The sequence below is a fragment of the Melospiza georgiana genome, chromosome 33 (genome assembly GCF_028018845.1).
Source record: "Melospiza georgiana isolate bMelGeo1 chromosome 33, bMelGeo1.pri, whole genome shotgun sequence".
Classification (NCBI taxonomy): domain Eukaryota; kingdom Metazoa; phylum Chordata; class Aves; order Passeriformes; family Passerellidae; genus Melospiza; species Melospiza georgiana.
This window is the reverse complement of record NC_080462.1, coordinates 1,291,891-1,432,405: the sequence shown is the minus strand read 5'-3', so window position 1 is coordinate 1,432,405 and position 140,515 is coordinate 1,291,891. Positions and strand designations below refer to the sequence as shown.

Here is a 140,515-nt window from a genome sequence, read left to right as displayed (position 1 = left end):
CATTATTAAAATGGAAATTAATTTCCCCCTTTTCACTCAGAAACAGTCCCAGCATCTGTTTGTTTTCTATTTCAGAGGAACAGCCTTTTGTCAGTGCTTTAGAATAGTTCTGGAAAACACCAGGAAGTGAAATGTAAAGGAATTCAATAAACTTGAAAATTTTTAAGTTTGAATCAAGTTTTAAGCAAGCTTTGCTTTGTCACAATTAGCAGTGGAATTTCCTGCTAATTATTTCCATGATTAAAATGGAAATTAAATTCCCCATTTTCACTCAGAAACAGTCCCAGCATCTGTTTGTTTTGTATTTCAGAGGAACAGCCCTTTGGCAGTGCTTTAGAATAGTTGTGGAAAACAGCAGGAAGTGAAATGTAAATTCAAAATAAAATTCAATAAACTTGAATTTTTAAGTTTGCATCGAGTTTTAAACAAGCTTTGCTTTGTCAGAATTAGCAGTGGAATTCCCTGCTAATTATTTCCATTTCCATGATTAAAATGGAAATTAAATTCCCCCTTTTCCCTCAGAAACAGTCCCAGCATCTGTTTGTTTTGTATTTCAGAGGAACAGCCCTTTGGCAGTGCTTTAGAACAGTTCTGGAAAACAGCAGGAAGTGAAATGTGAAGGGATTTTGTGGCTGGGAATTGTGACTGTGGGAAATGAGGCTTCAGCAGATCAGCCATGAATCACTCCAAGGAAGAAGGAGCTGCACAGGAGCTCCAGGAAAAGCTGAAGATGACAGAGCAGAGTGTTCCCACCTGAGGATTGGAAACATGGGCAGGAGTCTGGATCCCTCCAGCTTCATCTCCATGAGCTGAATTCTTTCCTGGAAGAATTAGAGAGTTAAATAAAGGTTTAAACAAAAAAATCAACAATCCAAAGCAAACAACACCAGCTCTGCCCCCCCCCCCCCCCCCCAAGAACATTACTAATTAAGAAAAAGCCCTGAATTTTCTGACTTTATAACTGCTGGGAACAGCTCCTTACAGAGCACACCCTTAACTCCACCAAGGTTTGAATTTATTCTTTAACTCTGCCATCCTCCAGCTCACACAAAGGGTTTGACCCCCAGCTCACTCACACACTGCCCTGCTGAAGGATTTGATTCAAACCTGAGCCTGTGCCTTGTGGTTCCTGTAAATAAAATATTGGCCAACTCCCCAGGACAAGAAATTTTCTGGATTTTTGCATGGCTTTGGAATTTTTACGACTCTTCAGAAGAATCAGGCACACCTTCACGTGGTTATTCCAGTTCTGCAGCCTACTAGAATTGTCAAAACAAAAATTCTGATCCACATGTGCTGTTTCCTACATGTTCCTACCATTATTTTTTCAACAGCATGGAAATGGCACCTGGTTTGGCAAAGCTGCAAATGTTTCTTCTCAAAAAAAAAAAAAAACAAAACAAAAGAAAAACAAAACAAAACAAAAAAAAACCAAATCTAACATTTCTGTACAGCAAACGGGTTCCAGATTGTCTGGATGCAACAAGCAGCAATTCCTCCTTCAGTTTGTTTGGCAGCAAAGTTGAGTCCTCAGGCCCCTGGGCAAAATGGGGAAATGTGAACACAAAGCATCCTCTGCTCTCTCTAAAATCTGAAAAGGAAACTACTGGAATGCAATGTGAACACAAAGCATCCTCTGCTTTACCTCAAATCTGAAAAGGAAACTCCTGGAATGCAATGTGAACACAAAGCATCCTCTGCTTTACCTCAAATCTGAAAAGGAAACTCCTGAGATGCCCTGAGGACAATTTGGTGGCTCATGTTTTGAGCTGGAGACAGTCTGGGTGCACATTTTGGAGCTGTGATTAAAAGCCAGCAGTGGGGAGTTTCCAGGAGAGTTATTGACTGACAGATTTTATTTACAATGATAGGGAAAAAAAAAACCACTTGAAGAAACTCATTTTTGTGGGATTCATCCTAACAGAAATAGTTGTACCTATTCAAGTTCTTCTACAAAGAAAGGCTGAGAAAGTTGGGGTTGTTCAGGCTGCAGAAAATGCTCCAAGGACAGCTCAGAGCCCCTTTCAGTGCCTAAAGGGGCTCCAGGAGAGCTGGAGAGGGATTTTGGACAAGGTCAGGAGGGGCAGGAACAGGGAATGGCTTTACCCTGATGGCTGGGGTGTTGGGAATTGGGAATTATTTCTGTCCATAAAACAAAACACACTCTGGTGAGGTTTCATAAAACAAAACCCACTCTGGTGAGGTTTCTGTCCATAAAACAAAACAAATTTGGTGAGGTTTCATAAAACAAAACACACTCTGGTGAGGTTTTGTAAAACAAAACACACTCAGGTGAGGTTTCTGTCCATAAAACAAAACACACTCTGGTGAGGTTTCTGTCCATAAAACAAAACAAATTTGGTGAGGTTTCATAAAACAAAACTCATTCTGGTGAGGTTTCTGGCCATAAAACAAAACACACTGGGATTGTATTTTGTGATGCCAAAAAAAGTTCACCTGCAATTCTCAAAGTGCTGCAGCACACAGGGAAAGGGCAGAGCCAAACACAGAATGGTTCATAAAATAAAACTCATTCAGGTGAGGTTTCTGTCCATAAAACAAAACACACTCTGGTGAGTTTTCTGTCCATAAAACAAAACCCACTCTGGTGAGATTTCTGTCCATAAAACAAAACAAATTTGGTGAGGTTCCTGCTGCAGCAGCAGCACAGAGAGGCACGACCAGCTAGGAAAAAGGTGGCTAAAAGTGGGATTGCTGCTGAATTGAAACTCAAAAAGCTGAAATTTAATTAAAAAAATCCCAAACAAACAGATCCAGAGCACTGGTTTTTGCACAGAGGATTCTGTTTCCCGACTCTGCAATAAAAAGCTCAACAGTACAAAACCTCTCTGAGCTTAATGTACAAACTAAATACTATCAACAACTAAATAAATCAGTAATTATTTGTAACAAAAAGAGTAGAAAAAGCAGTGAAGGAGCAGTTCATTTACATTATTTCATTTACCTTATTTATATACGTATTCATTTCTTAATTTATTATTTATATACATATTTATTTATATATTCATTTATATTATTTCTAAATTTAAACCCCATTCAATTTCGCTTAGCTGATAAAGTGGAACAGAAGATCAGAATTTTGAACAGTAACATAAAAAAATGTTAATTATGTTTTAACATGTTAACATTTGTTAACCAAGTGCTTCACAGAATGAAGGCCTGATAGAAAATGGAGGCACAGTCATGTATGTGAAGCAAAGAATGAAAATTTGAATATAGAAAATTGAGGGGTTTGAGAAATCAAATAAAAAATCACACAAAATTATATATATATATCTTTTATATACTATATATAATATAAATAATGTATATAATATATTATATAACATATAACATATAACATATAACATATAACATATAACATATAATATATAATATATAATATATAATATAATGTATCATGTATTTAATATATATTATATGTTATATATAATTTATATTATATATAATATCATATATACAATATATAATAAATATTATACAATATATATAATATATATTAAATATATTATATAATATATATTATATAATATAAACAATATATATAATATATGTAATGTAATGTATATAATGTATATTATATAATATATAATGTATATTATCTATAATATGATATATAATATATAATGTATATTATAATATATAATGCATGTTTAAAATATATAATATAATATAATATAATATAATATAATATAATATAATATAATATAATATAATATAATATAATATAATATAATATAATATAATATAATATAATATAATATAATATAATATAATATATTATGAACTATAATATGTACTATAATATGTAATATGTTATATAACAATATAATATTTATATCACTTAACACAAATATTTTAAAACATAATACACTTGAGATTATTATCTAAAAATTATAATATAAAATATACAAATATTACCTTGAGCTTCTGAAATATTCACATGATTCTTATCTTCCACTTCATTATCCAAGGCAGGATCCTCCTGGATCAAGAAACAGCTTTGTCACTGACTGCAGGCACACAAGGGAGAAGTTTGCACTCAGATGATTAAGGAGACACTTTTGAGATGGATTTGTGGTGGAATAAACTGAAATAAGTGACTGTGCCCTGTGCTGGGACACGTGGCAGTGTCCCCATGGTGTGAGCTGTCCCTCTGCTGCTCCTCATGCCCAGGCACTGCTTCAACACTGCAAACTGGAGCAGGAAAATTAAGAGGAAAATGAATTTAAGACATTTTTTCCTGCTTAAAAATGTCTGAAAATAGAGATGGCAGTGTCCCCATGGCATGAGCTGTCCCTCAGCTGCTCCTCGTGCACAGGCACTGACTGGAGCAGGAAAATTAAGGAAAAAATGAATTTAAGATATTTTGTCCTGCTTAAAAATGTCTGGAAATAGAGATGGCAGTGTCCCCATGGTGTGAGCTGTCCCTCTGCTGCTCCTCATGCCCAGGCACTGCTTCAACACTGCAAACCAGAGCAGTAAAATTAAGGAAAAAAATGAATTTAAGATATTTTATCCTGCTTAAAAATGTCTGAAAATAGAGATGGCAGTGTCCCCATGGTGTGAGCTGTCCCTCTGCTGCTCCTCGTGCACAGGCACTGCTTCAACACTGCAAACTGGAGCAGTAAAATTAAGGAAAAAATGAATTTAAGATATTTTGTCCTGCTTAAAAATGTCTAAAAATCGCACACAGCGAAATAATAATGGACATTTTTTAGATGACACACTGCAAAAAATTTTAAAAGCCACCCAAAACAAAGTCTGTGCTCTTACATTCATGTCCTGGCTCTCCTCCTCTGGGTCATCTCTGCTCACCCCACACACCTGGAGAGGCTCAGCAGTCTCTCCCTGCTTTAGGATGCTCTTATCAACATTCTCCATGCGCTGTCTCTCGGTGGTGATTTTCAGTTTCAGCAGGTGGAAAGGAGTTGGCACTTCCCCCACGTTCAGGTACATGGGCTCCTCCTGGAACAGCAGCCCCTCATCCTTGGCCTCCTTGAAGCCTGGGGGTTGGTAATCAGGGGGGGTAACTGCAGAGAAATGAAATGGTTTAGGTCTTGCAAAACTGATATTAACTCTTTTCTCCTTTAAATACAGAGAGTTACTGCAAAAAACTGCTTGGGGAGGGGAATGATCAAGGTTGGAGTAAATGAAGCACAACAGGCAAAGCTCTGGTAAAACTCTTTGGAAGGTTGTGGATACAGAGAGAGAAAACAGGAGCTCTGATTTGTCATTGCAAGGCAGAGAAATTAAATGTTTTAGGTCTTGCAAAACTGATTTTAACTCTTTTCTCCTTTAAATATAGAGAGTTACTGCAAAACCTGTGTGGGGAGGGGAGTGATCAAGTTTGGAGTAAAGGAAGCACAACAGGCAAAGCCCTGGTAAAACTCTTTGGAAGAGGTTGTAGGTACAGAGAGAGAAAATAGAAGCTCTGATTTGTCATTGCAAGGCAGAGAAATTAAATGTTTTAGATCTTGCAAAACTGATATTAACTCTTTTCTCCTTTAAATACAGAGAGTTACAGCAAAAAACTGCTTGGGGAGGGGAATGATCAAGTTTGGAGTAAATGAAGCACAACAGGCAAAGCTCTGGTAAAGCTCTTTGGAAGAGGTTGTAGGTACAGAGAGAGAAAATAGGAGCTCTGATTTGTCACTGTAAGGCAGAGAAATTAAATGCTTTTTAACTCTTTTCTCCTTTAAATATAGAGAGTTACTGCAAAAACTGAGACTCAGAGAGTCTGACACAGCTGGCTGTGATTGGCCATTAAGTAAAAACAATTCACACGTTTGGATAAACCATCTCCAGACCCCATTCCAGAGCAGCAAAACACGGAGAAGCTGAGGCTGCTCATCTTGCCAGGAGAAGAAACCCTGGTGAGGGATTTTTCAGCATACCCTCATCATAGTAGAGGAGTTTCATGGTGAGGCAGACGTCGCTGGGCAGGGGGCTCAGGTTCTGCATCAGGATGTAGATCTTGCGGATGAGGAGGATGCTGGCCCTCTTGGTGTCTGCACAGCTGATGGGGCACTCCGACTTGTCCTTGCTGAAAGCACACAGCAGCCACCTGAGCTTTTGTTGTGTTGTGATTTGGGGGTTTAGCTCAGAACCTCAGGTCCCTGCCCTGATAATTCCCTGCCAGGTTTATCAATCGTTTCTCCTTTCCCCTCCCAGCGCTGTCTGTCAGCCCTGGAATTCCAGAAGAGCAGGGAGTGATTGGCACATTCAAACCCCTGGGGGGGCATTGGGCCATCCAGGTGTCCTTTGTCCCTTTGTCCCTGCTTGGTGGCTCCCTGCCCCTTCCCTGGGGTTAAAGGAGCAGCACCCACGGGCTCAGGGAGTTCTGTTGGAGCTGGTGCTGCACTCAGAGAATAAAGCTCTGGATCCCAACCCTCCATCAGAACCGACTCCTTTCCTTCACCATCACCTTAGAGCTTCTCCACAGAGGGAAACCTGAGGAGCAGCCCCTGGTATGGGGGGAAGCTCCATCCCAGCACCACCAGAGCTCCTGCAGGCCTGGAATTGTCTCCATGCATCCAACTGCAGCACCCAGCCAGCCCAAAGTGTCTGTGGGGTGAAACACCACAAATCCAACCAGCCAAAAATGGGGTGAAACACCACAAATCCAGCCAGCCCAAAGTGTCTGTGGGTGAAACACCACAAATCCACAGCCAAAAGTGTCTGTGGGGTGAAACACCACAAATCCACAGCCAAAAGTGTCTGTGGGGTGAAACACCACAAATCCAACCAGCCCAAAGTGTCTGTGGGGTGAAACACCACAGTTTGCCACTTTTTGGTTCAGCACCAAGGGCCAGACAAGCTCAGGCTGTATTGGTAAATATTCCAGTAAAATTTGATGCAGAGTGAGCAGTTTCATTCCCTGTTTGTTGACAAACATTCCTTCCCTGAGGTCTGAGATGGAGCACTGCACTTCCTAACCCTGTCTGAGTCCTGCACGTTCTCTGCCCTGTGAGGGATCAAACCCTGAGCCAGAGACATCAGGAGAGCTCAGAGATCAGCACCTGGCACCAAATACCCCAAAGAAATAGTGAAAGGAAGAGAAAATGAGGCACTTGTGAAAGCTCAAATTCTGGGAAGTGTGCTTTCCCTTAAATAAAGGCTCTCTTCAAGTTTCCTCTACATTGAACACATCTAGGTTCTCTAAATGTTTCCTCAACATTGCAAATTTAGAGACATTTAGGTTCTCTAAATGTTTTCTCAACACTAAAATTTTTCTACAGATTTATTTCCCTCAATTGGTAATGACAATAAACCTGGTGTACAAGTGACTCTTGGCACCCAGCTCCAACATTTCCACCTGAAGCTGATCCAAATCCCAGCTCAAAGCCAAAACCTCTCCTTCTGTTCCCCAGCTCCTCACACCTGAGGGCCTGCAGAGCAGGGCAAGGAGCTCCTGCTTCTCCTTCTCTATTTGAAGGAGCATTTTATGCAGGAGGGAAGCTGGGAGCAGTTTGAACTGTATTTTAATTAATTGTCTTCAAATAAACCATTTATCTGCAGCTGTGACCGAGCAAAATGTTGTGTTTTTTTTTTTTTATTTTGGCTTTTTTTGGATGTTTTTTGGGTTTTACCTGCCAAAATCCAGGAGTGGCCCATTGTGGGTGTACTTGAACTTGAAGTGGTAACACTCAGTGACTGTCTGCAAACAAAGCCAGGATTAATTAATTAACTAATTAATTATTAAATTAATTATTAAATTGATCCTAAACACTCCTGCTGCAGCTCTGCTCACTAATCTATCAACCTTTAAAGGAAATTACTAAAACCCAACTCCCATGTGCTGAACACAGCTTCCTAATCCTCTACCAATTAACAGCAAAAAAATGCATAAAACTTTTTAAAACTTCATAAAAATGATGATTCTTTTCCAGGAATCAGTGTGATCAAATGTTTTGAAAATCAGCTGAAGGTTTTAGCATGAAATATTCCAGTTTGAATGAAAATGGAGCATTTGTGGTGACACCCAGCGGGTTTTGTGTTTTCCATAAAAGTCCCACAAATTTTTTAGGCAGAGTCAGGATGGGACATTTCACCCTGCAGTGATATTTTGCTTTCTGAAAATACTCAAATGTAATTCCACACATGGCAATTCTCACTGTAGAAATTTCCATTGTTACACCTGGTATTTCAAAATGCTCTTTTTAAATAGAGGTGCATGTTAAATATTTCTGTTTGCACCCACATTTCACCATATCCACATTATCACCAGTGAGATATTCCAGCAGATTTACCTGAGGCTCTTCTGTCTGGGTATAAACCTGTGGTTTTGAAGAAAATAAAGGAAAAGAAAATAAAGAATGAGAACTGCACATTCCTCAAAGAATATCCCTTAAAAAATGCCCCTGCCTTTCAGAGATACTCACTGCTAGGACAATCTGTCTCAGCTGTCAGGAACATAAACAGAGAAAAAACAAAAAAAAAGAACATTAAATATATTTCATTGCCCATTTGTGCTGCCCAAACTGCTTTTCTCTAGCTCTGAAATCCAACCCAGGCAATTAAAGCCTGTTGGAAGAAAAACTTCTTCCTCTGTTGAGGAGGAGAGGATTGAGCTGCAGAGAAAACACCCACAGATCCCTCTGTGCCTTTTTGTGCAGCTGTTTACAAGAGTTTGATGCAGAAATGTTTGTGCATCCCACACTGCAGCTGAGTGAGCTCAGTGAAATCAACATTGCAATAAAACTGAAATGAGACTGGCAAACTTACGTATTTCTTCTGCAAGGCATCATAGCATCCCAACATCCTGCAAAAACCAAAGAAGATTGGCCAGCTCCTGCTAATTTTCATTTCTTTCTTACTAACAGCACCAAAAAAAATGAAACTTTTGTGTTTATTCTTACTGTATTAAAGAAATAAATAACACTTATCCATCATTCTATCTTATTAGCAGTGATGCAAAATGTGTAACACCAAATCACCCCAAGCTATTGAAAGAGTAATTAAAAATATAATTTGGAGGTAAATCAATTTAAAAAATAATCAATTTATCAGTAAAAACATATTGCAATGCTTCCAACACATTGTATTCATTAATCAGGGGAGCAGCTTGGTCTGGAGAAAGTTGAGTTTCAAGGTCCCTTCCAACCCAAACCATTCCATGATTTTATTATCATTTATAATTACTGATTTATAAATCAGTAATTCAGCTGATCAGCAACATTGCTGAAGCATAAAGAAGTTATTACCTTTATTTAGATGTTGCTATTTACTTTTTATGCAAGACACAATTAGGGAATCAAAATTTACCCTATAATTTTTTTTTTCTTAGAGTCAACAAACAAAAACTGGGTTTGTTTATTAAATAAATAAATTAATTAAAATAAAACCTGTGAGATCTTCAAATTTCAGATGCAAAATGGTGGCTTTGAGTCTCCTGAGCAACTAGAGAGGAGCTGCTTTTAGATTTTTGCATTTTTGTGCATCCTTGAGTGCTCATGCTCAGAGGAATGAAGTCTACAAATGCATAGTGTGAGATATTTAGTGTTTATTTAGGTTTTTTTGGTGTTAGATATTTAGTGTTTATTTAGTTTATTTAGTGTTAAATATTTAGTGTTTTACCTATTTAGCTCATGCTCAGAGGAATGAAGTCTACAAATGCATAGCGTTAGATATTTAGTGTTTATTAAATTAATTAATTAATATAAAATCTGTGAGATATTTAAATTTCAGATGCAAAATGGTGGCTTTGAGTCTCCTGATCAATTAGAGAGGAGCTGCTTTTGGACTTTTGCATTTCTGTGCACCTTGAAGTGCTCATGCTCAGAGGAATGAAGTCTACAAATGCATAGTGTGAGATATTTAGTGTTTATTTAGTTTTTTTGGTGTTAGATATTTAGTGTTTATTTAGTTTTTTTGGTGTTAGATATTTAGTGTTTTATTTATTTAGCTCATGCTCAGAGGAATGAAGTCTACAAATACATAGTGTTAGATATTTAGTGTTTATTTAGTAAACATAAAGTATTTAATAAAGTATAGTCACTCTGCAAACAGAGATTGATGCTGTCCTAAGCCCTGAGCTGAAAATACCATTGTGACACAAATGTGGGAGAGAACTTTTTGCCTTTTCCTGCAAACAGCCAGGAATGAACCTTTGAGCATTTAGATGCTGAGGAAATCTTACCTGTGTGTAATCAACTTACCATTTCACCAGCTGGCTAGAGCCAGGAGAGTTTTTGTCTTCCCGCAGAATTTTCACACAAACATCTCAAAAAAAAAACAAACCAAAAAAACCACACACACATTAACTCAGGACAAAGTGCAATGAAAAGCTCAATGTCTAAAAGCACATATCAAGGAGAGACTAAAATTAAGATTACTGAGCTTAGTTTTAATGCCGAGTTAGCAGCAGCAGCAATAACAAAATGTAATTTATTAATACGTGAAATTTCCATCGCATGCATCAAAATGGCATCCACTCATTAAAAAGACCATGTGGCCTTAAAAACAACTCCATGACAAGAATTTTTGTAAATTCTGATGGAAACAGCCCCTCACCATCCATGTATCTGGTTCCATAGGCACTTTCAGGGAAGATTCCCCTCAGGTAAGTGATGCAGGACACTGCCACTGCCAGGAGCCTCTTCACCAGCATCAGGGATTGCTGCTCCGTGGCAATTTTCTTGGGAAATACAACTGCACTCTGAAAATCCCAGCAAGAAACCAATGAATTTGGGGGATTTATAAAGTTAAGCACATTCCTGACACTTGGTGTTACAGTAGTTGTGGGACACAGCTGGTTTCTACCAAGCACACAACAAAATTCAAATTATTTTTCTACACTTCTTCCTATCTATTCTTTATTCATTATTAAAAGACTAAATTACCCTGTTTTCCCATTATTGTGCTGAAATACACAAACAAAACCATACCACAGAATTCCTTTGCTTCTGAGCAGTTGCCATTCTGCAGAGATTCCTGTGCCTGTCAATGAAACATCTACATTAGGACCCGGATAAAGAAAAAGGGGCTGCAGCTTCTCCAGGGCATTCCCTGGATTTACAAACACCTCCTGCACAATTCACCAGCTCAAATAAACCTGTGTTTTTCACAAAACAGAGCAGGATGGCTCCTCTGATCATCCCCAGTATCAGATTCTTGATTTTCACGGCTTCCCTGAGGCTACAGGATGCAATAATTAGAACGTTTATATCTGTATTTCTATGAAATATGAACATCTAAAAGCAGTTCTCTTCAGTACCAACTGGTGCCCAACCTACAGGATTTTCGAAGGACTTTAGGAAAATGCTCCCCACATTTTGAACACCCCCAGACTTGAGTTGTTTTCATCTATAATTGAAATGAGTGTGGGAGAATCTGAACCCTCACCACTCTAAGCCTGACTCCACACAAACATTCCCCCCAACTCAGGAATAACAAATTCGCCCACGCCTGAGGAAAACACCTTCCCCAAGTTAGAAATAAGGTCTGGATCACAAAGGGCACCGAGCTCCGCTCAGTAATCCTCCATAAACCCCCCGATGGCAGCACAGGGCGGCTGTGAGGAAAGAGCCGCTCCCCTCAAGCCTCAGCCCAGAAACCACCACCTGCTTCGAGGGAAACTGAGGCAAGCGCGAAGACACAACGCTGCAGAGCAGCGCGGGGCGGCGGGCAACAAAATTCAGAGGTGAGGTGAGAGAGATAATCGAGGAAAAGCTGGAGAAGAATGTGAGGAGAAAGAAAGGAGATGAGGGAAAGGAGATGAGAGAAGCGCCCGCCCCCGCCCTCAGGGCGCCTTTCCCGCCCTCGCCCTCAGCAGGCTCCGCCGCGGGGCCGTGCGCAAACGTAGGGGGCGGGGCTTGCCAGCGGGGGGCGGGGCTTTCCCTCAGCCGGCGCCCCGCGCGCACCGCGCATGCGCAGCTCTGCCCCGGCTGTGAGGGGTCGGGGGGTTGTGGAATCTTCTGGGCTGTGCGGGAATTACAAAGATTTTATTTTTAATTTTTCATCCCTGTTCCTGTACTGACACCCCAAAAGCCCCACCCTGAGAGGGTTGTCGGAACGTTTCTGGAGGTCTGGCAGCTTTGGGTCAGCGTCATCACCCTCTGGGGGAAGAACCTTTCCTGATAATCCAATTTAAACCTCGCTGACGCAGCTCCAGCCATTCCCTCACACGTTATAATATTGGCTTTTCGCAAATATTCAAATGGATTCTGTATGTGTGATGTTAAAGTAACTATGTTATAAAGGTATGGGTTTTATTTTTGCCTTGGGATAAAATGGCACACAGTGTGTCCAAACTCCAGTAACATATTTAGGCTTCATATTGGGGAAACGGCATCATCCTGGGGATAATACACGTAGGAATAATTAATAATAAAAAAGGACCCCTTTAGGACACAGTGTTTATTTAACGGCTGTGAATTTGAATCAAGTTTTTGTGCAATGTGTGGATGGTTTGTTGTTAACAAGCAGTGATAAGAATGCCTTTACTTTACACACTGTAATTTCTGTATTGCCCTGGGCTAAAATGGCATCCAAACTCCATCTGGGCCAAAACAAACTCACATATTCACACTTAATTTTGGGAAAACAGCATAATCCTTGGGATAATACACGTGGCAATAATAAAGGAGGTGATCTTTGGGCTCCTTTTAGACATTTGAAATTCTGTATTGCCTTGGGATAAAATGGCACACAGCGTGTCCAAACTCCAGCTGGGCCAAAACAAAGTTACATATTGTTATAAATGAGAAGCTTGACTAGGCCAATATTCAAGCAGCAATCAATTTATTAATTAATTTGATAAAGTATGAGCAACACAGCGTTGGGTACAGTGGGGGAAGTTTTCTCTCCATCTGCACACCAATAGTTGAGGGTTACAGGTATTTCTAGGAGTACTCATCAGCTTTCTCAGCAGTTTCTATTCCCAATTTTTACATCACAATTCTATACACTATTGTGATTTAGTTTTTAATTTAATCCTTGAGTTGATGTTCATCTTCCTTTCTCAAGCTGCTTTTCACTGTTTTGTTAAGGCTTGAGACAAGCATGTTTCATTTTTATATATTCTAAAGCTATAAAGATTCTTGCTACAAGCAATATTCTAAAATTATACTTCAAAAGGCTCTTATTGCTGAACTCTGTAAGGATTAACTACAAGCAGAAAGTTCCTGTCAAAAAGCAACATCCTTAACACTTTAATTCAAATGCTCCTAAATCAACTTAGGAGCATTTAGTTAAATGTAAAGGTTAACCTTTAGTAACCTTACCTTTAGTACGGTTTAGTAATCTAACCCTTAGTAACATTACCTTTAGTAAAGGTTAATACTTAGTAAAATGCATAAAGGTTAATTGTGAGCAAAAGATAGGTTCAAAGCCCTTCTTCCATGTTTTACTTTCCTCAATTATTTATAAGAATTCGTCTTTATAACTGTCCCATGGTCGGTCTCCACACATATCACAATCACAAATACGCACGTTGCCTGTATGTACCTGACACGAAACACAGCTTTGTATTTCACAATATTTAGGCTTAATGTTGGGGAAATGACACAATCTTCGGTATAATACACATGGAAACAACAGCGGGGCTGATCTGGCTGATCTTTGTGCTCCTTCCCCCCTCACGACCCCCAGCCCGCGGCGCCATGTCCGTCCCCACGGCAGCGACCGGAAGTGGCCGCGCCGTCTCCATGGCAACGAGCGGAAGCGGCGACGCGCGGCGGGCGCGGAGCCGGAAGTGACGCCGGGCAGCCGTGGCGGCCATGTCGGCGGGCGGCGGAGCGCAGCGGGACGCGGGGGCCGCGGGCGGGTGAGGCGCGGCCGTGGCGGCTCGGGCGGCCCCGGTGCCGCTCGGAGCAGCGCCTCACGCTCCCTCTGTCTTTTCCAGGCGCCGCAGCAAGTGGGATCAGCCCGGCCCGGCTCCTAATTTCCTCCTCCCCGGTACGGCGCCGCTGCCCGGGCGGCCGTTCCCCGGTGGGGGCGGCGATGGCGGCGCCGCCGTGGCCGGGTCCGAGAGCTCGGCGGCGCCCTCGGGAGCGCTGGATGCAGCCGCGGCCGTGGCGGCGAAGATCAACGCGATGCTGATGGCCAAAGGGAAGCTGAAGCCGGCGCCCAGCACGGCGGACAAGGTGGGTGGGTGGGTGGGTGGGCGCGGGGGTGGTTCAGCAAATTGCCATAAAAATAGTCAGAAATAATTTAAAAAATATTTTTCCATCCTAACAAAAAGCAGTGCATGGCTGTGAGGTCAGATTTTACCAAAGCCACCTGTAGGGAGGTGAAAAAGTTTTATTTTTCGTCAAAATCGTAGAATATTCTGAGTCGTGAGGGAGGCACGAGGATTTTTGCAGAGAGCAGAGCTGATGGAAAAACTCCTGTGTGAAACAACTGCTTTAAAATTTGGGACCAAAATATTTTAGTGCCTGAAGAAATTACAGTATGAGCTGTATATCCAAGTCCTAACCAGCTTATTCAGCTTTTGCTGAGCCCTGCCCCGAGCTTGCCTGACCCTGATGAGCTCAGGCAGCTGGACTGGAGTGTTCCTCTTAAATAATCTCTGAGTTTTTTATTCTAAATAAAGTGGGACTTCAAGCTTCCAGTCACAGCCTCGTCTTGCTCTTCTGCCTGTGCTGGAGCCAAGTTTAGAAGCTGTTTCAAGTTTCATGGAGCCCACAGCGTGGTTTGGGTTGGAAGAGACTTTAGAGCTCATCTTGTCCCACCCCTGCCATGGGCAGGGACACCTTCCACCATGAAAGGGGTGAACAAGAAGGATGTTATTTTAATTATATGTGGTGAAGATAAATCCAGTTTTTATCTGGATTTATTTGGGCAGATGCAGCAGCAATTCCAATGTGCTTTCCTGTGCAATCTGTGAGGATGTTTTGAATGTGGAATCTGTAAAGATTTTGTCTCCAACAACTAAAAGGGGTGAACAAGAAGGATGTTATTTTAATTATACGTGGTGAAGATAAATCCAGTTTTTATCTGGATTTATTTGGGCAGATGCAGCAGCAATTCCAATGTGCTTTCCTGTGCAATCTGTGAGGATGTTTTCAATGTGGAATCTGTAAAGATTTTGCCTTTAACAACTGAAAGGGGTGAACAAGAGGGATGTTCCCCTCTCAAATTTGTTTGTGCTTTTTTTTCCACTTTTGCAACTGCTTCTCTTTGAAGCTGCAGGCTCTGGGCAAAGGTCCAGCCACGAGTAAAAGCAAAGATGACCTTGTGGTGGCAGAGGTGGAGATCAATGATGTGCCCCTGACGTGCAGGAACCTGCTGACCAGGGGCCAGACCCAGGATGAGGTATGTCCCACACTCCCAATGTCACATTTGTATTTGCTGAAAAATCCTCTTTGCCCAGGAGTTCTCTCCTGGGAAGCCTCAGAGAAAAAGGAAAACAAAATTATCTCATTTTACTTTTCCTGTTTTGCTGCTTTGGAGTGTGGTTGGAGATTGTTTATCCAACAGGTGAATTGTTTTTATTTAATGACCAATCATGGCCAGGCTGTGTTGGGACTCTGAGGAGAGAGTCAGGAATTTTTCGTTATTATCTTTTAGCCTTCTGTCTGTGTCCTTTCTCTAGTCTTTAGTATAGTTAGAATAAGATGATATAATATATAATGTAGTATTATGTAGTATTATGTAGTATCAAGTAGTATTATGCAGTATAAAGTAGTATCAAGTAGTATTATGCAGTATAAAGTAGTATCAAGTAGTATTAAGTAGTATTAAGTAGTATTATGCAGTATCAAGTAGTATTATGTAGTATAAAGTAGTATTAAGTGGTACTATGTAGTATTAAGTAGTATTAAGTAGTATTAAGTAGTATTAAGTAGTATTATATTTAATGTATAATATAACATAGTACAATGTAACATATAGTATTATATGATATATAAGATAATATATAATATAGTGTGGTACAATATACAATACACTATACAATACAATATTATTATATAAACTATAATATAAAACTATGATATAATATATAGTAATATATAGGACACAATATATAATATATTATTATATGGTATTATATACTTTATAATATATAGTATATAATGTATAATATATTGCATGATATGTAATACAATATAATATATAATGTGGTATAGTATACAATATAATATATAATATTTTATTGTATACTATAATATATAATATAGTATAATATAATATAGTATAATATGATATTATATACTATGATATGATATAATGTAATATATAATATGTAATATATAAGATGATAGAATATATAATGTTATATAATATATACTATAATATTATATAGTATATAATGCATAATATAGTATAATGTAATATATACTATTATATGATATATAAGGTAATATATAATATAGTGTGGTATAGTATACAATATAATAAACAATACAATATTGTAATATACACTATAATATATAGTAATATATAGTATACAATATATAATATATCATTATATGATATTATATACTCTATAATATTATATAGTATATAATGTATAATATAGTATAATATATTATATAAAATATAATATAATGTGGTATAGTATACAATAGAACATATATTATTATATTTATAGTATAATATAATATAATTAATATAATATAGCATAATATAATAAATTAGCCTTCTAAGAACATGGAGTCAGATTCATAATTTCCTGTCTTCATCTAGGGGACCCTAGAAACCCCTCACCCCAAAACCCCTCACCCCAAAACCCCTCACCCCAAAATCCCTCACCCCAGCAGCTGTGCTGCCTTGGCAGGGAGCTCTGGGCTTACATAACCCTGGCCACCTTTCACCTTGTTCCTGAGCAGATCAAGTGAAATGAACTTGCAGTGAACTCTGCTCAGGGCTTGTTTCTTTCTAGGAAACTCGTGTTTTCCAAAGGAGTTTGTTGGTTTGTTCAGTAAATTGTTGGATTGGTGCCTCAGGGTTTAGTTTTTATGTTTTTCAGGCTCTGTGTTGTTTTAGTGTGTGGGTCTGGGTTTCATATCAGGGGATGGTGAGCTCTGCACAGAGCAGGGAGACAAAACAATTCCTGCTCCAGCTGGCACCAAGGACAAATAATCCAAATTTCAGCCCAGGAGCACAAACAACGTGGGCTGAGGAGAGAAAAACAAGAAAAATGGGAATTCATGGGCTGGAGCTGTAATTAGACAATTAACTCCAATATATTAATAGACAAAACTTATAAAAGTGTGTGACCCCGTGACCAGTCATCCATTTTTGTGACCATTTTGGTTCACCTTGGGTTTCCACACCTGGCTGGGCTCTGGTGCTTCTCAAGGTGCATCTATTGAGGCATTTTAATAAACCCCTGCTTTATTAATTAACTCTGCTCTAAATCAGCCTTCACAAGGCATCATTATGACTTCAGAGCCAGCACTTTATTAACAATTTCTGAGGGTAACATTGTTTATGTTTTAGCTTTCTGAGTGTGCCTGGTTTGTTGTTGGCAGGTGTTTCACTGCTTTTTGTACATTTTTTGTTGTTGGCAGGTGTTTCACTGCTTTTTGTACATCTTTTGCAGATCAGTCGTCTGAGTGGAGCAGCTGTCTCCACTCGAGGGAGGTTCATGACTGCAGAAGAGAAAGCCAAAGTGGGACCTGGGTTTGTATTTTTTTTTTTTTTTTGGGAGGTTCTGCTTCTTTTCTTTGAGGTGACAAAGTGCTGAGGTTTTATTTAGTTGGTTTTCCTATAAATTTACCATTCTGATGGTGCTGGGCTGAAATAACCACCCTAACCATGACCCTGACAAATCACACTGCTCAACTTCTCCCCACAGAACATTACAACTTCCCAAGAAATACAAATTTCTTGCTGCTTTTATTTAGTGACCCATTTATGGGCAAGCTAATTAAAGTTTTCAGTGCTGTAATTTTCTGAATCATCATCAACTCCTGAATCAGATTTTCAGTGCAGAGCTTTTCTGCCTGAGCACTCTGGTAGTCAAGGAATTTGTGTTCTGTTATCTGGAGGGCATTTCAGATTTTTATGGAAGACTTTCTGGTAATATAATTAGATTTGGTTCATTATTATTGTGTTTTCTGGGGGTTTAATTGAATATTTGACTTTTTCCTTCCAGAGATCGTCCTTTGTATCTTCATGTTCAGGGTCAGACACGGGAGTTGGTTGACAGTGAGTACAAAATATTGTGGTTTTTCTCTCCCTGTTTGTGATAAAGAGTTGGATTTGAGTTATAAACACCTTGGTGGTGATAACAGACTCCATTCACACACTGATACTGAGATCTCTGCTCACAAATCCCTGAGGTGCCACAGACTGCATTCAGCAGGAAATGAAAATTTTGGATAGATTACAAGGAAGGTGGGGGGGAGTGCGCAGGTACAGCTCTTATCTCACTGATAACACACCCAGATCCATGGCAATAGGGGTGAGACAGGGAGATCTATCAGGAGGGACCACAGAGGGTCACATCTGGTGCCACCACCCTGCTCAGACAGGGACATCCCAGGGCACAGGATGGGGCCAGGTGGGTCTGGGGTACCCAGGCAGGGACACCCCAGGGCTCAGGGCTGCTCCAGGTGGGTCTGGGGTCCCTAAACAGGGACACCCCAGGGCTCAGGGCTGCTCCAGGTGGGTCTGGGGTCCCTAAACAGGGACACCCCAGGGCTCAGGGCTGCTCCAGGTGGGTCTGGGGTCCCTAAACAGGGACACCCCAGGGCTCAGGGCTGCTCCAGGTGGGTCTGGGGTCCCTAAACAGGGACACCCCAGGGCTCAGGGCTGCTCCAGGTGGGTCTGGGGTCCCTAAACAGGGACACCCCAGGGCTCGGGGCTGCTCCAGGTGCCTCTGGGGTCCCCAGGCACGGAGCCCCCACAGCCTCTCTGGGCTCTGCTCAGGGCTGGGCACTGCCCAGGGCAGCAGTTCTGCCTCCTGGGCAGGGGCAGCTCCTGGGCTCAGGCCCTGCCCGTGGCTCTGGGGCCATTGCTGGGCCTGGAGCAGAGCCTGGGGCTGCCCTGACCTCTGCTCACTGGGATGGACTGGGACAGACTGGGAGAGACACAGGGACAGACTGGGAGAGACAGGGAAACTCAGGTACATTCAGAGACAGCCAGGAACACACACAGGAACCTGGGGACACCCTGGGACACTCAGAAACACCCAGGGACAGACTGGGGACACACATGGACAGAAGGGACAGACAGGGACGCCTGTGGACGGACAAGGTCAGACTGGGATTGACACACAAGGACAGACTGGGACTGCTGGGAACAGCCAGGGGGACACTCAGGAACAGACTGGGACATACAGGAACACCTGGGGACACTCAGAGACTGTCAGGGACACCTGGGTACAGCCAGGAGCACCCAGAGACACCTGGGAACACCCAGGGACAGACAGGGACATACAGGAACACTCAGAGACAGACAAGGACACCCAGGGACAGACTGGGACACTCAGGAGCACTCAGAAACACACTGGGACAGACAGGGACAGACAGGGACACCGAAGGACACTCAGGGACAGACAGGGACACTCAGAGACACCCAGGGACAGACAGGAGCACTCAGAAACACACTGGGACAGCCAGGGACACTCAGGGACTTGAGGGACACCCAGGGACACTCAGAGACACCCAGGGACACCTGGGAACACTCGGGGACACCCAGGCACACCCAGGCCTGAGGCCCCTCTCCCTGGGGCTCCTCTCCAGGCTGAGCAGCCCCAGCTCCCTCAGCCTCTCCTGGGCAGGGACCCTCCAGGCCCTTCAGGATCCTCTGTGATCCCATCCAAGGATACAAACCCTGGGCCCCACTGGGAGATGCAATCCCATCACAGAATGTGCCAAACCAACCCTGTCGTGTCACAGTTCATACTCTGGGCTGCTGAGTAAGAATGAATTTTGTGTTCTCTCCCCCAGGAGCTGTTAACAGAATCAAAGAGATCATCACCAATGGGGTGGTGAAGGCAGCCACGGGCTCCAGCCCCACATTCAACGGGGCCACAGTCACTGTTTATCACCAGCCAGCCCCCATCACTCAGATCACTCCAGCTGTTGGCCAAAAACCTCCATTCCAGTCAGGGGTGAGTGAATTTTATTGCCTGTCACTGCCTACAATATTTCCCTTTTACAAAGCACACGTGTCACGTGTTATTTATTAAAAAAAAAAAAAAAAAAAAATCCCAACATAAAAGCTGAAAAACCACCCCAAAAAAATCACCCACACAGCTTGTGTTGTGAAATCTGGAGGACTAACAAGCCTGAGTCTGGAGAGTGAGACTCAGGTGACAGTGGCCTCCTAAAAGAAAAGGGATGGAGAGAGCAGTCCTACCTGCAGCAAAGCCCAGGGCTCACTGTGCCATCTGACACTGACCCCTTCTGTCTGTCTGTCCTCACTGAAATTAAAATTAAAATTAAAATTTTGCTGTTCATTTCCACTTGCATTATGTCCAGCACAAGTTGTCTGCAGATAAAAGCCTGCAGAAGGTGTTTACATTGAAATAGAAATCAAAATTTTTACTCCTGAACTGATATTTTTGTATCTGACACTGACCCCTTCTGCTGCCCTCAGTGAAATTAAAATATTAAATTTTTGCTCTTCATTTGCAGATGCATTATGTCCAGCACAAGTTGTTTGCTGATAAAAGCCTGCAGATGGTGTTTATATTGAAATAGAAATCAATTTTTTGAATTGACATTGAATTTTGAATTTACATTGAAATATAAGTCAATATTATGGACTGATATTTTTGTATCTGCCACTGAACCCTTCTGCTGTCCCATCAATGGGATATCTGCCCTCAGTGAAATTAAATTAAAAAATTCAAATTTTGCTGTTATTTTCCAGATGCATTATGTCCAGGACAAATTGTGTGCTGATAAAAGCCTGCAGTCGGTGTTTAATTTGAAATATAAGGCAATTTTTCCATCTGACACTGAACCCTTCTGTCTGCCCTCAGTGAAATGAAGTTAAAAAATTCAAATTTTGCTGTTTTTTTCCAGATGCATTATGTGCAGGACAAGTTGTGTGCTGATAAAAGCCTGCAGAAAGTGTTTGCATTGAAATAGAAATCAATTTTTACTGATATTTTTGTATCTACCACCGAACCCTTCTGCTGTCCCAGCAGTGAGATGTCTGCCCTCAGTGAAATTAAAATTAAAAAATTCAAATTTTGCTGTTTTTTTCCAGATGCATTATGTGCAGGACAAGCTGTTTGTGGGGCTGGAACATGCTGTTCCCACTTTTAATGTCAAGGAGAAGGTGGAAGGGCCTGGCTGCTCCTACCTGCAGCACATCCAGATTGAAACTGGTGCCAAAGTTTTCCTTCGAGGGAAAGGCTCGGGGTGCATCGAGCCAGCGTCGGGCAGGGAAGCCTTTGAACCCATGTACATCTACATCAGGTATGGGGGAGTTCAAAAAAATCCCATTAAAAATCCATTTATAAAAAAAATCCCATTAAAAATCAACATTAAAAAAACCCCATAAAAATCCATTTAAAAAATCCCATTAAAAATCCATTTATAAAAAAAATCCCATTCAAAATCCATTTATAAAAAAATCCCATTAAAAATCCATTTATAAAAAAATCCCATTAAAATAAATTTGAAAAAAATCCCATTAAAATCCATTTATAAAAAAATCCCATTAAAAATCCATTTATAAAAAAATCCCATTAAAATAAATTTTAAAAAATCCCATTAAAAATCCATTTATAAAAAAATCCATTTTAAAAAATCCATTTTAAAAAATCCATTTAAAAAAATCCCATAAAAATCCATTTTAAAAATCCCCAAAAAATCCATTTTAAAAATCTCATTAAAAATCCATTTTAAATATCCATTTTAAAAAAAATCCCATTAAAAATCCCATAAAAATCCATTAGGAAATACCCCATTAAAAATCCATTTAAAAAAATCCTGTTTAAAAAATCCATTTAAAAAATCCATTTAAAAAATCCTATTTAAAAAATCCTTTTTAAAAACCCTCATAAAAATCCATTTTAAAAAATCCCATTAAAAATCAATTCTTAAAAATCCTGTTTTAAAAAACTATTTAAAAATCCCGTTTCAAAATTCCATTTAAAAAATCCCTTTAAAAATCAATTTAAAAAAAATCAATTAAAAAATCCCATTTAAAAAGTCCATTAAAAAAAACTCATTTAAAAATTCTTTCTTAATAAAAATCTCATAAAAATCCATTTTAAAAAATCCCATTAAAAAGTCCATTTTTAAAAAATCCCATAAAAATCAAATTTTAAAAAATCCCATTAAAAAATCCCATGAGAATCCATTTTAAAAATCCTATTAAAAATCCATTTAAAAAATCCATTTGAAAAAAAATCCCATTAAAAATCCATTAAAAATGCATTTTAAAAGATCCCATAAAATATCAATTTAAAAAATCCCTTTAAAATCAATTTTTAAAAATCCCTTTAAAATTAAGTTTTTAAAATGGGGAATTCTTCATTTGGACTGATTTAATGCAAATTAAATAAATTTTTGAATCTAATTTGACTTTGGAGATATCTAAACTGATAAGAGCTGATAGGGCAAAGAAGGAGTTTCCAAATTTGCCAGAAATTTTCTTCTTCTGAATTTTTTTCATGAGAACAAAATTGATTTTATTTCCATCAAAAAATATAATTATTTTTTTTTCCGTAAGAACAAAATTTTATTTATTTTCATCAGAAAATATAATTATTTTTTTTCCATAAGAACAAAATTTTATTTATTTTTTCAGTCACCCAAAGCCAGAAGGTTTGGCAGCTGCTAAAAAGCTGTGTGAGAACCTCTTGCAAACTGTGAGTAAAATTTGATATTTTACAAAAATAAAATTGCAAAACTTTTTGGAGTTTGGGATGTGCAATAAAGAATTGTTGATGCTTTCAGCAAGAAATTTCTCTTTCCAAGAGTTTCTGTCTAATTCTTGTACAGAGAAGAAATAACATTTTTATTTATTCAGGAAGGAGCTGAGAATTTTGGAATTTTAGGGGGAAAAAAAATTCAAATGTTACCTGGGGATAAGGGAATATCTGCAAAAATAAATCTGATTTTTGCTCCTTTTTGATTCCAGAGCTGCACTCTGCTTTAGGAAAGATAAAGGGATTGGTGTAGAAAAAAAATTCTAGAAAATTTTTACCTTTTTTTCCTAGAAAATTTTTTTATTTTCTAGAAAATTTTTAGATTTTCCCCATCATTTCTCCCACATCCACTGAGAATATTCAATTTCTCAGCTTCTCCTATGTGGATGAAAATAAAATAATGTAGAATTTTCAGTTAATATAATAATAAGATAATGGAGTTTGGGATTCAAAGTCTCTTTGGAAAAATATTTGGAATTTTTTCTATTTTTGGAGGCTCTGTTGAAATAATTAATAATATTGAAGTAATTAATGTTGAAGTGATTATTAATGTTGAAGTGAGTAATTTGCCACTGTCTTTCCTATGAAAAATCATATATTATATTACATTTTTGTATTTTATTATTATATTCAGTATTAGATTTTATTACTATATTATTACATGTTTTTATTATATTTTAATCATATATTTCTTATTATTTTCTTATTGTTTTCCTATTAATTCCTTTCCATTTTCCTTCCATTTTCCTTCCATTTTCCTTCCATTTTCCTTCCATTTTCCTTCCATTTTCCTTCCATTTTCCTTCCATTTTCTTCCCATTTTCATTTTATTATATTATTATATTTTAATTATATTTTTATTGTTACTATTTTTACTATTTATATTTTATTATATTTTATTATTATATTTTAATTACATTTTTATTGTTACTATTTTTACTATTTTTATTTTATTATATTTCATTATTATCCCAACTATTATCCAAATATTGTATATATTATTACCCCAATTATTATTATTATATTTTACCCAATTTTAATAATTTTATAATATATTTATATTATATATTTATAATATATAAATATATAGTTATATATTATAAATATATTTATAATATATATAAATATATTATATATTTATAATATATATTACATATTATATATTATAATATATTATATTATAATATAATATATAGAAATATATTTATAATATATATATAAAGAAATATATTTATAATATATAAATATATTTATAATATATAAAAATTAATAATATAATTATTAATTTAATTTACCACAGAGGCCAGTGGGATCAGGGGATGTTTATGGGATTTTGGTGGGTGGATTGTTATGTTTGGGTCATTGCTCTCCTTGTGCACAGTGACTTTTCTAATCAGCATTCCTTCACATGCTAATGAGGAATTCAATAAATGTCAATATTTACATTTTAATTTTTATTTTCTATATTTTAATTTTTATTTTCTAATCTTTGCCATTCCCTGCAGGTTCACGCCGAGTACTCCCGATTTGTGAACCAGATCACCACCGCCGTTCCCTTGGCAGGTACCAACCCCAGCCTTTTCTCCATTTGGAATTAACTATTAATTAATTACTAATAGTTAAATAATGAATGAATTAATCATTTTGGTGTCTTTGACAGAGCTCTGATGTCCTTTTGTCCTTTCTCTCTCCAGGTTTCACCCAGCCAGCCACCATCAACAGCGTCCCCTCGCAGCCCTCCTATTACCCCTCCAACGGGTACCAGTCTGGCTATGCTGTGGTGCCCCCTCCTCAGCAGCCCGTGCAGCCTCCCTACGGCGTGCCAGGCATGGTGCCCCCTGCGGTGCCCCTGGCGCCCGGCGTGCTGCCAGCGCTGCCCACGGCCGTGCCACCCGTGCCCACGCAGTACCCCATCGCGCAGGTGCAGCCGCCAGCCAGCACGGGACAGGTACGTCGTCCATCTGTCCATCATCCTTCTGTCCATCCATCCCATCCATCCATCCTTCTATCCATCCATCCATCCATCCCATCCATCCATCCTTCTATCCATCATCCATCCATCCATCCATCCATCCATCATCCATCCATCCATCCATCCATCCATCCATCCATCCATCCATCATCCATCCATCATCCATCCATCATCCATCATCCATCCATCCATCATCCATCCATCCATCATCCATCCATCCATCATCCATCCATCCATCATCCATCCATCCATCCATCCATCATCCATCCATCCATCATCCATCCATCCATCATCCATCCATCCATCCATCCATCATCCATCCATCCATCCATCCATCCATCCATCATCCATCCATTCATCATCCATCCATCCATCCTTGTGCCCAGCAGAGTTCTCTGAGTACTGAATGAATACTTATATACTTATATAATACTTATATACTTATATACTTCACATGTATATAATGACATTTTTTTTGTGTTTTCTCCCTGCCTGTGCCCAGCAGAGTTCTCTGAGTGCTGAATGAATACTTCACATGTATATAATTACATTTTTTTGTGTTTTCTCTCTGCCTGTGCCCAGCAGAGTCCTCTGAGCACTGAATGCTTATATATTTATATACTTCACATGTATATAATTACATTTTTTTTGTGTTTTCTCCCTGCCTTGTGCCCAGCAGTCTTCTGAGTGCTGAATGAATACTTCACATGCATATAATGACATTTTTTTTTTGTTTTCTCTCTGCCTTGTGCCCAGCAGAGTCCTCTGAGTGCTGAATGAATACTTACATACTTATATACTTCACATGTATATAATTACATTTTTTTTTATTTTTTTGTGTTTTCTCCCTGCCTTGTGCCCAGCAGTCTTCTGAGTGCTGAATGAATACTTCACATGCATATAATGACATTTTTTTTTCGTTTTCTCTCTGCCTTGTGCCCAGCAGAGTCCTCTGAGTGCTGAATGAATACTTACATACTTATATACTTCACATGTATATAATTACATTTTTTTTTTTTTTTTTTGTGTTTTCTCTCTGCCTTGTGCCCAGCAGAGTCCTCTGAGTACTTATATACTTATATACTTCACATGTATATAATTTCTTTTTTTTTGTGTGTTTTCTCTCTGCCTTGTGCCCAGCAGAGTCCTCTGAGTGCTAAATGAATACTTCACATGTATATAATTACATTTTTTTTTATTTTTTTTTGTGTTTTCTCCCTGCCTTGTGCCCAGCAGACTCCTCTGAGTGCTCCTTTCCTTCCTGCTGCCCCAGTCAAAGCCAGCATGCCAACTGGGAGCCAGCCCCAGGTGCAGCCCCATGCCCAGGGCCAAAAGCGACGCTTCACCGAGGAGCTGCCAGATGAGAGAGAGTCAGGACTGCTGGGATACCAGGTGGAATAAAATCTGCAATTTTCCTTCCCCTCACCAGGCAGAGATTGGGTTTTGTTAGCCCAGGTTGTTGCAGCAGCAGGACAGAGAGCAGTTGCTTGTCCCAAAACACAGAAGTCACATTTTGGTGTCTCTGAGTGGATGCACTGCTCTAGAAATCTAGAAATCTATTCATTAATTAATTCCAGCTGCTTTCCATACCCTCAGCCCTTCCCAAACACGAGTGCTGCATCCAGCTCACAGACATGACAAGAGTGTGGGACTGCTTGGCTTAAAGAGAAATTATTTGGGGCTTTATTGGAAAATTTTTGGGGCTCTTTAGGTGGGCTTTTTGAGGGAGGGAAATGTAATAACTTTTAGTTTTTCCCATTTACCTTGCAGGTTACACTTGAGAGGATTTCAAGAAGCCTAGTTTAAAAAACTTATTTATTTAGGTAGTTAGATGACTTTAAGAAAAACAATTTTTAGGTAGTTAGATGGCTTTAAGAAAAATAATTTTTAGGTAGTTAGATGGCTTTAAGAAAAATAATTTTTAGGTAGTTAGATGGCTTTAAGAAAAATAATTTTGAGTTTTTCCCATTTGCATGAGAGCAAAGGGAGTGTCTGTAAATGTTTCTCTGGTGCTCTGCCACAGGCAGAGCCCTTAATAAAAGCTTTGCCTGGAGGCAATAAGGAGCTGTGCCTGTGTGTTAGAGCTGATATTAGAATCTCAAACAGAGTGTTCAGAATTAGCTGCTTGAGGAGCTCATAGGTGATCCATGAAGGGAGCAGCTCTCTTTATTGTCCTGAACTGCTGACAGGGTGGAGTTGGTGGTGAGGAATTTCCCAGAGTGGTTCTCACACCTGTTTCCCACCACTCAGCTATTTTTTTAGGAGAAAGCTGCCCTCAGATATTTTTTAGGAGAAAGCGATGCTTAGACATTCCTCCTGCTAGTTGGCTCTGAAAAGGTTGGGTTTCCTAACAGTATCATTAAGGAGCTGGAGCTTTTTGTTGTAGTTGTAGATTTGCTAATGCCGTGTGTTTTTCTGCTCATAGCATGGACCCATTCATATGACTAATTTAGGTACAGGCTTCTCCAGTCCGAGCGAAATCGAGGGAGCCGCGGCGAAGGCAGCGAGTTCCTCAGGAAAGGAGAGAGAGAGGGACAGGTGAGTGAGGAGCCACGGGCAGGTTCTTGTGCAAAGCTCATTTCTGACATGTGTTTGGTGTTATCTTCTCTGATTTGGGGGTTGTTTGGTTGTGGGTGGGTTTTTTTCACAGATGTGTTTGGTGTTATCTTCTCTGATTTGGGGGTTGTTTGGTTGTGGGTGGTTTTTTTCATAGATGTGTTTTGTGTTATCTTCTCTGATTTGGGGTTTTTTTTCCCAGATGTGTTTTGTGTTCTCTTCTGGGATTTTTGGGTTGTTTGGTTGTGGGTGGGTTTTTTTCCCAGTTGTGTTTTGTGTTCTGGGATTTGGAGGTTGTTTGGTTGTGGGTGGGTTTTTTTGACAGATGTGTTTTGTGTTCTCTTCTGGGATTTGGGGTTTTTTTTCCCAGATGTGTTTTGTGTTCTCTTCTGGGATTTGGGGGTTTTTTCCCAGATGTGTTTTGTGTTCTCTTCTGGGATTTGGGGATTGTTTTGGTTGTGGGTGGGTTTTTTCCCAGATGTGTTTTGTGTTCTCTTCTGGGATTTGGGGATTGTTTTGGTTGTGGGTGGGTTTTTTTCACAGATGTGTTTGGTGTTCTCTTCTGGGATTTGGGGGTTGTTTGGTTGTGGGTGGGTTTTTTTTTCCCAGATGTGTTTTGTGTTCTCTTCTGGGATTTGGGGTTGTTTGGTTGTGGGTGGGTTTTTTTCACAGATGTGTTTTGTGTTCTCTTCTGGGATTTGGGTTTTTTTTTACAGATGTGTTTTGTGTTCTCTTCTGGGATTTGAGGGTTGTTTGGTTGTGGTTAGGTTTTTTTCACAGATGTGTTTGGTGTTCTCTTCTGGGATTTGGGGGTTGTTTGGTTGTGGGTGTGTTTTTTTGTATTTTGGGTTGGGTTTCTTTAAGGAGAAGGGATGCAAGGGTTGCCTTTTGATGCTGCAGAATGAAAATTGCTGCATTTCCACTCCTAAGTCTTGGTGTGGGTCTGGTGTTTTGCCACTGTCACACATTGCATTGTACTGGCCCAGCACAGATCCTTGAGGGCCACCACTTGTTGATGGTTTCAGCTTGGACATTGAGCTGGGGTTGTAATTCTTGGGACATGGCTGTGCAGCCAGTTCCTTACCCTCTAACTGTCCATTCCATCCATCCATCCCTCCATCCATCCATGCACAGTCACTGGAAGAGTCAGGGAATTTAAAATTCAACTCCTCAGCCCAAGATCTGAGTTAGAAATTTGATTTTTATTACTTTTGACTCTTAGCTTGGTTTCAAAAAGAAAAAAAAAAAATCTTGTTTTCAACAGGCAGTTGATGCCTCCACCAGCTTTTCCTGTCACTGGAATGAAATCGGAATCGGAGGAAAGAAAAGGTGCGGGGTCTTTGCCAGGCAGCCATGGTGAGTGCAGTGGGTCAAACACCCTTCCAAGTCCAGTTTCCTTTCCCAAACACCCTCCCAAGTCCAGTTTCCTCTCCCAGATGGTGCTGGTTTTAACACTTGCCTAAATTGATGGGGTTTTTTGGGTGTAAGTGCAAAGCAGGTGATGCTGCCCTGCTCTAAAATCACTGGTGCTTGCTGTGGTTATACACACAGGTGGCTTCTCAAAGCTTTAATTAATATCTGTATGAAATGAAGAGAGTTTAATCAAGTGAGGGACTAAAAACAGGGAAATTTGGCCCATCAGGCAGCATAGAATGTGATGGGGTTGTTTTGTGGCTTTGCATTTTTATACACACAAGTAGCTTCTCAAAGCTTTAATTAATATCTGTATGAAATGAGGAGAGTTTGATTAAGAAGGACTAAAAACAGGGAGTTTTGGCCCATCAGACAGCACAGAATGTGGTGGGGTTGTTTTGTGGCTTTCATTTTTATACACACAAGTAGCTTCTCAAAGCTTTAATAAATACCTGGATGAAATGAGTGAGTTTGATTAAGAGGGACTAAAAACAGGGAAATTTGGCCCATCAGACAGCACAGAATGTGGTGGGGTTGTTTTGTGGCTTTCATTTTTATACACACAAGTGGCTTCTTAAAGCTTTAATTAATATCTGTATGAAATGAGGAGAGTTTGATTAAGAAGGACTAAAAACAGGGAAATTTGGCCCATCAGGCAGCACAGAATGTGGTGGGGTTGTTTTGTAGCTTTGCATGGTTATGTACACAGGTTGCTTCTTAAAGCTTTAATTAATATCTGTATGAAATGAGGAGAGTTTGATTAAGAAGGGCTAAAAACAGGGAAATTTGACCCATCAGGCAGCACAGAATGTGGTGGGGTTGTTTTGTAGCTTTGCATTTTTATACACACAGGTGGCTTCTTAAAGCTTTAATTAATATCTGTATGAAATGAGTGAGTTTGATTAAGAGGGACTAAAAACAGGGAAATTTGGCCCATCAGACAGCACAGAATGTGGTGGGGTTGTTTTGTGGCTTTGCATTTTTATACACACAAGTAGCTTCTTAAAGCTTTAATTAATATCTGTTTGAAATGAGGAGAGTTTGATTAAGAAGGTCTAAAAACAGGGAAATTTGGCCCATTAGGCAGCACAGAATGTGATGGGATTGTTTTGTGGCTTTCATTATTATACACACAGGTGGCTTCTTAAAGCTTTAATTAATATCTGTATGAAATGAGGAGAGTTTAATCAAGTGAGGGACTAAAAACAGGGAGTTTTGGCCCATCAGGCAGCACAGAATATGGTGGGGTTGTTTTGTGGCTTTGCATTTTTATACACACAGTAGCTTCTTAAAGCTTTAATAAATATCTGGATTAAATGAGGAGAATTTAATCAACTGAGGGACTAAAGACAGGGAAATTTGGCCCATCAGGCAGCACAGAATGTGATGGGGTTTTTTTGTAGCTTTGCATTGTGAGCAGCTGCCTCAGAGGCTGCTCAGGTGGGGATTTACACCCATTGACACACATTGACACACATTTACACACACACCCATTTACACACACTTACACACATTTACACACATTTCTGGCTGCAGACAGCACACTTCACCTTTCCTGTCACTCAGCAAGGTTTGAACCTGTCAGACCTGCAGCTGATGTCCCTCAGCTCTGCGGGGCCATCACCCAGCCTGGTTTAACCTTAGTTCTTCTGCAGTCTTGCTCGCAGACATTGCTCTCCTGTTTAGCTTCCTTTTGAGCAAAATTTCTACTTTTCTTTACGTGTTGATCTCTTTAACGGTGAAATTGCCCTCCCTGAGAGCCATTTGCTAACTTTACCTTTTCTGTGTGTTTCTTTCTTGTTTCTGTGTTCTCTTACATGGTTCTGATGGATCACATGGCTGTTGCTGGTGCTGTTTCCTGTGGCCTTCGACCTTGGATGACCATTGGCCTTGTGACCTCAAAATGGTGTCCAACTAACAATTTACAATTAACATCTTTTTTTATTATGATTAACTCGTTTCGGGGCATTTTATCTCTTTTGATTTGTTTTGTTTTTATTTTTTTTTTTTTCCTTCTTGGGGGTGCTGGGGGGGGGTTTGTTTTGTTTTCCCTTCCTAGATCATCAAGCCAAGAAGATGAAAACTGCAGAGAAGGGCTTTGGATTAGTGGCCTATGCTGGGGATTCTTCCGATGAAGAGGAGGAACACGGTGGCCATAAAAACGCAAGTACTTTTTCACAGGGCTGGAGTTTGGGGTACCAGTACCCATCCTCACAACAACGAGCTAAACAACAGATGCCTTTCTGGATGGCACCATAAAAACAAAAAAACTAAACTGCACAAGAGTTTTCATTCATCTGGTTTTTCCCCCCTCTAGCAATAATGCATGTATGTTCCAGAATGGACTTGGCAAAGAGGCGTTGTTTTTACATTTGCAGAAAAGGCAAATTTCCCCTTGGAAGGGCTCCATTGTTTTTTAAAGAAATCTTCATTTTTGGCAGTGTCTTTGTCAATTTTAAAAAGGAGTATTTGGAGTAGCATCCTGACTGGCCTAGTCCCTTGTAAAGAGGAACCAGGGAAGCCTCTTGGGCCATATTTTCAGTTCCTCCCAGATAAAGGGAAGAGTCAGTGCCACTGACTTCACTCTGCGTTTGCATTTTTGGAGTGCTCCTGCTGTCAGCCCCAGTGATCTGCTGGTGACTCAGCCTCAGTTTTGGACTTTGACCAGAGGGAAGAAACACCCAGCAGTCATGAAAACCTTGAGCATCACGTTTGGAAAACTCTTGGTTTTATTTCAGACATCTCCTGTAACTCAGCTTGGTTTTATTTTGAAATGTGATTTTACCAATCCCACAAGTTTGCATTCTGGCCAGATGTTGGGGTGGAGGATGCTCAGATTTTTGGATAGGTCCACTTTGCTCCAGGTGGACTTGGCACTGTAGCCCTAGTGCTGAATTGTTTCCAGTCACCCCAGGACTCCAAGTCAGCAGGAATTCCTTTTCCAGAGGCTCAGCCCCATCTCCTCCCTCACTCACCGGATTCCACCAGAGCCACAAGGTTCCACAGTGGTTTCCCAAAGGGCAGCAGCTCCTGCCTCACGTGCAGAACCTGGGAATGAGTTTTTGGACTGTTGTTTTTGGACTGTTTTGGACACGAGCTGAGCGAGGTGGGCTGCTGCAGCCAGAACTCCTGCACGGAGCAGTGACACGGGGACTGCTCCAAGGCACCGGGCAGCTTTTGGGACAGGAGTTTTGAGAAGGGGCTGTGTCACTGCTGCAGCCAGGGATGCCTCACCTGTACAAACCTCGGCTTCCCCATGTGTTGTAAATAATTAGAACCATACTTTCATTATAAATAAATGTATAAATATTCTGCTTCCTGCTGCTGATTTGGGCGGGGTTTGGAACCTGTGATAAGGGTGTGGGGGGAGCCCTGGGGCTGTGGGGAAGTTCTGGGGCTGGGGGAGCCCTCGGGGATGGGAGGGGATTCGGGGCTGGGGGTCCCCAAGGATCGGGGGATCCCCGAGGTTTGGAGCCTGTGATAAGGGTAGGGGGCATGCGGGGCTGGTGGAGCCCTCAGGGCTGGGAGGGGGTTCGGGGTCCCCAAGGATCGGGGGGATCCCCGGAGGTGGAGGGGCTTGGAGGGGAATTCGGGCTGGGGGGACCCGAGGGACTGAGGGGATCTGAGGCTGGAGAGGGGGTCCAGGATTGGGGGTCCCCAAGGATTGGGGGATCGCCGGAGGTGGAGGGGCTGGGAGAGGGGTTCAGCCTGAGGGGGAACCGAGAGGCTGAGTGGGACCTGGGGCTGGAGAGGGGGGTCGGGGCTGGAGGGAGTCCCTGCCTGCTGGGGATATGGGGATGGCGGAGGGAGTGCAGGCTGCGAGGGGAATCCCGTATCCCGTCGTATCCCGTCCTGTCCCGTTGCGTACCCGCTTTGTCCCATCCTGTCCCCGCCGTGTCCCGTCCTATCCCCGCTGTATCCCCGTTGTGTTCCCCGTTGTGTTCCCGTCCTGTCCCCGCCGAGCCGCCGTCGGGCCCCGCCCGCTGCGCTCCCCGGCCGGGGCGGGCCCGGGCGGGCGCTGAGGCGGAGGAGCCGCCGCCATTTCGGTGTCGCTGCGAGCGGGGCCGGCGCAGCGCTCAGGGGGCGGCGATGGATCCCGCAGCCCGCCCGGGCGGCGGCGGCGCCCCGGGGCAGTCCCGCGAGTACAAACTGGTGATGCTGGGCGCGGGAGGCGTCGGCAAGAGCGGTGAGTGCGGGGCTGCGGCCGCCGCCGGCCTCGGGACCCGGCGGGGCCGTGGGGAGCCGCGTTCGCTGACCGGAGCCCCGTTCTGGGCGCGGTGCCGCCGCTCCCGAGGTGCCCCGGCCCATCCCGGGGTGTCGCGACCCCTCCCGAGGTGCCCCGGCCCATCCTCGACCCTCCCGGGCTGTCCCCGCTGGGCTGTCCCGACCCCTCCCGAGATGTCCCGGCCCATCCCGGGATATCCCCGCCGCCCTGTCCCGACCCCTCCCGGGCTATCCCGGCCCCTCTCGGAACAACACGGCTTCTCCATCCCGAGGTGTCCCGGCCCCTCCCGAGATGTCCCGCTCATCGCTTTCCGCCTCCGGCCGCGTCCCGGAGCTGGTCCCGCCTTTGGACACAGGCGGAGCATCCCCGGGCCGAGGGCAGCGCCGCGCTCGGTGTGGGCCGTGCTCGGTTTGGGTCCGTGCGATAACGATGTGATGATCTGGGGAGTTGGGGGCTGAGCTGCTCACTTGTTCCCTGGTTTCTGCTTCCAGCCATGACCATGCAGTTCATCAGTCACCGCTTCCCTGAGGATCACGATCCCACCATCGGTGAGGAAAAAATCTCTTTTCTGTTTATTCATTCCCTCGGCAGGCCAAGCTGTAACAGTCCGTTGCTTTAAAGCATTCAATTCAGAGATATTTGTAAATCTGCCTGTGGATTGATCTTGGATCATCCATCAACAGGAGCAGGTCAGGGAGTGCTGCGGGCAGTACTGACCCTCTGCAGGGCTGTGCCCAGCTCTGGCACCCTCAGCACAGCAGGGACAGGGAGCTCCTGCAGGGTGACAAAGGTGCTGAAGGGCCTGGAGGGTCCCTGCCCAGGAAAGGCTGAGGGAGCTGGGGCTGCTCAGCCTGGAGAGGAACCCCAGGGAGAGGGGCCTCAGCCCTGGGTGTGCCTGGGTGTCCCTGTATGGCTGTCTTTGGGTGTCCCTGGGTGTTCCTATCTGTTCCTGGGTGTCCCTGGTTGTCCCTGGGTGTCCCTGTATGTCCCTGGGTGTTCCTATCTGTTTCTGGGTGTTCCCAGGTGTCCCTGGGTGTCTCTGGGTGCTCCTGGCTGTCCCCGGGTGTCCCTGGTTGTCCCTGGTTGTCCCTGTCTGTGAATGTCCCTGAATGTTTCTGAGTGTCCCAGGGTGTCTCCAGGTGTCCTGTGTGTGTCCCTGGCTGTCTCTGAATGTACCTGAGTTTCCCTGTCTGTCCCAGTCTGTCCCTGTGTCTGTCCCAGTCTGTCCCAGTCCATCCCAGTGAGCAGAGGTCAGGGCAGCCCCAGGCTCTGCTCCAGGCCCAGCAATGGCCCCAGAGCCACGGGCAGGGCCTGAGCCCAGGAGCTGCCCCTGCCCAGGAGGCAGAACTGCTGCCCTGGGCAGTGCCCAGCCCTGAGCAGAGCCCAGAGAGGCTGTGGGGGCTCCGTGCCTGGGGATCCCAGAGGCACCTGGAGCAGCCCTGAGCCCTGGGGTGTCCCTGTTTAGGGACCCCAGACCCACCTGGAGCAGCCCTGAGCCCTGGGGTGTCCCTGTTTAGGGACCCCAGAGGCACCTGGAGCAGCCCTGAGCCCTGGGGTGTCCCTGTTTAGGGACCCCAGACCCACCTGGAGCAGCCCTGAGCCCTGGGGTGTCCCTGTTTAGGGACCCCAGACCCACCTGGAGCAGCCCTGAGCTCTGGGGTGTCCCTGCCTGGGATCTGCTGTGGTCCTTTCCCACCTGAGCCCTCTCTGTGTTTCTGTGATTTGAGCGTTCTGAGAGTGGGGTGTGAATTCTGAGTTTCAGCCCTTTAATCATTTTCCATCCCTCCATTCAGGGCATGCCCTGTGTCTGTCTGTGTGGGCAGGCAGGGGCTGAAACTGCTGCTCAGCCGTTTTTAGTTCTCTATTCACAAAATCCAAACTTTGTGCTGTGATCAGCTCTTTGCTGTTCACTTGTCAGGCCAAATTGTTCTCTGTGTTTGAGAAATTGGGAGGGGGTGAAACAACTCGGGTGCTGTAGAACCTCAGCAGCATCTCCAGGAGAAGAGAGAATTATTTCAATTTATCTGGTATTCTAACCTGAACCAAACCAGTGGAAGGAAAAGTGGAGGGAAAGAAGCCAAAATCTTGCTGAGAATTGGTTCTTAAAGTGTGGCAGTGCTGACTGAGAGGGACTGAATATTTGTGTATTTATATATTTATAGACAGATTATTTGTTTATTATTTATTATTTATATATTTATAGACCGATTAATTTCATTTTTATATGGTGTTTATAATAAGTAATATTTACATGTATAATATATATAATTTACATATACAATATCTAGAATTATATAATATATATAGATAATTTGTAATATATAATTATATTATATTACATATCAAATATAATAATATATAATGTATAGTGTATACTATGTATGCATATATTACATATAAGATATTATAAATATTATATATTTATAATTATATATATTTATTGTATGTATAATTATATACATATATAATATGTATATGTTATATATTATATTATATTATATTATATTATATTATATTATATTATATTATATTATATTATATTATATTATATTATATTATATTAATAGAATATTTACATATATAATATATAGGTAATATTCACACATATAATATATATAATATAATATATATAATATAATATAATATAATATAATATAATATAATATAATATAATATAATATAATATAATATAATATAATATAATATATTACATATAAATAATATTTATAAATGTATTATAAATATATTTATAAATTTATGTTAATATATATAAAATGGAATAATTACATATATAAATAGATAATGTTTATATTAATATATAATATGTCTATATTATATATAGAGGTATAATATATTTTTATATCTAATATATTTATATATAGACATATTTGTAATATATTTATATATATAAATATATATAATCTATTTATATAAGATATATAAATACAATTACATATATAATGTTTAATATATTTTGCTGATATATATATTATAATTCTAAGAAATTATATATTGTAAGAAATCAGCACTTGGTGAGCAGTTCTTCCCTTGAATCACAGATATTTTCTGGCTTTGAGGAAAGCAAAGTGTTAATTCTCTGTGTTTTCCATCAAGGTGACCAAAATGAATTTCTGGGCTGTGTGCACCCGATTTTTGCACATGAAATGTTAAATCACAGCAGAAAAAAATAGAAATTCAATTTGATTTAATGGAAACAAAGCTCAGGCTGAGGCAGTGCCGTGCTCCTGGCAGGCTGGCTGGTTCTGGGGGAGCGTTTTCTTTGGGAGCTGATGAATTTTGTGCTTTTATCCCAATTTTTTTGGTGTCCTGGGGATGCAGAGGATGCCTATAAAATCCGGATCCGCATCGATGACGAGCCTGCCAACCTGGATATTCTGGACACAGCAGGGCAGGTATGTGAGCAGTGCCAGGAGAACTGAGAGCAGCCTGAAATCATCAGCTGGTGGGACAGAAATCGTGCAAAAAGAATGTTTATGTTTTATTTTATTGGTTTTGTTTAATTGCAGACTCTGGGGGGTTGGAGCTCTGTCACTTCTCAGCACTGGAGCTGTGGCTCTGGTTCACCTGAAGAACTAAAGAAGATCAACAAAATCATAAAAAGCATGAAACATCTATGACCTAAACTTCCTTCTCTTTCATTAATTCCATGAAAATTAGCTCTTGTTATCATCAACTTTAAAATGTTTTTTTCAACATTAAAAAATGCTCCTCAATTTACCTGTTCAGTTCCAACCATCAATAAAAGAAAACCAATTTTTACAACTATAAAAATAACAACTCAAATTATAACTACAACCAGAATGAGCTTGCTGACTATAACAAACCAAAACTTTGCAATTAGCTATTTACCTTTAAAAAAAAAATTACCTTAATTAAGCTCTACAAAATTCAAAATATTTACAGAATACATTATTAAATTATTCAAGTGTTTATTCATTATCTAAGTCGCAAATTGTTGCAAACAAAATTTCACACCTGAAACAGCCCAGCCACCCTGAATGACATAAAATTAGCAGGATGGGTTCTGAGGTAGTGTTGGAAACAGAAAAAGGTTTAATAAAAAGCTAAATAAAAAAGCTCTTGCAAGAGAAAAACCAAGCCAGGGGAAAGAGGTCCTTGCTCCTGCTGAAACACCCCACAAAAGGGATTATTTCCTTTGTTCTCTGCTTTTTTTTAGTGAATTATCTAGGTGGGACCTCCAATCAGGCAGCCCCAGGTCTGAGGTGAAGTCCCAAAGATTCTGTGAGGTGTCTTTGTACCAAATTGAGGAGAGAAACTCCTGGACCTTTTTCCTTTTTAAGCAGACAAAAAATAATTGAAGATGTCACTCCAAATGTCCTGTGAGGTGTCTTTGTACCAAATTGAGGAGAGAAATTTCTGAGCTTTTTTCCTTTCTAAGCAAAGAATAATTGAAGAAGTCACTCCATCAACAGGGAGCGCATCCCTACAATCCCATTTATAACTGAAAATTTGAAAACACAAACTCAAATACCACAGGACCAGCATGGACCTAAAATACCACAGGAGCCACACGGAGCTAAAATGCCATTTTTTTTTATTTGCAGGCAGAGTTCACAGCCATGAGGGACCAGTACATGAGGGCAGGGGAAGGTTTCATCATCTGCTACTCCATCACGGACCGGCGCAGCTTCCACGAGGTGCGCGAGTTCAAGCAGCTCATCTACCGCGTGCGCCGCACCGACGACACGCCCGTGGTGCTGGTGGGCAACAAGTCTGACCTGACCCAGCTGCGCCAGGTGAGGAGCCCTCCCCGAGGGGCTGCTCCTCTTGGGGAGACGTGGGAGAGCCAGAGGGGTTTGTGCTTTCCTTGCTGTTTGCTTGGGGTTTGTTTCCGCGCCGGGAGCGGCGCTGGTTTCGTGGGGAAATGTGGTGGGAAACAGCAGTCGCAGAAACAAAGTGTGTTCCTTGTTGGGAGCCTGGTTAGTGAGGATTTTGGACTTTTTGTCTAGAGAACAAGAGAACATTGCATTTGACCTGAGGACTTCCAAAATTAAATGATGAAACTGAGATTAGGAGTGTGCAGTTTGAATAGAAGTGTGTAATATCACATGGTAAAGAGCTCAGAGTTTAAGAGAAACAAAGAATGTTGGGAGCCTGGTTACTGAGAATTTTGGACTTTCTGTACTCATAGAACAAGGAACGTTGCATTTGACCTGAGGACTTCCAAAATTAAATGATAAAACTGAGATTAGGAGTGTGCAGTTTGAATGGAAGTGTGTAATATCACCCGGTAAAGAACTCAGAGTTTAAGAGAAACAAAGAATGTTGACACCCTGGTTACTGAGAATTTTGGACTTTTTGTGCTGACAGAACAAGAGAATACTGCTTTTGACCTGAAGACCTCCAAAATAAAGTGATAGAACTAGGATTATGGGTGTGTAGTTTGAATAGAAGTGTGTAATATCACATGGTGGAAAACTTAGAGTTTAAGAGAAAAAAAAACTTCAAAAGTTTTTCTTTTAAACTTAGAGTTTAAAAGGAAAAAAAGAGAACACTGCATTTGACCTGAGGCCGTGGAGAAGGCTTCCAAAATTGAATGATAGGACTTGTATGAGTGTGTAGTTTGAATGGAAGGGTGTAATATCACATGGTAAAGAGAACTGAGAGTTTTAAGAGAAACAAAATCTGTTGGAACCCTGAGCAAGGTATGCACTCATTTTCCAGGTGTCCAAGGAGGGAGGCTCTGCCTTTGGATCTGGGTGGAATCAATCTGTGCCTGAAGCACAAAACAGGGAAAAGCAAAGGAATAAACTGCTGGGATTTGCCTCCCTGAGCAGGCTGTGCTGCTGTTTTGCAGGTGTCCAAGGAGGGAAGCTCTGCCTTAGCATGGGTGGAATCAATCCTCTGGAAATCTTTGGAGCTGAGGGGAAATGTTCTGTGTTAGGGCTTGGAGTGTCCACACAGAGGGACAGAGAGCAAAACAGGGAAAGGAAAAGAAATAAATTGCTGGGGTTTGGCTTCCCTGACCAAGGTGTGCACTCATTTTCCAGGTGTCAAAGGAGGAAGGTTCTGCCTTTGGATCTGGGTGGAATCAATCTGTGCTTGTAGCACAAAACAGGGAAAAGCAAAGGAATAAACTGCTGGGATTTGCCTCCCTGTGCTGCTGTTTTGCAGGTGTCCAAGGAGGAAGGCTCTGCCCTGGCCAGGGAATTCAGCTGCCCCTTCTTTGAGACCTCGGCCGCCTTCCGCTACTACATCGACGACGTGTTCCACGCGCTGGTGCGCGAGATCCGCCGCAAGGAGAAGGAGGCCGCCGTGGCCATGGAGAGGAAATCCAAGCCCAAAAGCAGCGTCTGGAAAAGACTCAAGTCCCCCTTCAGGAGGAAGAAGGATTCAGTCACTTGAACAGCACGTTGCTGTGCAGAGCAGGACAAAAGCTGTGACCTTTTGTAGCCGGAGGAGCTCGGTGGTGGCGGCGACGCTGAGGGGACGTGTGGCACCTGAGGGGATTTGTGAGGGAGGGAGCGCCTCGCCCTGCCAGTTGTTTTTGTTTAGAACCATGTTGCCTTGATTCTGGGGGTTGAACTTCACACCCAGCGCCAGTTGTACTTTGTTTGTTGTCGTTTTATTTTCCTGGACCCAGCAGGGTCACCAAAGCCCGTGGGTTGGTGGCCTTGCACTTTGGAGTGTTTGTCCTTGGTCACAGCAGAGGAGCTGAGAAACATTGCTGGAGTTGGACCCAGCCTCGCTGAACCTGGGGTTTTTCCTGGTGGAAAAGAGGATTTTGCTGCTCCCCACAGTGTGAGAGGCTGGGCAAAGTGTCGTGGCCTTGGAGGCCACCAAATTTCTTGTGCCCCTCATGGAGGAGATTTCTTTCCAGCAAAATGGACGTGGAGTCTTTGTGTGATCAGTGCTGCAGGTGGGATGCCAACAAAGCAGAACAATCCCAGAATCATTTCAGCTGGAAAGATCTGTGGGATCAGTGACCCAGCCCCACCCTGTCACCACATCCAGGCCTTCAAACACCTCCAGGTGGGTTGGTGGCCCTGCACTTTGGAGTGTTTGTTGTCCTTGGTCACAGCAGAGGAGCTGAACTGTGCAAAACATTGCTGGAGTTGGACCCAGCCTCGCTGAATCTGGGGTTTTTTCCCCAGATTCTGGGGTTTTTTCCAGTTGGAAAAGAGGATTTTGCTGCTCCCCACAGTGTGAGAGGCTGGGCAAAGTGTCGTGGCCTTGGAGGCCACCAAATTTCTTGTGCCCCTCATGGAGCAGATTTCTTTCCAGGAAAATGGACGTGGACTCTTTGTGTGATCAGTGCTGCAGGTGGGATGCCAACAAAGCAGAACAATCCCAGAATCATTTCAGCTGGAAAGGTCTGTGGGATCAGTGACCCAGCCCCAGCCTGTCACCACATCCAGGCCTTCAAACACCTCCAGGGACAGTGACACCTGTGCAGGTGACCCAGACTTTGTGAAGCTCATAAAGAAGGATTTTGATGCTCTTAAAGAAGGATTTGATGCTCATAAGAATTATTTTGATGCTCTAAAGAATGATTTTGATGCTCTAAAGAAGGATTTGATGCTCTGAAGAAGGATTTTGATGCTCTAAAGAAGGATTTGATGCTCTAAAGAAAGATTTGATGCTCTAAAGAAAGATTTGATTCTCTAAAGAAGGATTTTGATGCTCTAAAGAAGGATTTGATGCTCTAAAGAAAGATTTGATGCTCTAAAGAAGGATTTGATGCTCTTAAGAATCATTTTGATGCTCATAAAGAATTATTTTGATGCTCTAAAGAATGATTTTGATGCTCTAAAGAAGGATTTGATGCTCTAAAGAAGGTTTTGATGCTCTTAAGAATCATTTGGATGCTCTGAAGAAGGATTTGATGCTCTGAAGAAGGATTTGATTCTCTAAATAATGATTTTGATGCTCTAAAGAAGGATTTTGATGCTCTAAAAGTTGATTTTCAGCTGAGGCAGAAGCTCCACACCTGAGGGACTCTGCCCTGGAGCTGATGGATTTTACAGCAATTTTGGGATCAGGTCCTGGGTCCTCCTTTGGATTTTGCTGTTTAATAAGCAAAATTAACAGCTGGGTCACTCAGATGTGGATAAAAGAAATTTCTCTGAGGGAAGTTCAGAGAAAAAATTCCAGAAAATTCTCTGGAATCATTCATTGTGAGAGTTAAAAAAGCTGATTATACTTAATAATCTTCTCTCAGCTCTGTGCTGCACTGTCAGTGCCATCCAAACCGAAAAAGGGTTGGTAAAATAAATATTAAAAAAAAAAAAAAATCTATATGTAAAAAATTCTTATTACCTAAAAAATCCTGTGCCTGTTGGTTTGGAGAGTTGTTTTCTTTGTGGAAATCTTCAACAGAAGGGAAGTGTGGCAGGGCAGATTTGATATTTTCTTTGTGATCAGCTGAATATTGAAATTTTCCATTTATTTCTCATCTCCTCCCTGCTGTGCTGCTCTGGGAGCAATCACAGAGTCCAAAAAAATGGTTTGGAAAGTTCAGATTAAAGCAAAAAACGCCTGAAGAAAATTCGGAATTTCTGACTCCTGTATGAACAGCCATCAGTGATTTTCTCATTTTTTGGATTAAAATCTGCCTAAAATTCAAATAAAAAAGCCAAAAACTGGAGGAAGAGGAGGAGGAATCACCCCTAAAAAAATGGAATTTCGTGCCTTACCGGAGTCCTGCAGTGCAGTTTAGCTGTTTACTAAAATTCTGTTGCTTCTAGAATTCATAGAATTCACAGTTTCCTTTAGAACAGCAGCCAGCACTTTTTTTTTGTTTTTATTTTTATTTTTTTTTTTTTTTACACAGTGTTATTCAAAGAGTTTTATTTTTTGGCATGTATAAATTTGTACACAGAGCAACGGCTTTATTTGACACAATATATATAATTTTTAATACAAAAAATACAAACTTTTGCATTGGATGTCTCAGTCTGTGGTGGGGTTGCTCAAAGAGGAAAATTCATTGTGGGCTTGTAAATTTGGGGGGGGAAAAATGGAATTTAAGTGGTGCAAAACCTGAAAATTCAGTGAGTTTGGTGCTAAATTGTTGAAATATGAAAATCTTCCACCTGAATTTTATCTGTGGTGATTTTCCAAGGAAATGATTTGTCAGATTTTGCCTTTTTCTGACCCAGACATGGGAAAACTGAGAGGAGTTTGAAAAACTTTTATTCCATTTTTAGTCTCATGTGAAAGGTGAGACAATACAAATATTATAATTTACAGCATCATAATCAGAACCAACTATTAATTAATTAATTAAAATACATTAGAAGTGTTTCTTAATCTATCACCTTTAACTACTCTATATTAAAAATACCTCAAAACTAATAATCTGAAATTATCTCTGGTAAATCCTGCTACAATCCATCTTTCATAATTATATTTTTCCAAAATAATATAATATAATATAATATAATATAATATAATATAATATAATATAATATAATATAATATAATATAATATAATATAATATAATATAAATTTATAGTTATATATTTGTATTTATAAATATTGTTTATTTACATATCTATATAAAATCTATATTATATAAATATATAAATTATGTATATATAAAATATATTAAATATATACACATTATATGTATACATTACATACACATTTTTATATTTATATATACACATTATATAGATACACATTATTTTTTAATTTTATATATACATTATAGATACATTTAAATATTTTATACATATATGCACATTATATATATATACACATTATGTATGTATCATATATATATATTATTGTTCTTACATTATATATCCTTATTTATATTCATATATTTATATTGTATATATACATTATAGACATTATTCTAATATTATATATACATTATATACACATATATGTGTATATATATAATATATATGTGTGTATATATATACCCATTATTATTGTAACATATATTTGTATATATATGATAATGGTTATACATATACAATATAATATAGTAAAGTATAATATAGTATAATATATATTTGTATTTATAAAATAGTGTTTATTTACATATCTATATATAATCTATAGTACATAAATATATAAATTTTGTATGTACATAAAAATATAAAATATACACACATTATATTACATTACATTACATTACATTATATTATATTATATTATATTATATTACATTACATTACATTACATTACATTACATTATATTACATCATATATCATATTATATATTATATTATATTATATTATATTATATTATATTATATTATATTATATTATATTATATTATATTATATTATATTATATTATATTATATTATATTATATTATATTATATTATATTATATTATATTATATTATATTATATCATATCATATTATATCATATCATATCATATATCATATATCATATTATATTATATTATATTGCACTGCATTGCATTGCATTGCATTACATTACATTACATTATATTACAATATATATACACAAATATGTTACAATAATAATGTGCATACACATTCTTATATTTAAAATATAAAATATGTGGGATCTTTCTGCTTGGTAGAAACATCTCCCTGTTTGTGGTGGGTTTATCCTTTGCTCTAAGCCATAAAACCCTTTCTAACAAACATAAAAATATCCTTTGGCTCCTTGGTTATCCAGCCAGACTGGCTCAGCAATTCTTTATTCCATATCAAAACCTTCTTTTCTTTCATTTCTATTTCATTTTCAGGCTCCACATTCAGAGCAGACACCTCTGTGAGATTTTCTCGTCCCACTTCCATCCCTCCCAGCAGTGAGGCCACAAAACCATTTATTTCTCTTTTCATCCATTCCGTTCACCCTTTTTTCCTTTGGTTTTTCCCCCTCTTTTTATGATGCAAATCCTTTTGTTTCCTGTAAGAACCCGAAACCCAGCGGGTTGTGAAAGGCTGCGTGCAGGAATCCAGCAGAGAAGGGCGAAGAAGAGAAATTCCCTTTTCACAATGAAGAGAAATTCCCTTTTCACATTGAAGAGAAATTCCCTTTTCACATTCTGCAGATAATCGGGGGTCGAATGGCCTCAGCCAACTGCTCAATAACTCTGATTATTCCCCTGATAAACACATGATTTGTGGTTAGGAATCGATGGAAGGGATGGAGCGTGGTGAAATCCCAAAACTAAAAAAAAAAATATCCAAAAAAGAAATCCAAAAACTGGAGTGGTTTGGGTTAAAATAGACCCAAAAACTCATCCAGTGCCATGGGCAGAGAAACCTTCCACCATCCCAGCCCTGTCCAGCCCGGCCTTGGGCACTTCCAGGAACAGAACAGCTGCTCTGGGAAATCTCTTTTCATGAATTTAATCCTAAATATCCAAAAATTGGGGAGTTCAGGAGTTTCAGCTCCTCACCCCTCCCTCAGTTTAGGTGCAAGGGGATTTTTGGGCGATGTTCTCATTGAACCATGGAATGGTTTGGGTTAAAATAAACCCAAAAATTGAAACAGTCCCATGGGCAGGGACATTTTCCACCATCCCAAGTGTCCAACCTGGCCGTGGACACTCCCAGGAGCAGCCACAGCTTCTCTGGGAAATCTGTTTTAATGAATTTAATCCCAAACATCCAAAGATTTCTGAGCTCAAGAGTTAAGAGTCAGATCCTCATCGCCCATTTTGGGTGCTAGGGGATTTTTGGGCAACGTTCCCATAGAACCATGGAATGGTTTGGGTTAAAATTGACCCAAAACCTCATCCAGTGCCATGGGCAGGGATATTTTCCACCATCCCAGGTTGATCCAAACCCTGTCCAACCCTGCCAGGGATGCAGGGGCAGCCACAGCTTCCCTGAGAAATCTGTTTTAATGAATTTAATCCCAAACATCCAAAGAATTCCCAGCTCAGGAGTTAAGAGTCAGATCCTCATCCCCCATTTTGGGTGCGAGGGGATTTTTGGGCAAGGTTCCCATAGAACCATGGAATGGTTTGGGTAAAAATTGACCCAAAATCTCATCCACTCCCATGGCAGGGACATTTTCCTCCATCCCAGATTGATCCAAACCCTGTCCAACACTCCCAGGGATGCAGGGGCAGCCACAGCTGCTCTGGGAAATCTGATTTCATGAATTTAATCCCAAACATCCATAAATTGGTGAACTCAGGAGTTTCAGCTCCTCACCCCCCCCCCCAGTTTGGGTACAAGGGGATTTTTGGGCAATATTCCCAAATATTGCCAAAAAATATTTGGGTCTGCAATGGTTTGGGTTCAAACAAACCCAAAATCTCCTCCAGTGCCACCTCCCAGCTTGTTCCAAGCCTTGGACATCTCCAGGGATCCATCCCCACCCTGCCAGGGAGGAATTCCTGCCCAAAATCCACCCCAAACCCGTCTCTGTCGGCTTGAAGCTGTTCCCCCTTGGTCCTGTCTCTCCATAATAAATAAATAAATAAAATAATTTATTTTTATCAATAATCTCTGTCCATAACAAATAAATAAATAAACCCAATAAATAATTTATTTTTATCCATAATCTCTGTCCATAATAAAGAAATAAACCCAATAATTTATTTTTATCAATTATCTCTGTCCATAATAAATAAATAAATAAATAAATAATTTATTTTTATCAATAATCTCTGTCCATAATAAATAAATAACCCAATAAATTATTTTCATCAATAATCTCTGTCCATAATAAATAAACCAAATAAACAATTTATTTTTATAAATAACTTCTGCCCATAATAAATAAATAAATAAATAAACCCAATAAATAATTTATTCTTATCAATAACCTCTGTCCAAAATAAATAAATAAATAAACCCAATAAATAATTTATTTTTATCAATTATCTCTGTCCATAATAAATAAATAAACCCAATAAATAATTTATTTTTATCCATAATCTCTGTCCATAATAAAGAAATAAACCCAATAAATAATTTATTCTTATCAATAACCTCTGTCCATAATAAAGAAATAAACCCAATAAATAATTTATTCTTATCAATAATCACTGTCCATAATAAATAAATAAACCCAATAAATTATTTTTATCAATTATCTCTGTCCATAATAAATAAATAAATAAATAAATAAATAATAAATAATTAATTTTTATCAATAACTTCTGCCCATAATAAATAAATAAATAAACCAAATAAATTATTTTTAACATTATTTTCCCACCGAGGTTTCTTCTGCGTGTGCTTTCCCTGTGAATTCAATGCACTTTTTCCACCAGAAATTCAAATTTCTAGAACCAAACCCTGGGAGTTTTCAGAGTTTTCAGTGTTGGTTGTCACACACGAGGCAAAGGCAGCAGAATTAAAGTGATTTAATTTTTATTTAATTCAATATTAACTTTATTTTACCACTGAGGTTTATTCTGTGTGTGCTTTTCCTGTCAATTAAATGCAATTTTCACCAGAAATTCCAATTTCTAGAAGCAAACCCTGGGAGTTTTCAGTGTTGGTTGTCACACACGAGGCAAAGGCAGCAGGATTAAAGTGATTTAATTTTTATTTTATTCAATATTAACTTTATTTCCCACCGAGGTTTCTTCTGTGTGTGCTTTTCCTGTCAATTAAATGCACTTTTTCACCAGAAATTCCAATTTCTAGAAGCAAACCCTGGAGGTTTTCAGAGTTTTCAGTGTTGGTTGTCACACACGAGGCAAAGGCAGCAGGATTAAAGTGATTTAATTTTTATTTAATTCAATATTAACTTTATTTCCCACCGAGGTTTATTCTGCGTGTGCTTTTCCTGTCAATTCAATGCAATTTTCACCAGAAATTCAAATTTCCAGAAGCAAACCCTGGGGGTTTTCAGTGTTGGTTGTCACACACGAGGCGAAGGCAGAAAAATTAAAGTGATTTAATTTTTATTTGCACGCTCAATGTGCCTTAACAAATTCAACATACAAGGTAGCATTATACAGAATGTAGGTTAGCTCATAGCATTACGCAGTTTCACACAGGTTGAGTTAGGTTTTTTTTATTTATTTTTTTATTATTATTATTATTATTTTATTATTTTTTATTTTTTTTTTTTTCCACACAAAGTTGTAACTGCCCGAGTTCGTTTTTTACAACAGAAGACACACAAGGTAAAGAATAAAACCACACCTGGGAGATTTTACAGTGAGTCTGCTGTCACTTTTACTGTCTATTTTTTTTTTTATGTTTTTAAAAAATATAAATCTGCACATTTTTTTTTTTTTTCAGTTCCCTATTATTTCCAGAAGAGTGTTGGAGCTACTCCTACCTGCCCGACAGCCTAAATCTATTTACCCTGAGCATGTTTTCCTTGACAAAAAAATTCATTTTTTATTTTTATTTTTTTTTTCCTTTCAACCAAAGGAAATTTTAATTTTAAGATCATCTCCGTGAAAAGTCCCACCAAAGGGAGAAGGGAAATTTTTGTTGCTGCTTTTTAGTCCTGGTCACATCTTTGGAGTGGTGTTGGAAAGGATTTTCTGAGGGGAAAAAAAAAGTGGTGAAAAATGGTGAAAAATTGCAGCAACGCAATTGCTTAGTGCAAAAAAAAAAAAAAATAATAAAAATAAATCAGCATTTAAAGAGATTTTACAGCAATTTCCAAAGGGGGGGGGAAACTCTGGGAAAGAGTTTTGAAGAAATTGAGAAAATTCACAAATCCTCAGGCAGAAATCCTGGTCCTGGGGATGGGGAAGGGGGAAAATCCAAGTTGGGAAATGGAGGCACAGCCTGGGAGAGAGCTCGCAAAGTGAGGAAAATCAGTTTTCCAAAAATAAATAAAAATGAGAAAAATCAGCTTGGCAAAAAGAAAATAAAAATGAGAAAAATCAGCTTGGCAAAAAGAAATAAAAATGAGAAAAATCAGCTTGGCAAAAAGAAATAAAAAGGAGAAAAATCAAAATAAATGAGAAAAATCAGGTTGGCAAAAATCAATAAAAATGAGAAAAATCAAAATAAATGAGAAAAATCAGGTTGGCAAAAATCAATAAAAATGAGAAAAATCAAAATAAATGAGATAAATCAGCTCGCCAAAAATAAAAATAAATGGGAAAAACCAGCTTGGCAAAAATCAAAATGAGAAAAATCAGCTTGGCAAAAAGAAAATAAAAATGAGAAAAATCAGCTTGGCAAAAATCAAAATAAATGAGAGAAATCAGGTTGGCAAAAATCAAAATGAGAAAAATCAGGTTGCCAAAAATAAATAAAAATGAGAAAAATCAGCCTGGGGAGAACCTGGCTCCATTATTCCCATTTCAGGGCAGAAAAGGTGAAAAATTATCATTTTTCCAACAGGGATCCAAAATTCAGCAGCTGAGTCCTGTAAGTAGTTAAATTATTTTAATTTTTCAAACTTTTAAATTATTTAAATATTTTCAAATTTTTCAAAATTTTAATGATTTCAAATTTTTCAAAATGTTTCAGAAATTTTCATCTGGAATTTGCATTTCTGTTCTCATCCCAAAGGGCTCAGAGCAGTCTGGCTGCTTGGGAACAACCAAAAATTTGAATTTTTTTTTGAATTTCCTTTCCTGAAAACCCGAGACCTCTTTGGAAAGCCAGGAACAATTTTAACGATAATAATTTATATAATTTTAATGATAATTATTTCTATTATTTCTAATGATTTGCTGCCAGATTTCTGCATCCAAACTTCATCAATTCCTGTTCCAAATTCCTGCAGGGTTCAAAGAGCCCCAAAAATTCTGAAAATTTCAGGTTAAAATTTCAGAATTCTCCCTCTCAAATGCAGAATTCTCTCTCTCTCAAAATTCAGAATTTTTAGTGCCAAATTTTGGATCATTTCTGAGCCCAGCATGGATGAAAAGAAGATTTTTTTCATTTTGTGGAAAATCAGATTTTTCACCTTGTCATGGACCAGCTCTGCCTCCAGGACCTTTCCTGGCTCAGCTTTTAAACAAAAATTATCAGAATTTGCTGTGAAATGTTTAAAATTTTCCTTATCAATCGTTGACACATCAGTGTTTGGGTTTTCTTGGAGGAAAGAGAAGAGGAAATAAAATTAAAATGAGCAGGATTAAATCATGAAAATAAACAGGATTAAATCATGAAAATGAGCAGGATTAAAAAAATGAAAATAAACAGGATGAAATAAAATTTAAATGAGCAGGATTAAATAATGACAATGAGCAGGATTAAATAAAATTTAAATGAGCAGGATTAAATGCACAGAGAGGATTAAATAAAATGAAAATGAGCAGGATGAAATCATGAAAATGAGCAGGATTAAATAAAATTTAAATGAGCAGGATTAAATGCACAGGGAGGATGAAATAAAATGAAAATGAGCAGGATTAAATGATGAAAATGAGCAGGATTAAATGCACAGGGAGGATGAAATAAAATTAAAATGAGCAGGATGAAATCATGAAAATGAGCAGGATTAAATAATGAAAATGAGCAGGATTAAATGCACAGAATGGATTAAATAAAATGAAAATGAGCAGGATTAAATCAAATTAAAACGAGCAGGATTTCTCCAATTCCTGCAGCCTGTGTGACCCCACAAAAGCAATGGGGGGATTAAATGCACAGAAAGGATTAAATAAAATTAAAATGAGCAGGATGAAATAAAATGAAAATGAGCAGGATTAAATGCACAGAAAGGATTAAATAAAATTAAAATGATCAGGATTAAATCAAATGAAACTGAGCAGGATTAAATTAAATTAAAATGAGCAGGATTTCCCCAATTCCTGCAGCCTGTGTGACCCCCACAAAAGCAATGGGGGGATTAAATGCACAGAAAGGATTAAATAAAATTAAAATGAGCAGGATGAAATCAAATGAAAATGAGCAGGATTAAATGCACAGAGAGGGTTAAATCAAATTAAAACGAGCAGGATTAAATGCACAGAATGGATTAAATAAAATTAAAATGATCAGGATTAAATGATGAAAATGAGCAGGATTAAATAAAATGAAAATGAGCAGGATTAAATGCACAGAGAGGATTAAACAAAATTAAAATGAGCAGGATTAAATGCACAGAGAGGATGAAATAAAATAAAAATGAGCAGGATTAAATCAAATTAAAACGAGCAGGATTTCTCCAATTCCTGCAGCCTGTGTGACCCCACAAAAGCAATGGGGGAATTAAATGCACAGAAAGGATTAAATAAAATTAAAATGAGCAGGATGAAATTATGAAAATGAGCAGGATTAAATAAAATTTAAATGAGCAGGATTAAATGCACAGAGAGGATGAAATAATGAAAATGAGCAGGATTAAATGATGAAAATGAGCAGGATGAAATGATGAAAATGAGCAGGATTAAATGCACAGAGAGGATGAAATAAAATAAAACGAGCAGGATTAAATCAAATTAAAACCAGCAGGATTTCTCCAATTCCTGCAGCCTGTGTGACCCCCCCAAAATCAGCGGGGTCACCTTGTTGGGGTTTGGATTTTGGGACGTTGTGACCCCCAGGAACACCCCGAGGACAAAGATTTCCGTCCCTGACACAGAATTATTTCTATTTTTCTGGGCGCCAGAGCCCTTCCCCTGCATTTTCCTCTTGTGCCAGTGCAGAATTTGGGGCTCCCCAAACCAGCACAGAACCCGTGGGCAGGCAAAAAAAAAATCCAGCGAGGAATCCAACAGCAGAATTGAGAAATTTGGGAGGAGCCAGCAAAGACACGAACACAACTCCATAGTGACAGAAAATTCATTAATTCATTCATTCATTAATTGTATTAAAACCTGCACCTCGATATTAGACTAATTGCAGTTCGTAGTAGGCATGCAATAGTGATTACACTGGTATATATAGTTGTGGTACTTTTTGTTTTTTGTTTATTTTTTCTTCCTTTCTTCTCTTTTTTATTCCCATTTTTTAAAGGGTTTTAGTGCCCTGCAGAACCCACATCAGCTGAAGAGAGCCTTTGTAAAAAATTGTTTTCTTTCTTCTCATTTATTCCCCATTTTATTGGATTTTTGTAGAATTTATTCCCCATTTTTAAAGGGTTTTAGTGCCCTGCAGAACCCACATCAACTGAAGAGAGCCTTTGTAAAAAATTGTTTCTTGCTTCTCATTTACTCCCCATTTTATTTCACTTTTTTGTAGAATTTATTCCCCTATTTTTTGGATTTCAGTGCCCTGCAAAACCCACAACTAAAGAGAACCTTTGTAAAAAATTGTTTATTTCTTCTCATTTATTCCCCATTTTATTGGATTTTTGTAGAATTTATTCCCCATTTTATTTATTTATTTTTGCAGAATTCATTCCCCATTTTTGAAACCCTTTACTACCTTGCGAAACCCACTTGAACTAAAGAGAAGTTTTATTTTGAATTATGTCTTCCTTGGAATTTATTCCCCATTTTTTTGTACAATTTATTCCCCGTTTTTTCGTAGAATTCATTCCCCATTTTAAAACCCCTTACGACCTTACAAAACCCACTTGAACTAAAGAGAAATTTTATTTTGAATTACGTCTACCTCATAATTTATTCCCCATTTTTTTGTACAATTTATTCCCCGTTTTTTTGTAGAATTCATTCCCCATTTTTAAAACCCTTTACTACCTTGCGAAACCCACTTGAACTAAAGGGAACTTTTATTTTGAAATTATTTCTTATAATTTATTCCCCATTTTTTTGTACAATTTATTCCCCATTTTTTCGTAGAATTCATTCCCCATTTTTAAAACCCCTTACGACCTTACAAAACCCACTTGAACTAAAGGGAACTTTTATTTTGAATTATGTCTACCTCAGAATTTATTCCCCGTTTTTTCGTAGAATTCATTCCCCATTTTTGAAACCCTTTACTACCTTGCGAAACCCACTCAAACTAGAGAAGTTTTATTTTGAATTACGTCTACCTCATAATTTATTCCCCGTTTTTTCGCAGAATTCATTCCCCATTTTAAAACCCTTTACCACCTTACAAAACCCACTCGCGCTAAAGCCAAACTCCCATTTCCCAACCACTTCCCCTCACCCACACCCCATTTTTTTCCCCACTTCCCCACCCTACCAAACCCAACCACAACCAACCAACCAAGCTTCTTCTTCTTCTCTCAACTCAACTCAACTCAACTCAACTCCACTCCAGTCCTAGTGCCAACCCAACCTGGTGGCACGCGCCAGGCTGGGTTTTAGTACTCGCTCAGGCTGTGCCACTTGGCCACGCTCTTGCCGGGGCCGTCGCACACCTGGTGCCAGTGCTCGGCGCCCGCGGCGCTGGCGCTGTGCGCGCCCAGGATCAGCCGCCCCACGGCCTCGTTCTTGGTGGTGCGCTCGAAGTCGATCACCAGGAACTCGACGCTGACGTCGGGCAGCAGCTCGGCCGGGATGTCGTAGCTGAAGGACTCGTTGAACACGGGGTTCAGCGTGCACTTCTTGACGTGCGTCTTCTTCTTGGCGATGCGCTTGCGGCCGTAGTAAACGTTCACCTTGACGTAGGGGTCTGCAAAAGGGACGGGGAGAGGGCGGCCAGTGACACGGCCCAGGGGGCTCCGGCACGGCCTGGGGGCACTGGGATGAACTGGTTTGGGGACTTCAACTCCCATTCTACCCATCCCTGGACCATTCCACACCTTCATCTACCTCAGGTAGAGATTTGGGCTGGCAGGGACTTAAAAATCCCATTCTACTCATCCCCATCACATTCCATACCTTTGTCTACCCCAGGCAGAGATTTGGGCTCTGGTTTGGGCTGGGAGGAACCTCAAAATCCCATTCCATTCTTGCTCATCCCTTTCCACACCTTCGTCTACCCCAGGTAGAGATTTGGGGTGGGAAGGACTTAAAAATCCCATTCCATTCCTGCTCATCCCTTTCCACACCTTCATCTACCCCAGGTAGAGATTTGGGGTGGGAAGGACTTCAAAATCCCATTTCACACCTTTCTGTACCCCAAGGTAGAGGTTTGGGCTCCGGTTTGGGCTGGGAGGAACCTCAAAATCCCATTCTACTCCAGCCCCATCACATTCCTCACATTCCACACCTTCGTCTACCCCAGGTGGAGCTACCCCGTAGTAAACGTCCACCTTGACGTAGGGGTCTGCAAAAGGGACGGGGAGAGGGCGGCCAGTGACACGGCCCAGGGGGCTCCGGCACGGCCTGGGGGCACTGGGATGAACTGGTTTGGGGACTTCAGCTTCCATTCTACCCATCCCTGGACCATTCCACACCTTCATCTACCTGAAATGGAGGTTTAAGCTCTGGTTTGGGCTGGGAGGGACTTCAAATCCCATTCCACACCTTTCTGTACCCCAGGTAGTGCTTTGGGCTGGCAGGGACTTAAAAATCCCATTCTACTTCTCCCCATCCCATTCCACACCTTCCAGTACCCAAGGTAAAGATTTGGGCTCTGGTTTGGGCTGGGAGAAACCTCAAAATCCCATTCTACACATCCCCATCCCATTCCACACCTTCGTCTACCCTAGGCAGAGGTTTGGGCTCTGGTTTGGGCTGGGAGGAGCCTCAAAATCCCATTCCATTCTTGCTCATCCCTTTCCACACCTTTGTCTACCCCAGGTAGATATTTGGGGTTGGAAGGACTTAAAAATCCCATTCTACTCCTGCCCATCCCATTCCATACCTTCATCTACCCCAGGTAGAGGTTTGGGCTCTGGTTTGGGCTGGGAGGAACCTCAAAATCCCATTCTACTCATCCCTGTCCCATTCCACACCTTCATCTACCCCTGGTAGAGGTTTGGGCTGGGAGGGACTTAAAAATTCCTGCCCATCACATTCCAGACTTTCTACTATTCCAGGTAGAGGTTTGAGCTCTGGTTGGGCTGGGAGGAAACTCAAAATCCCATTCCACACCTTTCTGTACCCCAAGGTAGAGGTTTGGGCTCTGGTTTGGGTTGGGAGGAACCTCAAAATCCCATTCTACTCATCCCCGTCCCATTCCATACCTTCATCTACCCCAGGTAGAGATTTGGGGTGGGAAGGACTTCAAAATCCCATTCCACACCTTTCTGTACCCCAAGGTAGAGGTTTGGGCTCTGGTTTGGGTTGGGAGGAACCTCACAATCCCATTCCATTCTTGCTCATCCCTTTCCACACCTTCGTCTACCCCAGGTAGAGATTTGGGCTGGGAAGGACTTAAAAATCCCATTCTACTCCTGCCCATCCCATTCCACACCTTCATCTACCCCAGGTAGAGGTTTGAGCTCTGGTTTGGGCTGGGAGGAACCTCAAAATCCCATTCCATTCTTGCTCATCCCTTCCCACACCTTCATCTGCCTCAGGTAGAGATTTGGGCTGGCAGGGACTTAAAAATCTCATTCCACACCTTTGTCTACCCCAGGCAGAGGTTTGGGCTCTGGTTTGGGCTGGCAGAAACCTCAAAATCCCATTCTACTCATCCCCATCCCATTCCACACCTTCCTGTACCCCAGGTGGAGCTACCCCGTAGTAAACGTCCACCTTGACGTAGGGGTCTGCAAAGGGACGGGGAGAGGGCGGCCAGTGACACGGCCCAGGGGGCTCCGGCACGGCCTGGGGGCACTGGGATGAAGTGGTTTGGGCTGAGAAGGAGTTAAAATCCCATTTCACACCTTCCTCTACCCCAGACAGAGATTTGGCCTGGGAGGAACTTCAAAATCCCATTCGATTCCTGCTCATCCCATTCCAGACCTTCTACTACCCCAGGTAGATATTTGGGGTGGGAGGGCCTTAAAAATCCCATTCTACTTCTCCCCATCACATTCCAGACCTTTGTCTACCCCAGGTAGAGGTTTGAGCTCTGGTTTGGGCTGGGAGGAACCTCAAAATCCCATTCTACCCATCCCTGTACCATTCCAAACCTTCATCTACCCCTGGTAGTGGTTTGGGCTGGGAAGGACTTAAAAATCCCATTCTACTCATCCCCATCCCATTCCACACCTTCATCTACCCCAAATGGAGGTTTAAGCTCTGGTTTGGGCTGGGAGGAACCTCAAAATCCCATTCCACTCATCCCTGCCCCATTCCACACCTTCATCTACCCCACGTAGAGATTTGGGCTGGGAGGGACTTCAAAATCCCATTTCACACCTTTCTGTACCCCAAGGTAGAGGTTTGGGCTCTGGTTTGGGTTGGGAGGAACCTCAAAATCCCATTCCATTCTTGCTCATCCCTTTCCACACCTTCATCTACCTCAGGTAGAGATTTGGGCTGGCAGGGACTTAAAAATCTCATTCCACACCTTTGTCTACCCCAGGCAGAGGTTTGGGCTCTGGTTTGGGCTGGCAGAAACCTCAAAATCCCATTCTACCCATCCCCATCACATTCCACACCTTCCTGTACCCCAGGTAGATGTTTGGGCTGGGAAGGACTTAAAAATCCCATTCTACTCCTGCCCATCCCATTCCACACCTTCATCTACCCCAGGCAGAGGTCTGGGCTCTGGTTTGAGCTGGGAGGAACCTCAAAATCCCATTCCACTCATCCCTGCCCCATTCCACACCTTCATCTACCCCAGGCAGAGATTTGGGCTGGGAGGGACTTAAAAATCCCATTCCACTCATCCCCATCTAATTTCACACCTTCCTCTACCTCAGGTAGCTCCAGGCTGGCCTTGGGCACTCCCAGGGATGCAGGGGCAGCCACAGCTGCTCTGGGAAATCTGTTTTAATGAATTTAATCCCAAATATCCAAAGATTGGGCAGCTCAGGAGTTTCAGCTCCTCACCCCCCCAGTTTAGGTGCAAGGGGATTTCTGGGCAATGTTTTCATAGGACCACGGAATGGTTTGGGTTAAAAATAGAATTTAAAACTCATCCAGTGCCAAGAGCAAGGACATTTTCCACCATCCCAGGTTGATCCAAACCCTGTCCAACGCTTCAGGGGCACCCACAGCTGCTCTGGGCACCTGCCCACCCTGCCAGGGAACAATTCCTGCCCAAAATCCCACCCAGGGTAAAGCCATTCCCTGCGTGCTGGCACTCCCAATCCATCCCTCTCCCTGCAGCCCTGGAAATCCACCCTGAGCTCACCCCAAATCCCTCTCTGAGCACCCCAACCCTGCTCAGGAGCCCAACAAAGGCTCGGGGCACTTCCAATTAATTTGCAATAATTTGCTGCCAGCAGAAGTTACTGGGAAAGAAAAAATTTAAAACAAAGCAACAAAGGCTCCCTTTTCCCCCAGCTGCTCTTTATGCAAGCACTGGATTACAATCAAGCCACCAGGCACTGAGGGAATTTTTATTTTCATTCCACACAAGTTTTGAAGGCCCTTGCTTGGCTGGCACTGCCTCATTTTCACCTTTTTTTTTTTCTTTTCACCCAGCTGGAATGAGTTTATGCATAATCCAAAGATCATATAAATAAACAGTGTGAGTCACAAGGTTCTGCAGGTAGAACATCACTGAACATTTTATTCTGTGCTTGGAGACTACACAAGCACAGATTTTTATTTTCTTTTTTTTTTCCCCTTAAAGAGTAAAATGCAGGGCCTACAATAATTCAGCCTAGTCTGCATCCCTCTGAGGAGAAAGCTGCAAAACCAGGCCTAGGTTTGAATCTCAGCTTGATCCCAACCATTTCCCCACGATCCTGAGGCAGAATTGTGCAAAAACCAGGGAAAAGCTGCAAAACCAGGCCTAGGTTTGAATCTCAACTTGATCCCAACCATTTCCCCACGATCCTGAGGCAGAATTGTGCAAAAAACAGGGAAAAGCTGCAAAACCAGGCCTAGGTTTGAATCTCAACTTGATCCCAACCATTTCCCCACGACCCTGAGGCAGAATTGTGCAAAAACCAGGGAAAAGCTGCAAAACCAGGCCTAGGTTTGAATCTCAACTTGATCCCAACCATTTCCCCACAATCCTGAGGCAGAATTTGCAGAATTCTCCAGCTCCTTCCCAGCTCCCTCAGGGATTCTCCATTCCATTTCCAGCTCCCTCAGGAATTTCCCAGCCCTTTCCCAGCTCCCTCAGGAATTCTCCAACCCCTTCCCAGCTCCTTCAAGAATTATCCAACCCCTTCCCAGCTCCCTCAGAAATTCTCCAGCCCTTTCCCAGTTCCCTCAAGAATTATCCGGTCTTTTTTCCAGCTCCCTCAAGAATTCTTCAGCCCCTTCCAGCTCCCTCAGAAATTCCCATCTCCCTCAGGAATTTTCTAACCCCTTCCCAGCTCCCTCAAGAATTCTCTCCATTCCTTTTCCAGCCCCCTCAGGAATTCTCAGCACCCTCAGGAATTCTCCATTCCCTTCCCAGTTCCCTCAGAAATTTTCCAGCCCCTTCCCAGCACCCTCAGGAATTCTCCATTAAATTTCCAGCTCCCTCAGGGATTCCCAGTTCCCTCAGAAATTCTCCAGTCCCTTTTCCAGTTCCCTCAGAAATTTTCCAGCCCTTTCCCAGTTCCTTCAGGAGCTCAAATTCCACCAATTTTTGGTGGGTCTTTAGTAGCTGAGCCCTTCAGGCTCTTCAAGAGTGTCCTGAAGGTCTGAGGGGTTTAGGAGCTCAATTTCCACTGATTTTTGGTGGATCTTTGGTACCTGAGCCCCTCAGGCTCTTCAGGAGCTCAATTTCCACTGATTTTTTGTGGATTTTCAGCAGCTGAGCCCCTCAGGCTCTTCAGGGGTGTCCTGAAGGTCTGAGGGGCTTAGAAGCTCCAATTCCACTGATTTTTTTGTGGATTTTCAGCAACTGAGCCCCTCAGGTTCTTCAGGAATGTCCTGAAGGTCTGAGGGGCTTAGAAGCTCCAATTTCACTGATTTTTTGTGGATTTTCAGCACCTGAGCCCCTCAGGTTCTTCAGGAGTGTCCTGAAGGTCCCACCAAGGCTGCCTGGGGGATTGAGGGGTTTAGGAGCTCCATCACAACTGAGAGTGATGCAGCACTCAGAGCAATCCAAAAACCCTTAAGAAGAATTTGAAGAGAAAAAAAAAAATTTATTCAAAAATATATATTTTATATTTATACATATAAAATATATATAAAATATAAAATCTTCAGCTAAACCAAAGGAAGAGCCCTGCGGGTAAATTTGGGGATTTTCCTGCTTTTCCCACCCACTCCAAGGTGGAGAAAATAGCTTCTACCTGAGAGGCCAGTGATGTCCATCTTTGGCAAATGCCTGGCCTTCAGCACCACCACAGTCATCCTCTGTGCCACGGGCTGGTAGGACAGGGACACCTGCAGCTCCCCTCTGCTGATGCACTTCTGCCAGAAAAACACACACAGCTCCTCAGGACAGGCTGCTCTTCCTCACTGGGAGGTGCCCAGAATTTCCTTTCCTTGTGTTAAATGGATAAAAAAGCAGGGAAATGAACCCCAGGTGTCTCAGGTGCAAAAATATGAGTTTGTGGAAAAAAACCAGAATTTGTTGTTGAGGATCTGCATTGTTCCTGCTTGATAAACCATGGAGGGTCCTGGATTAAAAGCTCTGGGATCAAACACAGCCATAAGACACAAAAAAATATGAAATTGTGGGAAAAATAGAATTTATGGTTGAGGATCTGCATCATTCCTGTTTGTAGAACCACTGAGGGTCCCAGATTAAAATCTCTGGGATAAAACACACCAAAAATATGAATTTGGGGAAAAAACAGAATTTATGGTTGAGGATCTGCATCATTTCTGTTTGTAGAACCACTGAGGGTCCCAGATCAAAAGCTCTGGGATAAAACACACCAAAAATATGAATTTGGGGAAAAACAGAATTTATGGCTGAGGATCTGCATTATTCCTGCTTAATAAACCATGGAGGCTCGCTCCTGGATTAAAAGCTCTGGGATCAAACACAGGTGTGTCACACCAAAAATATGAATTTGTGGAAAAAACAGAATTTATGGCTGAAGATCTACATTATTCTTTCTTGTTAAACCATGGAGGCTCCTGGATCAAAAGCTCTGGGGTCAAACACAGCCATATCACACCAAAAATATGAATTTGTGGAAAAACCAGAATTTATGGCTGAGGATCTGCATCACTCCTGTTTGTAGAACTACTGCAGAGAGGATTTTGAGGCTCCCAGATCAAAAGGTTTGGGGTCAAACGCAGCCATATCACACCAAAAAAAAAAAATGAAATTGGGTAAAAACCAGAATTTGTGACTGAGAATCTGCATCATTCCTGATCTGAATCTTCCAGATCAAAATCTCTGGGATCAAACACAGCCATATCACACCAAAAATATGAAATTGGGTAAAAAGCAAAATTTGTAGCTGAGGCTCTGCATCATTCCTGCTTGTAGAACCACTGAGGGTCCCAGATCAAAAGGTTTGGGATCAAACACAGCCATATCACAGCAAAAATATGAATTTGGGGAAAAAACAGAACTGATGGTTGAGGATCTGCATAATTCCATTTTGTAGAACCACTGAGGCTCCTGGATCAAAATCTCTGGGGTCAAATACAACCATATCACACAAAAAATATATATTTGTGAAAAAAACCAGAATTTATGGCTGAGGATCTGCATCATCCCTGATCTGTAGGTTCCAGATCACAATCTCTAGGGCCAAAGAGTCCCCCCACCATGGATTGGGGGTGCACACACCCACCTGGATGTTCCTTTTGAGGATCTCCCTGGTGAGCTGCACCTTGCCCGTGCTGGGATCCACGCCTGCAAGGTGGATGTATCACCAAAAACATGGATTTGTGGAAAAAAACCCAAAATTTATGGCTGAGGATCTGCATCACTCCTGTTTGTAGAACTACTACAGAGAGGATTTTGAGGCTCCCAGATCAAAAGGTTTGGGGTCAAACGCAGCCATATCACACCAAAAATATGAAATTGGGTAAAAAACAAAATTTATGACTGAGAATCCGCATCATCCCTGATCTGAATCTTCCAGATCAAAATCTCTGGGATCAAACACACCAAAAATATGAATTTGTGGAAAAAACAGAATTTATGGCTGAGGATCTGCATCATCCCTGATCTGAATCTACCAGATCAAAATCTCTGGGATCAAACACACCAAAAATATGAATTTGTGGAAAAAACAAAATTTATGGCTGAGGATCTGCATCATCCCTGATCTGTAGGTTCCAGATCAAAATCTCTGGGGCCAAAGAGTCCCCCCACATGGATTGGGGGTGCACACACCCACCTGGATGTTCCTTTTGAGGATCTCCCTGGTGAGCTGCACCTTGCCCGTGCTGGGATCCACGCCTGCAAGGTGGATATATCACCAAAAACATGGATTTGTGGAAAAAACCCCCAAAATTTATGGCTGAGGATCTGCATCACTCCTGTTTGTAGAACTACTGCAGAGAGGATTTTGAGGGTCCCAGATCAAAAGGTTTGGGGTCAAACGCAGCCAAATCACACCAAAAATATGAGTTTGTGGAAAAAACCAGAATTTATGGTTGAGGATCTGCATCATTCCTGCTTGATAAACCATGGAAGCTTCTGGATAAAAAGTTCTGGGATCAAACACAGCCATATCACACCAAAAATATGAATTTGTGGAAAAAACCAGAATTTATGGCTGAGGATCTGCATCATTCCTGTTTGTAGAACCACTGAGGCTCCCGGATCAAAATCTCTGGGGTCAAATACAACCATACCACACAAAAAATATATATTTGTGAAAAAACCAGAATTTATGGCTGAGGATCTGCATCACTCCTGTTTGTAGAACTACTACAGAGAGGATTTTGAGGGTCCCAGATCAAAAGGTTTGGGGTCAAACGCAGCCATATCACACCAAAAATATGAAATTGGGTAAAAAACAGAATTTATGGCTGAGAATCCGCATCATCCCTGATCTGAATCTTCCAGATCAAAATCTCTGGGATCAAACACACCAAAAATATGAATTTGTGGAAAAAACAGAATTTATGGTTGAGGATCTGCATCATCCCTGATCTGTAGGTTCCAGATCAAAATCTCTAGGGCCAAAGAGTCCCCCCACATGGATTGGAGGTGCACACACCCACCTGGATGTTCCTTTTGAGGATCTCCCTGGTGAGCTGCACCTTGCCCGTGCTGGGATCCACGCCTGCCAGGGGCACCATCACCTCGCCGATCACGTCGTCGCGGGAGAAGCGGTCGAAGCTGAGCACCAGGAAGTGCAGCACCAGGTCCTGCAGCTGGCTGTAGGGGATGCCGTAGAAGGTGAAGGTCTCGTCGAAGACGGGCTCCAGGGTCTTGCGCAGCACGCGGGTCTTGACGCGGTGCCTCTTGTCGGGCAGGATGGTCATCTTGATGTAGGGGTCGGAGCTCTGCGTGTGCTCGTCCATCACCGGCAGCCCGTGGGCCTCCTGGATGGTGACCACCAGGGCCTTTTTTGGGAAGTTGTAGTCCACGGAGAAAGTCAGCTCTCCCAGCATCACGTCGTCGCCCGGAGAAGAGGGAGAGGAGGTTTTGCTTCCTCCCGGAGTGAGGCTTTGATCCGGGCTGAGTTCATCTCCATAATCCACCTTGATGGGGAGCTGCTCCACCTGGGGGGGTCCGTCTGGAGCCTTGCTGGGGCCCCCCAAGCCGGCCTCAGCAGCATCCAGCAGGAGGTTGCCCCCGCTGCCGCCCTCCCCGGCCGCGCCGCTCTTGTCTCGGCGGATCCGCTTGATTTTCTTCTTGTTGCTCAAGGTCTCCGGGTAGATGCTGATGCCTTTCAGCATGTGGATGAATTTGTAAGGGGGGGTTTTGTGCTTCTTTTCTGCTTGCTGGTGACAGCATGTCCACACAAAGACTGTGACTGAGACGGAAACCACCAGCACGGTGGCGCCGATGAGTCCGGCCACCACGGGGGACACATCTGTGGGGAGACAGGGCAGTGAGGAGCAGCACGCCTGGTCACGCTTAATGCTGGCATTTCAGTGTCACAGCATCCCCAAAATTTATTTCTCACACTCTCAAGGCATCCCTGGCCTGTGTTCCATGAGCTAAGGAAGGATCTCTGTCCTGCCACCACAGGGGGAAATCAAGGCAGTGAGGAGCAGCACACCTGGCCGCAGATCTACGCATTCCTGTCGTGTTTTAATTCTAAGATCTGCCTATCACAGCTTCCCCAGACATCATTTTTTATCTCTAAATTTATTTCTCACACTCCTAAGTCATGCCTGATCCATTTTCCATGAGTTAAGGAAGGATCTGTGTCCTGCCACCATGAGGGACACATCTGTGGGCAGTGAGGAGCAGCACACCTGGCTGCAGATCTACACACTCCTGTCATGCTTTAAATTCTGGGATTTGCCTATCAGAGCATCCCCAAAATTTATTTCTTACACTCTCAAGTCATGCCTGACCTGTGTTCCATGAGCTAAGGAAGGATCTCTGTCCTGCCACTATGAGGGACACATCTGTGGGAGGACGAGGCAGTGAGGAGCTGAGACCTGGCTGAAGATCTGAACATTCCTGTTATGCTTTAAATTTTGGCATTTGAGTGTCACAGCTTCTCCAAAATTTATTTCTCACACTCCTAAGTCATGCCTGACCCGTTTTCCATGAGTTAAGGAAGGATCTGTGTCCGGCCACCATGAGGGACACATCTGTGGGAAGACAAGGCAGTGAGGAGCAGCACAGCTGATGCACTCCTGTCATGATTTTAACTCTGGGATCTGCCTCTCAGAGCTGCCCCAGACATCATTTTTATCATTTTTATCATTTTTATCTCTAAATTTATTTCTCACACTCCTAAGTCATGCCTGATCCATTTTCCATGAGTTAAGGAAGGATCTCTGTCCTGCCACCACACACCTGATGCAGATCCACACACTCCTGTTGTGCTTTTAATTCTGGGATTTGCCTATCAGAGCATCCCCAGACATCATTTTTTTATCTCTAAATTTATTTCTCACACCCTAAGGCATGCCTGATCCATTTTCCATGAGCTAAGGAAGGATCTGTGTCCGGCCACCATGAGGGACACATCTGTGGGCAGTGAGGAGCTGAGACCTGGCTGAAGATTTACACACTCCTGTCGTGTTTTAATTATGGAATCTGCTTATCACAGATTCCTCAAACATCATTTTCATCTCTAAATTTATTTCTCACACTCCTAAGGCATGTCTGATCCATTTTCCATGAGCTAAGGAAGGATCTCTGTCCGGCCACCATGAGGGACACATCTGTGGGAGCACAAGGCAGTGAGGAGCAGCACAGCTGATGCACTCCTGTCATGATTTTAACTCTGGGATCTGCCTCTCAGAGCTTCCCCAGACATCATTTTTATCATTTTTATTATTTTTATCTCTAAATTTATTTCTCACACTCCTAAGTCATGCCTGATCCATTTTCCATGAGTTAAGGAAGGATCTCTGTCCTGCCACCATGAGGGACACATCTGTGGGCAGTGAGGAGCTGAGACCTGGCTGAAGATTTACACACTCCTGTCGTGTTTTAATTATGGAATTTGCTTATCACAGATTCCTCAAACATCATTTTTATCTCTAAATTTATATCTCACACTCCTAAGGCATGCCTGATCCATTTTCCATGAGCTAAGGAAGGATCTGTGTCCTGCCACCACACACCTGGCTGCAGATCCACACACTCCTATCACACTCTTAATTCCAATATCTGCCTATCAGAGCCTCCCCAGACATCATTTTTATCGCTAAATTTATCAATTTTTTTATCTCTAAATTTATTTCTCCCACTCCAAGGCATGCCTGACCTGTTCCCTGAGCTCAGGATCTCAAACTGTTGCTTGCCTCATCTTGCCAAGCCCAGCTCCTGCCTCACCACATCTCCATAGGAACGCTGCTCTCGATGTGCAGGCAACATTTGCTTTTATTTTATTTTTTATTTTTTGAATGCCCTGCTCAGGAACGTTACACAATTCCGTTTTCACAACAGGGAGGGAGTAATAAATATGGCCAAAATGCTGGATTTGAGATATCCTTTATTAACAATATTGAAAATTTCCTTTTGTCCTGAACTGGGTGTTTTGTCCTGGTTTTTGTGGTTAAATTCAGGGCTAAACATGAAATCCCCCATGGAAATGCAGTGTCCAAAAACAGACAGAAAATCCTCCTATTATAAAATAATAAAGTTATTTTATTCTGCCTTGGAGTTAGGGATTAGCTGATATTTTCTAGATTTTCATACCAACTGTGTTAATCAGTAATGGCAAGGCAGAAATAAAAAAATAATTTAAAAAAATTTTAAAAATCCCTCAAAAACCGTTCATTTTTATTTGTTTCTTTGCTGATGGAGAAGTTTTAAAAATGAACCCAGAGGTGCTGAGGTCCCCAGGGAGGCTTTAGGAAGGTTTAGGTTTCATGTAAATTATTTTTGTGTATATATATATATATATATATATATATATATATATATATATATATATATGGTGTTTATATATATATATGATGTTTATATATATGGTTTATATATATATAGTGTTTATATATATATATAAGATTTTATATATATATATATGGTTTATATATACATATATGTTTTTATATATATATGGTTTATATATATTTATATATATATATGGTTTATATATCTATATATATGGTTTATATAGATATGTTTTTTATATATACATATGGTTTTTATATAAATATATAGATATGGTTTATATAGATATATGGTGTTTATATATATATATGTTTTTTATGCATATATGGTTTATATATATTTATATATGGTTTATATATCTATAGATATGGTTTTTATATATATATATATGGTTTATATATATTTATATATGGTTTACATATATATATGGTTTATATATCTATATATATGGTTTATATAGATATGGTTTTTATATATATATATGGTTTTTATATAAATGTATATATGGCTCTTGGCTCTAAAAACATCCCAAACTCCAGCGGTTCTGCATCCCAAAAACATCCCAAATTCTTGGCCCCCAAACCATCCCAAACCCCAGCAGTTGTGGGCCCCCAAAAACATCCTAAACCCAGTGGTTCTACATCCCCAGAACATCCCAAACCCCAGCGGTTCTCAGCCCCAAAACCATCCCAAACCTCAGCGGTTCTCTATCCTGAAAAACATCCCAAACCCAGCGGTTCTGGGCACCCCAAACTATCCCAAACTCCAGCAGTTCCCAGCCCCAAAACATCCCAAACCCCAGCGGTTCTGGGCCTCAAAAACATCCCAAACCCAGCGGTTCTCAGCACCAAAAACATCCCAAATTCTCAGCCCCAAAAACATCCCAAACCCAGCAGTTCTGCATCCCCAGAACATCCCAAATCCCAGTGGTTCTCAGCCCCATAAACATCCCAAATTCTTGGCCCCCAAAACATCCCAAACCCAGCAGTTCTGGGCCCCAAAAGCATCCCAAATCCCAGTGGCTCTCAGCCCCAAAAACAACCCAAACCCAGCGGTTCTGGGCCCCAAAACCATCCCAAATCCAGCGGTTCTCTGCCACCAAAAACATCCCAAACCCAGAGGTTCTGGGCCTCAAAACCATCCCAAATCCAGCGGTTCTCTGCCACCAAAAACATCCCAAACCCAGTGGTTCTCAGCCCCAAAAACAACCCACACCCAGCGGTTCTGGGCCCCAAAACCATCCCAAATCCAGCGGTTCTCTGCCACCAAAACCATCCCAAACCCAGCAGTTCTGGGCCCCAAAACCATCCCAAACCCAGCGGTTCTCGGCCCCAAAAACAACCCACACCCAGCGGTTCTGGGCCCCAAAACCATCCCAAATCCAGCGGTTCTGGGCCCCAAAACCATCCCAAATCCAGCGGTTCTGGGCCCCAAAACCATCCCAAACCCAGCGGTTCTGGGCCCGACGCCGCGGGGCAGGGCCCGCACGGATCTCAGCGGGCTTTGGCGCTTCTCCATCGCCCCCCAGGCGCTCCCGGTCCCGGTTCCCCCTCCCCTCCCCTGAGCATCCCCCGGTGCCCCGGGCAGGCCCCGCCTTGTGGCGCCGGTGCCGGTGCCGCAGCCGCCCCGGGGAGCGCGAACAAAGGCCGGGGCGCGGCGCGGCCCGGCACAGACATCACGTCATCGGCCCGGGCTGCACCTGCCCCCGGCCCCCGCTCCCCCGGTACCGGCCCCGAGCCCGCGGCCCAGCGCTGGCACCGCCCCAGCAGCGGAGACCGCGGCGGGAGCGGCATCGCCCGGCCCGCGGGGGCGGAGGGGCCGCGGGATGCTGAGGGGCCGGGCCCGGGGGATGCTGTGAGGGGCCGGGCGGTGCTGAGGGCCCGGGAGATGCTGTGAGGGCCCGGGGGATGCTGTGAGGGGCCGGAGATGCTGTGAGGGGCCGGGGGATGCTGTGAGGGCCCGGGGGATGCTGTGAGGAGCCGGGCGGTGCTCAGGGACCGCGGGATGCTGAGGGGCCGCGGGATGCTGAGGGGCCGCGGGATGCTGAGGGACCGCGGGATGCTGAGGGGCCGGGGGATGCTCAGGGACCGCGGGATGCTGAGGGGCCGGGGGATGCTGTGAGGGGCCGGGCGATGCTGAGGGGCCGGGGGATGCTGAGGGCCCGGCGGGTGCGGAGGCCCTGGAGCGCCGCTCCCGTCCCCCTGCGCGGCCACAGCGAGGCCCGGCCCCGGGGGCGCCTCTGCGGGCTCCGCCAGGACGGACGGGCCGCAGCCAGGACCGCCGCGGCCCGGCCGCACTCACCGAAGCCGGGGTGGACACTGGTGATCTCGGCCATGGCCCCGCCGAGGCCGGGGCCGCGGGGGTGCGGGCCCGGTGCGGAGGATGCTGGCGGCCGGGATGCAGGAGCTGCCGACTGGTCCCGCTGCGGCGCTCGCCCCGCCCGGCCCCGCCCCGCCCGCGGCGGCCCCGCCCGGCGGTGACTCGGCAACTGTCGGGGCTCCGGGCACGGAGCCGCGGGGCGTGTGCCCGAGCCGCGCTCCCACCGGGAGCCGGCAGCACTGGCAGCACCGGGCGGCCCCGCTGCGCCCCACGGGGACACCCCCAGCGGCAGAGGCGGGCGGGCAGCGGGGTGTGTGTGTGTCTCTGTGTGTGTGAGGCGTCGCACCGGGCCCCGGCGGCGGCGGCGCCCAGCGAAGATGGCGGTGACCACGCTCAGTGCCGCCCCCCCCCCCCAACTCCCACGGGCCCCGCCTCACCGGGGCCTCACCGGGGACCGGCCCCGGTCGCGCATGCGCAGAGCGAGCTCCGGGCCCTTCCGCTTCCTGCGCGGCGAGCGGGACCGGGCGGCCCGAGCGGGGCCCGCAGCAGCCCCGGAGCGGCCCCGCCATGGCCATGGCGCTCAAGATGCTGCCCTGCAAGAAGCGCAGAGCGGCGGCGGCAGCGGCGGGGCCGCCGAGCCCCCGGGAGCGCGGGGAGGACGCGGAGCTGCCCGGAGGCTCCGGTGCTGCTGAGGGAGGCGGCTCCGCCCGGCCCGCGGGGAGGGGGCCCGGGGAGGCCTCGCCGAAGAGCGGCAGGAAAGCCCCGGTGAGGGCGGCCCCGAGCCCCGGGCAGGAGCTCCCCGCGGGGCCCGGCAGCCCGGCGGCGGCGGCGGAAGGTACCGGGAGGGGCGGCGGCTTTGCGCCCTGGGATTTTGGGTTTGTTTTGTTTCGGGTTTATTTTCCTAAGGAAGTGTTACAGATTAAAATGAGAATGAGGTTTTCCCCGCTGTTTTATCATCCCTGGAAGTGTCCGAGGCTGGGCTGGACGGTGGAAGCGTCCCTGCCATGACAGGGATGGGATGGGATTTATGTTCCCTCCCCACACGAACCATTCCGTGATTATTTGGGAAAGGCTCCGTGGGCGATTGTGAGGCCGGAGATGAGGGGACTGGGACATGTCTGACAGGGAAAGGCTGAGGGAGCTGGGGCTGCTCAGCCTGCAGAGGAGCCCCAGTGAGAGGGACATCAGCCCTGGGTGTCCCTGTGTGTCTCTGAGTGTCCCGAGGTGTCCCTGGGTGTCTCTGGGTGCTCCTGGCTGTCCCCGGGTGTCCCTGGTTGTCCCTGGTTGTCCCTGTCTGTGAATGTCCCTGAATGTCTCTGAGTGTCCCAGGGTGTCCCCAGGTGTCCTGTGTGTGTCCCTGGCTGTCTCTGAATGTACCTGAGTTTCCCTGTCTGTCCCAGTCTGTCCCAGTCCATCCCAGTGAGCAGAGGTCAGGGCAGCCCCAGGCTCTGCTCCAGGCCCAGCAATGGCCCCAGAGCCACGGGCAGGGCCTGAGCCCAGGAGCTGCCCCTGCCCAGGAGGCAGAACTGCTGCCCTGGGCAGTGCCCAGCCCTGAGCAGAGCCCAGAGAGGCTGTGGGGGCTCCGTGCCTGGGGATCCCAGAGGCACCTGGAGCAGCCCTGAGCCCTGGGGTGTCCCTGTTTAGGGACCCCAGACCCACCTGGAGCGGCCCTGAGCTCTGGGGTGTCCCTGTTTAGGGACCCCAGACCCACCTGGAGCAGCCCTGAGCCCTGGGGTGTCCCTGTTTAGGGACCCCAGACCCACCTGTCCCCATCCTGTGCCCTGGGGTGTCCCTGCCCTCACAGGTGGCACAGGTCACCACCCTCTGTTGTCCCTTGAGACTTGATGGATTCTGTGATTCCCAGTGAGAATCCCCTCTGGTTCCCGTGCTGCTGTGATGGGATCCCTGATTTGACTGAAAGCTGGGTTTGTGGCAGGGAAGGAGCTGGGATGGGGCAATTCTCAGTTTTATGGGCCTGCCCAGACCAGGAGCGGAAGGGTTTGAAGGGTTTGTGTGGGTTCATTTGGCCATGAAAATTCATCCCAAATCTGTCTGCCCCCTCCTGTGGCAGGAACACTTGTACAAAAGTGTCACAACCACATTTTGGAGGAACCCCCAGGTTCTGGCTCTTGGGGTGGGTTTGATGTATTTGAACGGGAAAATCAACGAGGAATAAATGAAAAATTAATTTGTGAGGTGTAACACCCACTTTGGGGTGTTATCTTTGCTCTGTGCCGCATCTGCCTGCAGCTGGCTGTTCTGTTTGCAGGGAAAATCCCAAAGCTGTACTCAGAGGTGGAGGTGAGCTCTCAGAGGGATCTGGATCCAAGTGAAAACCCTGGGCCAGTGCCAGAATCTCCAGGCAGGAGCTCCCTGCAGCTTTCTGCTGCCAGGAATCCCAGCACCATGAGGCCACCCAAGAACAGCAGAACAGGTGAGTGCTCCCAGGAGGAAAATTTGGTTTTGGGGCTGTTTTGGATAAATCTGGCTGATACAGCAAACTCTGGAATTGTGAAGATGGTGAGGGATGTGTAGGTGCAGGGTTTTGTTTTAATTTTCATCTTGTGCTCCATAATTCAGTGCAACTTGCTGGAGTTTGTCTCTGCAATTTTTTTGGCTACTAGAAATCCTTCAGAGAAAATTGAGATTTTCTTTCTCTGAGCCAGCAAAGCAGCAAAACACTTTTTAAGTCCTGGAAACGAACCTGTTCTTGCTGTGTGGTACCTGGAGTTTATTAAAGGTGTCAAAAGGCTGCTGAGGCCATTTTATAAACCATTCCTGGAGGAGGTGGCAGCTGCAATGACCGTGATGTGCTCAATTAACTCGGGTCCTGCAGAGCTTGAATCCATCGTTCAAAAGAATTTCTGGTTCTCGTGGCTGCTTCTGTTTGGGTGGTTTTGCGTCAGCTGATGGAAGTTCTGCTGTTTCTTGCAAGAATCTTTGCAAGGAGAATCTTTGCAAGAGTCTTGGAAGGGGAATCTTTGCGAGTTGAATTTTTGCAAGGAGAGTCCTGCAAGGGGAATCTCTGCAAGGAAAATCTCTTCAAGAAGGGTCTTGCAAGGGGAGTCTTTGCAAGGAAAATCTTGGAAGAAGAGTTGCAAGGAGAATCTGGGCAAAGAGAACCTTTGCAAGATGGGTCTTGCAAGGAGAAACATCTTTGCAAGGAGAAACATCTTTGCAAGGAGAACCTTTGCAAGGAAAATCTTGCAAGACTTGCAAGGGGAATCTTTGCAAGGGGAATCTTTGCAAGGGGAATCTTTGCAGGAAAGGTCTTGCAAGGAAAATCTCTGCAAAGAGAACCTTTGCAAGAAGGGTCTTGCAAGTAGAATCTTTGCAAGGAGAATCTTGCAAAGGGAATTGTTGCAGGAATCTCTGCAAGAAGGGTCTTGCAAGGGGAATCTTTGCAAGGATAATCCTGCAAGAAGACTTTTGCAAGGAGAACCTTTCAAGAAGAATCTTTGAAGGAAGATCTTGCAAGAAGACTTGCAAGGAGAATCGTCTTTGCAAGGAAAATCTTGCAAGACTTGCAAGGGGAACCTTTGCAAGAAGACTCTTGCAAGGGGAATCTTTGCAAGAAGGGTCTTGCAAGGAGAATCTGTGCAAAGAGAATCTCTGCAAGATGGATCTTGCAAGAGGAATCTTTGCAAGGAGAACCTTTGCAAGTGGAATCTTTTGAGGAAGAGTCTTGCAAGGAGAATCTTGCAAAGGGAGTCGTTGCAGGAATCGCTGCAAGAAGGGTCTTGCAAGGGAAATCTTTTCAGGAAGGGTCTTGCAGGGGTAATCCTGCAAGAAAACTTTTGCAAGGAGAATCTCTGCAAGGAGAACCTTTGCAAGAACAACCTTTGCAAGGAGAATCATCTTTGCAAGGAGAATCTTTGCAAGAGTCTTGTAAGGACAATCTTTCAAGAAGACTTGCAAGGAGAATCTTGCAAGGGGAATCTTTTCAGGAAGGGTCTTGCAAGGAGAATCTTTGCAAGGATAATCCTGCAAGGGGAGTCTTGCAAGAGGAATCTGTGCAAAGAGAATCTTTGCAAGAAGGGTCTTGTAAGGAGAACCATCTTTGCAAGGAGAACCTTTGCAAAAAGGATCTTGCAAGGGGAATCTTTTCAGGAAGGGTCTTGCAAGGAGAGTCTTTGCAAGAAGGGTCTTTGAAGTAGAATCTTTGCAAGGATAATCCTGCAAGAAAACTTTTGCAAGGAGAACCTTTGCAAGGAAAATCTTGCAAGACTTGCAAGGGGAATCTTTTCAGGAAGGGTCTTGCAAGAAGAACCTTTGCAAGGACAATCTTGCAAGGAGAATCATCTTTGCAAGGAGAACCTTTCAAGAAGAATCTTTGCAAGGAAAATCTTGCAAGAAGACTTGCAAGGAGAATCTTTGCAAGGAGAATCTTTGCAAGGAGAATCTTTGCAAGGAGAATCTTTGCAAGAAGGGTCTTGCAAGAGGAACCTCTGCCAGGAGAGTCTTTGCAAGAGCAATCTTGCAAGGAGAACCATCTTTGCAAGGGGAACCTGTGCAAGGAAAATCTTGCAAGAGTCTTGCAAGGGGAATCTTTCAAGAAGACTTGCAAGGGGAATCTTGCAAGGGGAATCTTTTCAGGAAGGGTCTTGCAAGGAGAATCTTTGCAAGGAAAATCTTGCAAGAAGGGTCTTGCAAGAGGAGTCATCTTTGCAAGGAGAATCATCTTTGCAAGGGGAACCTTAGCAAGAAGGGTCTTCCAAGGAGAACCTTTGCAAGGAGAATCTTTGCAAGTTTTTTTTGCAGAATTCTGTTTTGTGGTTTTTTTTCAAACTCGTCCTTTTTGGATGCGAAGCAGCCGAGATTTTTAGATTCCATCTCTGCTGGTTTTTCAGAGGAGCAGGACGGGGAGGACGTCGAGAGGAGGAAGAGGAGGAGGAAGGCGAGCAAAAGGAAGAGGGAAGTGAGAAGCCAGGAGGAAGAGGGCTCCTTGTCCTGTGACATCAAACTGGACGAGTCCCTGGACCGCACCCTGGAGGATGGAGCCAAGCAGCACAACCTGACCGTGGTCAACGTCAGGAACATCCTGCACGTGAGTGTGGGGACAGGCAGGGCTGGGGGCTCTGGGCTTCCTCTTTCCTGCTCAGCAGAATTCTTGGTTGGAGTTTTGGATGCTGAGAACGTTAAACTTGCTGTGCTGACAGACCCTGGCTGCCAGGAGAGCCGTGCACTACTTGTCCTCCCTCCTTGTCCTTCCTCCTTGTCCTTCCTCCTTGTCCTTCCTCCTTGTCCCTCCTCTTTGTTCTATTCCTTGCTCTATTCCTTGCTCTATTCCTTGTTTCCCCTCCTTGTTCTCCTTGGTTTCCCCTCGTTGGTTTCCCCTCGTTGGTTTCCCCTCCTTGTTTCCTCCTCCTTGGTTCCTCCTCCTTGGTTCCTCCTCCTTGGTTTCTCCTCCCTGGTTTCTCCTCCTTGGTTTCCTCCTCCTTGGTTTCCTCCTCCTTGGTTTCCTCCTCCTTGGTTTCCTCCTCCTTGGTTTCCTCCTCCTTGTTTCCTCTCCTTGTTTCCTCTCCTTGTTCTTCTCCTTGGTTCCCCTCTTTGTTCCCATTGTTTTTCCTCGTTGGTTTTTCCTCGTTGGTTTTTCCTCGTTGGTTTCCCCTCGTTGGTTTCCCCTCGTTGGTTTCCCCTCTTTGGTTTCCTCTCCTTGTTTCCTCTCCTTGGTTCCTCTCCTTGGTTCCTCTCCTTGGTTCCTCTCCTTGGTTCCTCTCCTTGGTTCCTCTCCTTGGTTCCTCTCCTTGGTTCCTCTCCTTGGTTCCTCTCCTTGGTTCCCCTCTTTGTTCCCATTGTTTTTCCTCGTTGGTTTCCCCTCGTTGGTTCCTCCTCGTTGTTTTCCCCTCGTTGTTTTCCCCTCGTTGTTTTCCCCTCGTTGTTTTCCCCTCGTTGTTTTCCCCTCGTTGTTTTCCCCTCGTTGGTTTCCCCTCGTTGGTTTCCCCTCGTTGGTTTCCTCCTCCTTGGTTTCCTCCCTCCTTGTTTCCTCCCTCCTTGTTCTTCTTGGTTCCCATTGTTTTTCCTCTTTGTTTCTCCCTCCTTGGTTCCTCCTCCTTGTTCCCCTCTGTGTTTCTCCTGCTTGGTTTCCCCTCCTTGTTTCCTCTCCTTGTTTCCCCTCCTTGGTTCTTCTCCTTGTTTCTTCCTCCTTGGTTTCTCCTCCTTGTTCCCCTCCTTGGTTTCTCCTCCTTGTTTTCTCCTCCTTGGTTTCTCCTCCTTGGTTTCTCCTCCTTGGTTTCCCCTCCTTATTCTCCTTGGTTCTCCCTCCTTGTTCTTCTCCTTGGTTCCTCTCTTTGTTCCCATTGTTTTTCCTCCTTGGTTTCCTCCTCCTTGGTTTCCTCCTCCTTGGTTTCCTCCTCCTTGGTTTCCTCCTCCTTGGTTTCCTCCTCCTTGGTTTCCTCTCCTTGTTTCCTCTCCTTGTTCTTCTCCTTGGTTCCCCTCTTTGTTCCCATGGTTTTTCCTCCTGGTTTTCCCCTCGTTGTTTTCCCCTCGTTGTTTTCCCCTCGTTGTTTTCCCCTCGTTGTTTTCCCCTCGTTGTTTTCCCCTCGTTTTTTTCCCCTCGTTGTTTTCCCCTCCTCGGTTCCTCCTCCTTGTTTTCCCCTCCTTGGTTTCCCTCCTCGTTTCTCCTCCTCGTTTCCCTCCTGCCTTCCCCAATTTCTCCCAAATTTTCTGCAATGTAGCACTGAAATGTTTTAAAGACTGAATATTATTCCACGCTTTCTCCAGAGATTTACATATTCCATATTTTCTCCAGAGATTTGGGAGCCTGTGAGTGCTTAAAAATTGAAGTTTAATCCAGATTTAGTTGTAGCACTCCTCCTGTGACTGGGACCAGCACATTTTACTCATTCCATGACATGACTGATAACTGATATCAGACAAACTGCTGTGGGCTTTTGTTTTGATTATTTTATTTCTCTCTGTTGGGAATTTATTCTGGGGAGCATTCGCAGAGAATGTAGTGCAAATATTTTAATCTCTGCTGTGATTTGAATTTTAAATTCATTCATTATTTAAATTCATTCATTAATTTAAATTTTTTTTTAAACATGCTGGTTTTGTGTGTTCCTTTAGGAAGTGATCACCAATGAGCACGTGGTGGCCATGGTGAAAGCAGCCATCAGTGAGACAGAAGATCTTCCTTTGTTTGTAAGTAAAAAAAACTTGCTCAATTTATTTTATTTTTTGTTCCAAATAACCCAAGGCCTTCCTGGGCTTTAATGGGATGTGGGGAGAAGAGGTAGAACAAAAAAAAACCGAATTTACCTGTGATAATAATTATAATAATTAGGTTTCATTATCAGATTTACCACCTGGATGAAGTGAGTGTAAATTATAGAACAGAAATAGGAGGAGTTAGTTTTGAGTTAGTTTTGAGTTAGTTTTGAGTAAATTTTGAGTTATTGGTGAGTTAGTTTTGAGGTTAGTTTTGAGATAATTTTGAGATAATTTTGAGATAATTTGAGTTATTGGTGAATTATTTTTGAGGTTATTTTTGAGGTTATTTTTGAGGTCAGTTTTGAGGTCAGTTTTGAGGTCAGTTTTGAGTTATTGGTGAGTTATTTTTGAGGTTAATTTTGAGTTAATTTTGAGTTAATTTTGAGTTATTTTTGAGGTTAATTTTGAGTTAATTTTGAGGTTAATTTTGAGGTTAATTTTGAGGTTAATTTTGAGGTTAATTTTGAGGTTAATTTTGAGGTTAATTTTGAGTTATTGGTGAGTTATTGGTGAGTTATTGGTGAGTTATTGGTGAGTTATTGGTGAGTTATTGGTGAGTTATTGGTGAGTTATTGGTGAGTTATTGGTGAGTTATTGGTGAGTTATTGGTGAGTTATTGGTGAGTTATTGGTGAGTTAGTTTTGAGGTTCATTTTGAGTTATGGGTGAGTTATTTTTGAGGTTAATTTTGAGTTAATTTTGAGTTAATTTTGAGTTATTTTTGAGGTTAATTTTGAGTTAATTTTGAGGTTAATTTTGAGGTTAATTTTGAGGTTAATTTTGAGGTTAATTTTGAGGTTAATTTTGAGGTTAATTTTGAGTTATTGGTGAGTTATTGGTGAGTTATTGGTGAGTTATTGGTGAGTTATTGGTGAGTTATTGGTGAGTTATTGGTGAGTTATTGGTGAGTTATTGGTGAGTTATTGGTGAGTTATTGGTGAGTTAGTTTTGAGGTTCATTTTGAGTTATGGGTGAGTTATGGGTGAGTTATATTGTCTGAAAGGGAATTAATTTAAAGGTAATGAATTTAAAAAAAAAGAGAAAAGCTTCATTGTAAGCTGTACTTTACTCATAGTAAATTTACTTATAATAACTTTACTCACAGTAAAGAGTTGCTGGGAAAACCCTGTCCTTAAGGAAAGGATTGAATTTGTTCCTGTTTTGTTTTCACCTCTCAGGAGCCCAAAATGACTCGTTCCAAGCTGAAGGAAGTGGTGGAGAAAGGAGGGGTGAGTAAATCTCTGCTCCATCTCTGCTCTGTGTGCCTGGAGCTGGGGCAGGGAGGAACAGATCCTTCCCTAGAGGAAAAATTCCAGAATTCCCAGAAAGTTTGGGTGGGTTTTTGGGGTGTCTGTGCATGGATTGATGATTTTTATCAATGCTCCTCTTGGAGGGTCACACACCAAAATCACTGAGAGAGCAACAGGAGCATCCATGTGCTTTGAGTCTTGGAGTGAAAAGAACCAATTCAAACAATGAAATGATCAATTAAAACAATTAAATGATCAATTAAATGATCAATTAAATCAATGAAATGACTAATTTGGGCTGGGCAGCACAGAGCCAGGCCAGGCTTGGCAAGGGCAGTGAGCTCCCAGTGCCCATCCTGAATTCATTTCCTGGAGATCAAGTGGGAATTTTGAAGGTTTTGTTTGAGCTCAGCAGCTCCTCAGCTTGGTGACATTTCCCTGTGACACAGCCCAGGTGTTTTTGCTGTCCCCAGGTGATTCCCACGTGGAATATTTCTCCAATTAAGAAGGCAAACGAGGTGAAGGTGAGTGAATTATGGCTGGGGAAGGGCAGATTGCTGCTGAGGCTGAGATTTTGTGTACTGAGCAGACTTGTGTACTAAAATATAAAATAATTTCTGAGCTGCTCATGCCATTTCCATCATATAAATTCTAAATTATTTGTGCCTGTTCTTACACCTTGACTTTCCTTTACCTACCTTCCAGTAATTTATTTCTTTGCTTTCTTCAGGATTTCCTTTCTGAGCTTCAGGGTTTTTCCTAAATTTTAAATCTTTGATCTGATTGTGAACTCCTCCTCCTGCCTTTTTCTCTTTCTCTTGTGTGCAGCCCCCTCAGTTTGTGGACATTCCCCTGGAGGAAGATGATTCCTCTGATGAAGAATACCAGCCTGATGATGAAGAGGAGGATGAGACTGCAGAAGAGGTGAGTGTGCACTGTGTGTGTGTTCAGCACAGAGGGGCTGAACATCTTCCAAATGTTTAATTTCCTGAAAATCTTCACGTTTCTTCCTCATTTCTGAAAAACCAAAGTGAGTAGAATTAGGAAATAACAGGAAAATTTCATATAGCATCTTCCAAATGTTTAATTTCCTGAAAATCTTCACATTTCTTCCTAATGTCTGAAAAGCAAAGTGAATAGAATTAGGAAATAACAGGAAAATTTCATATCTTTGTGTGAAGTTTTCTCCCATTTCTGCTCAAGCAGAACAAGAAATTCACTCAGCCCTTGGAAATTTCTGTGCTGAATAAAACCTTTAATTAGGAAATAACAGGAAATTTTAATATCTTTGTGTGAAGTTTTCTCCCATTTCTGATGAAGCAGAAAAAGAGATTTACCTTGTCCTTGGAAATTCCTGTCCTGAATAAAACCTTTAATTAGGAAATAACAGGAAATTTTAATATCTTTGTGTGAAGTTTTCTCCCATTTCTGCTCAAGCAGAACAAGAAATTCACTCTGCCCTTGCAAAAAAGGCAGAAAAACACAATTTAATTTAACCCATGGACACCTAAAATCTTCCAGCAATCATTTTTCACTTCTCTACCATTCATTTAGCTGGAAGAGAGGCTTTGAAATATTATTTGGGGCAGGATGATTTTTGAGAATTTTTTGATTTTTGGGATGGTTTTTTTTGAGGGTTTTTTGGCACTTTTTGCCCTGCAGAGCTTGCTGGAGAGTGATGTGGAGAGCACAGCTTCTTCTCCTCGTGGGGCCAAGAGGTGCAGGACACGGCGCTCCTCTGATGAGGAGGGAGGGACCCTCTGTGAGGTAAAACTGGAGGGAAAAAAATCCCAATTTATCCATCCAAATCCCCTGAAAAAATCCCCTAAAATCCCCTTAAAAAATCCCCTAAAAATCCCCTAAAAAAATCTCCTAAAATCCCTTAAAAATCCCCTAAAAATCCCTTAAAATCCCCTAAAAAATCCCCTAAAAATCCCCTAAAAAAATCCCCTAAAATCCCCTAAAAAATCCCCTAAAATCCTCTAAAAAAATCCCCTAAAATCCCCTAAAAAAATCCCCTAAAAAAAAATCAATTTCTAAAATTGTGAGGCCAGGTGGATTTAGGGTCCCACTGCTACATTGGGCTGACTCTAAAATAAAACAAGAAATTCACTCTGCCCTTGCAGATTTGGCAATTCCTGTCCTGAATAAAATCTTTAATTAGGAAATAATAAGAAAATTTCATATCTTTTTTGTGAAGCATTTCTGCTCAAGCAGAAAAAGAAATTCACTCTGCCCTTGGAAATTCCCGTCCTGAATAAAACCTTTAATTAGGAAATAACAGGAAAATTTTATATCTTTTTTTGTGAAGCATTTCTGCCATTTCTGCTCAAGCAGAACAAGAAATTCACTCTCGGAAATTCACCAAAAATTCACCAAAAATTCACCAAAAAATCACCAAAAACTCACCGGAAATTCACCGAAAAAATCACCAAAAATTCACAGAAAATTCACCAAAACCTCACCAAAAACTCACTGGAAATTCACCGGAAAAATCACCAAAAATTCACCAAAAATTTACCGAAAAATCACCAAAAATTCACCAAAAATTTACCAAAAAATCACCAAAAATTCACAGAAAATTCACCAAAAAATCACCAAAAATTCACCGAAAATTCACCGAAAATTCACCAAAAACTCACCGAAAATTCACCAAAAACTCACCATAAATTCACCTCTTGGTCCAAAGCTAACTTTTCATATTTTTAAGCAGATGGAGGTGGTGCCCCCAGCCCCTGTGAGACACATCAGTGCCGAGGTGGTGCCCATGGGCCCCCCACCACCCCCCAAGGCCAAGCAGAGCAGGGACAGCTCCTTCATGGAGAAGCTGCACGCTGTGGATGAGGAGCTGGCCTCCAGCCCCATGTGCATGGACGCCTACCAGGTACTGCTGCCTTTGTTAATTCTCATTTTATGGAGAGGAGGAGAGTTTCTGGGGGTTTTTCCTGGTTTTTGGGGTTTTTTCCCTTTTTTTTTCCCCTTTTTTTCCCCTTCTTTTCCCCTTTTTTCCCCCCTTTTTTCCCCCTTTTTTCCCCCTTTTTTCCCCCCTTTTTTTCCCCCCTTCTTTCCCCCCCTTATTTTTCCCCCCCTTATTTTTCCCCCCTTATTTTTCCCCCCTTATTTTTCCCCCCTTATTTTTCCCCCCTTATTTTTCCCCCCTTATTTTTCCCCCCTTATTTTTCCCCCCTTATTTTTCCCCCCTTATTTTTCCCCCCTTTTTTTCCCGCCCTTTTTTTCCCGCCCTTTTTTCCCGCCTTTTTTTCCCCCTTTTTTTCCCCTTTTCCCCCCCGTTTTTTTCCCCTTCCCACCCCCCTTTTTCCCCCTTTTCCTGCGATGTCCTGGGTTTTTTCCTGGGACATTTTGGGTTTTTTTTCTGGGATGTTCTGTGGGGACTTTGTGGGCTTTTTCCTGGGTCTTTGGGGTTTTTTTTCTGGGACATTCTGGAGTGACTTTGTGGGCTTTTTCCTGGGCTTTTTCCTGGGATGTCCTGGGTTTTTTCCTGTGATGTTCTGGGTTTTTTCCTGTGATGTTCTGAAGTTTTTTCAGGGACATTCTGGGGGGACTTCATGGGCTTTTTCCTGGGATGTTCTGTGGGGACTTTGTGGGTTTTTTTAAGGAAGTTCTGTGGGGACTTTGTGGGCTTTTTCCTGAGACTTTGGGGGTTTTTTTTGGGACATTTTGGGGGGAGTTTGTGTGATTTTTTTCTGGGACATTCTGGAGGGACTTTGTGGGCTTTTCCCTGGGATGTCCTGGGCTTTTTCTGGGACGTTCTGGGCGACCTTTGTGTTTTTTTCCCCAGCACTTTATGACTTTTTCCTAGGACTTTATCACTTTTTTCCTGCCACTCTGTGGCTTTTTCTGAGCTGGCCACGGCAGGGATGTTTAATTTGTCCCTGCAGCCCCTGGAGGACAGCCTGATTGCCTTCAGAGACCTTCTGGGGGGACTTCATGGGCTTTTTCCTGGGATGTTCTGGGGTTTCTTTAAGGAACTTCTGTGGGGACTTTGTGGGCTTTTTCCTGGGTCTTTGGGGTTTTTTTTTGGGACATTCTGGGGGGAGTTTGTGTGTTTTTTTCTGGGACATTCTGGAGCGACTTTGTGGGCTTTTTCCTGGGCTTTTCCCTGGGATGTCCTGGGTTTTTTCCTGTGATGTTCTGGGTTTTTTCCTGTGATGTTCTGGGGTTTTTTCTGGGACATTCTGGGGGGACTTTGTGGGCTTTTTCCTGGGATGTTCTGTGGGGACTTTGTGGGTTTTTTTAAGGAAGTTCTGTGGGGACTTTGTGGGCTTTTTCCTGAGACTTTGGGGGTTTTTTTTGGGACATTCTGGGGGGAGTTGGTGTGTTTTTTTCTGGGACATTCTGGAGGGACTTTGTGGGCTTTTCCCTGGGATGTCCTGGGCTTTTTCTGGGACGTCCTGGGCGACCTTTGTGTTTTTTTCCCCAGCACTCTATGACCTTTTCCTCGGACTTTATCACTTTTTTTCCTGCCACTTTGTGGCTTTTTCTGAGCTGGAAAACCCCAGGGGTGTTTCATTTGTCCCCGCAGTCCCCTGGAGGACAGCCTGATTGCCTTCAGAGACCTTCTGGGGGGACTTCATGGGCTTTTTCCTGGGATGTTCTGTGGGGACTTTGTGGGCTTTTTCCTGGGTCTTTGGGGGTTTTTTTTGGGACATTTTGGGGGGAGTTTGTGTTTTTTTTCTGGGACGTTCTGAGCATTTTCTGGGACATTCTGGAGCAACTTTGTGGGCTTTTTCCTGGGCTTTTCCCTGGGATGTCCTGGGCCTTTTCCTGTGACGTCCTGGGGTTTTTTTAAGGAAGTTCTGTGGGGACTTTGTGGGCTTTTTCCTGGGTCTTTGGGGTTTTTTTCTGGGACATTCTGGAGGGACTTTGTGGGCTTTTTCCTGGGTTTTTTCCTGTGATGTTCTGGGGTTTTTCCTGTGATGTTCTGGGGTTTTTCCTGAGATGTTCTGGGGTTTTTTCAGGGACGTCCTGGGCGACCTTTGTGTTTTTTTCCCCAGCACTTTATGACCTTTTCCTAGGACTTTATCACTTTTTTCCTGCCACTCTGTGGCTTTTTCTGAGCTGGAAAACCCCAGGGATGTTTCATTTGTCCCCGCAGCCCCTGGAGGACAGCCTGATTGCCTTCAGGACGCGCTCCAAGCGGCCGCTGAAGGACGTTCCGCTGGGGCAGCTGGAGGCCGAGCTGCGCGCGCCCGACATCACGCCCGACATGTACGAGCCCAGCACGGGCGACGACGAGGAGTGGGAGAGGTGGCTCAGGGGGCTCATGAACGACGACGTGGAGAACGAAGGTACCTGGGAGGGGTCGCTGGTGTGTAAAACAACATGGATTTGTGTTAAAATCGCCATATCCTGGCTTGTTTAAACACGTTCTGAGGTGGTGATGCCATCACCTCCCTGGGCAGGCCATGGCAGAATTTGGAACTTGGTGAGAACGTGGTGTGAACTTACTTGGGCAGAACTTGGGCAGAACTTGGGCAGAACTTGGGCAGAACTTGGGCAGAACTTGGGCAGAACTTGGGCAGAACTTGGTCATGAACAATGACGTGGAGAACGAAGGTACCTGGGAGAGATGGAGCTGGAGGGGTCACTGGTGTGAAAAGCACGATGATTTTGTGTTAAAATTGCCCCATCCAGGCTTGTTTAAGCACATTCTGAGGTGGTGGCTCCACCACCTCTGTGGGCAGGCCATGGCAGAACTTGGTAGGAACTTGGTCAGAGCTTGATCGGAACTTGAGCAGAGCATGAGGAGAACTTGGTGAGAACTTGGTGCAAACTTACTTGGTAAGGACTTGGTGAGGACTTACTTGCTCAGAACTTGCTCAGAACTTGCTCAGAACTCGCTCAAGAACGATGACATGGAGAATGAAGGTACCTGGGAGAGCTGGAGCTTAGGGAGGGTCACTGGTGTGACAAACACCATGAATTTGTGTTAAAATTGCCACATCCAGGCTTAAATACATTCAGGGATGGTGATGTCACCACCTCCCTGGTCAGAGCTTGGTGAGAACTTGGTGAGAACTTGGTCATGAATGATGACATGGAGAATGAAGGTACCTGGTAGAGATGGAGCTGGAGGGGTCACTGGTGTGTAAAACAACATGAATTTGTGTCAAAATTGCCACATCCAGGCTTAAATACATTCAGGGATGGTGATGTCACCACCTTCCTGGTCAGAACTTGGTCATGAATGATGATGTGGAGAATGAAGGTACCTGATAGAGATGGAGCTTGGGGAGTCAGTGACAAACTGACAAACACCATGAATTTGTGTTAAAATTGCCACATCCAGGTTTGTTTAAACACATTCTGAGGTGGTGATGCCACCACCTCCCTGGTCAGAGCTTGGTGGGAGCTTGGTGGGAACTTGGCCAGAACTTGAGCAGAACTCAGTTTGAGCTGTCAGGTTTGTTCTTGTTTCCATAAATCCAAAATTCCTCTTTGTGACAGTGAATAAATAAAACTCCTGGCTCGGTGCTGGGGCAGGATGATGACAAAACCTGCTCAAAACCTGCTCAAAACCTGATTAGATCCTGTTCAAAACCTGTTCAAAACCTGATTAAAACCTGATTAAAACCTGTTCAAAACCTGATAAAATCTGCTCAAAACTTGATTAAAATCTGCTCAAAACTTGATTAAAATCTGCTCAAAACCTGTTCAAAACCTGATTAAAACCTGCTCAAAACTTGATTAAAACCTGCTCAAAACTTGATTAAAACCTGCTCAAAACCTGATTAAAACCTGATTAGATCCTGTTCAAAACCTGATTAAATATGCTCAAAACCTGATTAAAAACTGCTCAAAACCTGATTAAATCTGTTCAAAACCTGATTAAACCTGCTCAAAACTTGATTAAAACCTGCTCTAAAACCTGCTCAAAACCTGCTCAAAACCTGATTAAAGCCTGATTAAAACCTGTTTTTTTGCAGATGAAGCTGATGACGATGATGACCCTGAGTACAATTTCCTGGAAGATCTGGATGAACCAGACACAGAAGATTTCAGGAATGACCGTGCTGTGAGAATCACCAGTGAGTTCCTCAGGAATTCCCCCTCCTGCCTTGCAGTAATTCCTTGGGAATTGTTTTGTGGCAAGGAATTTTTTGTGGTGCAGGATATTAAATAAAGATTTATTTAATTAAAGAGCTTTTGGCTCTCTGGGAGTGCATGGGAGGATCTGGGCTGAGCTGCTGTGCTCAGCACAACCTGAAAAACAAAATTTAGGTGACAATAAAACCTGAAATTAGGTGATAATGCATTCTGAAAGGCAGTTCAGACTTGAATGTTTGCCTTGTGATTGAATTTAATTAGATTTTAAAGTCCCCACAGACTTTAGTTTTATAAACATAACATTTTCTGGCTTTGCAAAAAGCCACGCTTGCTTTAGGTCTTAGTGCAGATTTGCATAACTTTAAATTTAATCATGAATTATAAATGTGCAATTTTATAAATATGAAATATATTTAGATTAGATAAATATATATAATATATAAAATATATGAAAATATAAAAAATATATATTATATATGTTATATATTCTATGTTATATATTCTATGTTATATATTCTATATGATATGGTATATATTATATATATTATATATTATATATTATATATTATATATTATATATTATATATTATATATTATATATTATATATTATATATTGCATTATACATTACACATATATTGTACATTATATATTATATATTATATATAATAGTACATATATAATAGTATATATATATAATATTATGAATATAAAAAATTAGGTTTTATGTGATATTTTAGAATCCAGACAATCTCAGCTCGAGATTTTTTTTGGGCCCAGCATTAAAAAAGGAATTATATCAGGGGCCTTTCTTTTTTTGGTCCTCTGTTTGTAGGAGGAGGATTTCCCTCTGTGAGAGAAATTCCTTCAGTTGAGCTGATATTATGACAGGATCTGCTGAGTGTTTCTTGGGAAAAGGCATCTTGACAATCCCTTTTAATTTTCCTTGCAGAAAAGGAGGTGAATGAGCTGATGGAGGAGCTGTTTGAGACAGTAAGTGACAATAAAGTGGCACAAAAGCAGGGCTGGCAGCTGGCACGTGGCACTGGAGGGTGCTGGGCTGTGCCAGGGGCTCTGCCACTGCTGGGGCAGGTTTGGCCTTGGCTAGGGAAGGTCTGCAGGGATTGCCACGAGTGAGGATGTGTAGGGATTGCCTGAAGTGAAGATCTACAGGGATTTCCTGAAGTGAAGATTTGCAGGGATTTCCTAAAGTGAAGATCTGCAGGGATTTCCTGAAGTGAAGATCTGTAGGGATTTCCTGAGGGTCTGTTGGGATTTCCTGAAGTGAAGGTCTGTGAAATGAAGATCTGCAGGGATTTCCTGAAGTGAAGATCTGTGAAGTGAAAATCTGCAGGGATTTCCTGAAGTGAATGTCTACAGGGATTTCCTGAAGATCTGTAGGGATTTCCTAAAGTGAAGCTCTGTGAAATGAAGATTTGCAGGGATTTCCTGGATTGAGGGTCTGGGAAATGAAGATTTGTAGGGATTTCCTAAAGGGAAGATCTGCAGGAATTTCCTGAAGATCTGTGGGGATTTCCTGGAGATCTGCAGGGATTTCCTGAAGGGAAGCTCTGCAGGGATTTCCTGAAATGAAGATTTGCAGGGATTTCCTGAAGTGAAGGTCTGCAAGGATTTCCTAAAGTGAAGATCTCTAGGGATTTCCTGGGGGTCTGTAGGGATTTCCTGAAGTGAAGATCTGTGAAATGAAGGTCTGTAGGGATTTCCTGAAATGAAAATTTGTAGGGATTTCCTGAAATGAAGATCTGTGAAATGAAGGTCTGTAGGGATTTCCTGAAGTGAAAATTTGTAGGGATTTCCTGAAATGAAGATCTGTGAAATGAAGGTCTGCAGGGATTTCCTGAAGTGAAGATCTGTGAAGTGAAAATCTGCAGGGATTTCCTGAAATGAAGATCTGTAGGGATTTCCTGAAGTGAAGGACTGTGAAATGAACATTTGTAGGGATTTCCTGAAGGGAAGATTTGTAGGGATTTCCTGAAGGGGAAGATCTGCAGGGATTTCCTGAAGTGAGAGTCTCTGAAGTGAAGATTTGCAGGGATTTCCTGAACTGAGGATCTGTAGTGATTTTCTAAAGTGAAGATCTCCAGAGATTTCCTAAAGTGAAGATTTGTAGGGATTTCCTGAAGTGATGCTCTGTGAAATGAAGATCTGCAGGGATTTCTTAAAGTGAAGATCTGTAGGGATTTCCTGAAATGAAAATCTGTAGGGATTTCCTGAGGGGAAGATCTGCAGGGATTTCCTGAGGGTCTTTAAGGATTTCCTGAAGTGAAGATGTGTAAAATGAAGGCCTACAGGGATTTCCTGAAGGGAAGCTCTGTAAAATGAAGGCCTGCAGGCATTTCCTGAAGGGAAGCTCTGTAAAATGAAGGCCTGCAGGGATTTCCTGAGGGTCTTTAGGGATTTCCTGAAGGGAAGCTCTGTAAAATGAAGGCCTGCAGGGATTTCCTGAAGTGAAGATCTGTAAAATGAAGGCCTGCAGGGATTTCCTGAAGGGAAGCTCTGTAAAATGAAGGCCTGCAGGGATTTCCTGAAGGGAAGCTCTGTAAAATGAAGGTCTGCAGGCATTTCCTGAGGGTCTTTAGGGATTTCCTGAAGGGAGGCTCTGTGCTGAGCAGACCATCATGAGCTTCATGAGCCAAAGTTAAATTCCTTCCTTGAGCTCCCTCCTCTGAGCTGCTGCATGTCTCTGCAGTTCCAGGGGGAGATGGGCTTCTCCAGCATGAAAGATGAGAGGCCAGAAGATGGAGATGCTGTTACAGAGTCCAGGCCAAATTTCAACACCCCCCAGGCCCTCAGGTAGGAGAATTTATTTATTTCTGTCCTGATTTCCTCTCTGAGGAAAAGCCTCTGTGGCAAGCCACCAAAGAGAAAAACTGTCCTGGCAGCTCAGGGCGCTGTTCTGAAAGCTCTGAGCCATTTTTCTTCATGGCAATGTCCAGGCCCAGGCTGGACAAGGCTTGGATCAATGTGGGATGGTGAAAAATATCCTTGCTCTTGGGACTGGATGAGTTTTTGGGTCTGTTTCCACCCAAATCGTTCCATTGCCCAAAAATTCCCTTGCACCTAAACTGAGGGGGTGAGGAGCTGAAACTCCTGAGCTCACCAATCTTTGGATATTTGGGATTAAATGCATCAAAAAAAAGATTTTCCAGAGATGAGTTTTTGGGTCTATTTCAACCCAAACCATTCCATGGTTTTACGAGCACAGTGCCCCTACCAAAAATCCCCTTGCACCTAAAATGGGGGAGTGAGGAGCTGAAAGTCCTAAGCTCCCCAATCTTTGGAAATTTGGGATTAAATTCATTAAAAAAGATTTCCCAGAGCAGCTGTGGGTGCTCCTGGAAGTGTCCAAGGCCAGGCTGGACAGGGCTGGGATGGTGGAAAGGGTCCCTGCCCATGGCACTGGATGAGTTTTAAGATTTATTTCAACCCAAACCATTCCATGGTTCTATGAGCACATTGCTCCCACCAAAAATCCCCTTGCACCCAAATTTGAGGAGATGAGGATCTAACTCTTAACTGCTGAACTCAGAAATCTTTGGACATTTGGGATTAAACACATCAAAACAGATTTTCCAGGGAATCTGTGGTTGTTTCTGGTTGGACATTTTGGAGCACCCTGGCATTGTGGAAAGTGTCCCTGCCATGCAATGGGGGTGAAATTAGATAAAATTTTAAGCTCCCTCCAACCCAAATCATTCAATATTTCTGTGATTTCTCTCCAGGTAATAATTCCAGTGTTCCAGCAGCTCAGAAGGAGCTGCTGATGGGGGGTGGCTCCTCGCTGATGGGGCAGAGCAGCTCAAGGTGCAGCTGGGTCTGTTTGGGAAAGGAGCAAAAGCGAAGGCTGGGATGGCCGGGTGCTGTCCCTGGGCTGAGCAGTGCCACAGGGCAGGGCACAGCTCTGAACCAGCTACAGACTGAAAGCAGGCATATTTATTTGGAAATAGAATTTTATATAAATAAAAATACGTAATATTTATTTATTTATTTATCTATCTATTCATTTAATTATAAATATATATAATATATATAATATATATAATGATTATATATTTTATATATATTATTATGTAATATATAATATATCATATTACATTATTATATAATATAATATATCTAGTATATCATTATATATAATCATATAATATATAATATATATTATATAATGTATTATATATTCTATACTATATCATATATATAATATAATATATTATATTATATTATTACATAATAAAGAATATATAATATTATAGATATAATTATATTTAACATTATATAATATTATATAATAATATTATATAATATATAATATATACTATTATATATAATATATATTATATATAGTGTATATTTTATATTATATAACATATATTATATAATATATAATATATAATATATAATATATAATATAATAGATATATTTAATGTTATATAATAATGTTATATAATAACATTATATACTATTATATAATAATAGTATATACTATTATATATATAATATATATTATATATATTATTATATGTATAATTATGTATATAATATATAATATATAATATATAATATATAATATATAATATATGTATAATATATATAATATATATAAATTAAAACTAAAATAAATAAAATAATTATTACTAATGAAATAATGAATTCCTGCTCCAGGAGTAGCTCTTACTGTAGGACCTCTGGTAGAGTTCTCAGCATAAGGCTGGGAAATAATTAAATATTAAAAATTAATTCCGATTTAAATTATAATGAAATATTAATTATTATAATAATATTATAAATAATATCATGTTATTTTAATAAATATAAACAACAAAAATATTATTAAAATGTTATTAAAATATTACCAAAATTGTTATAAAATATTTTCTGTTATAAAATTATAAGTAAATATTTAAAATACATAAATATTTTCAAAAATTTTAGTATTTTTGAATATTTTAAATTAATTTTTTAATCAAGTAGCAGGATTTGAATCAGTTTTGGTCTTTCTGGAGACCTTCCAGCTGGACTTAGTATAGGGATGGTAAAACCGAACCCAGATAGAATAAAATATATAATCAACGTTCTAAATTAAAAAAAATATATATATATATAAATTTTGTTTTATATATATATAAATAAAATTCTAAATAAACATGAAGCATTATTGAATTAGGGATTTATTACATTTAATTACATATTTAAATTTTGATTTCCATCAGATTTGAGGAGCCTCTGGCCAATTTGCTGAACAAGCAGCACCAGACAGTGAAGGAACAACTGGAGCAGCTGAGAATTAAAAAATCCTCAATCAAAGCACCCCAAGAAACTGAAAAATCCAAAAATCAAAATGAGAAACCCCAGCACAGCCTGGTCCTGGACACTGCCCAGAGGAAGAGGCTCCAGCAGCAAATGCAGCAGGTAAGAAATTTATTTTAGTGATTGTATTCTGTAAAAATCCCATTTTTATAAATTTTTTTAACTGTTTAAGGGTAATATTCCTAATCTAGTTTGAATTATTTTTTTGTTTCCTCCTGCCACCGCACAAACTTGTGTATGGATTCAGAAATGGGCAGTTCTAAAAGCTGAAATCTTTGCTGTTAAAGAAATAATTATGTATTTTTATAGGAAAAAAATTAATTTCTGTGTTGGTCATGATGAGAATTTGGCACAAAAGCTGAGAAACTGCCCAAAAATTTCTGATATCTTCAAAATTTCTATAATAAACTCTTAACATTTCCCCTCAGTTTTCTGTTGATTTTAAGATATTTTTGCAGAGATTTTTGCTGTGCTCAGGGGATATTTCTTGTGCCTTTGGATTTGTGCTTTCCAATTCCTTGGATTTGTGCTAAACTTTAAAAAAATCCAAATTTTTCTGATTTTATTCCTCAAGCACGTTCAGCTCCTGACTCAAATCCATCTCCTGGCAAGTTTCAACCCTGCTCTGAGTTCAGAGGCCAGCACCACCCAGATGTTTTTGGTAAGAAATGCCCTAAAATCAAATATCCATAAATTCAAATTATTCCTGGTCTCTGGGCAAACTTAGAAATATTAATTTATTTGTAATTAATTTACTTAGAAAGGTGAATTTTTTTATTTATCCCATTAAACTGGGAATTAAGGTTCTGGATAGGAAACTTAGTTTTCAGTTTAATGGGATAAATATTGGTATGGATAATGGGATAAATATTGGAATGAATAATCAATTTAATGGGATAAATATTGGAATGGCTAATGGGATAAATATTGGAATGGATAATCAATTTAATGGGATAAATATTGGAATGGATAATCAATTTAATGGAATAAATATTTGAATGAATAATAAATTTATGGATAATCCATGGATAATCAATATATTGATATTATTATTTCACTGGATTTGTGATGCCCCAAATGAAGATTTATAATCAGACTATAAATATTAAAATAATATTAAATAATAATAATAATAATAATAATAATAATAATAATAATAATAATAATAATAATAATAATAATAAAATGTCATAATACAATCATAATAATATTGTAGTGTAATGTAATGTAACGTAATATAATATAATATAATGTAATATAGTATAATGTAATATAATGTAATGTGATATAATGTGATATAACATAATAAATATAATATAATAATGTATAATAATAATAGCACCAATTAATATTATTTATATAAATAATATTATAATTATAGCATCAATAATAATATAATGTAATTTGATTTATAACCTAATTACTTATATCACATTTTTAATCTGATCATTTATAATTTACAGTCTGATCTTTTCCATGTTAATACTACTACTACGAATAGATTTATAATATTATTATTTATAGCACTAAATATTAGTATTTATATAAATAATAATAGTAGTGTTGTAATAACAATAATAATATAATGTATAATGTATTAATATATATTTAATGTAATATAATGTAATGTAATGTAATATAATGTAATATAATATAATGTAATATAATGTAATATAATGTAATATAATGTAATGTAATGTAATGTAATATAGTATAGTATAATATGATATAATATGATATAATGTAATGTAATGTAATATAGTATAGTATAATATGATATAATATAATATAATTTATAATCTGAATATGTATATCATATTTCTAATGCGATCATTTACAATTTACAATCTGATTTTTTGCGTTTGTCTCTCTGTCCCCCGCCTGTCCGTGCTGCCCTTGCAGAGCGAGCTGGGCAGCTTTGCCTGCAGCTCCAGCCTGCACCAGGCGCCGCAGAACCCCAAATTCCAGAGCATGTTCCAGCCCTGCAACCTGCAGGGGGCGCTGCAGCTCCTGCACGACTTCCACGCCCGGGTGCCCGTGGAGTGCAGCCCCAGGAAGGCTGGCAAGAGTGGTAAGGGCGGGGTGTGCCCTTTGCTGACCCGCATTTGGGGCAACTGAGGGGTGTTTTAAACAATTTTTGTTCTATTTTCAGTCTCATGTGATAGGTGAGACAATCCAGATATCATAACTCACAGCATTGCAATCAGAAGTTAATTATTTCTACATTTCAATATACTAGAAGTGTTTTAGTATATTGAAATTTAGAATTTCCACACCAATTTTCTATAAATCCATTTCCCACAGGGACAGGGTGGGGAAAGCATGACCAGGCTGTGAGGAAATACAAGTGAGAGGACAGGGTGGGTTATGCCCTTTTCTGACCCAGATTTGGGGCAACTGAGGGGTGTTTTAAACAATTTTTGTTCTATTTTCAGTCTCATGTGAAGGGTGAGACAATCCAGATATCATAACTCACAGCATCACAATCAGAAGTTAATTATTTCTTAATTACAATATACTAAAAGTGTTTATTTGTCTCTCAGCTTTAGCCACACCAAGTAGCAGGTTATGAAGAAATATAAGTGAAGGGACAGGATTATTCCCTTTTCTGACCCAGATTTGGGGCAATTTAGAGTTGTTTTAAACAAATTTTATTCCATTTTCAGTCTCATGTAAAGAGTGAGATAATACAAATATCATAAATCACAATCAGAAGTTAATTATTTCTTAATTACAATATACTAAAAGTGTTTCTTGGCTCAGAGTGGCCACTTGCTCTTTGCCTTGCTACAAAGCAAAAGAAAAGATGAAAAAGGAAAAGAATTTTACATTTTCCTGGTGTAAACTTCAAGGGGAAAACAAGGAAATCTGCAAATTCTAAAAGCAAGAAGAAGTTCTTTTTGCAGTGAAAGGAGTAAAAAAAGCAGATTTTTCAAGGAGTGAGCAGTGACAAACATCCATCCACACACCCAAAACCGTCCTTCCCTGTTCATTCTTTTCCCAGCAAACGAATTCTCGTGTTTGCCCAAGCAAGTGGCCTGGATTTTGGCAACCAGGAAAGTTTTCATGTACCCAGAGCTGCTGCCCATCTGTGCCTTGAGGGCAAACCCTCCCCGGGACAAGATTGTCTTCACCAAGGCAGAGGACAAGTGAGTGATTATTGCCCAATTCTTGCACAAAATGGGGTGGAAATTGCTTTGTTAAAGAGAATTTCCATCCCTGGGGAGAGCTGAGAGGTTTCTTATCCCTTCCCTTCCCTCTTTCCCCTGCGCAGCTTGTTGGCTTTAGGGCTGAAACATTTCGAAGGGACGGATTTCCCCAAGCCTTTGATCAGCAAATATCTGCTGCCCACCAAAACTGCCCACCAGCTGACGGTGAGGATCAAGAACCTCAACATGAACAGAGCCCCTGACAACATCATCAGGGTAAGGGCCACCTCCTGGGCTCCTTATTTCAAATAAAATGTCATCCTTGGGGTGGCAGTGAGGATTTAAGCTTTTATTTCCATTAGTCGCTGGATTTCGGAGGTGTTTAGAGGCTGATTGGACTCTTTAGAGGTCAGATAGTCCTGGTAAAACTCAGTGATGCTGATTAGAACTTTATCCAGGTGAATTATTTCAAAGAAAAAGTCATTCTTGTGGTGGCAGTGAGGATTTAACCTTTTGTTTCCCTTAGCCAGAAAACCAGATTAAACAACACCTGCATAAAACAAAACCAGTTAAAACAAAATCTGCACAAAACCAGATTGAACAACTCCTGCACAAAACCAGATTAAACAACACCTGCATAAAACCAGATTAAACAGCACCTGCACAAAACAAAACCAGATAAAACACCCTTCCAGCAGCTGCTCTGTGTTCCAAGGGCTTCTTATTTTAAATAAAATGTCATCCTTGGGGTGGCAGTGAGGATTTAACCTTTTATTTCCCTTAGCCACAAAATCAGATAAAAACAACACCTATATAAAACAACACCTGCATAAAACAAAAGCACATAAAACAACACCTGTATTAAACAAAAAGAAGATAAAACAACACCTGCACAAAACCACATAAAACAAAAATGCATAAAACAACACCTGCATAAAAACACATAAAACAACACCAGATAAAACAAAACCAGATAAAACAGCACCTGCATAAAACAAAACCACATAAAACAACACCTGTATTAAACAAAAACAAGGTAAAACAACACCTGCACAAAACCACATAAAACAAAAATACATAAAACAACACCTGCATAAAAACACATAAAACAACACCAGATAAAACAGAACAACACCTGCACAGCTGCCTGAATCTGTGAGAGCAGCCAGCACGGCAGTGAGCTCCTGGTTATTATTTTTAATATTCCTGTGGGTGAAACCTTATTAAAAAAATCCCTTTATTGACATGAACACCTGCAGAGAGCCCAGTCCTTCACCCCAGCAGTGTCACCTGAGCAATGTCACCTGTGGCTGCAGTGTCACCCCAGCAGTGTCCCCTGTGTGCCTGTGTCACCTGTGTGGCTGCAGTGTCACCTGAGCAGTGTCACCTGTGTGGCTGCAGTGCCACCTGTGGCTCAGTGTCACCCCAGCAGTGTCACCCCAGCAGTGTCACCCCAGCAGTGTCTCCTGTGTGGCTGCAGTGTCACCTGAGCAGTGTCACCTGTGTCCCTTTGTCACCTGTGTGGCTGCAGTGCCACCTGTGTCCCTCTGTCCCCTGTCCCTCTGTCCCTGTCCCCTCAGCACTACAAGAGGACCAAGCAGCTGCCAGTGCTGCTGAGGTGCTGTGTGGCTGCATTGTCACCTGTGTCCCTTTGTCACCTGTGTGGCTGCAGTGTCACCTGTGTGGCTGCAGTGTCACCTGTGTCCCTTTGTCTTGTGTGGCTGCAGTGTCACCCCAGCAGTGTCACCTGTTTCCCTTTGTCACCTGTGTCCCTCTGTCCCCTGTCCCTCTGTCCGTGTCCCCTCAGCACTACAAGAGGACCAAGCAGCTGCCGGTGCTTCTCAGGTGCTGTGAGGCTGCATTGTCACCTGTGTCCCTTTGTCACCTGTGTGGCTGCAGTGTCACCTATGGCTGCAGTGTCACCCTAGCAGCGTCACCTGTGGCTGCATTGTCACCTGTCCCTTTGTCCCCTGTCCCTGTGTCCGTGTCCCCTCAGCACTACAAGAGGACCAAGCAGCTGCCGGTGCTGCTCAGGTGCTGTGAGGAGCTGCAGCCCCACGAGTGGAAGGCGCCCGTGGAGAGGGAGGAGCAGCGCCTGCCCTTCTGGTTGAAGGTATTTCCTCAGGGGAGTTGGGCTTTGGGTCATTTTTTGGGGGGTTTTATTTGGTTTTGTGGGGATTTTTTTTCCTTTTGTGGATTTTTTTTCCTTGTGGATTTTTTTCCTTTTGTGGATTTTTTTCCTTTTGTGGATTTTTTTCCTTTTGTGGATTTTTTTCCTTGTGGATTTTTTTCCTTTTGGATTTTTTTCCTTGTGGTTTTTTTTCCTTTAGGATTTTCCCTGTGGATTTTTTCCTTGTGGATTTTTTCCCTTGTGGATTTTTTCCTCGTGGATTTTCCCCTTATGGATTTTTTCCTTGTGGATTTTTCCCTTTTGTGGATTTTTTCCTTTTGTGGTTTTTCTTTTCCTTTTGTGAATTTTTTTTCCTTGTGGATTTCTTTCCTTTTGTGGATTTCTCTCCTTTTGTGGATTTCTCTCCTTTTGTGGATTTTCCCCTTGTGGATTTTTTTTCCTTGTGGATTTTATTTTTTCCTTGTGGATTTTCCTTTTGGATTTTTTCCTTCTGGATTTTTTCCTTTTGTGGATTTTTTCCTCATGGATTTTTTCGTCATGGATTTTCCCCTTGTGGATTTTTTCCTTGTGGGTTTTTCCCCTTGTGGATTTTCCCTGTGGATTTTTTCCTTTTGTGGATTTTTTTCCTTGTGGATTTTTTCTTTTTGGATTTTCCCCTTATGTGGATTTTTCCTTTTGGATTTTTCTCCCTATGGATTTTTTTCCTTTTGTGGATTTTTTTCTGGATTTTTTCCTTCTGTGTTGGTTTTTTTTTTTTTTTTTTTTTTTTTGTTTTGGTTTGGTTTGGTTTTTTTTTTGTTGTTGTTTTTTTTTGTTTTTTGTTTTTTTTTTGTTTTTTTTTTGTTTTTTTTTTTTCCTTCTGGATTTTTTCCTTTGGTGGAGTTTTTCCTTGTGGATTTTTTTCCTTGTGGATTTTTTCCTTCTGGATTTTTTCCTTTGGTGGAGTTTTTCCTTCTGGATTTTTTCCTTTGGTGGAGATTTTCCTTTTGGATTTTTTTCCTTTTGGATTTTTCCTGGAGCCACAGACACCATTCCTGTGAGTCAGGCAGTAAGGGAGCACTGTCCCCAAGGCAACAACTGCACTCGAATGCCATAAAATCCATTTCTCTTCATCACCCCCTGTTCCACATGGAACTTTCCTTCCCACAAAATCTGATTTTTACTAAAGCAACCTTTATAAAGCAAAAAAACCTTTGTTTTTCCTCAGGATCTCAGTCTCCTAAAGGCTTTGCAGTGCAACTCATGAATTTAATGTACTATTATGTTACTATTAAGTAACATGGAGTAGTAGAAAGGAAATAAATCCTGCTTGTAGAAGCAGGTAGAGGAAGCTCTGCCAGCTCACAGAGTTGCCTTCTGTGCTGCTGTGTGAAGGTGAAAATACAGAAATAAATAATAATTAAATAAAATAATTTAAAATAAATTCTTGCTCCTTTCAGGCAAGCTTGCCCTCCATCCAGAGAGAACTGAAGCAGCTGGCAGAAGATGCCAAGGAGACCCCAGCTTCACCTGCTGGAGAATCTGCCCTCGTGGGGGCAGAGAAGGAAACTTCAGGCAGGGAATGTGATGAAAAATATCCTTTGCTGATGCCCAAGGGGCTCGTGCTCACCCTGAAACCTCTGGGCAACCGCTTCTCCAGGAGGCCCTGGAGGAGGCAGAGGTGTGCAGCTCTGAAACCCGTGCTGATCCGGCCCAGCCCCTGCCTGCAGCCCAGCTCCAGCCCCCTGGGCGTGCAGAAAAACCAGAAATTGCCTCAGGCGGCAGAGGCTGCCCCCAGCAGGGTCCGCGGCCGCGTCCCTCGGCCCATCCAGCCGGCCCCGCCGCCCCTGAGGGTCCCAGCGGTGCTGGCGGCTGGGGATGCCGTGGAATTCCAGAATGTTCTGCCCACCGGGCAGCCAAGCTCCAGACAAGCCTTCCCCGGTGCTGTGGTGGCCTCAGAGCCGCCGGGGGGTTCCCAGGCCAAGGTGATGGTGCCGGCCCTGGGCGCGATGAGGGCGCGCAGGCCGTGCGTGAGGAAGGGCTACCAGAGGAAAAAAGGGCCCAAACCATCCCCGGTGATCAAAGCTGCCCCTGTGATCCAGCCCTCGCCTGTCATCCTCACCGTCCCTGCCACCACAGTGAAGGTGCTCAACATTGGCAATGGCTGCAATGTCATCCAGCCCCTGAGCACGGCCGTGGGCCGCGGCGCTCAGGCCATTCCTGTCACCACCCTGCTGGTGAACCCCTCCACCTTCCCATGTCCCCTCAGCCAGCCCCTGGTGACCTCGTCCATCCCATCCCTGATTGTGTCTCCCAGCCCCGTTGGGAGAGAAGGGGAGGAGAAGCTGACCCTGCTCCCTGCTCCAGGAGCTTTCCCTGCGGTGGAGCCCAAGGTGGAGCCCTCAGAGCTCTTTGTCCCTTGCTCCACTTTGTCCCCAAAGGAGGAGTGTGGCACCAACCCTGCCCGTGGGGACACTCAGGACAAGGGGAACAGCTGGGCAGTGGCAGAGGGAGATGGGAACACATCAGAGCCTTTGCCCGTGGTGGAGCTTTTGCCTCACTTGGAAAATCCCGACGCACCGGTGGAAATCAAGTCTGAAGATTTAAGTGATGCTCCCAAAGAAGCCAGCCTGGCACAAAAAAGAGAAGTTTTATGTGCTGAAAGGAAGGAGGAGTTCATGCTGGGCCTTGGCCAGGAGCTGAACATGGAGGCCGCCTGCTCCTGTGGGGACGAGCCCAAGAAGGAGCAGATTCCCTGTGAGGAGACGGCAGAGGAGCAAGGCCAGGCTGGGCCCTGCCCTGCCCAGGGGGAGCAGCAGGGGGAGCCTGGGGGGGCTGCAGGGCCCCCCGGCACCGGGGACTCCCCAAGGAACCCCCAGTGCCCAGCTGAGAGGGAGGCAGGCTTCAGCAGCCCCCCAGGGGACTCCTCCAGCGTCGATGGGCTCTCCGTGGGGACACCGGCCGGTCCCGAGGCCGCAGGGGACAGGGAAGGGCAGGAGGAGGAGGAGGAAGATGATTTTGATGATTTTACGCAAGACGAGGATGAGGAAATGTCGTCAGCTTCGGAGGAGTCGATTCTGTCGGTGCCGGAGCTGCAGGTAAAGATGAAACTTGAAAAGATAAAACTTGAAAAGATAAAACTTGAAAAGGTAAAACTTGAAAATCCTTAAAAAAGGGCAACTGGGGGTGTCCTAAAACACCCTGTGGAGTCAGGGATCCCACTGGGAAACCCACTGGGAATCCCATTGGAAATCCCACTGGGGATCCTACTGGAAGTCCCTCTGGGAATCCCACTGGGGAATCCTACTGGGAATCTAACTGGAAATCCCTCTGGGAACCCCACTGAAATCCCAATGGAAATCCTACTAGGAATCCCACTGAAATCCCAATGGGAATCTCACTGGGGATCCCAATGGAAATCCCAATGGGGATCCCTCTGGAAATCCCACTGGGGATCTAGAAATCCCACTGGGAATCCCACTGAAATCCCACTGAAATCCCAATGGAAATCCCACTGGGGATCTAGAAATCCCACTGGGATCCCAATGGAAATCCCACTGGGGATCTAGAAATCCCACTGGGATCCCATTGGAAATCCCACTAGGGATAAATCCCACTGGGGATCTGGAAATCCTACTGGGAACTCCACTGAGGACCCCACTGGAGATCCCTCTGGAGATCCCACTGAAAATCCCAGTGGGGATCTGAGAATCCCACAGGGGATCCTCCTGGAAATCCTCCTGGAGATCTGGAAATCCCACTGAAAATCCCACTGGGAACCCCACTGAAATCCCAATGGAAATCCTACTGGGGATCCCACTGATAATCCCACTGAAATCCCAGTGGAAATCCTACTGGGGATCCCACTGAAATCCCAATGGAAATCCCACTGGAAATCCCACTGGGGATTATTTCTAAGGAAATAATGATTTAAAAGATTATATTTTTTGAGCCAAATAAAATTTTAAAAAATTCTATTTTTGAGCCAAATAAAATTTTAAAAAATGGGATTTTTAAAATTATCATTTCTAAGGAAACAATGGAAAAACTGACCTGGCTGGCCACAGACAGACGTTTCAACCAAATAAAATTTTAAAATGGGATTTCTTAATTATTGTTTCTAAGGAAATAATAATTTTAAAAATTATATTTTTGAGCCAAATACCATTTTAAAAATTATGTTATGTTACATTATGTTATATGTTACGTTACTTTACGTTATATTATATTATATTATATTATATTATATTATATTAGGCTGCAACAGAGAGACATTTAAACCAAATAAAATTTAAAAATGGGATTTTTTTTATTATTATTTCTAAGGAAATAATAATTTAAAAGATTATATTTTTGAGCCAAATAAAATTTTTAAAATTATATTTTAAAAAATATTTTTAAATATATATTTTTAATTTTTTTAATGGGATTTTTAAATTATATTTTTGAGCCAAATAAAATTTAAAAAAATAGGATTTTTGAATTATTATTTTTAAGGAAACAATGGAAAAACTGACCTGGCTGGCCACAGAGAGACGTCTGAGCCAAGAGGGAGATTCTGAAGAGGAGAATTCCCAGGAGGAGAACTCAGAGCCTGAGGAAGAGGAGGAGGAGGAAGGGGAGGGAATGGAGAGCTCACACAAGGAGGATGAAACGTGTGGGGACCCCTCAGAGGAGCCCAAATCTGCTGCCACCACGGCCAAGGCGGCGTCCCCTCAGGTGGAGACCCTCAGGAGGCCAGCAGGTGGGTTTGGGGACACAGGGGAGTTTGGGGACAGCAGGTGGGTTTGGGGACATCTGGTGGGTTTGGGACATCAGGTGGGTTTGGGGACAGCAGGTGGGTTTGGGGACACGGGGGAGTTTGGGGACATCTGGTGGGTTTGGGGACACAGGGGGGTTGGGGACAGCAGGGGAGTTTGGGGACATCAGGTGGGTTTGGGGACATCTGGTGGGTTTGGGGACACGGGGGTTTGGGGACAGCAGGTGGGTTTGGGGACAGCAGGTGGGTTGGGGACACAGGGGGTTTGGGGACATCTGGTGGGTTGGAGACAGCAGGTGGGTTTGGGGACATCAGGGGAGTTTGGGGACACAGGAGGGTTTGGGGACACCGGGGTTTGGGGACAGCAGGTGGGTTTGGGGACACAGTGGGGTTTGGGGACAGCAGGTGGGTTTGGGGACAGCAGGGGAGTTTGGGAACAACAGGTGAGTTTGGGGACAGCAGGTGAGTTTGGGGACATCTGGTGGGTTTGGGGACACAGGGGAGTTTGGGGACACGGGGGAGTTTGGGGACAGAAGGTGGATTTGGGGACATCTGGTGGGTTGGGGACAGCAGGTGGGTTTGGGGACATCTGGTGGGTTTGGGGACAGCAGAGGAGTTTGGGGAAAGCAGAGGAGTTTGGGGACACAGGGGAATTTGGGGACACAGGGGGTTTGGGGACAGCAGGTGGCTTTGGGGACATCAGGGGAGTTTGGGGACAGCAGGTGGGTTGGGGACAGCAGGTGGGTTTGGGGACACAGGGGAGCAGATGAGATCTTTGGGGATACCAACAACGATTATACCCACACTTCCACTTGGGAAGTACATTTCTCCTCCCCTTCCAGGCGGCACAGAAAACGTATATTTTGCACAAATTTAACAATTTCTGTTTAATCCTCCCCAGGAGAGGCCCTGAAGGCCCCGGGGAGGAGCAGGAGCTCCCTGAGGAGCAGGAGCAGGAGGGGCAGAGCTCGGGGCAGCAAGGACACGGCCAAGCTGCTGCTGCTCTACGACGAGGACATCCTGGACAGGGACCCCCTGAGGGAGCAGAAGGACCTGGCCTTCGCCCAGGCCTACCTCACCAGGGTAAGGCAGCCCAAAAACATCAGGAATTTGGGGTTTTTTACCACAAAACGTCAAAAATTTGGGGTTTTTTACCACAGAACGTCAGAAATTTGGGGTTTTTTACCACAAAACGTCAAAAATTTGGGGTTTTTTACCACAAAACGTCAAAAATTTGGGGTTTTTTACCACAAAACGTCAAAAATTTGGGGTTTTTTACCACAAAATATCCCAAATTTGGGGTGTTCTGCCACAGAATATCAAAAATTTGGGGTTTTTTACCACAGAACGTCAGAAATTTGGGGTTTTTTACCACAAAACGTCAAAAATTTGGGTTTTTTTACCACAGAACGTCAGAAATTTGGGGGTTTTCTGCCACAGAACGTCAAAAATTTGGTGTTTTTTACCACAGAACGTCAGAAATTTTGGGGGTTTTCTGCCACAGAACGTCAGAAATTTGCCTCAGAACGTCAGAAATTTGGGGTTTTTTTACCACAGAAGATCAGAAATTTCCCACAGACTATCAGACATTTGGGGTTTTCTGCCTCAGAACATGAAAAATTTGGGGTTTTCTGCCACAAAACGTCAGAAGTTTGCCACAAAACATCAGAAATTTGGAGTTTCTACCACAGAACATCCCAAATTTGGGGTGTTCTGCCACAGAATATCAAAAATCATCTGCACTGGGATGAGCAGCTTTGGTTCATCTTTAGGAAATCACTCGGTTGCTTCGACAAAAATTGCAAAATTGTGTAACTTCTGAGTAGAGGAGATCAAATATTAATAGATTAAAAGAATTTAGGGAGAAATTCCTCCCTGGGAGGGTGGTGAGACCGTGGCAAGACCGGACAGAGCTTGGCATGGTGCAAAGCGCCCACGACGCGGCCTCGGAAGGATTTTTACCGTCCCTCCCACACAAATTACCCTGTGATAAGTTTATTTCTCCTCCTGGGTGTCCCCAATAATCCCCCCCCCCAGGTCCGTGAGACCCTGCAGCACATCCCAGGGAAATACGAAGATTTCCTGCGCGTCATCTACGAGTTCGAGATTGGCGCGGACAGACGGACGGCCGTGGATCTGTACTGCACCCTGCAGAAGCTGCTGCACGACTGGCCGCAGCTGCTGACGGATTTTGCTGCATTTCTCCTGCCAGAGCAGGCTTTGGAGTGCGGGCTGGTAGGTGGGGTTGAGAGGAGGAGGTCAGGTTTGAAGCGATGTAGAAGTTTGTGGGAGTGGAAAGATAAGGAATTCTTCCTAAGGCAAGGAAAGCAGCAAAATTGGCAGTTTTTGCCTTGCTGCAAATTTGCCTTGGTGCTTTTATGAGTCGGAATTGGGAAGTTTTTGGTGGTTTTTTTATGAATCTCCTGCTCAGTGTGGTTGTGGAGGATCAGCCTTTCCCATTTGGCTGCAGGTAAAGCAAGCAGTGATTCCCCTGTCTCCAAATCTCCCTTCCACTTTGCAGGTTGTAGGATTGAGGTTTCACCTCTTCCATCCTTGCTGAATTTCCCTGATTTATGTGCAAAGCCAAACTTTATAACTCAGTGAAAGTTAGAGGCTGTAAGCCACCAGAAAGAAAATCTTTTTGCACAATAATCTTCAGGCTGTGGTTCTGTAGACAGAGCAGAAGAGATTTATAAACACCCTGACTGTTTGAGCAACTAGGGATGCTATAATATAATATAATGTAATGTAATGTAATGTAATGTAATGTAATATAAATATAATATAAATATAATATAAATATAATGTAATATAATATAATGTAATATAATATAATGTAATATAATATAATGTAATATAATATAATATAATATAATATAATATAATATAATATAATATAATATAATATAATATAATATAATATAATATAATATAATATGAAATTATACTTTAGATGACATAATTATTATATATATTATTATACATTATATAATCAATATAACATAATATAACATGTAACTATATTATATATTTATACTTTATTATTTTATACGGCATTATATATATAATTTATATTATATAGAATTATATTATATTACATTATATTACGTTATATTATATGACATTATATTACATTACATTATATATTATATTACATTACATTACATTACATTACATTACATTATATATTACATTACATTACATATTATAGGGATGCTATTTTATATATATGCTATCAATATTGTTGATTATTCCAAGTGGTGCCTTTTGTGAAAGGCATCAACACAATGGGAAGCAAATCCCAGGACAGGAATTTCATTTGTTGAAGTCAATTCCAGATGCTTGGCAATATGTGCTTGAACAGGAGGGTGAATCCTTTTTCTTGTGGCCAGTTTGAGGAGCAGCAGGCCTTTGAGAAGAGCAGGAAGTTCCTCAGGCAGCTGGAGATCTGCTTTGCTGAGAACCCTGCCCACCACCAGAAGATCATCAAAGTGCTGCAGAGCTGTGCGGACTGCGTGCCCCAGGAGATCGCAGAGGTGAGCAGGGAGCCCCATCCCTGGCCCTGAGCTCCTGGAGAGCAGGGCAGCTGGCCCAGCACATCCTCCATTCGTGGTCAGATTCATGGCTTGATGGATTGATTGATTGATTGATGGATTGATTGATCACAAAGTGATTTGGGTTGGGCAGGAGCTTAGGGCCCATCTCATTCCAGCCCCAGGGACACTTCCCACCAGTTGGTTTCTCCAATTCTCTGTGTCATCTACAGAGTCTGCCTGGGCTCACAGCTCAAATTCATGGATGGATGGATGGATGGATGGATGGATGACAAAATGATTTGTATTGGGAAGGACCTTAGAGCCCATCTCGTTCCATCCCCAGGGACATTTCCCACCAGTTGGTTTCTCCCATTCTCTGTGTCATCTACAGAGTCTGCCTGGGCTCAATTCATGGATTGATTGATTGATTGATTGATTGATCACAAAATGATTTGTATTGGGAAGGACCTTAGAGCCCATCTCATTCCACCTCCAGGGACACTTCCCACCAGTTGGTTTCTCCAATTCCTGGCCTTGGATTCAGGGGGAATTGGAGAGAAAACTCTCAGTCTGTGTTTCTTCTCTCCCAAAGCTTCTCTGAGGCTTTGTGTCATCTGCAGGGTCTGCCTGGGCTTACAGCTCAAATTCATGGATGGATGGATGGATGGATGGATGGATGGATGGATGGATGGATGGATGGATGGATGGATGGATGGATGGATGGATGGATGACAAAATGATTTGTATTGGGAAGGACCTTAGAGCCCATCTCGTTCCATCCCCAGGGACATTTCCCACCAGTTGGTTTCTCCCATTCTCTGTGTCATCTACAGAGTCTGCCTTGGCTCAATTCATGGATTGATTGATTGATTGATTGATTGATTGATTGATTGATCACAAAATGATTTGTATTGGGAAGGACCTTAGAGCCCATCTCATTCCACCTCCAGGGACACTTCCCACCAGCTGGTTTCTCCAATTCCCATCCAACCTGGCCTTGGATTTAAGGGGAATTGGAGAGAAAACTCTCAGTCTGTTCCTTCTCTCCCACCTCCACCTTGCAGTTGAGACTTAGAAAAGTCTGTCTGGAATTCTGGAGGGATATTTCCAGGCTAATTTGACTTAATTTCCAGGCTAATTTGACAATTTCCAGGCCAATTTGACTTAATTTCCAGGCTAATTTGACAGCTGGGTGGGGAATGATCTCAGAACACCCCAGAATTTGTTGCCTCCCCACCTTCCACGCTGGCTCTGTGCCGATCCCTGCCGCTCCCCTTGCTCTCAGCAGCACAAGGAGATGAGCTTGGGATGATTTTTCTGCATTTTTCCCCATTTTTTCCAGCTGAAGACCCAGATGTGGCAGCTGCTGAAGGGCCACGACCACCTGCAGGATGAGTTCTCAGTTTTCTTTGACCACCTCCGTCCCTCTGCCAGCCGCATGGGAGACTTTGAGGAGATCAACTGGACAGAGGAGAAGGAATACGAGGTGCTCCAAATCTTCTCCCCCAAACCCAAAAAAATGATAAAAAACAGAGATAAGAATCATATCTAAGCTGAAACAACTCAATTAGAGGGTGCAGTTCTAGAAGCACTGAAGCAAACCCTTCAAATTTTGGAACGGCACAAAAAAAAAAAAATTTTTTTTTGTTTTTCTGGGCGGGGAAAAACCAAAATTGGGGTGAGCTGAGAGCAGCTGTTGTGTGTTTGTTGTGCTGCAGTTTGATGGCTTTGAGGAGGTGTCTCTGCCTGATGTGGAGGAGGAGGAGGAGCCCCCCAAAATTCATGGAGCCAGCAGGAACAAGAAGAGGAAGGAGATTGGGGGCCAACACCATGACAAGGTGGGGCTGGGGCATCTCATCTCTGAGCAAATTAAATTGAGATTAAATTTGGATTAAATTGGGCCTGGGGTATTTCCCTGGTATTTCTCACCTGTGAGCAAATGAAATTGAGATTAAATTTGGATTAAATTTGGCCTAGAGTATTTCCCTGGTATTTCTCACCTCTGAGCAAATTAAAAATTTGGATTAAATTGGGATTAAATTGGGATTAAATTGGGACTGGGGCATATCCCTGGTATTTCTCATCTGTGAGCAAATGAAATTGGGATTAAATTGGGCCTGGGGTATTTCCTTGGTATTTCTCATCTCTGAGCAGATTAAATTGAGATTAAATTTGGATTAAATTGGGCCTGGGGTATTTCCTTGGTATTTCTCACCTGTGAGCAAATTTGGATTAAATTTGGGTTGAATTGGGCCTGGGGTATTTCCCTGGTATTTCTCACCTCTGAGCAAATTAAGTTTGGATTAAACTGGGGTTAAATTGGGTCTGGGGCATCTCTCTGGTATTTCTCATTTTTGAGCAAATGAAATTGGGGTTAAATTTGGATTAAATTTGGCCTGGGGTATTTCCCTGGTATTTCTCACCTCTGAGCAGATTAAATTGGGATTAAATTTGGATTAAATTTGACCTGGGGCATCTCCCTGTTATTTCTAATCTGTGAGCAAATTAAATTGAGATTAAATTAGGATGAAATTTGGATTAAATTGGGCCTGGGCTATTTCCCTGTTATTTCTTATATGTGAGAAGATTAAATTGATATTAAATTAGGATGAAATAGGGATTAAATTTGGCCTGGGGTATCTCCCTGCTATTTCTCACCTCTGAGCAGATTAAATTGGGAATAAATTGAGCCTGGGGTATTTCCCTGGTATTTCTCACCTGTGAGCAAATTGGGATTAAATCTGGGTTGAATTGGGCCTGGGGTATTTCTCTGGTATTTCTCACCTCTGAGCAAATTAAAAATTTGGATTAAATTTGGATTAAATTGGGATTAAATTTGGCCTGGGGTATTTCCTTGGTATTTCTCATCTTTGAGCAAATTAAATTTGGATTAAATTTGGGTTAAATTGGGATTAAATTGGGGCTGGGGCATCTCCCTGTTATTTCTTACCTCTGAGCAAATGAAATTTGGATTAAATTTGGATTAAATTTGGATTAAATTGGGCCTGGGGTATTTCCCTGGTATTTCTCACCTCTGAGCAAATTAAATTTGGATTAAACTGGGATTAAATTGGGACTGGGGTGTTTCCCTGATATTTCTCACCTCTGAACAAATTAAATTTGGATGAAATTGGGGTTGAATTGCGTTAGTGAGGGTGTGTGGCAGAGGTGGAGGGAGGGTTGACGGGGATGTTTCTTGTTGAGCTTGGCTTTGCCAGCAGCACTTCAGCCCCCGTGTCCCTTGTCTGTCTGTCTGTCTGTCTGTCTGTCCGTGCACAGGAGGTGGAGTGGGTGGAGGGGCTGAAGGAGTGCTCCTGCCCCTGCTCCTGCCATGAGGGCAGCAGTGACCCCAAGCTCAAGAAGAGCAAGAGGAGGAGCTGCAGCCACTGTGGCAGCAAGGTCAGTGCGGGGCCAGGGAGGGGGGTCCTGGGGGGTCCTGGAGCCCCCAAATTCCTGGGGGAGGAGGAGAATCCAACCAAAAGTGAGCAAGGGAATCCATCCAGAGGTGAGGGGAGGCCTGGGGATACTGGGGATGAGGAGGGGAATCCATCCAGAGATGACGAAGGGAATCCATCCAAAGGTGAAGGGGTCCTGGGGATCCTGGAGCCCCCAAATCCTGGGTGAGGAGGGGAATCCAACCAAAAGTGAGGAAAGGAATCCATCCAGAGGTGAGGGGAGGCCTGGGGATCATGGAACCCCCAAATCCTGGGGGAGGAAGCGAATCCATCCAGAGGTGAGGAAGGGAATCCATCCAGAGGTGCTGATCCTCGAGCCTCCCAAATCCTGGGGGAGGAAGGGAATCCTTCCAAAAGTGAGGAGGGGAAGCCAGCCAGAGGTGAGAGATGAACCTCCTTCTGATCCTTGAGCCTCCCAGATTCTGGGTGAGGAAGGGAATCCATCAAAAAGTGAGGAAGGGAATCCATCCAGAGGTGAGGGGAGTCCTGGGGATCATGGAACCCCCAAATCCTGGGGGAGGAAGGGAATCCATCAAGAGATGAGGAAGGGAATCCATCCAGAGGTGAGGGGAGGCCTGGGGATCCTGGAGCCCCCAAATTCTGGGGGAGGAGGGGAATCCATCCAGAGATAAGGGGGTTCTGCTGATTCTCAAGCTTCCCAAACCCTGGAGGAGGAAGGGAATCCATCCAAAAGTGAGGAGAGGCCTGGTGATCCTTCAGCCTCCCGAATCCTGGGTGAGGTGGGGAAGGGAATCCCAAATCCAGAGGTGAGGGAGGAATCCCAAATCCAGAGGTGAGCAGGGGGATCCATCCAGATGTGCCTCCCTGCCTGCACCTCCCTGCCCTCTCCCATCTCCTATGAGAAAAGATCCATTATTATTATTAGTAGTAGTAGTAGTAGTAGTAGCAGCATTAGTATTGGTATTGTTATTATTATTACTATTGTTATTGTTATTAACATTGTTATTAGTATCATTGTTGATATTAATATTAATAAACATAAAATAACAATATCAATAATAGTAATTGTATTAATAACAATTGTAATGACAAAAACTATACTAATAATAAAAATAAAGTAACAATGACAATAATACTACTAATGACAATTATAATGATTATAATAATGACAATAATAAAAATAAAATTGCTATAACAATAATAACGTATTAATAACAGTAATAACAATGATAATTATAATTGCAATAACAATAATTAATAAATATAATGATATGTTATTAATATCACAATAACAGTAATAACAGTGATAGTGACGACAATAATAAATTAATAAAAATAAAACAACAATAGCAATAATAATGGTATTAATAACAATTATAATAATGGTAATGATAATAATAAGTTTAAAATGTAATAATAATGGTATTAATGATAATGATACTACTACTACTACGAATAATGATGATGATGATAATAATAATAATAACAGTGATAGTAATAGTAGTAGTAGTAGTAATAATAATAATAATAATAATAATAATAATAATAATAATAATAATTTCTAAAGCAAACACAATGCCAAAGGGAAGCCCCTGGCAGGAACAGCTGCCCGCACAGTCTGAGGTGTGCTCGGGAAGGACAGCCCTGTGGGTGAAGGTGCCTCTGGTTGCTTTGCAGGTGTGTGAAGGCAAATTTTATAAAAACAAAGATTGCCAGGAGCTTCCTGCCAGCCTTGCCCAGAGGGAATCCAGTCCCCAGCCGGAGGGGAAGGAGCCCGGGATGCCCAGGGAAGCTGGAGAAGAAACCCTGGAGAGCAGAGAGGAGGCAGAGGAGCCCCAGGGCAGGACAAAGCCCGGCTCCAGGAGGGGGGAGTCGCTGTCCCCAGGTGTGTGCAGCTCCTGCCTGCTGCTGGCAGCTCTGGGACCCTCTGCTCACGGGCCAGGGGAGGCTCAGGCACTGCTCTTTATTTATTTATGTTTATATATTAAATATATATTACATTACATTACATTATATTATATTTAATATATATTATATTTAATATATATTATATTTAATATATATTATATTTAATATATTATATTATATTATATTATATTATATTATATTATATTATATTATATTATATTATATTATATTATATTATATTATATTATATTATATTATATTATATTATATTATACTATATTATACTATATTATACTATATTATACTATATTATATATAGTATACTATAACATGCTACAATATGCTATAATGTACTAATATAATATACTATACTGTAATATACTAATATTATATTATATATATTCTAATTATATTATACTATAATATACCAATATTATATCTATATTATATTTCATTAATATAGTATACTATAATATAACACACTGCAATATACTATAATGTACTAATATACTATACTATAATATACTAATATAATATAATATAATATAATATAATATAATATAATATAATATAATATAATATAATATACATTATGTTATATTTCTATTATATATGATATGTTTATATATTATATATAATATATATTTAAATATTATATATACACACACACATATATATGTGATATATAATACATTTAAAATGCACATTTATTGAGTATAATGAGAACTCCTAATCATTGCCTTTTCACTTTTTTTTCCCCTTGTTCCTCCACTCTGGATGCTCTAAATTTAACAAACCCTTTCCTGCCTAGAGAATTTTCTGCCCTTTTCACAGTGATTACTCCATTTATAGATATATTATACATATATATCTATATATATCTCTCTATATATATCTATATCTATCTATCTATATATGTAAATATATATATATTTAACTATACATAAATATATATGTAAATAAATATATATATAATATAAATGCATATTTATTGAATATAATGAGAACTCCTATCATTGTCTTTTCACTTTATTTTCTCTTGTTCCTCCACTCTGGATGTTTTAAACTTAAAAAAATCTTTCCTGCCTAGAGAATATTCAGCTCTTTTCACAATGATTACTCCATTTATAGATATATTATGTATATATATCTATATATATATATCTATATCTATCTATCTATCTATCTATGTAAATATATATATATTTAACTATATATATATATATATTTAACTATATATATATATATATATATTTAACTATATATATATATATATTTAACTATATATATATATGTGCATATTCACTGGAGGGTTTTGCTCTGGGCAAGGCACTTTTGAGATCTCCATCCCTTCACCCAGCAGTTGGTTTCAGCAAGAAAATTGGTGCATATTGTTTTCTCTGAAGCACAGCTGGAGTCACAGAGCTGCTCCCATGTGCAGCTTTAGGCTCTGTGAATAAAAATGTATTTAAAAGTCAGGGAGTGAAGCGTCCTTGCAGCTTGTGTGACCTCGTTTGTGTTTCTCCGCAGGATCCCAGCTGGAAGGAAGGCTGGCCCCCAGCAGGCCTTGTGCCCAGCCTGCCCCTGCTGATGCCCAGCTTCCAGAAGGTTCCAGTGCGGCTGTGGGCGCTGCCAAGGACAGAGACTCTGCTGCCAGCGACCCCAGATGGGCACAGCCACCAAAAGCTGCTCTGGAACCACCTCAGGAAACCAAAGGCTGCCCTGCGGCCCTGCAGCAGCCAGAGGGGGACACGGAGGGGCTGGGCAGGGACCTGTGGAGCCCAGGGCCCCATCCCTGCCAGCCCGAGGGGCTCCACTCTGACCACGGGGGCTCTGCCCTCGCTCCTGAGGGCGGCACACAACTCGAGGGAGCAGGAGGAGCTGAGGCCAAGCAGAGCAGCAGCTCGGGCTGCCCTGACACGCAGCACAGCGGCGGCTCTGGAGCTGCTCCTGAGGCCAGGCCAAGCAGCAGCTCCCTGGGGAAGCAGCAGCAGCAGCATCAGGGGGAGCCCAGGGCAGGAGCAGCAGCCCCAGGGCACAGGGAGGAGCAGCAGCGAGTGACAGAGGCCACCGTGTGTGCCAAGAACAGCAAAGTCAGCTCCACTGGGGAGAAGGTTGTGCTCTGGACCAGGTAATTCTGCCTCAGCTCCTCTTGCTGTGCCCCCTGTTTGCCTCCTGGGTCACTTATTTTCATTTTGTGTCCCTGATTTCTGACCCTTCCCTTTGCTCAGTCCATGCTTGGCCCCATGAGCTGCTCCTGGCAGGGAGCACTTCAGATTGGGAAAAGAAACTTAAAACCATCTCAAAAGGTTCCTCAAAAAGCCTTAAAACCTCTCCTAAAATCTTCTTCAAAAAAATAAAGCCAGGGTAGCTTAGAGAAGGGTCCTGGGGTTGAGGGTGGCAGGAGGAGCCTTGTTAGGGATTGCTGAAATGGGAACTGAACTGGAATTAAACTGGGATTGCTGAGCTGGGATTGCTGAGCTGGGAATTAAACTGGGATTGCTGAACTGAGATTGCTAAAATGGGAATTAAATTGGGATTGTTGAGCTGGGAATTAAACTGGGATTGCTGAGCTGGGATTGCTGAACTGGGAATTAAACTGGGATTGCTGAAATGGGAACTGAGCTGGGATTGCTGAGCTGGGATTGTTGAGCTGGGAATTAAACTGGAATTGCTGAACTGGGATTGCTAAAATGGGAATTAAACTGGGATTGCTGAAATGGAAATTAAACTGGGATTGCTGAAATGGGAATTAAACTGGGATTGCTGAGCTGGGATTGCTGAACTGGGATTGCTGAACTGGGAATTGAGCTGGGAACTGAAACTGAGCTGGGATTGTTGAGCTGGGAATTAAACTGGGATTGCTGAACTGGGATTGCTGAAATGGGAATTAAACTGGGATTTCTGAACTGGGATTGCTGGGCTGGACCTGAACTGAGATTACTGAGCTGGGAATTAAACTGGGATTGCTGAGCTGGGAATTAAACTGGGATTGCTGGGCTGGGATCAGAGCTGGGGTGTTTGAGTCTCCCACTGTTTCTGGGCTGCTCTCACAGGGGTTTTGCTCTGCAGGGAGGCTGACAGAGTCATCCTCACCACGTGCCAGGAGAAGGGAGCCCACCTGGACACCTTCCATGCCATCTCCCAGAAACTGGGCAACAAAACTGCCAGTGAGGTGAGGCTGCTGTGGGACAGGGCTGGGAACCTCAGGGTGCTGCCCCATCCACCTCCCAAACTTCGATTTGATGAAAATATCATCTCAGTTGCAAATAAAAAAAATCAAAACCAAACCAAACTCTGTTTTAGTGCCCTGGTCCTGCCAGGGTTACCATTGATATTTGAGCTGCACCTTTGGCACTGGAGTTGTTTCAGTGGCTGCTCCTCAGCTTCTCCTCCTGTACAAATCTGAATTTTGTCTCTGAATCCTCCCAAAGCGCCAGATTGCACCTGGAGAATGAAACTGTTCCCCCAGAGCAAACAAACCCCAGAGCTCTCCCATTTCTCCTCCTTTTCGCCTCAGTCTTGTAAGAAACGCCACCGTGGTGTTGAATTTGTGTGGAAATTCCTGAAACTCCTGAAACTGCAGCTCCATGGCAGCCCCCAGGTCACCCTGGCTCCCCTTTGCTCCGCAGGTGTCGCACAGGTTCAGGGAGCTGATGAGGCTCTTCCACACCTCCTGTGACGGCAGCTCTGAGGATGAGGAGGATGCCACCAGCACCAGCAACACCGACCAGCTGTCAGACAAAGATCTCCTGCTTTCTGAGGAGGAACCTGATGATTGAGGTGATCCAACTACTGACTGCACCAGAAAAGGGATTTTATTTGCTGCTAGACAGGTGCTGTGGGAAAATGTTTGCACAGGTACTTGAGACAGCACCTTAATTTTTTTTTTGTTTTTGTTTTTTTGTTTTTTTTGTTTTTTTGGTTCAACTTCCAGCCTGTGCCAAACCAAAGGCAGGAAGTAAAATGAGAAAATTCTTTAGAACTCACTCCCCTGGGGAGTTTCAGCAGTGGAATAACAGAACTTGTGGACATTGATCTGGCCTTGGGGCCTCTGCCCAGGACCTGTAAATATTGTACCCTGAATTGTCACTTTTCATGTGACTTTTTCTAAGCTCTCCCCTCTTGTGCTGATTGTATGTGAGATAGTTACAGTCTGAATTTTCTATTTATTGTGTGGGTTTATTTGAACAGGCAGAGCAAATCCCATTTGCTCAGCTGAAAAAAAAGAAAATAAACCCAACCAAAAAGCAGCTTTCCTCCTTTGCCACACAACTGTGAGTAGGCGGAAAGCTCCACCCAGAAGATTTTTTTTGGTAATAAAACGAGAAGAGCATCTCCAAAACCATTTCTTTATTGTGGGAGCCATCTCCAAGCCACTCCCCACTGTGGATCAGTCTGAATCTGCTTCATCCTCGGAGCCATCAGCTGCAGATCCTGTCTCGTAGCACTGGGCCAGGCTCCTGAGCTCCTCCAGGGCCTCCTGGACGTCGTCGAGCTCCAGCCCGGCCGCGCAGGAGCCGCCCCAGCGCCGCGGCCGCAGCTCCCGGCACAGCCCCGAGAGCAGCCCCGGCACGGCAGGGCAGCTCTGCAGGGCTGCCAGCACGGGCACGCTGCCAACAGCTGCGGGGAGACGGGCACGGAGAGGGTTAAACAGGCACCAAACCCTCAGCCACCAGCCAGGCACAGCGAGGGTTAAACAGCGCCGGACATCGGGCACGGCAAGGGTTAAACAGCACCAGAACCTCAGCCACCAGCCAGGAACAGAAAGGGTTAAACACCACCAGCCAGGCACAGCAAGGGTTAAACAGACACCAAACCCTCAGCCACCAGCCAGGTACAGAAAGGGTTAAACAGCACCAGCCAGGAACAGAAAGGGTTAAACAGCACCAAACCCTCAGCCACCAGCCAGACACAGAAAGGGTTAAACAGCGCCAGACATTGGGCACAGCAAGGGTTAAACAGCGCCAGAACCTCAGGCACAGAAAGGGTTAAACAGACACCAAACCCTCAGCCACCAGCCAGGCACAGCAAGGGTTAAACAGCACCAGCCAGGCACAGCAAGGATTAAACAGCACCAGAACCTTGGGCACAGAAAGGGTTAAACAGCACCAGACATTGGCCACCAGCCAGGCACAGAAAGGGTTAAACAGCACCAAACCCTCAGCCACCAGCCAGGCACAGCAAGGGTTAAACAGACACCAAACCCTCAGCCACCAGCCAGGAACAGAAAGGGTTAAACACCACCAGCCAGGCACGGCGAGGGTTAAACAGCGCCAGAACCTCGGGCACAGCAAGGGTTAAACAGCACCAAACCCTCAGCCACCAGCCAGGCACAGCAAGGGTTAAACAGACATCTGGGTATTGATAATTTTGGTTATTGCTATTTTGGGTTATTAATAATTTTTGTTATTGATAACTTTGGGTTGTCACTGATAACTTTGGGTTGTCACTGATAACTTTGGGTTGTCACTGATAACTCTGGGTTGTCATTGATAACTTTGGGTTGTTACTGATAATTTCCCCCTGCCAGGCCCTGCTCCCTCTGTGGCAGTTTCAGAGCTGTCTGTTCGTTCCTCACCTGCTGAGGACGAGCCCCGCGCTCTGTCCTGGAGGAACCCCCGTGTGCTCAGCAGAGGAGAGAAGAACTGCGGGAAGGGCGCCTGGGTGTGACAGGGCTGCTGCAGCACGTGGGCCGTGCTGTGGGGAGATCAATAAAATCACCAGAGCCCCCCCTGTGCCATTCCAGCTCCCCCTGAAGCTCCAAACCCGCACCCACCTGAAGGCTCCGGGGAACTGCGTGTGGAGGTAGTGCTGGAGCACCTCCTCAGGGCTCTCTCTCTGCCTGCAAAGCAAACCCAGCCATTTCCCAGCTCCTTTTTTGGCTGTTTTGCTCTAAAACCAGCAGCATCAGGTGCTGCTTTACCTGCTGCCTTTCTCCTGGCACACCCCTCGCAGCACAGCAGACTGAGCAAAGCAGGAGCTGAGCTTCTTCTGCTCCTTGCAGGAGGACAGGAGCTGCCAGGGCACCTCTTGGTGGGCGCCCAGCACGTCGGGCAGCGAGGAGCCAGCCAGGGCAGGCAGGGGGAGAGCTGCCCAGGCAGCCACAACCTGGATTTGGGCGACAAAACTGAGTCTGGGATGCTCTCCTGGCACGGCACAGCTGGAAGGGCCCCTCCTCATCATCCTCACCTTCCTCCCAGAGAAGGTGAGCGAGTCAGCAAGGTGCAGCATGGAGGCCTGGGAGGAGCAGAGCCTGTAGGGAGCCGTGAGGGTGTCGAGGGCTGCAGCCAGGATGGCGCTGCTGTGGTAGCTCAGGGATGCCTGGGGAGGAGACAAGGCAGGAGCTGCAGGGCAGCTCAGAGTTTGTGTGTTTTAACTTAAACCAGATTGTAAATTGTGCCTTCAAAAGCGGTGGATTGTAAATTGTGCCTTTAAAAGAGGTGGATTGTAAATTATGCCTTCAAAGGAGGTGGTTTGCAGTTATTTCATGGTTAGAATAAGCAGCCAGGGTGGGAACTGCAGCTCCAGCCCAGCTGTTGCTCAACAAATTCTTTGCTGCCACTTTTCTTTATCTTTTTTGGCTGGAGTTACTCCAAACATGGGGAATAATTGTAGTAAAGCCTTTTCCTCGGCGCCAGCACCCACCAGAAAGCACGAGGGCCAAGGAAATGTGTTAATATTTTCAAAGGCAGGAAGAAAGCTACAGAAATGAAAAGTTGGCAGCTTAAAGTGCCAGTGAAAAAGGAGGAAAAGGTCTCTGCTGAGCAGAACGGCGGCAAGAAAAACCACCAAAATACAGAACTGCAGGAAACACCGAGAGGGGTGAAGCTGCAGGAGCTCAAGGCCAGCACTTACATTGTATTTTATGTATGGAAATGTCACAGGAGGTTCTGGCTTGAGTCCCAAGCTCCCATTGAGTGACAGGGGGCAGAGGAGAGAGCTGTGACGGCACAGGTGGGCAATGCCCAGGGCCGTGTTCATCAGTCTGTAAAAACTCTTCTGAGGGTCCTGTGGGGGGGGAAAAAAAAATCCAACCCTTGGAACCAACAAGAACCTGCCAAAGGCAGGCTGGGCTCCTGCTCTGGGCTCCCTCGGTGTTTACTCACTGCCACAGCGCTCAGGACTGGAGTCAGGCCCCAGGTGAGGATCCCCTTGCGCGCGTACTCATCGCGGAGCAGCTCGGTCACCCTGGCACCAACCCCAGAGAATCCATTGTGGAGGTCACAGAGCACCTGAAACCCCTGTGGGAAACCAGCAGCGCGCCTCAGATTCTGCTTCAGCTCGAGCAGGAAGTTTCCTGGAAGCAAAGGGAGCTCTGGGACAAGGTGAGGACCTGGAGGTAATCACACTCCTCAACAAAGAAGTGCAGCCGATCTTCCAGCTCCTCCACACAGGCAGGGTCCTGCAGGAGGCTTTCACCTTGCCCAAAGCCTTCGAGACAGCCACAGTCCCTGAGGGAAAAAGGGGTAAAGAGGGGTTATTTTATCCTTTTTATTCACCCTTGAAGGCAAAACTCAGCCCTGGTTTGGGTTCAGGAGCAAAGCCCTGGCCATACCCATCGTGCAGGTACTGCCGGATCACGTAGAGACTCTTGGGGTGCAGGTTCACACTGAGGTAATCAGACCAGAGCCTGGTGTTGGGAGTGTCCTGGGACCCTGCAGGAGAGGAACCTGCAGGGGACAGAGGGGAGAGCAAAGGTCCTGGCAGCTCTGAGCATCCCCATGAATGTAAAATCAGTTTTTTAACATGTTCTTAGCGTCCCCTTTGAGTTCTGAGCATCCCCGTGAATGTAAAATCAATTTTTTAACATGTTCTGAGCATCCCCTTGGAGCTCTGAGCATCCCCTTGAATGTAAAATCAATTTTTTAACATGTTCTGAGCATCCCCTTGGAGCTCTGAGCATCCCCTTTCTGCTCTGAGCATCCCCATGAATGTAAAATCAGTTTTCTAACATGCTCTGAGCATCTCTTTTCAGTTCCTGAGCATCCCCTTTAGCTCTGAGCACCCTTTTTCTCCTCTGAGCATCCCCTTGGAGCTCTAAGCATTCCCTTTCAGCTCTGAGCACCCCCATGAATGTAAAATCAATTTTTTAACATGTTCTGAGCATCCCCTTGGAGTTCTGAGCATTCCCTTTCAGCTCTGAGCATCCCCATGAATGTAAAATCAGTTTTCTACCACGCTCTGAGCATCCCCTTTGAGCTCTGAGCACCCCCTTTCCGTTCCTGAGAATCCCCTTTCAGTTCTGACCATCCCCAAAATGCAAAACCAATTTTTTTTAAACTTATCCAGGGACGGTTTTTTAGCCCATCTGCTGGGCTGAAAAACCCGGATAAGTTAAAAAATTGGCTCAGCCCATCTGCCCCAGCTCTCCATAAGCCAAGCACCGTTATCCCGCAGTTTTCCTTCTCCCACAGCAGGAACCGGGGAATTCTGATTTCTGCCTTTCCGGAGCCGAACCCGGCCCGCACAAACCTGGCCCCGCAGCGCCGGGGTTCCCCTTGGCGTCCCCGGCCGCGTCTCCCTGCGGGAACAATCCCGGCCCGGTTACCGGGCGCTCCGCCTCGGAGCCGGGCCGGGAGCGGTGCGGGCCGCGCTCACCCTGCGGCTCCCGGAGTCCCGCGGCGCGCGGCCCCGCTCCCGGTAATCGGCGACGGCGCCGTCCCTGCGGCACAAAGCGGCGGCAGCTGCGGGAGCGCGGCCCGGCCCGCACCGGCGGCCCCGTCCCGTCCCGCATTCACCCGTTTAGCGGAGGCTCCGTGTCCGCCGGGTCCCGCACTCACCGGCGGCCCCGTCCCGTCCCGTCCCGCATTCACCCGTTTAGCGGAGGCTCCGGTCCCGTCCCGCACTCACCGGCGGCCCCGTCCCCGTCCCGCACTGTTCCGCACTCCTCAGCTCACCGGCGGCCCCGTCCCGTTTCCTCCCGCACCATCCCGCGCTCACCGGCGGCCCCGTCCCATCCCGTCCCGCACTCACCGGCTCACCGGTGGCCCCATTCCGCCCCGGTCCCGTCCCGTTTCCTCCCGTCCCATCCTGCCCCATCCCGCACTCACCAGCTCACCGGCGGCTCCGTGCCCTCCCCGTCCGCTCTGAGGGCGCCTACGCCGCCTGCAAACAGAGCCCGGTCACGGCGGGGCCGCCCGGTGCCCGATCCCGCCCGGTGCCCGATCCCGCCCGGTGCCCACATTCTCCCCGCTGCCCGCACCCATCCCGCCCGGTGCCCGCATCCATCCCGCCCGGTGCCCGCATCCCGCCCGGTGCCCGCACCCATGCTGCCCGCAGCCATCCCGCCCGCTGCCCGATCCCGCCCGCTGCCCGCACCCATCCCGCCCGCTGCCCGCACCCATTCCCCCCGCTGCCCGCATCCCGCCCGCGGTACCTTTCAGCTCCAGCGCCACCAGCCGCGGCTCGGGGCTCTCGGTGCCGCCCGGGCCGCGGCCGAAGCGGAGCAGCGCGGCCGCGCGGAGCTCGTTGTGCTCGTCGGGGCTGCGCAGCGCCGCGGCCTGCGGGGAACGGCGGCGAGCGAGACGCGATCAGAGCGAGCCCCGGGCCCGGCCCGACCCCCGGCCCCGTCCCCCGGCCCGTCCCGCACCTGCAGCCCCCACCAGTGCGCGCCCACGCAGCCCGAGTAGTGCCCGAGCTGCAGCGTGACCGCCTCCCCCGGCATCGCCCCGCAGCACCGGAACCGGGAGCGCGTCACGGGGCCCGCCCCGGACGGGCGGGGACGCCAGCGGGGGCGGGAACGGGCGCGGGACACGGACACGGACGCGGGGAGCGGCGGAACGGAGCCTTTATTGCGCTACAGGGGCCCCGCCAGGCGGTCCAGCTGCCGCGGGTTGGAGCCGCTGAGGAATCGCAGCTCCGCTTTGCCGTCCTCCGTGTGCGCTGCGAGGGAAAAAACAGAAAAACTGAGCTGGAGGAGGGAGGGAGGGATGGAGGGAACAGCTCCGGTTTTCCCCCTCACCCAGCACCGACCTTTCTCGTGCTGCAGCCACCTCCGCTCCAGGTAGTAGCCGTAGCAGCTCTCGAACTCCCTGGGGCTGTAGTTGGGGACCGGGATGGGCACAAAGGGGTCCAAGGCATCGAAACCCTCCTGGGAAGGGAGGTCAGGCACGGTCAGTGCTGGGGGCTGGCTGGGGACACGGCCCAGAGCTCGGTCACGGAGCTTTGGAGGATCCAGAGTTGGAAGGGATCCCCCAGTCGTGGCCCTGAGACAGCCCAGCGATGCCATCCTGTGCCGGGGAGTGGTGTCCAAGTGCTCCTGGAGCTCTGGCAGAGCTCGGGCTCCCTGGGGCTGTGCCCATTCCCTTCAGGAGAAAAGCCTTTTCCTGCTGTCCATCCCAGTCCTTCCAGATCCAACCTTTTCCTGCCCTCCAGCCCAGCCCTGCCTGACACAGCTCCAGGCATCCCCTTGGCTCCTGTCCTGCTCACAGAAATCAGAGCTGCCCCTCTGGAGCAGCTGCAGATCCCTGAGATCTCCTTTCAGGCTCCTCTTTTCCAGCTGGACAGAAATGCCCTCAGATGCTCCTCATCCTCACATCCCTCCTTGGGACACCCTCAGCAGCTTCAGACCTTTCAGATTGTGATGCCCAGGGCACTTTTGGCTCCCCTGGCACTCAGGGCACTGCTGACCCAAAGGTGTGTGTGACCCTCACCAGCGTCCCCTTGAACAGAACCAGCTCACCAAACATTATTTTCGTTTGTTTCCCAATGTGAAGAGGGGGAAAAAAAACCCCAAAGAGGCTGTGACTGACCTTTCCCAGCAGCTCCTGGGGAGTGTAGGCAGAGCTGGGCTTGAAGAGAGAGCCAGTCTGGCTCAGGGTGGTCACAATGGCACCTCCACTCTGGAAAGCAGAGCAGAAATAAAAATCCTGTCGGCTGCAAACTCACTGCTGGTTCAGGATCAACCCCTGAGGCGTTTTTTTATTGCAGGATGGAGCTGCTGCAGCAAGTCCAGAGCAGGGTTCCATGGTGGAGCCAGGCTGGAGAAGGGAAAGAGTTCAGAGCCCCTCCAGGGCCTGATGGGGCTCCAGAAGAGCTGGAGAGGGACAGGGGACAAGGGATGGAGGGACAGGACAGGACAGGGGGAATGGTTTCACAGCAATAGGGCAGGGTTGGGTGGGATATTGGGAAGGAATTCCTGGCTGTGAGGGTGGGCAGGCCCTGGCACAGGTGCCCAGAGCAGTGCCCAAGGCCAGGCTCGATGGGGCTGGAAGCACCTGGGACAGTGGGCAATGTCCCTGCCCATGGCAGGGGTGGCACTGCGTGGGCTTTAAAATCCCATTCTGGGATCTGGATTCTTCAAAAATTCTGCAAGATTAACTTTTTATCATGCTCCAGACCACACTAACCAGGCTGCTCCATGTGAGCACAGGGAAAATGAATATACAGCTCATGTTCCCAGGGTTGGCATTAAAACTTTTCTTACTTATTATGGGTTTTCTATGCCAACAAGTGAAATAATTTAAAATGGACTCTCCTATACAGCTTTAGTTGTTCTAGCTCTGGGGACTGAAAAAGCAGCAGGAGGAGTTGATCTCCTGCAGCAAAATGTTGAGAAAGCAGAAGTTCTCACTAGCTCAAAGCACTCACAACCCAAAGGGCTGTCAGACACCTCCAGCTCAGGGTCCCCCAGCAGAGCTTGCCAGGAGGATCAGAAAATGCTGCTGCAGATCCCAGCTGTGCTCATTGTGCTCACAAACACTGCTGAGACACTGCAGCTCTCCCTCAGCACTGCTGCACTCGTGGCTTTGGGCTTGTGGCAGATTCATTGCTGGGATTTCACTGCTGGGGTTTCATTGTTGGGATTTCCCTGCTGGGGTTTCACTGCTGGGGTTTCATTGTTGGGGTTTCATTGTTGGGGTTTCATTGTTGGGATTTCATTGTTGGGATTTCACTGCTGGGATTTAATTTCTGGGATTTCACTGCTGGGATTGCATTGCTGGGGTTTCATTGTTGGGATTTCACTGCTGGGATTTCACTGCTGGGATTGCATTGCTGGGATTTCACTGCTGGGATTGCATTGCTGGGATTGCATTGCTGGGATTGCATTGCTGGGGTTTCCCTGCTGGGGTTTCACAGCTGGGATTTCACTGCTGGGATTTCACTGCTGGGATTTCACTGCTGGGATTGCATTGCTGGGGTTTCACTGCTGGGATTGCACTGCTGGGATTGCACTGTTGGGATTTCACAGCTGGGATTGCACTGTTGGGATTTCCCTGCTGGGATTTCCCTGCTGGGATTTCGCTGCTGGGATTTCGCTGCTGGGATTTCGCTGCTGGGATTTCACAGCTGGGATTTCACTGCTGGGATTGCATTGCTGGGATTTCACTGTTGGGATTGCACTGCTGGGATTTCACTGCTGGGGTTTCACTGCTGGGATTGCATTGCTGGGATTTCACTGCTGGGATTTCACTGCTGGGGTTTCCCTGCTGGGATTGCACTGCTGGGGTTTCACTGCTGGGATTTCACTGCTGGGGTTTCCCTGCTGGGATTTCACTGCTGGGATTGCACTGCTGGGGTTTCCCTGCTGGGATTGCATTGGTGGGATTGCATTGCTGGGATTTCACAGCTGGGATTTCACTGCTGGGATTGCATTGCTGGGATTGCATTGCTGGGATTTCACAGCTGGGATTTCACTGCTGGGATTTCACTGTTGGGATTGCACTGCTGGGATTGCATTGCTGGGATTTCGCTGCTGGGGTTTCACTGCTGGGATTGCATTGCTGGGATTTCACTGCTGGGATTGCACTGCTGGGATTGCATTGGTGGGATTTCACTGCTGGGATTGCATTGCTGGGATTGCATTGCTGGGGTTTCGCTGCTGGGGTTTCACAGCTGGGATTGCATTGCTGGGATTTCACTGTTAGGATTTCACAGCTGGGATTGCATTGCTGGGGTTTCACTGTTGGGATTTCACAGCTGGGATTTCACAGCTGGGATTTCACAGCTGGGATTTCACAGCTGGGGTTTCCCTGCTGGGGTTTCCCGGCTGGGATTTCACAGCTGGGGTTTCATTGTTGGGATTGCATTGCTGGGATTTCACTGCTGGGATTGCACTGCTGGGATTGCATTGCTGGGGTTTCATTGCTGGGATTGCACTGCTGGGATTGCACTGCTGGGATTTCACAGCTGGGATTTCACAGCTGGGATTTCACTGCTGGGATTTCACAGCTGGGATTTCGCTGCTGGAGAGGCAGAGCCTGGAACTCACCCAGTCGTTCCTCAGCATCTTCCGCAGGTTGTGCACGAGCGTCAGCTCCTCTGGAGAGACCTGGTGGAGATGTCTGCATCATTTCATTGCCAGCAGCTTCAAATTCCCCTCCCCTCCTTCCAACCAGCCTGGCAGGATCATTTCTACCCTCCAGGCACGTTTTTATCTTTGCTTTCCCTCAAAGCAAGCCTGAGTCATGCTGCACTGAGCACCAGCCAGGCCCTGCCCCTCCAACAACACCCACCTGCACTTCTGCCTCAGGGAGAGACAGGGAAAACTCAGGAAAATTTGTCTAAAGCACAATATGAACCTTTTAGGCCCCTCCAAAGCCTGAACATTTTCAGGGGTTGCCACAGAACTAAAATTAAGCAGCTCCTCCCTGCAGCAGGAATCCCCCAGGGCAGAGCTCTGGGGGAATGATGCCTTAGGATTTTAGCTTTTATAATTTTAAAACATTACATATATATATTTTAAAATATATTTATAATTTAAAAATATTATATATAAAAAAATTTATATATTATAAATTTTCTATATCTGTAATCCTGCAATTCTTTGGTGTATAACTCTAAACTCCATACACACTGCTAGCTACAGCTTTCCCATTTTGGGCAGACACAAAAATTCCTCTCCAGGCCTGGCAATCAAGGACACCTCACTGTCTCAAGCCTTGAGAAATGTAAAGTAAAAGTGAGTTGGGGGGAGCAAATTTGGGGTAAATTATTTCATTACCTGGAGCTGTAATTGGAACATTAACCCCCAAAATAGAAATGAACCAAATTTCTAAAAGTGTGAAACCTGTGATGTGATGTCTATTTTGTGTGCAGCTCCTGGGGCCTTTGTCTGCCCAAAATGTACCTGAAGGCCCCTCAATAAAAATAACTGCTTTTATTCTCTTAATTTTATCTGGCCTAAAGAAGAACAATTTGCTCTAAAACTTCTATCTTGCTTCATACTTCTTTCTGTAGTCTAAAACCCCAAACTTTTAAGTTTTGTTTGTTTTTAGGTAACCCAAAAAGGCACCTGTGGAAGAGGTTTTACAGTGACTTGAGTGAGCCAGAGAAAAGCTTGAGAAGAGGATCCGTGTTTACACCAGAAAGAATTTTCTTGGTTTCTGTGTCAAGGTTGTTGACACAGAAACCAAGAAAGAAAGGAGGAGAAATAAGAGAAACTACGAGCACTTTGCCTGTCTGTCGTGACGAATGAGTAAAGCGTCAACTTCTGAGTTTTGAAAGAACGTATAAAAAGCATGTGTGGCGATGCTTTTTATATAAAAAAAACCAGGTTTTTTTTGAAGAGAAGCCTTCAGAAATGGAGTGTTTTTGGCACTGTGACCATCCCAGCCCTCCCCCAGGCCCATCCTCACGGGGCTCTTGTCCTCCTTGCTCAGCGTGGTCCTGCCCCAGAGCGCGTTGGCGCCGTCCACGGCCACCAGCAGCCGGCGGGGCCCGCGCTGGCCCTGCAGCCTCAGCTCCCTCAGCAGAGCCCCCACGGCATCGCTGGAGCTCCGGACCCGGGCCAGGCCCTGCGGGGACACAAACACAAACACGGGGACACAAACGTGGGGACACAAACACAAACACGGGGACACAAACGCGGGGACACAAACAAACGCGGGGACACAAACGCGGCTCAGCTGCCTCTGTCCCCGGCTGGGCTCTGTTTGTCATCTCTTAGAGACAGGGCAGTTAGCTGCTGTTCATTGTTAAAATTAACACTGTTTAACACTGTAAAAATCATGTGGGGCAGTTATCTGCTATTAATTGTTAATATTAACCCTATTCAACGCTGTTAAAACAGGGACACAAATGCGGCTCAGCTGCCTCTGTCCTGGGCTGGGCTCTGTTTGTCTCTGTTAGAGACAGGGTTCCTGTTTATTGTTGTTAGCTGCTGTTTGTTGTTGTTGGAAAAGAAATGAAATTTAGCAAAATGTTTCATTACAGTGAGTTGTGTGTGAGCTGGTTTGTTAAAAAGCAGTTTTGTAGCCGTCGAAAGTGTGTGTTGGGTTTTGTGTGTAACCTAGCAGGTGGTCTTAGGGATTTAATAAATATTTCAACTAGGGCAGGAAAGTAAGAATGCTAACCTGTCTGTTAGAGACAGGGCAGTTAGCTGCTGTTCATTGTTAAAATTAACACTGTTTAACACTGTAAAAATCATGTGGGGCAGTTATCTGCTATTAATTGTTAATATTAACCCTATTCAACACTGTTAAAACAGGGACACAAGGCATGGCTGCTTCTGTCTTAGTTTGGGCTCTGTTTGCCCTCTTTAGAGACAGGGCAGTTATCTTCTCTTAATTGTTAAAATTAACACTGTTTAACACTGTTATAACCAGGTTGGGGCAGTTATCTGCTGTTAATTAAAATTAACACTGTTAAAACCAGGTTGGAGCAGTTATCGGCTGTTAATTATAATTAACACTGTTACAACCAGGTAGGGGCAGTTATCTGCTGTAAATAATTATAATAATTCAGAGGGAGAGGATTTCTTGCCAGGGATTGACTTTTGGGCAGCTCCTCCAGGGGAAGACAAACTGAAAGTCAACAACCTCTCCCAAGAGCAGCCTGAGCACACCAAAACATGGAAATTTCAAATTCTAACTTTGCCACCCGCCCAAATTCTCTGCGCAATTTTCTTTCCAGATCCACCACATCATCTTTGCATGCATAGGGAGACACCTCCTATTTTTAAGATTTTTAGGACTCGGGTTTTTAACATTTTTAGGAGCAATCTGTCCCACAAGCCCAGGATGCTCTGGTCCAAGGTGAGGCCACACCAGCAGCAGAGTTTGCTCCTTACCTGCTCCACCACTTCCCTCAAAGGTCTGCCCTCCTCTGTGCTCTCTCTTTTGCCCCAAATGTATTTTTTTTGTGTTTTTATCTGTGGGGGGAGAAAACAACGATGAGATTGGGGATGACAAAGGCTGGGTGGCAGAATGTGGTGCAGCAGAAGCACCAGAGGGATGCAAAGTGCTTTTCCTGCAGGGGTTGGGGTTTTTGCAGCCACAAACCTCGTCCAGGAAACGTTCATTGGAGGCTTTGAAGTTCTTGAGCCACACAGAGGCCTGCAGAGGCTGATCCAGCCTGTCCTTCTTGTAGGAAGACTGGAAAAGCTCCTTGCAGTTCTTCACCCACAGATGAGCTGTCAGCAAAAAAAAAAAAAAAAAAAAAAAAAAAAAAAAAAAAAAAAAAAAAAAGAAGTTGGTTTGACTTTTATTTTAGTTTTTTGGTTTGTTTTTTTTTTTTTTTTTTAGGCAAAGTAATGGTATGAGGTGGGGTGTTTGTGCAATGCTCTATTTTATTTGGGTTTGGTTTTGGTTTTTTATTTTTGTGTTTTATGAGCCTTTTCCACTATGAAAAAACAAGGACGGATTGTGGTGGGATATCCTACAGCTCCCAAACAATCTCTTCCCATGCTCATTACAATGGAGAAAACCAAACTGGCCCCAAGGATGTGTGAAAATAACTAATTATGCTCTATTTTATTTGGAGATTTTTGTGTTTTATGTTTTATGAGCCTTTTCCACCACAGAAAAACAAGGATAGTTTGTAATGGGATATCCTACAGCTCCCAAACAATCTCTTCCCATGCTCATTACAATGGAGAAAACCAGACTGGCCCAAAAGATGAGCAAGTGAAAAATCACTAATTATGCTCTGGTTTATTTGGGGTTTTTTGTGGTTTATGTTTTCTGTTTTATGAGCCTTTTCCACCACAGAAAAACAAGGGTAGATTGTGCTGGGATATCCTACAACACCCAAACAATCTCTTCCCATGCTTGGTAACAATGGAGAAAACCCAACTGGCCCACAGGACATGTGAGCAGGTGAAAAATAACTAATTATACTCTACTTTATTTGGGGTTTTTGTGTTTCATGAGCCTTTTCCACCATGGAAAAACAAGGGTAGATTGTGCTGGGATATCCTAGAGCTGCTGAAGCAGCTTCTTGGGGTGTTTGGTGTGTAGCAGAGCCCTGTTTTTCTCACCATCGGGGACGTGCACCACCAGCCAGCCCTGCCTGGAGCAGTAGTGAACCACGTGGCACAGGGTCATGGTCTTGCCTGTTCCCCTCTCACCATCTCCAGCAAGATCTGTCAAGGAAAGGCTCTGAAAAAACCACTTCAGTTTGTGTTGACTGTGATTCCTGCAAGAAAGGGAGCTCAGAGCAAGGATTTCACCCAGAGAGCTCCTTCTCCCTGTCCCCCAGCCCACTGCCCTGTGTGCTGACCCTCTCTGAAGCTCTGTGTTAAAATTAAAGAGTCAAAATTAAAATTAGGAGTTAAAATTAAAGAGTTAAAATTGAAATTAGGAGTTAAAATTAAAGAATTAAAATTAAAATTGGGAGATAAAATTAAAGAAACCCAAGCTCTGAGCTCCCTGAAGTGCCCAATCCCTGCACTGAGCACACACCACAAGAATGTACAAAAAACATGAGTGCTGTAATAAAACCAGGTTTGGAGCCTCCTGAAAATGGAGTGTGCTGCTTTGTCTCAACTACAACACAGCCAAATATTCCTGTAAATTCTGAAAATATTCCTGTAAATTCTGGAAATATTCCTGTAAATTCTGAAAATATTCCTGTAAATTCTGAAAATATTTCTGCAATTCATTTTGTGCTTGGATGTTAGACTGGAATGAAAGTCCCCACGTCCTGAGACCAATCACCCTCTGCCCTGCAGGAATTCCTTGTGTTTCTCCTCATTCCACCCCAGGTGAAGGATACAGATCACATATCTGCTTCTGAAAATGGAGTGTAGCTTTGTACTGTCTCTGTCTCAACTACAACACAGCCAAATATTTCTGTAAATTCTGAAAATATTCCTGTAAATTCTGGAAATATTCCTGTAAATTCTGAAAATATTCCTGTAAATTCTGAAAATATTTCTGTAATTCATTTTGTGCTTGGATGTTAGACTGGAATGAAAGTCCCCACCTCCTGGAGACCAGACCACCCTCTCCCCTGCAGGAATTCCTTGTGTTTCTCCTCATTCCACTCCAGGTGAAGGATACAGATCACATATCTGCCTTCTGAAAATGGAGTGTACTGTCTCTGTCTCAACTACAACACAGCCAAATATTCCTGTAAATTCTGAAAATATTCCTGTAAATTGTGAAAATATTCCTGTACATTCTGAAAATATTCCTGTAAATTCTGAAAATATTCCTGTAAATTCTGAAAATATTCCTGTACATTCTGAAAATATTTCTGTAACTCATTTTGTGCTTGGGGAATGAAACTCTCCACCTCCTGGAGACCAGACCACCCTCTCCCCTGCAGGAATTCCTTGTGTTTCTCCTCATTCCACTCCAGGTGAAGGATACAGATCACATATCTGCTTCTGAAAATGGAGTGTATTGCTTTGCATTGTCTCTGTCTCAACTACAACACAGCCAAATATTCCTGTAAATTCTGAAAATATTCCTGTAAATTGTGAAAATATTCCTGTACATTCTGAAAATATTTCTGTAACTCATTTTGTGCTTGGGGAATGAAAGCCCCCAACTCCTGGAGACCAGACCACCCTCTGCCCTGCAGGAATTCCTTGTGTTTCTCCTCATTCCACTCCAGCTGAAGGATACAGATCACATATCTGACAGCAGGGTGGGCGAAGTTGGAGCCCTTGAGGTAGGTGAGGATCTCCAGCGCCGGCCTCCGCACCATCAGCCGCGCCTCGTTGAAGGTCTGGATCTGAGGAGGGACCAAAGTGTCACCAAAGTGCCACCAGCTGTGCCAGCCCTGCTCCCAACCTGCCTGCAGGCTCCCAGCACCCCCAGCTATTCTCCAGGCTGGGGATTGAAGGCACCTGAGGTGGTTGTTCATGGTCACACTCAGGTTTTGTTGTTATTTCTTATCTGTGTTACAGCCTCACAACCATGAGCTCTGCAGCCTTTCATTAACCAGGCACAAAATGGTTAAATATCTCTTGTTACAAGGTCTTTTGAGACCAAACCATCCAATTAAGAAATGATATTTAGATTATTCCCCTTTTACCCCAATAACTGATCCCTCCAAGCCTGCAATGCAGACTTTTCTGTCTAATTACAAAATGCCACCCAAACCCATGAAGAAGAAAGAAGGTAAAGAAGAAGAACCTGTCTTTGCTCTAAAACTTCCATCTTGCTTCATATTTATTTCTATATTCTAAAATCCCAAACTTTAGTTTTGTACTTAGTGATGTTACACACTTCTAACCAACTACACACCTGTAATTTTAGTATTATTAATTAATTTTTGAAGCCTTCTTTACAGCTAGATTATTTCCCTTTTAATGACACTTGGATTATTTCCCTTTTAACCCAATCACTGATCCCTCCAAGCCCACAATGTGGAATTTTCTGTCCAATTACAAGACATCACCCAAACCCATGAAGAAGAAAGAAGAAGAAGGTAAAGAAGAACAATTTTGCTCTAAAACTTCCATCTTGCTTCATATTTCTTTCTATATACTAAAATCCCAAACTTTAGTTTTGTATATAGTGATGTTACACACTTCTAACCAACTACACACCTGTAATTTTAGTATTATTAATTAATTTTGAAGCCTTCTTCACAGCCTCAGGTCAATTGTAGTGTTCTCTTGTGGGTCTGTGCCAATTAAGAACTGACACCTGGATTATTTCCCTTTTAACCCAATAACTGATCCCTCCAAGCCCACAATGTGGAATTTTCTGTCCAATTACAAAATGCCACCCAAACCCATGAAGAAGAAAGAAGGTAAAGAAGAACAATTTTGCTCTAAAACTTCTACCTTGCTTCATATTTCTTTCTATATTCTAAAATACCAAACTTTAGTTTTGTACTTAGTGATGTTACACACTTCCAACCAACTACACACCTCTAATTTTAGTATTATTAATTAATTTTTGAAGCCTTCTTTACAGCTAGATTATTTCCCTTTTAATGACACTTGGATTATTTCCCTTTTAACCCAATCACTGATCCCTCCAAGCCCACAATGTGGAATTTTCTGTCCAATTACAAAGTGCCACCCAAACTCATGAAGAAGAAAGAAGGTAAAGAAGAACAATTTTGCTCTAAAACTTCTACCTTGCTTCATATTTCTTTCTATATTCTAAAATCCCAAACTTTAAGTTTCCTACTTTGTGATATTACATGCTTCTAACCAACTACACACCTGTAATTTTAGTATTATTAATCAATTTTTGAAGCCTTCTTCACAGCCTCAGGTCAACTGTAGTGTTCTCTTGTGGGTCTGTGCCAATTAAGAACTGACACCTGGATTATTTCCCTTTTAACCCAATAATTAGTCCTTTGAAGCCCACAATGTGGATTTTTCTGTCCAATTACAAAATGCCACCCAAACCCATGAAGAAGAAAGAAGAAGGTGAAGAAGAACAATTTTGCTCTAAAACTTCTACCTTGCTTCATATTTCTTTCTATATTCTAAAATCCCAAACTTTAAGTTTCCTACTTAGTGATATTACATGCTTCTAACCAACCACACACCTGTAATTTTAGTATTATTAATTAATTTTGAAGCCTTTTTCACAGCTAGATTATTTCCCTTTTAATGACACCTGGATTATTTCCCTTTTAACCCAATCACTGATCCCTCCAAGCCCACAATGTGGAATATTCTGTCCAATTACAAAGTGCCACCCAAACCCATGAAGGAGAAAGAAGAAGGTGAAGAAGAACAACTTTGCAGAGCCTGACACAAATCAGAATTTTCTACCAAGGTTGTTGACACAGAAACCAAGAAAGAAAGAAGGATAAACAAGAGAAACCTGCAATTATTCCAATAAGCATTTTGTTTGTCTTTTCCTGACTAATGAGTAAATGTAAACTTCTGAGTTTTGTAAAAATGTATAAAAAGCATCCATGCTGGAATAAAACCAGGTTTGAAGCCTTCTGAAAATGGAGAGTGTTGCTTTGTGGAAAATATTTCTGCGATTCATTTTGTGCTTGGATGTTACAGATGAAAAACACTGGAACAAAAAGGTGGAACCCTCAAACTCTGCTGCCCTGGGTGCTTGACTCATCTCTTTCAGATGTTGAAAACAACAGAAAGGGCAAGGAATAACTGAGGAATAACTGCTCTCTCTCATTCCAACAGGAAAATATCCCAGATCTGGTTCTCCCCACACAGAATCGTGGAATTGGGCTGGATGGGAGAACCTTGAAGATCATCACACCCATGATCCCAGGTTGTTCCAAACCCTCCTCCAGCCTGGCCCTGGGCACTTGCAGGGCTGCAGGAATTGCCCCAAAGCTGCAATACCTGCTGCTGGAAACGATGGGGCAGCCCATGGGGGAACACAGCCTTCACCTCCTCCAGGGGGATGTTGTACAGGCGGCCCTCGTGCTGCTCCGTGTGCTTGGCCTGCGAGAGAAAAGGGGAATTGGCACCGTGGGAAATGGGAATTGGCACCCTGGAAAAGGGGAATTGGCACTGTGGGAAATGGGAATTGGTACCCTGGAAAATGGGAATTGGGACCCTGGGACAGAAAATGGCAATTGGGATTCTGAAAAAGGGCAATTGGTACCATGGAAAATGGGAATTGGGACCCTGGAAAATGGGAATTGGCACCCTGGGACAGAAAATGGGAATTGGGACCCTGGAAATGGCAACTGGCACCCTGGAAAATGGGAATTGGTATTCTGGCAAAGGGCAATTGGCACCCTGGAAAATGGGAATTGGCACCCTGGGAGAGAAAATGGGAATTGGGATTATGAAAAAGGGCAGTTGGTACCATGGAAAATGGGAATTGGCACCCTGGGAGAGAAAATGGGATTTGGGACCCTGGAAAATGGGAATTGGGACCCTGGAATATGGGAATTGGCACCCTGGAAAAGGGGAATTGGCACCCTGGCAAAGGGGAATTGGTACCCTGGAAAATGGGAATTGGCACCCTGGGAGAGAAAATGGGAATTGGCATCCTGGAAAATGGGAATTGGCACCCTGGGACAGAAAATGGCAATTGGGATTCTGAAAAAGGGCAATTGGCACCCTGGAAAATGGCAATTGGTATTCTGAAAAAGGGCAATTGGTACCCTGGAAAATGGGAATTGGGACCCTGGAATATGGGAATTGGCACCCTGGAAAATGGGAACTGGGACCCTGGAATATGGGAATTGGCATCCTGGGAGAGAAAATGGGAATTGGCATCCTGGAAAAGGGCAATTGGAATCCTGGAAAAGGGGAACTGGCACCCTGGGAGAGAAAATGGGAATTGGTACCCTGGAAAATGGGAATTGGCACCCTGGAAAAGGGGACTTGGCACCCTGGGAGAGAAAATGGGAACTGGGATTCTGAAAAAGGGCAATTGGTACCCTGGAAAATGGGAATTGGGACCCTGGGAGAGAAAATGGGAATTGGGACCCTGGAATATGGGAATTGGCACCCTGGGAGAGAAAATGGGAATTGGCATCCTGGAAAATGGCAATTGGCATCCTGGCAGAGAAAATGGGAATTGGGACCCTGAAAATGGCAATTGGCACCCTGGAAAATGGGAATTGGCATCCTGGAAAATGGGAATTGGCACCCTAGAAAATGGGAATTGGCATCCTGGAAAATGGGAATTGGCATCCTGGAAAAGGGGAATTGGCACCCTGGCAGAGAAAAGGGCAATTGGGACCCTGAAAAAGGGCAATTGGTATTCTGGAAAAGGGGAATTTGGATCCTGGGAGAGAAAATGGGAATTGGCACCCTGGAAAAGAAAATGGGAATTTGGATCCTGGAAGAGAAAATGGCAATTGGGACCCTGGAAGAGAAAAGGGCAATTGGTATCGTGAAAAAGAAAAATCCTGGCTGTTCTAGAGGTGCCCTGCTGGAAGGAGGTGTCAAAAACTTCTTTTTCCCAAGCTCATTTCAAACTGGATTTCCTGGAGTTGTGCTGGACACAGCAGCTGAGGTTTTCCAGAAGAGCAGGACTCCATTCTCAGCTTCATCCCTGACCTGCTGCATGACTTTTGGGCAAATTCCTTCACTCTCCTGCTCAATGTGGGTGGTTTATCCTCGTGTTTCCTCACTTGGAGCTTTGCTGATGGCAGGAAACATAAACTGAGCAAAAAATGTGATTTTTAGTGGCTTTTTGAGCCCCATTTCAAGGGGATTGTGGGGGGCAGGAGCTGGGGTGCCCCAGCCAAAGATTTGCACAGGTCACAATCCCTGACCTGCTGCATGACTTTTGGGCAAATTCCTTCACTCTCCTGCACAATGTGGGTTTTCCATCCTCGTGTTTCCTCACTTGGAGCTTTGCAAATGGCAGGAAACATAAACTCTGAGCAAAAAAATGTGATTTTTAGTGGCTTTTTGAGCCCCATTTCAAGGGGATTGTGGGGTGCAGGAGCTGGGGTGCCCCAGCCAAAGCTGTGCACAGGTCACAGTGGCAGAGGCAGCTGCCTGGCAACCCAAAAGGAGGCACAGCACAGAGGGGACAGAGGGGACAGTGGGGACAATGGTGGCCATCTGGCCTGTGCTGTGCCATCCTCGGGGTCACGTGTGAGAGATCATCTCCTGCTGCTGTTTCCATAGAGACCCCAGAGGAGCCACAGAGGCTCCAATGGCACAGCAGCACCTCCGAGCTCCTTCCATTCCCTCCCTGCCCTTCATTTCATGCTCCAGACACACACAGAGCTGTGCTGGGGCAGGGCTGTGCTCAGGGCAGTCTGGGCTGTGATTTTTATCCTTTCATCCCCTCCACAGCCAGCCCAGGGAGGGTTTCCCAGGGAAGAATAAGGCTGGAGTTGGGATTAAAGGTGTCTGAGCCCGTCCCAGCTGCTGCAGCCTCATCTGAGCAGCTCTGGAGAGGGGACCAACCCCTGTGCCCAGGAGCTGTCACTCCATCCTGAGCAGGGGACAGTGGTGGCAGGATGGCCCTGGTGGCACCCAGGGGACAGTGGTGGCAGGATGGGGACAGAGGTGACCCCAGGGCACAGTGGTGGCAGCCAGGGCTGGCTGTGGCAGGGGGAGTGGTGACAGGATGGCCCTGGTGGCAGCCTGGGGACAGTGGTGGGTGGCAGGATGGCCTCAGTGGTGGCAGGATGGGGACAATGGTGACCCCAGGGGACAGTGGTGACCCCAGGGCACAGTGGTGGCACCCAGGGGACAGTGGTGGCACTCAGGGGACAGCGGTGGCAGGATGGGGACAGTGGTGACCCCAGGGGACAGTGGTGGCAGGCAGGGCACAGCAGTGGCAGGATGGGTTCAGTAGTGGCACCCAGGGGACACTGGTGGCAGGCAGGGGACAGCGGTGGCAGGATGGGGACAATGGTGGCACCCAGGGCACAGCGGTGGCAGGATGGGCACAGTGGTGATCCCAGGGCACAGTGGTGACCCCAGGGGACAGTGGTGGCAGGATGGGGACAATGGTGACCCTAGGGCACAGTGGTGGCACCCAGGGCACAGCGGTGGCAGGATGGCTCTGGTGGCACCCAGGGCAGAGTGATGGCAGGATGGGGACAGTGGTGACCCCAGGGGACAGTGGTGGCACCCAATGGACAGCAGTGACAGGATGGGCACAGTGGTGACCCCAGGGCACAGCGGTGGCACCCAGGGCACACTGGTGGCACAATGGGGACAGCGGTGGCACAATGGGGACACTGGTGACCCCAGGGGACAGCGGTGGCACCCAGGGCACACTGGTGGCAGGATGGGGACAGCAGTGGCACCCAGAGGACAGTGGTGGCAGGGCAGGATGGCCCCAGGGCACAGTGGCGGCACCCAATGGACAGCGGTGACAGGATGGGCACAGTGGTGACCCCAGGGCACAGTGGTGGCACCTAGGGGACACTGGTGGCACCCAGGGCACAGCGGTGGCAGGATGGGCACATTGGTGACCCCAGGGGACAGCGGTGGCACTCAGGGGACATGGTGGCACCCAGGGGACACTGGTGACCCCAGGGCACAGCGGCGGCACCCAGGGCACAGCGGTGGCAGGATGGGGACACTGGTGACCCCAGGGCACCCTGGTGTCAGGATGGGCACCCGGTGCCAGGCTGACTCACCGGGTCGCTCTCGCTGGTGTGGAAGATGGCTCGGGGCGCTGCTGCTGCTGCTGCTGGCACAGCCGGGCCGGGCACAGAGCTCAGGGCAGCCCTGGCCGCGGGCAGGGCACTGCCACGCTCACGCTGGGGACACCGGGGGTGACAGGGATTAATGAATGTCACATGTGCTGTGCTGGAAATTTATCCTGTGTTCATTCCTTAGGTAGTGTGTTAAATGCAGTGGTAGGTTATAATGTTAAAATAGAAACGATGCTACAATGTTAAACATTATTATTTTTATGTTCACATAATACATAAACATGTATTAATTTTCTTAAGGAATGTGTTAAATATAGTTTTAGATTACAACATAATCTAAAATTAGATTATAACAAAATGTTAAAATAGAAATTATGCTATAATGTTAAACATTATTAATTTTTATGTTCACATAATACATAAACATGTATTGTGTTAAACATGTGTTAATTTTCTTAAGGAACGTGTTAAATATAGTTTTAGATTATAACATGTTAAGAGAATCTATGCTATAATGTTAAACATTATTAATTTTTATGTTCATGTGTATTATGTTTATATAATACATAAACATGTATTAATTTTCTTAAGTAGTGTGTGAAATACAGTTTTAGGTTATAACATAATGTTAAAATAGAATCTGGGCTATAATGTTAAACATTAATAATTTTTATGTTCACAAACCCTGCACCTGATTTTTACCCAAAACACAAAACTTGAGGTTTTTCACCCAATTTACACAAAATTCCTTAAGATGCCACATGAAACCATGAAGGCCTCACTCCACACTGAGGAGTGGCAGCACCCTGAAAATTCAGTCTAACAATCCATAATCAATTACCCAGGGATTAGTGCAGCTCTGCCCACTATTTAATATTCCACCTCACTGAGCCAAACCCTGCACCTGGGTTTTACCCAAAATTTCAGGATTTTTCACCCAATTTACACAAAATTCCTTAAAATGCCACATGAAACCATGAAGGCCTCACTCCACACTGAGGAGTGGCAGCACCCTGAAAATTCAGTCTAACAATCCATAATCAATCACCCAGGGATTAGTGCAGCTCTGCCCACTATTTGATATTCCACCTCACTGAGCCAAACCCTGCACCTGGGTTTTACCCAAAATGTCAGGATTTTTCACCCAATTTACACAAAATTCCTTAAAATGCCACATGAAACCATGAAGGCCTCACTCCACACTGAGGAGTGGCAGCACCCTGAAAATTCAGTCTAACAATCCATAATCACCTCAAGCTCTGCCCACTATTTGATATTCCACCTCACTGAGCCAAACCCTGATTTTTACCCAAAACACAAAATTTGAGCTTTTCACCCAATTTGCACAAAATTCCTTAAGATCCCACATGGAGCCTCACTGCTGGAAGGGCCCACACTGAGGAGTGGCAGCACCCTGAAAATTCAGTCTAACAATCCATAATCAATCACCCAGGGATTAGTGCAGCTCTGCCCACTATTTGATATTCCACCTCACTGAGCCAAACCCTGCACCTGGGTTTTACCCAAAATGTCAGGATTTTTCACCCAATTTACACAAAATTCCTTAAGATGCCACACGAAACCATGAAGGCCTCACTCCACACTGAGGAGTGGCAGCACCCTGAAAATTCAGTCTAACAATCCATAATCAATTACCCAGGGATTAGTGCAGCTCTGCCCACTATTTCATATTCCACCTCACTGAGCCAAACCCTGCACCTGGGTTTTACCCAAAATTTCAGGATTTTTCACCCAATTTACATAAAATTCCTTAAAATGCCACACGAAACCATGAAGGCCTCACTCCACACTGAGGAGTGGCAGCACCCTGAAAATTCAGTCTAACAATCCATAATCACCTCAAGCTCTGCCCACTATTTGATATTCCACCTCACTGAGCCAAACCCTGATTTTTACCCAAAACACAAAATTTGAGTTTTTCACCCAATTTGCACAAAATTCCTTAAGAACCCACATGGAGCCTCACTGCTGGAAGGGCCCACACTGAGCAGCGGCAGCACCCTGAAAATTCAGTCTAACAATCCATAATCAATTACCCAGGGATTAGTGCAGCTCTGCCCACTATTTAATATTCCACCTCACTGAGCCAAACCCTGCACCTGGGTTTTACCCAAAATTTCAGGATTTTTCACCCAATTTACACAAAATTCCTTAAGATGCCACATGAAACCATGAAGGCCTCACTCCACACTGAGGAGCGGCAGCACCCTGAAAATTCAGTCTAACAATCCATAATCAATCACCCAGGGATTAGTGCATCTCTGCCCACTATTTGATATTTATAATCACACTCCCCACACTGATTTCCCTGCATCCAGACTCTGGCATGAGGACCCAGACGTGGCTGAGGAACCAAACCAAGCCAGCTCAGCTGATTAATTCATTTTTTTTTTTTTTTTCCCCAGCCAGACTGCTGAAGCCTGCCTGCAAAGCCCAGCCAAAACAGGCGAGGCAGGACAAGCATTTTATTATGCTGTGCTGAAAGAAAACACAAACATTTGCCAATGATTTGCAAAGTGCATCCTCCAGACAGGCTCTGAGAGCCCCTCAGCAGCACTGACAGGGCTGAACAGAGGCAGCAGTTTCTGATTTTTGTGCGTGGGGGTGAGAGCAGCAGAATGCAGAGCTCAGAGCAGGGACAGCTGTGGCGTGGCACAGCTCTGCTGCCACCTCAGGGAGCCACTGCAAAGCCACCAGGGCTCCGGGGAAAGTGGGATCAGGCACATTCCAGATGCCTGAATCAGCATTTGGGCACTCGGCCTCCTGTTAGGGAAGGAATGAAACCCAGCCCGGAGCCTCTGGGACAAACAGCTGCAGTGCAAACAGGGAGATCACCCAGCACATCTTGTTCCCACGTTGCCCTTTTCCTCCTCAAATGCAAATTATCCTTTAGGATGGCTTATTATAGTTGAAAACCCACAGAGCTGACAATTTACAGCCTCGAGCAAGGCACAAAGATGCCAGTTTAGCACATGAATAAATACAGAAGGCAACTCTTGCCACCCGATCACCCAGAAAATGCCAGCCCTGAGTTTGGAATATACCACGAGTTTATAAATTAATATTATATCCTGAGTTTAGAGCACCGAGGTGCTTGGTCCCTCCTCCCAGCATCCACCCCTGGGCTTTGGAATGTCAGGAACATCCACAGAGCTCTGCACAGCCATCCTTGGGCTTTGGAACTCCAGGAACACCCACAGAGCTCCCCTGCAGCCCTGCTCAGCCACCCCCAGCCCATCCCCATCCCCACAGCCTCCCCTAGCGCCGTTTTCCCGGAGCAGAGAGAGGATTTCGGGCTGGTGTTTCCATCTGCCCGAGGACAGGAGCCGCCTCTCCGGCATCCCTGAAATGGCAGCGAAACCATCACGTGGTGCCCGAGCTGAACCGGGAGCGCCGAGCCGGGAGGTGGAGCTGTTCCCGCACCTTCCCGGGATCCCGGGATGTTCCTGCATCTTCCCGGGATCCCGGGCTGTTCCTGCACCTTCCCGGGGTGTTCCCGCATCTTCCCGGGATCCCGGGCTGTTCCTGCACCTTCCCGGGGTGTTCCCGCATCTTCCCGAGATCCCGGGCTGTTCCTGCACCTTCCCGGGGTGTTCCTGCATCTTCCCTGGGATCCCGGGATGTTCCTGCACCTTCCCGGGGTGTTCCTGCACCTTCCCGGGATGTTCCTGCACCTTCCCGGGGATCCCGGGATATTCCTGCACCTTCCCGGGGTGTTCCTGCATCTTCCCGGGATGTTCCTGCACCTTCCCGGGATGTTCCTGCACCTTCCCGGGGATCCCGGGCTTTTCCCGCATCTTCCAGGGATCCCGGGCTGTTCCTGCACCTTCCCGGGGATCCCGGGCTTTTCCCGCATCTTCTCGGGATCCCGGGATGTTCCCGCACCTTCCACAGATCCCGGGCTGGGGAATACCCGGCTGGTCCCGAATCTTCGGGGATCGCGGGCTGCTCCGGCATCTCCCGGGAACCCCGAGCTGTTCCCGCACGATCCAGGGATCCCGGGCTCTGGGAATGCGAGGCTGGTTCCACTTGTCCCTCAGATCCTGGGCTGTTCCTTCATGTTCCACGGATCCTGGGCTGGTCCCGCCCGATCCAGGGATCCCGGTCTGGTCCCACAAGTTCCAAGGACCCCGGGCTGTTCCCACATCTTCCAGGGATCTCCGGGAATGCCCGGGCTGTTCCTGATGTCCCAGGGATCCTGAGCTCAGGAATGCCAGGCTGGTCCCACTTGTCCCACAGATCCCGGGCTCTTCCTTCATGTTCCACGGATCCTGGGCTGGTCCCGCATCTTCCAGGGATCCCAGGCTGTTCCCGATATCTCATGCATCCCGAGCTCCGGGAATGTCGGGCTAGTCCCACATCTCCCACAGATACTGGGCTGGTCCCGAACCTTCCAGGGATTCCAGACTCTTCCCGGGCTCTGGGAATGCCGCGCTGGTCCCAATATCCCAGGGATCCCCAGCTGTTCCCGATGTCCCACGGATCCAGGGCTCTGGGAATGCTGGGCTGCTCCTGCACCTTCCAGGGATGTTCCCGCATCATCCAGGGATCCTGGGCTGCTCCTGCACTTTCCAGGGAGCCCAGGCTGGGGAATACCGGGCTCTTCCTGCTTGTCCCACTGATCCCGAGGTGTTCCTGCATGATCAAAGGATCCGGGCTCCTCCCACATCTTCGGGGATCGCGGGCTTTGGGAATGCCGGGCTGTTCCCACACCTTCCTGGGGATCCCGGGCTGCTCCCTCATGTTCCACGGATCCCGGGTTGTTCCTGTATCTTCCAGGGATCCCGGGATGGTCCTGCACGATCCAGGGGTTCTGGGTTGGTCCCCCCATGTTCCAAGGACCCTGGGCTGGGGAATGCCAGGCTGCTCCTGGCATCCTCCGGGGATCCCAGGCTGTTCCCGATGTCCCAGGGATCCAGGGCTCTGGGAATGCTGGGCTGCTCCTGCATCTTCCAGGGATCCTGGGCTGCTCCTGCACCTTCCAGGGATTCCAGGCTCTGGGAATTCTGGCTCTGGTTCCGCTTGTCCCACGGATGCCGGGCTCTTCCTTCATGTTCCATAGATTCTGGGCTGGTTCCTGCATCTTCCAGGGGTCCCAGGCTGCTCCCACATGTTCCAGGGGTCCCGGGCTCGGGAATGCTGGGCTGTTCCCTCATGTGCCATGGATCTCGGCTGTTCCTGATGTCCCAAGGATCCCGGGCTGGTCCAGCACGTTCCACCCCAGGCTGTTCCCAAAGTCCCACAAATCCCGGGCTGTTCCTGCATTCCCAGAGATTCCAAGCTCTGGGAATGCTGGGCTGGTCCCCCATGTTCCAAAGACCCTGGGCTGTTCCCACATCTTCCAGGGATCCCGGGCTGGTCTCCCCTGTTCCAAGGACCCTGGGGCTGGGGAATGCCAGGCTGCTCCTGCATGATCCAGGGATCCCAGGCTGGAAATGCTGGGATCCCTGGAAATGAAATGCTGGGATCCCTGGAAATGAAAAACTCGGGGAATGCCGGGCTGGTCCCACTTGTCCCATGGATCCTGGGCTCTTCCTTCATGTTCCATGGATCCCAGGCTGGTCCTGCATCTTCCAGGGATCCTGGGCTGTTTCTGATGTCCCAGGCTGTCCCTGATGTCCCCTGTTCCAAGGACCCTGGGCTGGGGAATGCCAGGCTGCTCCTGCATGATCCAGGGATCCCAGGCTGGAAATGCTGGGATCCCTGGAAATGAAATGCTGGGATCCCTGGAAATGAAAAACTCGGGGAATGCCAGGCTGGTCCCACTTGTCCCACGGATCTCAGGCTGGTCCTGCATCTTCCAGGGATCCTGGGCTGCTCCTGATGTCCAAGGGATCTCTGAGAATGCCAGGCTGCTCCAAATGTCCCAGGGCTCCTGGGCTCAGGAATCCCAGGCTGTCCCTGATGTCCCGGGGATCTCTGGGTATCCCGGGCCGTTCCCCGATGTCCCGGGAATCTCTGGGAATTCTGGGCTGTTCCCAATGTCCCAGGAATTCTGGGCTGTTCCCACAGCCTGCCCAGGAAGGGAAGCACAGCACAGCCACAGCTGCAGCCACCTGGCTGTGCTGGAGGGGAAAAGCCTGGAAAAGGCAGCAGCAAACCACAAACCACACTGAGCTGGAGCTCTTCTCCATCAGGAAAAAAAATTCCAGGCCTGCTCCATGGGCTCCTGCTGCTGTTTAGGGTTTAAGGAGGCTCTTGGATGGCACAGGGATGCTGTGAGCTGGGGAAGAGTGCATCACCACACCCACCCAAAGCACTGAGCCATTTTTTGGCTCAGAAAATGAAAAAAAAATAAAAGGTTTTTGTCCCAGAGGGTGCTGGGCACAGCCCCAAGGCTGCCAAAGCTTCAGGGCATTGGGAGATCCCAGCACAAGGGGGGATTGCAGGGCCAGGATTCTTCCAGCTGGGGATATCCCAAAGTTCTGTGATTTTTGGCAAAACCCTTCCCACAGCACCTGTGCAAGGCTGCTGGGTTGTTCCTCTGGACATCCCAGCCATGCAGAGCTGTGGAATAATCATTTTTCCTGAGAAACACCTGAATGGAAGGTGCAGGATCTCAGAAGTGGCTCTGCCTCTCCAGACCCCTCAGGGAAATGTGGGAATGCTGGAGCTGCTCTTCCCTCAGCCCACAATGGGAATTCACTCATTTTCTGTGCTGAAAATTATCATTCCAGGCCACTGGAAATCACAAATATTGGAAATAGCACCAGGCTCTTACAGGGCTTACCTTCAGAGAATGGCACACGAGTCCTTTCAGGCTCCTCAGCATTTTCCTGCAGGAACAAAAGTGGATATTTTATTTTTTTTTATTTTATGATAATTATGATAATATTCTGATTATTTTATGCTGAGAGAGAACTGTTTGTGTTGAAAGACCTTCATGACAAAGCAGAGAAATAATTCAGAGCAAGTGTCAGGTGCTCTGCAGTAACACAGAGTGGTGGTCAGCACCACTTGCTTAGGAAAAGCTATTAAGAAAATGAAATAATAATAATAAATTTTAATAATAATAATGAAATTCAATAATAATAAGTTTAATAATAATAAAATATAATAATAATAGTTATAATTATAATAGTAATAATGGTAATAATAATAGTAATAATAGTAATATAGTAATAATAACAACAATGCTGCCATGCCATTAAAATAAAAATTAAAAATAGTTATGAATTAAAAAAAATTGAAATTTAAAAACATTTAAAATTAAATTTTAAGATTTTAATGGAATAGTTTAACACAGAATAAATAGTTTAATGCTCTGCAATAGCACAGACTGGTGATCAGCACCGCTTGCTTAGGAAAAGCTATTAATAAAATGAAATAATAATAAAATATAATAATAATAAAATATAACAACAACAACAATAATAATATAGCATGCCATTAAAATAAAAATTACAGATAATTTTACATTTTAAAAATTGACATTTTTAAAAAATTTAAAATTAAATTTTAAAATTTTTAATGGAATAGTTTAACAGAGAATAAATAGTTTAATGCTCTGCAATAGCACAGACTGGTGATCAGCACCACTTGCTTAGGAAAAACTATTAATAAAATGAAATTATAACTATAACGATGATGATGATGATAATAATAATAATAATAAATAATTATACATTAAAAATTTTAGATTTTTTTAAATTTGAAAATTAAATTTTAAAATTTTAATGGAATAGCTTAACAGAAAATAAATAGTTTAATGGAAAATAAATTTTTGGTTTTTAAACCCCCTTTATCAGGGACTTTTTCCCAGAACCTTCCAATGAGAAAAACCTGATATTGCCTACGATGCTTTGAGAATTCTTGGGTGCAGTAATTTGCATCCAGAGGGAGAATTAATTACCTGAATTTTGCCCAGCAGGAGCTGCTGCCTCGGTGGAATTGGTGAGCAAACCAAGCTGGTTCACCTGCACAAAAGAACATTTGCACTGTTACTGCAGGGAGCAGGAAAACAACCCCACAGGGCAGGCTGTGAACGCTCTAAATTTGAATTTTCATTCCTCCACCTCAAATAAACACGGGGTAAAAAAGTAAAAACCCAGTCCTGCTATTTCAGCAGTGAGCAAAAAGGGAATTTTGGCGGTGCACAGCAAGGAGAAATCCTGCAGATCCCATTGATTTCACAGCAGTTTTAGCTGCAAAGAAAGCAGGGATGGGAAATCTTCTTGCCCAGACACAGCCAGGAAAATGAAGGAGTCACAAATCCTGAATTATATGAATACTTGATTTTTTTTTTTTTAATTTGATTTTTTTTTAAATTTGCTGCTGGCTCCTTTAAAACCCGCGGTTAATTTTGGGCATTCTGACAGAATTCTGTCAAATTCTGACAGAATCCCTGAACGACCAGCGCAGCTTTAGGGTTCAGTACCGGGGGAAGGAACGGGAATCACGGCCCTGAGCGCACCGGGGCCGGGTTAGAACAGCCCCGGTGCACCGGGAGAGCACCGGGAGCGCCACGCGCGGATTTCCGTGGGTTAACCATTAAAATCACAAACAACGCACCCCAAAGGTGCCCTTACAGCCACCAGAACGCCCCGTTTGTCCCAATCAAACAAAACCAACCGAGCGCGGCCCGCTCCTCCCGGTGCCCCCCACGTGCTGCCCGTGCTGAGGGCTCCGCTCCCCACTCCCGGTCACAGCGGGGGCCGGAGCGGCGCGGCCGTTCGGGTGCAGCCCCGGGGAGAGCGGGAGGGCGCGGCCGAGCCCTGAGGGAGCCGCGGTGTGACCGAAGGGGCCGCGGTGCCCTCACGGTGTCCCCACGGTGTCCCCGCACTCACCGGGCCCGCCGGGGCCGCTCCCGCCGCGGTGACGGCGCCGCTACGGGAAGCGCTGAGGGACAAAAGAGGCGTGGCCACGAAGGGCGTGGTCGCGTGGGCGTGGTCGCGGGCGTGGCCTCGCTGTTTCTGAGGGAGCGCTGTTAATTGATTTAATTAATTTCATCCCTCCGCGCCGCGTTCGGCAGGGACAGAGCGGGTTCGTGGGAAGGTTTGCAGCAATGGGGAAATGAAATCAGAGCGCTGGGATGGGGCGGATCGAGGGGCATCGCTGTGTGAGGGCAGGGACACCCCAGGGCACAGATTTGGGACCAGGTGGGTCTGGGGTACCCAGGCAGGGACACCCCAGGGCTC

General features: G+C 44.1%; 7 protein-coding genes, 1 long non-coding RNA gene and 1 other non-coding gene across 14 annotated transcripts in view; 5 read left to right on the top strand and 4 right to left on the bottom strand.

Annotated features, from left to right (window-relative positions):
- The window catches only part of HORMAD1 (HORMA domain containing 1), a 14,210-nt gene extending 2,586 nt beyond the window's left edge, over window positions 1-11,624 (bottom strand). The window contains exons 1-12 of the mRNA XM_058042845.1: window positions 11,586-11,624; window positions 10,911-10,962; window positions 10,537-10,681; window positions 10,182-10,245; window positions 8,749-8,785; window positions 8,406-8,426; window positions 8,274-8,300; window positions 7,614-7,681; window positions 5,919-6,067; window positions 4,798-5,054; window positions 3,943-4,006; window positions 754-821 (exon numbers count right to left, since the gene is read on the bottom strand). Of these exons, the coding sequence (XP_057898828.1) occupies window positions 754-821; window positions 3,943-4,006; window positions 4,798-5,054; window positions 5,919-6,067; window positions 7,614-7,681; window positions 8,274-8,300; window positions 8,406-8,426; window positions 8,749-8,785; window positions 10,182-10,245; window positions 10,537-10,681; window positions 10,911-10,943 (933 nt within the window). The 5' untranslated portion in view covers window positions 10,944-10,962; window positions 11,586-11,624. The remainder of the gene's footprint in view (window positions 1-753; window positions 822-3,942; window positions 4,007-4,797; window positions 5,055-5,918; window positions 6,068-7,613; window positions 7,682-8,273; window positions 8,301-8,405; window positions 8,427-8,748; window positions 8,786-10,181; window positions 10,246-10,536; window positions 10,682-10,910; window positions 10,963-11,585) is intronic.
- A 2,115-nt stretch (window positions 11,625-13,739) lies between these two features.
- Window positions 13,740-32,060, top strand: KHDC4 (KH domain containing 4, pre-mRNA splicing factor). Its single transcript, XM_058042818.1, has 14 exons — window positions 13,740-13,789; window positions 13,868-14,108; window positions 15,151-15,279; window positions 17,513-17,592; window positions 18,068-18,120; window positions 19,866-20,029; window positions 21,136-21,347; window positions 22,687-22,747; window positions 24,313-24,370; window positions 24,502-24,755; window positions 26,016-26,171; window positions 27,205-27,317; window positions 28,600-28,691; window positions 30,808-32,060. Exons 1-14 carry the CDS (start codon window positions 13,743-13,745, stop codon window positions 31,005-31,007), a joined length of 1,860 nt encoding a protein of 619 aa, XP_057898801.1. The 5' UTR covers window positions 13,740-13,742; the 3' UTR covers window positions 31,008-32,060.
- Window positions 20,189-20,317, top strand: LOC131095366 (small Cajal body-specific RNA 4). The gene has a single exon (XR_009115865.1). It is a non-coding gene; the product is annotated as a small Cajal body-specific RNA 4 (non-coding RNA).
- Window positions 32,061-32,809: 749 nt separating the features above from the next.
- Window positions 32,810-40,099, top strand: RIT1 (Ras like without CAAX 1). Its single transcript, XM_058042901.1, has 5 exons — window positions 32,810-32,934; window positions 33,465-33,521; window positions 36,313-36,386; window positions 37,560-37,751; window positions 39,130-40,099. Exons 1-5 carry the CDS (start codon window positions 32,838-32,840, stop codon window positions 39,358-39,360), a joined length of 651 nt encoding a protein of 216 aa, XP_057898884.1. The 5' UTR covers window positions 32,810-32,837; the 3' UTR covers window positions 39,361-40,099.
- A 7,576-nt stretch (window positions 40,100-47,675) lies between these two features.
- Window positions 47,676-49,255, top strand: LOC131095311 (uncharacterized). The gene is made up of 2 exons (XR_009115842.1): window positions 47,676-47,908; window positions 48,026-49,255. It is a non-coding gene; the product is annotated as an uncharacterized LOC131095311 (long non-coding RNA).
- A 2,689-nt stretch (window positions 49,256-51,944) lies between these two features.
- Window positions 51,945-66,532, bottom strand: SYT11 (synaptotagmin 11). The gene is made up of 4 exons (XM_058042988.1): window positions 66,399-66,532; window positions 60,788-61,605; window positions 57,940-58,060; window positions 51,945-52,370 (listed from the first exon to the last, which is right to left on the bottom strand). The coding sequence occupies exons 1-4, from the start codon at window positions 66,430-66,432 to the stop codon at window positions 52,060-52,062; spliced, it is 1,284 nt and encodes a 427-aa protein (XP_057898971.1). The 5' UTR covers window positions 66,433-66,532; the 3' UTR covers window positions 51,945-52,059.
- A 644-nt stretch (window positions 66,533-67,176) lies between these two features.
- Window positions 67,177-110,499, top strand: LOC131095133 (GON-4-like protein). 3 transcript variants are annotated; one of them, XM_058042728.1, is made up of 31 exons: window positions 67,177-67,251; window positions 68,686-68,850; window positions 71,267-71,463; window positions 73,488-73,562; window positions 74,809-74,859; window positions 75,354-75,404; window positions 75,709-75,804; window positions 76,543-76,647; window positions 77,594-77,764; window positions 79,997-80,189; window positions 81,828-81,929; window positions 82,900-82,940; window positions 84,658-84,761; window positions 87,180-87,378; window positions 87,851-87,937; window positions 89,179-89,347; window positions 90,281-90,425; window positions 90,551-90,701; window positions 92,422-92,538; window positions 93,996-95,633; window positions 97,033-97,279; window positions 98,196-98,377; window positions 99,332-99,529; window positions 100,687-100,830; window positions 102,173-102,316; window positions 102,549-102,668; window positions 104,110-104,229; window positions 105,924-106,131; window positions 107,685-108,285; window positions 109,227-109,329; window positions 109,787-110,499. In XM_058042728.1, the coding sequence occupies exons 2-31, from the start codon at window positions 68,823-68,825 to the stop codon at window positions 109,934-109,936; spliced, it is 5,937 nt and encodes a 1,978-aa protein (XP_057898711.1). In that variant the 5' UTR covers window positions 67,177-67,251; window positions 68,686-68,822; the 3' UTR covers window positions 109,937-110,499. The 3 variants fall into 3 exon arrangements, with proteins under 3 accessions (XP_057898711.1, XP_057898709.1, XP_057898712.1); XM_058042726.1 differs by having other exon boundaries at window positions 77,591-77,764; XM_058042729.1 differs by lacking the exons at window positions 67,177-67,251; window positions 68,686-68,850; window positions 71,267-71,463; ... (5 more) ...; window positions 77,594-77,764; window positions 79,997-80,189 and adding an exon at window positions 80,448-80,457.
- Window positions 110,462-115,836, bottom strand: MSTO1 (misato mitochondrial distribution and morphology regulator 1). 2 transcript variants are annotated; one of them, XM_058042785.1, is made up of 14 exons: window positions 115,747-115,836; window positions 115,534-115,657; window positions 115,208-115,262; window positions 114,756-114,819; window positions 114,630-114,678; window positions 113,713-113,827; window positions 113,491-113,608; window positions 113,264-113,398; window positions 113,013-113,165; window positions 112,347-112,478; window positions 112,081-112,265; window positions 111,934-111,999; window positions 111,736-111,854; window positions 110,462-110,777 (listed from the first exon to the last, which is right to left on the bottom strand). In XM_058042785.1, exons 1-14 carry the CDS (start codon window positions 115,819-115,821, stop codon window positions 110,548-110,550), a joined length of 1,620 nt encoding a protein of 539 aa, XP_057898768.1. In that variant the 5' UTR covers window positions 115,822-115,836; the 3' UTR covers window positions 110,462-110,547. The 2 variants fall into 2 exon arrangements, with proteins under 2 accessions (XP_057898768.1, XP_057898769.1); XM_058042786.1 differs by lacking the exons at window positions 114,756-114,819; window positions 115,208-115,262; window positions 115,534-115,657.
- Window positions 115,837-115,929: 93 nt separating this feature from the next.
- Window positions 115,930-140,221, bottom strand: DAP3 (death associated protein 3). Of its 3 annotated transcripts, none has more exons than XM_058042825.1 (14): window positions 140,165-140,221; window positions 139,231-139,294; window positions 138,100-138,154; window positions 131,340-131,462; window positions 127,612-127,713; window positions 124,949-125,057; window positions 123,355-123,447; window positions 122,378-122,508; window positions 122,167-122,247; window positions 120,734-120,892; window positions 119,368-119,427; window positions 116,909-116,998; window positions 116,130-116,247; window positions 115,930-116,039 (listed from the first exon to the last, which is right to left on the bottom strand). In XM_058042825.1, the coding sequence occupies exons 3-14, from the start codon at window positions 138,148-138,150 to the stop codon at window positions 115,954-115,956; spliced, it is 1,203 nt and encodes a 400-aa protein (XP_057898808.1). In that variant the 5' UTR covers window positions 138,151-138,154; window positions 139,231-139,294; window positions 140,165-140,221; the 3' UTR covers window positions 115,930-115,953. The 3 variants fall into 3 exon arrangements, with proteins under 3 accessions (XP_057898808.1, XP_057898811.1, XP_057898810.1); XM_058042828.1 differs by having other exon boundaries at window positions 138,109-138,154; XM_058042827.1 differs by lacking the exon at window positions 140,165-140,221 and adding an exon at window positions 139,950-140,148.
- Window positions 140,222-140,515: the final 294 nt, after the last annotated feature.

Excerpts from the sequence above, each read along its gene's own strand:
- SYT11 (XM_058042988.1), bottom strand. The coding sequence starts at position 66,432 with ATGGCCGAGATCACCAGTGTCCACCCCGGCTTCG. Across the intron at positions 61,606-66,398 it reads CAGTGTCCACCCCGGCTTCG|ATGTGTCCCCCGTGGTGGCC; the intron begins GTGAGTGCGGCC and ends GTCTCCCCACAG. Across the intron at positions 58,061-60,787 it reads TCCTCAAAAGGAACATCCAG|AAGTGCATCAGCAGAGGGGA; the intron begins GTGGGTGTGTGC and ends TTTTTCTGGCAG.
- DAP3 (XM_058042825.1), bottom strand. The coding sequence starts at position 138,150 with ATGCTGAGGAGCCTGAAAGGACTCGTGTGCCATTCTCTGAAGGTAAGC. Across the intron at positions 116,999-119,367 it reads AGATGCTGAGGAACGACTGG|AGTGGAGGTGCCATTGTGAC; the intron begins GTGAGTTCCAGG and ends TCTGCTTTCCAG. Across the intron at positions 116,040-116,129 it reads GTGGCTGCAGCACGAGAAAG|CGCACACGGAGGACGGCAAA; the intron begins GTCGGTGCTGGG and ends TTTCCCTCGCAG.
- LOC131095133 (XM_058042726.1), top strand. The coding sequence starts at position 68,823 with ATGAGGCCACCCAAGAACAGCAGAACAG. Across the intron at positions 76,648-77,590 it reads AGGGAGGGACCCTCTGTGAG|CAGATGGAGGTGGTGCCCCC; the intron begins GTAAAACTGGAG and ends CATATTTTTAAG. Across the intron at positions 104,230-105,923 it reads GCAGCCACTGTGGCAGCAAG|GTGTGTGAAGGCAAATTTTA; the intron begins GTCAGTGCGGGG and ends GTTGCTTTGCAG.
- MSTO1 (XM_058042785.1), bottom strand. The coding sequence starts at position 115,821 with ATGCCGGGGGAGGCGGTCACGCTGCAGCTCGGGCACTACTCGGGCTGC. Across the intron at positions 113,609-113,712 it reads CGGCAGTACCTGCACGATGG|GGACTGTGGCTGTCTCGAAG; the intron begins GTATGGCCAGGG and ends TTTTTCCCTCAG. Across the intron at positions 111,855-111,933 it reads CAGTTCCCCGGAGCCTTCAG|CACGGCCCACGTGCTGCAGC; the intron begins GTGGGTGCGGGT and ends ATCTCCCCACAG.
- RIT1 (XM_058042901.1), top strand. The coding sequence starts at position 32,838 with ATGGATCCCGCAGCCCGCCCGGGCGGCGGCGGCGCCCCGGGGCAGTCC. Across the intron at positions 32,935-33,464 it reads GGGAGGCGTCGGCAAGAGCG|CCATGACCATGCAGTTCATC; the intron begins GTGAGTGCGGGG and ends TTCTGCTTCCAG. Across the intron at positions 33,522-36,312 it reads GGATCACGATCCCACCATCG|AGGATGCCTATAAAATCCGG; the intron begins GTGAGGAAAAAA and ends CTGGGGATGCAG.
- KHDC4 (XM_058042818.1), top strand. The coding sequence starts at position 13,743 with ATGTCGGCGGGCGGCGGAGCGCAGCGGGACGCGGGGGCCGCGGGCGG. Across the intron at positions 14,109-15,150 it reads CGCCCAGCACGGCGGACAAG|CTGCAGGCTCTGGGCAAAGG; the intron begins GTGGGTGGGTGG and ends TTCTCTTTGAAG. Across the intron at positions 15,280-17,512 it reads GGGGCCAGACCCAGGATGAG|ATCAGTCGTCTGAGTGGAGC; the intron begins GTATGTCCCACA and ends CATCTTTTGCAG.